The sequence below is a fragment of the Ochotona princeps genome, chromosome 6 (genome assembly GCF_030435755.1).
Source record: "Ochotona princeps isolate mOchPri1 chromosome 6, mOchPri1.hap1, whole genome shotgun sequence".
NCBI classification, from domain to species: Eukaryota; Metazoa; Chordata; class Mammalia; order Lagomorpha; family Ochotonidae; genus Ochotona; species Ochotona princeps.
Window position 1 is genome coordinate 80517693 of NC_080837.1, and position 119586 is coordinate 80637278.

Sequence of the window (119586 nt, forward strand, 5' to 3'; positions counted from 1 at the left end):
CATGCCCTAGGACTTGGCCTTTGTGTGGCCAGGGTGACGCCCAGGCCCTTCTCCTGTTGGTGGCCATCACGCAGCTCTCATGATGTGGAAGTGTCAGCTGGGACACGTGTGGGCCCCTCCCGTGGCTCTCTACCCAGCCCAGGTCTCTCTCTTGGCTCCGGCACAGAGGCAGTCGTCTCCCTGGCTGACTCCCAGGGTTCTGGCTGAGCTAACGGACCACGGATATGCGGGTTTAGGAATCACCTTTGGCTGTGGCGCCGACAGCTGGTAACGGCTCTGGTGAAGCCGTGTCTTCCTTTTCCACGACACCACGAGAAGCCTGGTGGGCAGGCTCCCAAGAGCCAGGGACTGTGATCCCACCGCCCTGTTGGGAATACAAAGGCAGGGGCCATGGCCAAAGTGGCCCCGTTGCCCCAGGCCCTGTGATGGCCCCATTTCCTATTGCTGACAGTGCTGAGCTGCCTCTGCCTCAAAGGCTGCTGGGAAATGATGCGGAAGGCGGAGGGTGGTGTAAGCAGTGTTGGCCATGGCCAGAGTGCTCTTACCACTAACTGCTCTGTGCCACCCGCTGGTCCACATCCCATATTGGCTGGGGCTGGTCCAGGCCGAAACCAGGAACTGGGGCTTCGTCATGGTCTCCCAGCAGCGGGCAGGGACACAGGCACTTGGGCCGGCCTCTCTTGCCTTCCCAGCTGCGTTAGCAGGGAGCCAGCTGGGAAGCAGGGCAGCCAGGATGCGAGTTGTGTCGTAGGTGGTGGTTTAACTTGCTGTTCTACAATGTGACCCCTTCTCTCGTACTGACCCATGTTAAACTCCTTGTGTGCAATTCAGCTGTTTATCTCCCATTTGCAAGAAGACGCTTCCCCCAGCTGACTGTCCATCTTCGGACTTTGTGGTAATTTTTCTACTTCCATGTCCTCAAGTTCATGAACTGCCACCTGCATGGTTTCTGACTGGTATGAAGGGTTCTTTGTGTGGCTTGGGCCTGGGGCAGGGGATGGTAAAGTCGGGAAGGCAGATGGGAAGGGAACATGGGTGTTGGCAAAGCCGCCTGGCAGCAGGTGACATGAAAAGGCTGAGGGCAGGGCACCCGGTCTGCATTTGGGGCGTTCACTGGGTAGCTGTGAGCACCAGGATGAGGGGAGGGTGAGTGACCCCCAAGGTCCTGCTGGGGTGGTGGGGGGCTACTCTGTCCTTAGGCTGCCTTTGCCCACAGAAGCGGGGCCATCCATTCCTGCCCTGAGCGGTGAGGGGCTGCGAGGCCCCAAGCCAGTGCTGCCATCTGAACTTCAGCAGGGGCTGTGCCCCTTGGCCAGCCCCACATTTGTTTTCTATCATGGAATTTGAGAAAAAAGCCAGTGACTCAAGCTGTGTCATCTTCCATTCAAGCTCTTGCTCTTGGCTAACTCCAGGCAAAGAGGGGGCCGCGTGGGCCTGTCCATGTGCCTGACAGTGTGCCCATGTGTACTGCATGCACACTCATTGCCTGTGCATACATGTATGAAATGAGTGTGTGCTCATGCCTACATCCCTTATAGAACTGGTTTGCTGGCATGTCTGTAAGGCCCAGGAATGACTCTGTGCCTCCTGCTCTGCTGTCCCTGTGTCCCACGGAGATGGACACGTGTCAGTCCCCAAGCATAGGCCCCACGGCCAAGGCGACTGGGATGACGAACATGAAGCAGAGACAGGGATTGTGCCCCAGCGGCTGCCCAGTTTATTTTGCAAAGCTGGAAGCCCAGGGCCCCTTCCGAGCCCCTGGGAAGCTTCTCCTTCCCTTTGTCAGGGAGAAAAATGCAGAGGCTTGCCCAGGGCCTTGAGGCTTAAAGGAACCCATTCATTCCAGGACCCAGCGGGCACTGCCTCGGCTGGTCCTCAGGGGCTTCTCACACACACACGTTCCATGCCAGGGGACATCTGATCCTGGCAGGCCCACACTGGACCCCAGGGGCACTCAGGAGCTTGTGAAAGGGGCTGAGAGCCTGGGGTGGGGGAGAGGTAGGGGTCAGGACCCTCCCCAACCCTGCCCTGAACTGCTCCCAGGCTCAGAGATTCTGGTGTAATTCCATCAGAGACCCGGGAAGGCAGCCGGGCAGGTCCATTATGTCAGGGATGCCTGATGCTGGGACAGCGTCCCCTCTGCTGCTCCTGGCAGCTGACAGAGGAGGCGGGGGAGGTGTCTCTCACTGTAGCCCACAGCCCTCCCTTGGGTGTTCAGGTCACATTACCCTAGGAAACCAGGAACCCCCCCAAAATCATTGGTGCCTGGCTGTTTCTCAGCAGCAAGGAGTCCAGGGCAGGGCTCCACCACCCCCATGGTCCTCAGGGCGCTGCAAGTGGTCATGAGCCAGCTCCGTGGGACTGTCACGCACTGAAATCACCTCCTCCTCCGTGGGCACGCCTCCAGCCGGGCCAGCCCCTCACAGGACTGGTAGAAAATGTCAAATTCCCGGGCGCCCCAGCCCCTCCACACAGCCAGACACCACTCTGCTTGTTCGTTCACAAAGCCACACACCACCGTGTCCTTGGCCACCACGGCCGCGTCCAGCAGTGCCCTGCAGAAGGAAGGGGTGGTCTCAGGAAATCCTGGAGGGTCTGCCTCTGCCTTGGAGCAGGGCCCCCCTTGCCTGCACCTCCCTGGACTCACAGAACTGGGGTCTGAGCATGCACTGGGGTCCCCGGCCCGCTTCTCCCTGGTGTGCTCTGCTCTGGGCTGAGGCCTTATCAAGCCCAAGGAAAGGGCACAGGCGGGGCAAGCGCTCGCCCTTCTGGCAGCTGCTTCACATGATTTCCAGACACGTTTCAAGTCTCCTTTTGGGTCACAGTGGATGGCACCGGGGTTATTCTGCCTTGGTGGCTCACCTTGTGTCTGCCTGCACTTTCTCTCCTTGTGTTCCATACGGGCACCCACTTGGCACCCAGCATGTACCAGGGCTGGCTTGTACTGGCCACCAGGGGCTCTTTCTCCCTTTTGGCTTTGGATGGGACTAGGCAGAAGCCACAGGACCCTAAAGCAGGCACAGCAAAGCCAACTGACCTGGTGTGCAGACCACTTGTTCCAAGTCTGATCCCTAAGGCCAAGGCTGTCCCCAGGCTCAGTCTGGCCTCAGGAGCCCTCACAGGGCAGGGGTCACTGCCCCGTCTTACTGAGGAAGCTCAGTGCTGGTGAGCCAGGGAGTGGCATGGCCTGAGATGTCCCACTGGTCATCAGGGACACACAGGCCTGACAGGACCCTGCAGCCCCGACGGTCCGGAAGGCATAAAAACCCACTCAGCCACCAACAGATGGGATGCAGCCGCCAGAGAGGCAGCACAGAATGATGGGGAGATGTTCAAAGCACACTCAGACACACACACACACCCCTGCATGCGCACATTCATACACACAGACACACACACCCCTGCACACACACACATTCATACACAGACACACACACATTCATACACAGGCACACACACACAGACACACACACATTCATACACAGACACACACACATTCATACACAGACACACACACTCATACTCAGGCACACACACACAGACACACACCCCCCGCACACACACATTCATACACAGGCACACACACTCATACTCAGGCACACACACACAGACACACACACCCCTGCACACACACACTCATACACAGACACATACACACCTCTGCACACGCGCATTCATACTCAGGCACACACACAGACACACATTCATACACAGGCACACACACACACTCACACTCAGGCACACACATACACACACCTGCACACACATTCATACTCAGGCACACACACACCCCTGCGCACACACACACACACAGTCATACTCAGGCACACACACACCCCTTCACACGCACAGACACACACACATCCATACTCACACACATACACCCCTGCACACGCACATTCATACTCAGGCACACACACAGACACACACACCTCTGCACACACACATTCACACTCAGGCACACACACCTGTACACACACACCTGTACACACACATACTCAGGCATGCAGGCATGTACACTTGTGTACACTTGTGTACAAATTGCACACAAACTGAGGCATGTCTGTATAAACACACGTATACACACATGCACAACAATGCAGACATGTATGTTAACACACATGTAAAGTTAAACCTGCATCCAGGCACACATACACACATGTGTATGCATATGCAACACACTCAGACACACATGTACACATTCATGCATACACACAACCATGCATTCACATACATTTACTCATGCATACATGTTTACACACATGTACATCTGCACACCTGTGTTTAAACTGAGGGGCTTTTCATAAGGGAGATTTACCACATGGGGCTCAGTTCTCAATGAGGGCACAATAAACAACAGCAGGAATGGCAGGCGGGCACTTGTCTTGTGGCTGTGGCCCAGGCCGGCTGTCCTGCCCAGGCCCAGGGCTGCTCCCACAGCCTGGAGGCAAGGAGCGTGCTGTGCCATGCGGCTCCTCCTGGCACAGTCTGGGCCTGGCTCCCCACTTGGCAAGAATGAGACTGAGTCATAGATGAAATCGGGCCCTTGCGAGGTACCCCAGCTTGGGCACTTGGTCCACAGGTGCACTGGATATCTCAGAGGCAGGTGGCCCTGGCCAGTGCTGAGACATGGTATTTACTGGACCTGTAACAGCTGCCCAGAGGAGCCTGTCTTGTTCCTGCTTTCTCTGATGGCCATGCTGGTGGATGTAGATTTCTTTGTGAGAATGGGGGCCGCACAGCTGCTGGGGCCGTGGAGTGGGACCTGGTGCTGGTGCCTTGGCTTCCCCACGTTTCTCCATGCTGCTCCCGGGTCCTCTGGGGGGTCCCCTCCCCTGTCCCCATGGGGCTTACCCATGTGGAGTCAGCTCTCGGGCTTTCAAGACTGCGATGACTCGGCCCCGCTGGGCACCTGAATCCTTCTCCATGCCAATGATGATAACATCTCCACCCCGCCTGGGAAACCAGAACCGAGAGGGGAAAGGGAAGCGTTTTTGTCCTGGCTGTGCTCTCTGGGGGAATGGAGCGCAGCAGAGAAAGACGTGGTCAGCAGGCAGAGAATGCCCAGTTTCTGCTCAGGGATCAGGTGGCGAGAAGGATGTGGGGGTGGGGGTGGGGGTGGGGAGGAGGCAGGCAGAGGAGAACTCTCCCTGCTGGAAACCCAGCCACTCATTCTTTTTCTGGTCCCTCAGGCTTGCTGGTGGGCAGCTGAGCATAGCGGGCACAGCTGCTGTGAGGTTTGGCTAAAGAGAATGCTCCAGAAGCTAAAACTGACACTCCCTCCTCAAGCACACCTGTTAGGTCTGCCTGTTAGGTCAACAGCCCTTGTTGGGTCTTCAGTGCTATCTTTACAGAAGCCAGAGGATTCCGCAGCCTAGCCTCCAAAGAGAGAGAGAGAGAGTAGCTGGTGGCAGGCTGAGGATGGTTCTGCCATGCCAGGAGCCCTACCTGGGCACCCAAATGAGGTCCCTCACGGCCAGGAGCTTCACGGCCTGCAGGTGCTGACTGAAAGCGTCCCCGTCCAGGGGGCTCAGCTCGGGCTCAGCCCTGTCGGGCGTGGCACTGAGTTCGTGCAGCTGGTCAGCATCCTCGCAGGGGCTGGAGAAGGGCACGCTGGCACAGCTGACCGGGGAGCTGGGCAGGCTGCAGGGGGACCTGGCTGCCTGGGGGGCCAGGGATGAGGAGCAGGAGGACATGGAGCAGTAGTCAGTCAGCGAGTCCTGGTGGGTCAGGATCTGTGTGCCCAACTCCTTGCTGTACATGATGCTCACATCCGCCATGCAGTCCCTCTTGGGCTCTTTCGGGGTGGCCGTGGGGGTGTCTGGGAGCTCTGGGCCCGAAGGCTGCACGGGGAACATGTCCCTGAGGGGGTTGGGGTCCCCACAGAAGTAGCGGGCACACAGCTGGTAGGTGGCCGAATGGTACATCACCAAGCAGTTGGTCTTGTCATCCAAGCACCAGACGACCTCCTCACCCCGGCACTCGGAGCCGCACACGACTGCTGTGACGGCCGAGGGCGCCGTGTAGGGCTCCAGGCGCCTGCGGATGTCCAGGGCGGCACAGTCGATGACCAGGAGGCCTGGTCCATTGCTATACCACACCTCCGAGCCACTGTTGGCCACCTCCATGGCCTTCACCGGGTAGGGGTTCTGCCGCACGTCTTCGTCCGGGATGCCGAACCTGGACCTGTTGGCCGTGTGTGAGCACAAGTAGCAGCAGCTGTCGCTGGGCACACCCCGTGCCACAGGGAACACGGCCACGAGCCCGTCCGCCAGGCCCGCCAGCACCAGGAAGGAATTCTGCGTAGAGTGGAGGGAAGACAGGGAAAGCGTTATGCTCTCGAGCCCCGTGCAAGGCAAGAGAGAGCCAGCGTGGATACCGGATTCGATCCCAACACGAGCATGCGCTGTTCACCCTTGCACCCGAGGAGGGCTGCATGCCTTCCACGGTTCCACACTGCACTGGCTGGGAACAGGGAGGGGCTAAGTCTCACTCAATTCATGGTCCTGGCACTCCTGGGGGCGTATTTCATCCTGTCACATCTACCCTCTCAGCCAGCGACACCTACTCTGAAGTCCCTGGATTCCACTGACCTTGGTGGGGCTCTTGAGGGTGATCTTAATCTTGCAATAGACACAGGTCTCTGCAATGGAGCCTAGGGCCGTGGATCAGGGCCAAGGTTACAGGCACAGGACTGAACTGAGAACCCATGATGGGGCCGCTCCTAGGATACAACTGGGAACAGCCGCTTAGTAGCCTCACAAGTCCACGTGGGCAGGAAGAGCTCCTCAAGATGGAGCAGGGAGCCAGGCCTTGGGCCAGCGAGGGGCGACTGGGGGGCTCAATGGGGCTTGCCAGGAGCGAACGACCGACCTCTTGCTCAGCAGCCAGAGCCATGAGCCCTCGGAAAGGACTGGAATCCATATGCAGGATCTTAGGGGAGAGTAGGCGGCCAAGGCAAACAGAGGCTGGGTCTCCATCTGCAGTCCCTGCTTGGACCAGGTCGGGGTGGGGCATGGGTGTGAGTGTGTGCGTGCAAGAATGCAGGGGTCTGCCTGGCCTGGCCGCGGGCAGGACGGCCTCTGAGGAGGCAGTGCCCGTGCGGGAGGCGCACAGAGCCGGCTTTATTCCTCCTGGTCAGGCTGGAGATGGCGCCCCGGCTGGGGGCCCTGGCCCGCCACGGCCTTCAATGCCGCCTTGTGCCCCTGCTCCCCATGCTCTCTAAGGTTCATTTCATACCTGTACCTCCCACCCCCTTCCTTTTTAAAGAAATGAAACTGGAGCTGGCTGGAGGAGAGCAGTGTTCATCTAGTTTGCAACTGTCAGCGGGTCCTAGGAATGCTCCGCTGCTCAGGGCATGGGTTCCCGGCACTGGCTCCGTGCTCACGCCCACCCTGCAGAGGGGCATGTGGAATGGGAGGCCGGCTGTCACCATGTCTGAACCAATAGCACCAGGAGATGCCCCTTGAACCATCTATCCAGAGTGTCTGGTGCATGCGTGGTGCCCCCTTCCTGCAAGTGCCAGGAAGTCGCTCCCCTGTAGGGCCAACAGCTTGGGACCCTAAGTTCTGAGAACCGAGGATGGGGAGGGCTGGAAAAGGAGTGTGCAGAGGGGCTGCCCTGGCAGGGGCAGGAGGCCCAGGAGCAGGAGGGGCCTGGCAGAGGCTGGGAGGCCCAGGGCCTGGAGCGGCCAGGAGGGCCAGGACCTGGCTGAGGCTGGGAGGGCCAAGGACTGGAGGGGCTTAGTGCTGCAGAAGGAAGAGGTAGAGCGAGCAGGTGATAAGAGATTGCCCTGCCCACTCTGGGGCGGCGGAGCGTTAACCCTCAGGGTGTGGTGGAGCTGGGTTGGGGCAGTGCAGGGAGGCAGCCCTCTTCCAGAGCCAGCAGGCTGCAGACGCAAGGCCACGCTGGAAACTGGGCCCTTGGTGTGCATCTGAGAGGAGGTGGAGAGGCTGTAGAGTCGCCTGTGAACAGGGGCTGGCAGCAGGACATGTGAGGGCCTGGGACCCAGTGGCCAGGGGGATGTTGTGGCCCTGGCAGGTGGACAAGGGCCCCAGAGGCCCCTGTGGCTACAGGGGATGGGGTACATCATACACCTGCTCACATGCACCTGTGGCCCTTAAAAGCATTTCACCTGTCAGAGGTAGGGGTGAGAGACCATGCATCCATTCTCCCCTGAGCTCACCTTTTTAATCACAGGTACCGCTAAGAAGCAGGTGACAACAGCTGGGGTGTCCAGGGCCTGCTGGGGTGTGCTTAAGGGGCACATGCCCTTGAGGTTGTAGATGTAAATTTTCTGGTCCTGTAAAGGCAGACAGCCTCTATGAGATCTGAGTGGGCAGTGTGCAGGGCTCCCCAAGGAGAAAAGCTTGGCCAGGGTATCCCTTTTGTGCCTTAGGAAGTACAAGTATCGTGGCTTCCTGGGGCAGATGAAAGAAACCCCCCAAAACATGGGCAGATCCAAAGAATCAATCTATAGCTGCCCAATGTCTACTCCCCAAAGACAGCTACCCCATGTGCATCTGCGTGTGTTGGGTGCCCACCATAGGGGATGATGCCCCCGCAGGGCTCCTCCCACTGATTCTCAGGCACAGCCACGGCACCTATTCTCAACCCTCCCACAAGAGCATGAGGTGTAGTGATTCACTGCTCAGTTCTCCAGTTTTCACTACCCCAAGTCAGATGGGGGTGCATGTTAGGGACCTGTGTAGGCCTGAGTGTGGTTCTTGTTTATTTCTTTCTGGCACATTCTGGATTCAGACCACACTGACCAAGTGGCATATTTCCAGTAGGTATGAAAGTGGTATTTCATCTCCCAACCTAGAATGTCACAGCATTTGTTTGGGAGTCTGCATTTCTGAGGTCCCCAGAACAAGGTGTCTTCTGTGGAGACCCTACTTACATACCCCAACTTTCTGAGCTTCTCTCCTGAACTCAACATTTAGGTACAATGAATTCGGGACAGGTGGGGGCCAGGGCTGGAGGACCCTCACGTGACTGAGGGCCTTCCTCTGGGGTCCCTTGAGATGAGCCCAGGCTTCCCTGTAGGCGGAGTTGGCCTGGGTGTCCTGTAGTTTTGTGGGTCTGGCCCTCACTCCGGGTGCTGTAGATCCCACGGGGCAGTTACCTCGGTCGCTGTCCACAGCGAGTTCTGTACCTTCAGTTGGCAGCTTAGTCTCAGGCCTGCACAGCACATCCTCCGCACCTCCAGGAGGCCCTTTTCCGTGTTCACCACAGTGTAGTTCCTGTGAGCGGCACCATGTGGCTCATTCCTGGGGGCTGTGGTCACCTCCAGCGTCCCCAGCCCCTGTGTGGTCCAACAGCTCTGCAGGAGGGCATGACTGTGGCCTCTTTAGCTCCAGGGGGCACCAAGGACTGTGCCTCCTGGTATTGGGCCCCATGCATGTGGTCTGCCTGGTGACACTTGCAGGACTCATGGAAGTTTTGTCCATGAAGGCCAGCTATGGTCTCAGCAGGCACTGTGGCCCCACTGCCCCCATGGGTATCTCCTGTGTCCCCTGTCTGCAGCAGCAGCAGCAGCTGGCAGGTGCATCCCAGAGAACATAGGTCTTTCTTATAGCCCAAGCTAAGTGGGGACAGAAGATTCTTGATGCTAAGTTCTACCCAGCCCATCCCCTCCCTGCACACTTCCTGCATCATCATTTTGGATGAGAGATGATAAACACGGCTGAGCTGACAGCCGCTCTCATCCTCTGAGCAGAACGCCGGTCTGTGCAGGTTCCACTTCTCTGCCTGTCTTCCCTGCCCACCCCTACCCCTCCGTGAGGCAGATGTGTCCCAGGGCAATTCTCTCCTCCCTGCCCAGAGCACTCACCCTCCCTCCCCACCTGGAGCTGGCCCTTCCTCAAGCTGCTGGTATTACTTTTCTGTTTCATAATTTTAAAAAATGCATTTGAAAGGCAGAGATATAGGGGTACACACAGACAGGAAGTCCCCCATCTGCTGCTTTACCTCCCAAATGCCTCTAGCAGCCAGAGGTGAGGCTGAAGCCAGGAGACCAGGCCTCAATCCCGGCCTCCCAGGTGCGGCACAGGGACACAAGCCCTGGACCTATCGTCTGTGGCTTCCCAAGGTGTACAACAGCAGGAAGCTGAACTGGAATGGGACAGCCAGGCCTTGGCCTGCCCGCTCCTGGTGGTGAGCCTTAGAGAGGTTTGGGGTGGGTATAGTGGCTCAGATGTGGCTCGGGATACTCACACCCCATGCTAGAGCACCCACCTCTGACCCAGGGTCTTGTACAGTGCACCAGGTGGGCCCCTGGCACTCACGTGGGAGACTTGGACTGAGTTCTGTGTTCCTGGCTTTGGTTTGGCCCCACCTTGCCTGTTGTGGACATCTGGGAATATGCCACTAGATGGAAGATCTATGTCTCTCTGCCTTCCAGACACCATAAGAATAAATATATAAAAATACAAGGAAGCATCATAGATCACAGAGAGAGGCTGCTGTCTTCCCAAGGAGCACAAGCTTTCTGGGCCCCGGGCAGAGCTGCCTGTCCTGGCCTGTGTGTGTATGTGTGCACACGTGTGTGTGTGCATGTGTGCAAGACTGCAGGGGTGGGCCACCTGCCTCCCACCAGCACTCGATTTCAGTCCTCTTGCTGAGGTGCACTCAGGTGATGGCTCAAGTACATGGGTCCCGCTGTCCACGTTGAAGACCTAGACTGAGTTCCTGGCTGGTGTCCTTGGGCTGGGTCCAGCATGAGATGCTGAGGGCCGTAGGGAAGTGAGCCAGAAGATGGGAGATGGACCTCTCCTCCTCTCTCTCTGCTTTTCCCTCTCTCATACCTCCCCATGTGGGTGGAGCACTGCCTGCGCCAACACCACAGGAGCAGGCTGGCTCCCAAGTTCCTCTGATGTCCCCCACAAGTCTACGACCAAGTGTCACATGTTCTGTGCATCACATGTAGCACGTGTCACATGTTCTGTGCATCACATGTTCCGTATGTCACATGCTCTGCTCACATCCTTCCCTACACCTGGGTTCAACTGTTTGTTGGCACTTAGAGACCGTCCTCTGGCTCCCAGCGGTGCCCACTTGTGTGGGCTTGGTCCTTATTTCTAGGTCTTTGCAATGGACAGATGGAGGAGGTAGGAGTTCAGTGTCTTTAAAGTAGATAACAAGTCCATCCGCTTTTGATTTAGCATTAGGGGTTCTGCTTCTACTTTTACACCCAAGGGCTTTTTGGCCCTTGTCAAAAGCTGCATTTACCAGCACCCGCATTGTAACTACTCTTCAGCTTGGGCCACAGCAACAGGCAGTGTCTCATGGTAACAGCAGGTGACACCATCTGCTGACCATCTGCTGACGTTGGATTTTGTCCCGAGTATGTGCCCCACAGGAAGGTGCTGTGCCCAGGCAAGGTGGAGTAGGTGGGGACCCACAGGGCTGGACCACTTCTACAGTGTCTCCCTCTAGTCCTGAACCCTAACTCCACTGTCCCATGATGCACCTAGCTGCCTCAGCATGGCGGAGACTCCGTGATGAATACACACAGATACACTCAGCCGCACTGGAGGTGCTATGGGAACCAGGCTTCCAGCCACCTTGTGGGCTCTCCTGCAGAGCCAGAGAGTCACAGAGCTGGAATGCAGGCCTCCCGGCAGACATCCTGCCCTCTCCTGCGTTGCCCACTGTGCGTGTCCACATCCATGCTCACTCTCTCATCCTTCCTTCTGCTTCTCTGGGGAAAAGATGCTCCAACGGCAGGTGTCTATTTCAGGGGGCATGCCACCTGCCTCTAGTCTCAGCTTCAGCCACATCTACAATTTCACCAACCACCCCCACACCTCACCACTGCATGGAACTTCGTCTTAAACCAAACCTGGGTGCCTATCCACACTCTTAGCAAGTGCTACTCACTTGTTTGTTTCTTTTATTTTTCTTATTATGAGATGTGGGGGGAGGGCGGGGAGAGAGAGAGAGAGGAGAGCTCTCATCCACTGTTGACTTGCCCAAGCACCTTGATAATGGCGTGTCATTCTGATGAGAGACACAGACACCCTAACCTGCATCTTGGCCCTAGGCCACACACCATCCCCTCTTTGCTTCGTGGAAGGACAGGCCCCTCGGGCCCCATGCTGGTACAGGTGGAGTGGCTCTCCTGCATGGACTCAAGGCATGCTTTGGCCCCTGGGTCTGTGCAACAACATGCTGACGCTGTGTTCCTAGCCATCGCCTGTCCACCCCACGGGACACAGGTGGTGGGGCTGGGCTTACCTGGACTCCTCGGTCCCGTCCCAGAACACCACGGTGTACTCCTGGCCCTGGGAGGAGAAGAAGGATGACTGCTTCCCGCATGGCAGCATATACATGAATGTGGCAAACGTGGGGTCCTTCATCTGGTTCACCACCGACAAGGCCAGTGGCCGCTGAGAGAGAGAGAGCACCAGGCCGTGAGCACCTGCAGCCAGGTCAGAGCCAACCTGGCCCATGGGCTCTGTTGTCTCAAGCTAGGGGGCTGGGAGCCAAACCACTTGGGATGTCAGCAACAAATCCAGCTGGGAGTCGGATCACAGAACCTGGGGCTCAGCTGGTCAAATGTCCTCGGCCAAGGCCAGAGAATCTTTATGCCCAGCGTGCTATTAAGTCAGTTCTGAGTTGAGTGAGTGAATATTTCACCCTGTGAAATAGTTTGAGCATTTTTCAGAAACAAACAGGACCACAAAACAGATGGACTACAAGAAAGCCTCGCTGTGTGCCCACATCTTGCCAGTAGATTCTGTGTGTTCCTTCACGGAGGGACACATCCATTTTCTGCCCTTGTGTGGGGACTCAAGTGCTAGGCAGGGTTGCTATACTCTATTTACACAAACACTAGGGCAGGAAGGAAGCTTGCTTTTCCTGAGAGTGGCACACACAGAAACATGAGACTGAATGTGAGCTGTGGTCGGCAACTCACAACAAGGTCACCCCAGCTGCCCTAGAAGCCCTCAGCCCCCCCCCGGGAAGCTCCCGGTTACCTTCTCGGGCTTTGTGTCCCAGCATTCCATCATGAGTGCCTGCAGCCGGTGGAACTGCACCTCCTCAGGCTGCCCCAGCACTGGGCGGATACCCTTGGACAACTTCTTGGCGATCTGCAGCTGATGGTGGCCCAGAGCAGGGCGCTGCCCCGACAGCAGCTCATACAGCACCATGCCATAGGAGAACATGTCTACCTGGGCGGAGACAGAAGCCACATCAGGTGCTCCCGGGGCATGGTGGCTTTTGCAAGCTTGCGGGGGGATGTTAGAGCAGGGAGAAATGATGACACCAGGAAAACACAGCTCTTCCTTGATACATATACCAGTCCATCCACCTGACGCTTTCTGTCCAAATCCTCAACCGACCACCTTGCTATCTGCCCTGTCCATTTCCTCCTTCCTTCTCTTTGCTCGTCTGCCTGTCCATCCTTCTGTCCACTAAGCACCCCCTGAGAACTCGGCTGTCAGCCACCAACGAAGGGCTTCAAGAACACCAGCGTCCTCTGCCCTGAGCGTCAAGACAAGGCAGGAAAATGCAGACCATCTACCCAACAGGAGAGCCACACAGGACTGCAGAAAAGGAGGTGCGTCTCCCAGAACCCAGCGTGTCCTCTGCCCTGACTGGAATCATCCAAAGTTCTGAGAGCTCAGGAAACACTGAACGAGAGGCCCCTTGAAGGGGCAGGAGATTACTTTCTAGTAGGAGAATTCTCGACGTGAATTTTCCTATTGTAATCTTGAAAAGGCTTCTGTTTTTAAAGCTTATTCAATGTACTTAAAAGGAAGACAGAGACACAATCTCCCATCTTCTGATTCCGTTTCCAAATGCCTGCAAGAGCTAGGATTGGTCCAAGCAGCAGCCAGGAACCTCATCTGGGTCTCCTATGTGGGTGGAGGGACCAAGTCCTTGAAGCATCCCTGGATGTCTCAGCTGTGCATTAGCAGTAGTGGAAATCAGGAGAGCAGCTGGGGCTCGAACCTAGGCACTCTGCTACGGGGTGCAGCAGCACTGTAACCACCACACTAGACGCCCAATCCCTGTGAGAACCTTAGCTTCCAGGTGAGCGCCTCGTCCGAGCCACAGGTGCTGAGTTAACCCATCCTTAGGTTATTCTTAAAGCCACTAGCCAAGGACCCACCTGAACACCATCCCAAACAACAAGGAATTATTAACAAGGGGCATTTTCACACCACGTGATTAGCCACAAGGCTGGCACGAGATGCGACAGGGGGATGAGTCTCCATCGTCTGGGTGCTCCTGCCTACCCAAGAGCTGTCCAGGTAGAAGGCTGGCCATGCAAGCTGTGCCCTGTGCAGCCCACGCCTGTCCCGCTGGGCATTCCATCTGGCCAGCACTAGGGGTGAGGTCTGGGACACAGATGGTACCCTTTACCATCCTTCTGCGTGTTCCTCGCCAGACCCTGCAAGGCTGATCCTATATGCCCATTTTGCATACTTACCTACATGGGACTTGGGACCTGACCCAGGGCCATGTCTGCCGGACTTTGGGTCCTCTGCCTGCAGCCTCTGTGCTGTTTGTGAATCAAGACGTGAGACTTCTCAAGCTGAGAAGTCCACCTTATCATGGGCAGACAGACACAGGGCTCAGAGCCCTTCGGGTTGGGGCCAGCAGCCCCCACTGCTGGATGTGAGAGACGGGGCAGGGGCTGGGGGCTGCTGGGGTGCTGTCAGGACTGGCACGGGCCTGGTAGCTACCTTCTCGTCGTATACAATGCGCGGCCTGATCTCTGGGGCCTGGTAGCCAGGAGTGCCCTCCACGCCCAGGGCGCCCTCATGGAAGGACTGGCGCGAGATGCCATAGTCCGACAGCTTGACGTTGATGGGGTCCTTGACGTCCAGGGACCACACCAGGATGTTGTCGGACTTGAGGTCACAGAAGATGATGTTTTTCTTGTGCAGGTAGGCCAGGCCTGAGGCGATCTGGTAGGCTATTTTCTGGGTGAGCATGTGACCCAGTGGCATAAAGGAAGAGTCTTGCAAAGAAAAAGAAAGAAAAACAGGAGCAACTCTCTAATTGGTCAACATTTTTGTTTGGATTAGGATAAAATTCTCATTAGAGCAACAGTCTCCCTTGTTTTTCCCCAGAGACTCTTTGTTCTACTGACGTAGGGGGAGAAGGCCTTAGCAAGGAGGAGCTGAGGTTTGGTTAGCACTGCCCTGCTGCCCTGCCCACTACAGCCCTGCCTGGCAGCGGGCATGGCTCCATCATCTACAGTGCAACAGGCCTAGCCCATCCTATTATGTATCTGATGCCAAGACACTTTGGAAATTTTCCCAAAGGGGCCTCCAGTCTCACACTAAACTCTGCCCCTTTTGAATATGCAGTGAAGTCCATCCCAGACAGCAGGCCCCATGACTCCAGGTGGTATAAAAGGCCCAGAACCTGTGGATTGCAGGTCTCTCTCTCGGGCTGGCCTGCACTTGTTTTGCAGATAAGTAACCCTGGCTTCTTGCTCTCTACCTTCATCTTTTCCCTGAAGCCCTTCTTGGTGGAGGTAGGAGCTGGGGCCAAGCCCAGCCAGGGGCCACTCCCTGATATCAGCCATTCTCACTCTTGTTCAGCCTGGTGCCAGAAGGGCAAAAACCAATGACCTTTGGTGAACTCTTACACAGGACAGAAGCACTTGCTGGATCACTCTCCACTCCTTTCCAGGAAGAGGGCAAGGGCTCAAACTACAGATTTCACCTCAGGCCAAGGCTGTGCTGCTGCGAAAGGTGTGAGGGGGCAAGTGGAAGAAGTGATGGATGCTAACAGCATTTCCTCCCTAGACACAGTGCAAAGTTTAATGACTCATTTCTGGAATGGGTGCAGCTGACCGCAGGGTCCCCATGCCTCACTAGCTGTGGATGTCTGGTGTGTCAAGTCAAAGGCCTTATTTATACACTGATTAGCAGGAGGAGGCGCCTGGCTGTGATGGTGCCCTCTGGTGGAGGGGTGTATGTTTATGCCCCTTTACGGGAGTAAAGCAACTCCTGACCCTGGCAGGGAAGCAGAATTCAGAGCCAGATTCCTTTGGATTCCCAAGTTCTTACAGCTGGTTGGCGTCCGGGACAGCCACGGGAGTCGGGCACGTCCAGGTCTGGCCAGTTATGGCAGCCCCCGCCCCCAGGGCCCCGCACCTCTGGTGTTCTCCGACAGCAGCGTGTTGAGGCTGCTCAGCGGGGCGAGCTCCAGGGCGAAGCAGAGCGGGTGGATGCTGATGCCGATGAGCGACACGATGCAGGGGTGCTGCAGGGCGTGCAGCATGCTGGCCTCCTGCCGGAACTCCGAGAAGTTCCTCATGGCGTCCATGGCACGCAGGTGCCTCAGCATGGTGTCTGCCGGGACACAGCACAGCCATCAGTGGTCCACGAGGCATGAGGGGTGTGGAGGGGAGAGCCAGGCCTGGCCAGGCAGATTCCAGAGGGTCACAGTGGAAGGAGTCCCAGGAACATGTGGTCGGGCAGGGGCAGGATTTGTACTTTTAATTTCCATTGCTTGGAGTCTGGCCCTAGAGGCTGTTATTGTGGGCTACAAGAACTACTTCTGGGTGACAAGATGGGGACACGTCTACCTGGAGGGCCAGTGGGCACTCAGGAGCTGCTGAAAGGGACAGGGTCACACATGACAATGGGTCTTGTGTGCCCAGGTAAGAGGCAGGCTCTGCCTCTGGGGGCGGGGAGCCCCCTCTGGCCCCATCCACCCCTCTCCCGTCCCCCACTCCACATGCACCTTCAGTCTCAGTTCCCCCTTCCCCCACCCCCCGCCGCCCTAAAGTGACCCCAACACTGGGCTGTTTCTGAAGACAAAGGGCATGCTGGACTGGGGCCTTGGTTACCTGCGGGGGCGCTGGTGAAGTTCTTGAACTTCTTGATCTGGAATCTCTTCACGGCCACGGGCTGGCCCTGGTACTGGGCCCGGTAGATGACAGTGCCGCTGCCACCTTGGCCCAAGGTGCTGCCTTGGTCCTCACTGTGCACCAGCTCGCTGTTCTCCAGGAAGAGCCTGCCGTGCGTGCACACACACACACACACACACAGATGGGGCTCAGCACAGGCCCACCCAGCCAAGGCAGGGGCAGGGGCAGGGTAGGGGGAATGTGGTGTGGGCTCAAAGTCACCTGGGAAGTCAGACAGCCTGACTGGGGCCTGAGCAGGTTACCCAGTGTCCCTACAGCCGGCAGCTAGGATGCCACCCAGCGGCAGGGGCTTAGGCCCTCTGGCTGGTCTGGCTTCTAAGCCTGGCTTCAGGGAAGGGCTCTGCCAGGCCTTTGGGAACACTGCTGACCTCTGCTGAACTCCTTGGCCTTCTTATCCAAGCTGCCCAGGCCTGCAAGGACCTGGAGAAAGGCCTAGAGCCTTCTAAATGCACTTACATGCAGGCTGGGCTGGCAACATCAGAACGCAGACACTCAGTGCCTTGGGAACCCCAGAGTGGCAAGTGAGGCTCACGCCTCTGTGACTGCCCCTCCCCAGGCTCCCCAGGCCTGCCCCCTGGTCCAGAAGTCAGGAACAGTGAGGAGTGAAAAGGTCCAGCATGAAGCAGAGGAAGGAGGGAGTGAGGAGGGGGTGGAGGAGAGTATGGGGGACAACAGATCTGATGCCCCAGCCTTCAGGTCTCTCCACCTGCCCTGGACACCGCTGTGGTCCCTCTGGGTTCCTCGTCTGACCTCAGGCACAGGCGCCTCCAGTGGAGCCCTCCGGGCCCCCAGCTGCAGTGGCTCCCATGCTCTGCTGACTTGGCACTCCACCTCACTACAGCCCTCATGGTTGGCCAGGAGCTGTTTGCTAACATGCACCTGCTTAGGAAGTGTGGTGCTCTGAGCCCCTTGGAAGGCCCCAGGGGAGCCAGGGGAACAGGAAAGAGCAGCTCCAGGAAGCACACATGCTTCTGTAGGAGCCACAGGGTAGGGCTCTGCCAGCAAGCCCTGGTCATGGGGTGTGATGCTCCCTGCTCCTTCTGCCCAGCACCTCTGCTATGGTAGACTGGCTCACAAGGCCAATTCCCTGCCAGGTGACTTACTTTCCGAACTGTGCCATGGTGTGAGATTGGGTTCACATCAACAGACACAGTCAAATTTGGCCATTCAGATCCCACCTGGAATGTCTCTCAGCCTGGATTCAGATGGGGGCCGTGGCATGAAACTGCCAACATAAAGGAAAACGTGGCCCTTTGCAGTGCCCAATCATCTCAGATCAGAGCTGGGGATCTTGGTGCTGTAGATCTGGGAGTGAGACAGGCATCTGGCGAAGGTTGGGCGGTGAACTGTCGCGTTCCCCAGGGCAGACACTGCGGGGATTGCCAAGACCCCGTGGGAGGCCACTGCCTAGGAAGCATCTCCAGGATTCACAGGCCTGTAGCCACAGGGTACCACTCGCCTGCTCGGAGCCACGTGGGGACGGGGAACGTCACTCAGGCCACGGGAAACTAGTACTAATAGGTAAGGAAGTTGGTGCAAAGAATTCTGAATTCCATGCAGAGGTTTTACATAGTCTACATTTTCCACAGACTTTTTGAAGAGCTCTAGGATGCATGTATTTCAAATTTTTTTTCACTAAAATAATACATGACATGCAACAACATACCACATCATTAGCATATTAAATTGGAGAGATAGAGCGAGCTTTACTTTCCAAATGCCTGCAGCAGCAGGGGCTGGGCCAGGCCACAGCTGGGACTCAGGAAGCCAATCTGGTGTCCCAACGTGGTGGCAGGGCATAATCCTGGGAGCCACTCCTGCCGTCCCGCAGTGTCTGCACTGGCAGGAACCTGGAGTCGGGTATTGAACACATCGACTCTAATGCTGCACGTCTGTGTCTTAACCGTGAGGCCAAACACCCACACTTGAACTTATCTTTTCACTTCCAGTTTCCAGGAACCCTGTGAAACTTCATATTCTTACCAGAAAAACAAAAACCAAAAATCAAAACAGAAAAACCAGAGCAATGTAATTCTCCTGAAAGAAACCACACACAGCATTCCTCTGAACGCATAAACACCAGGACTTCATAACCTCAGAAAAAGCTGGGACACCCTGATGTCACACAGTCCCCAGGGACACTGGGTCATAAGCCTAGCTCCATGGACCGCACAGGACAGAGGCTTTGTGGCCATTTCCTGTTGGAGGGAGCCACTAAGCATGGTTTGTTTCCTCCAGTAGTCTCTGATCTCACTGTTGGCTAGTGTGCACAGCCAACTCCCAGAACGGGGCGAGAGGTTCCATGTGCTCAGCTTCAGGACTGCCCAGGAGCCAGTCTTGGCTAGGGAAGTCCAGTGGGGCTGTGCTAGCAGGAGGGCACTTTTGCTCATGAGTGGGCAAAGAGGAGCAGGTGCCCAGCACGGCTTCACTGGCTAAGTGCTATGCCCAGAGGGACCTTGCAGGCCTCAGACACAGAGAGACAATGGCCCCTGCGTGGCCCAGCTGCCCAACAGGCACCCACATTTGGTGGGAAGCAATGGTTCAGCCCCATACCTGGGCTGCCACACAGGGACCTGGTGGGAGCGGTCTGACGAGATAGCACCCCTGCCCTGTGTCCCAGCAGGGGCTATCGGCACATACCTGGCTGGGAAGTCAGTCATGAAGAGTTCGGGGACCAGCTCCTGGAGTGGCACAGGAACATCCGGGTGTCTGGGGCAGGTGATAAAGTCCCGCTCGATGGCCGCCAGCACACAGTCTTCTATGTCAAAGTACTGCACGTTCTCCAACCTCTCGCTTGGGTCTGGGTGCTGGCCCCAGGACAACTCGCACACAGGGCAGGGCACGTACTGCTCCATGAGGGGGGTCCCATCGCTTTCGGTGGCCGTCAGGGCTACACAGGGCCAGAGCAGGAGATGGCCCATGTGAGGCAAGTGCTGCAGATGTATGGTGGAGCAGCACCTGGACCTGGAACCAGGTGGACATTCACGGGGCCTGCCTGTTCCTTAGACCCCAAAGAGAGCCTGAAATTACATCACACTGGGATGCTTTTGATAGCTCCTCAGCTATCCTCCAAAATGCACCCCAGTCTGACTGCTGTCCGTGCTGGGGAAACTGAATAGGCTACTCAAGCAGGGGTAGGGCTTGAGCTCCCGTGGGCTGGGTCTGAGCCACACCAAAACTTGGTCACAACTGGTTTGTAAGGAGTTGTTCTTAGGATTAGAAACATAAGACCTGCAGTTACTACAATACAGTGGCGAGGAGAAATGAGTACAGATTTCGACAGGTAGAAGCTGGTTGCTGGACAGGACCATGAGCAGCAGAAGACTTTTCTTGCACGCCTCTGTTGGGAGGTTCCCTTGAGACCAGCTAGGCACCTGCTCTGTGTAGGTCCATGTGGAGGGTATCCTGCTGGCAGGTGTTCTGGCACCTGGCCACTGCTGCTGGCTTCCCCGGGGCCCTGTCTGAGGCCCTCTGCTCAGTTAGATCCTTTCTGTCTCTAATGAGCTCCCCTGTCAAAATCCGCAGTACCTGATGCAGGTGGGGAAAGGACCCTGGGGAGCCAGGCACATGTTCACTAGCGCCAATGCATGCCCAGCGCACAGCCAGGAGCCTCCCAGGTTGGCACAGCTGAGCCTCAGTTGCCCTCCCCACCAGTCCCTAAAGGACCCCAAGCTCTAGGGGAAAACAGCCCCAGGTGTGCTCCCCGGAGTTGCAGGAGGGTGTGCAGTGGAGATGGCCAGCTCCCGAGGTCGGAGCACATGGGGATGGTGCTGGGGTCCTGAACCTGTTCTACACTACCCTCAGCTTGCAGAAGTCCAGGGGCTGTGCCCACTTGCCCACAGCCTCCTCCTGCCAGCTACTCTAGGGGTCATCTCCACCCCAGCCACAGCAAAACAAACAGACCTCAGCAGTCTCACTTCAAAAGGTGTTTTCTTTGGGTGAGCTCTTAACGAAGACTTGGACCCAAAGAATCTGAGAAGGGCTGCGTGGGTGGCTGGATCCACTTCGGGGTGGGCAGAGGCTCCCTTCCCTTCCTGCCCCTGCATGGCAGGGGACATGTAGGCCACTGTCCCCACTGAGTAAACAAGACCCATGTGAGCTGGCCCGGGACCATCTCCTTCACCATGTGTAGGCCTGGTGCCATTTCTTCCCGCTCCCTCCACACGCTGCGTACTGCCCAAGGCCACGGCCCAGCTGCCTGCACCACCACCGGGCTCCCCATCTGTGCTGCTCAGAGCTGGACCCACCCTGCAGTTCCTTCTTTCTTGGGCTAAATCCCAGTGGGATTGCGTTTCGCCCCCTTGGAGGCAGCCCTGCCCGTGGGCTCACCGGGAAACCACTGGTCGATGAGGGAATTGACGTGGTCTGTGATAAAAGCCATGGCCGAGAAGTCGCGCATCTCCGACTGACAGATAATCTTGATGCCTCCGCTTTTCTTCTTCTTCCAGTTCACGTCGGAGGATTCCACACTGAAACCCAGGGCGGCAAGGAAGGTGTGCATGGTGACTGGGGCTGGGGGTGCCCAGGAAGAGGACCCTGGGAGGACTGTCAGGGGCCTGTGAGTTTAGCACGGCCTGGCCCTGTCAGGACAGAATGAGAAGGAGAGCCCTGGCTGTGCTTCCCACCCTGGCCAGCACCTGACCGCTCTGCACTGGGGCACTCACAGTGAGCTTTCTGGGGTGCAGAACAGCTGCTCTGTGGGTGACCTTCCCCTCCCTGTTCCACTCTTAGCTGGGGACAGTTCTTAAAAATGCCCAGCTGTGCATACTCACCAACACTAAACCTGCTTGCTGGGCCTCACTGGGCTAAACTCAGCAGGCACAGGGTGCCAGGTGCTGTTCTGTTTGGTCATGGTATGGGACAGAGGCTGGGGGTTCAAGCATCCCACCCCATGCCCTTCTTCCTTCACCCCTGGCCTGCAGCAGGGGGTCAGGTTGCCCTGGTGGGCACCTCTCAAGGGCAGAAGTGTAGACGCCCAGCACGGAGGCGGACCCAGGCAGGTGCATGCAGACGCCCCCACCTGAGGTAGCCCCCGTCGAAGGTGACCAGGAGCCCCTCCTGCCAGTAGATGGTCTGGTTGCGCTTCACGCGGAACGTGCTGCCACGGTTCCTCTGGTTCCCTGTGAAGCTGTAGACGGCCACTTTCCGGTTCCTGCTCTTTGTGTTGTTCTTCTTGTTTTCAAAAAGCTGCAAGGCAAAGACCCTACCTGTGTGTTCTGGGCTCCGTGCTGGCCCCGGGCAGTGCTCGGAGGCCAGGGAGGCCCCATCTTGATTGGTCACCAGCGTTGCCCACGCTTGCCCTCCCACATAGCACCCTTGTGTGTGGCCAAGTCCCTGCTACTTCTGGTGGTGCCAGACACTTTGGCTACACATCCCCACTCTGCCCCCCAAAAGTTGGAAAATAATCTTTATGCTAAAAAAATAAATAAAAAGTATCCTCCTTGAATTTACAAGCAAAACTGTATGCTGGAAAATGTGGAGAAGAATGCTACCTGGGAGAGGACAAAACGCCCAGTTTGAAGTCACATGGAGAGGTTATTAGGCTGCTGGCACAGATTGCTCCAGGAATTCACACACACACACACACACACACACACACATACATATATGTATATGTTTAAAAAACAGCCATAACCAGATTTTATTTCCTAGCTTTGTATACTTTTTCAAACACCACTTTGGAAGCTGGCACTATGGCACAGCAGGTAAAGCTGCCACCTTCAATGCCTGCATCCCAAATGGGCATTAGCTGCTGTCCCTGTTACTCCAGTTCTGATCTAGCTCCCTGTTGGTTCTCAGGGGAAAGCAGCAGAGGATGGCGCAAGTGCTTAGGCCCCTGCACCCAGGTGGGAGACCTAGACGAAGCTCCTGGCTCCTTGGCCTCAGAATGGCCCAGCTCTGGCCATTGTGGACATTTGGGTGGCAGTGGGCGAACCAGCAGGTGGAAGATTTCTGTCTCCCTCTCTCTGTAACTATTGCAATTGAACAAATAAATCTCTGTCAACAATATCAGAAACAATAACAAAAACCCTTTGATCCTGTGCCACTAAGAACCCGTGTAAGGTTTATTTTTTCAAAAGGTACTAGTTTTGTTAAGTATGGTAATTTTCACAATCACTCCTTTCTCTTGGACATTTAAGTTGGTTCTAGCTACTTGGCTCCCTGCATTTGACTCTTTCCGGCCCAGACCCTCACTGGCCAGCAACCCCCTCCCTAGCTCACATCCGGAGTGGTAGGGTTACTGAGTTGAAGGGTGTGACGGTGGCAAGGCGCTGGATTCTCATGCAGGAATCACCCTCCCAAACATCGAGTCTGCGGCCGCACAGGAGGACACAGGGGCCGTGTGCACAAGGCTGGGCTTGTGCCTCTGGGACCTGATCACCTTTGATGAGCTAAGCTTCCCGATCCCTCTCTTGGGTCAGCTTGCTTGCCTCCCGGCCAGCTGAGGCCCCTGAGCTCTACCTCCCACATGGAACACGGCAGGATGTGGAGATCAAAGACAGAGCACAGAGACAGGATGGGGGCCAAGCCAGCGCCCACATCCCTCCTTTTCCTCAGGGTGCTCTCCTGGCACTACGAACAAACTCCCCTCCCCGCCCCACTACGGCTTTCTCTGTTCTGGCATTTATTTTTCTTGCTGTTTGAGTAAAATAGGAAGACCTAAGAATATCTTGATGAAGTCATGAAACTGTAATCCAACAAGGGTCTTCTAATTAGAAGGTAGCAAAAGTAAACTCTGGAAGAGTTCAATGTCAGGAGCTCAACAGGCAGTAGAGACCCCTGGAGGGTTCATGGGCACATATGCCTGCCTCCCACACCTCCCCATCCCAGAGTTTTGGAGGGAGCACATCCGGGGTGGAGCCTGAGAATGTGTAATCTGTGTGTGTTCCCAGGTAAGGCTGGCTGTTGCTTTGAGAACTTTGAGAACTTCATACGAGAGCCCCTGCTGTAGGCAACCTGTGAGCCACACCCAGAGGCTCTGATTCGTGTGCTCTGGGCAGTGGTGTGTGTTTGCCAGAGCTGCCTCCTCCCCTGCCATAGCCAAGTGGGGTGCACAGGCTGGCTGGCAGAGTCCAGCCTCTGAAGTCATGCTCTCCCAGCGTGGTGGCCATGAGATGGTCAGAAATGGCAGCTCTTGGTCCCAGTGCTGGCTGGCCCCACTGCTGAGTCAGTACCTCTGGGAGTGGTACTGCGTGGGACAGCAGGCTGTGCTCTCATAGGAAACACCCTCCAGCTGGGGGAAGGTGAGGGACATTGAAGACCCCTCAGCCAGAGGGGTCACTGGCTCAGGAAGCATGGGATGATTCCCAGGGGTGGTGCTGGCCTTGCTGCCCAGCCTGAGGTCAGTGGCCTCGCTGCACAACATTTTACTGGAGTTCATCTTTCCCCCCTTGCCGGCTGCCCATGCAGACCCCGCCCGCAGTTACCTGCAGGTCCATCTCGGCCAAGCTGATCAGCATCCGTGCGATGAATCTCTGCCAGAAGCCGACGGGGACGAAGCTCATCTTGAACACCCTCTGGATGGTGTTGGCCGCGGGGTGCCGCAGGCCATGGGTGTCCAGGCCTGGCTTGGACGGAAGCAGGTGCGGGAGGAGGTAGCTGAAACACGTGAAGGGCCCAAGGAGATGAGCTGTGGGGTCAGGACCTTTGCCTGCATTCTGGCCTGTGGGTCAGCACTGCTCTCACATCCGGGACCCTCTCATTTGCCCCTTGGAGAAAAATGGAGATAGGCCTCCCTGTCCTGGAGTTCTAGCATGGAGTTTACAACAAGGCTAAGGGCAGGCATGAATGCCTCTATGGCCACACACGTGGGCGTGGATGCTCCCCACCATGGTCTGTGCCCAGGGATCGCTTCACAATGATGTTGGTTGGTGAGGGACACAGCTGCACAGTTCTAAGGGGGTCACAGCAAGGCCACCAGGCTTCGTGGCCATTTGTTTTTCTTGGCTGACCAAGAGAACAGAATCGCCTTGCAAGTTAGAACAAAGCTATTTGGCACACAGGAGGTATGGTTTATGAGCACCCGCCTGGTCACCGTAAAAATCTGCGTCACTGTGTTAGGGAGGCTGTCTGCTTCACGGAGTGCCCCTCCCAGAGTGTGTCCGGAAACCAGCATTATCCGGGTGCTGTGCAGCTGCGGGGACAGGCCTGGAGACAGGCACCGGTGACCACAGGTGGTCCGAGCACCTGCTGACAGATGCTGGGCCCTTTGTTAAAGGGTCTGCATTCAACTCTTCTAATCCCCTTGCGCTAAATCCATGTTAAGTCCAGGGAGGGTTTTTAGAACTTTCTAAAAGAGGTTCCCATAAACACTTCCCACTTACCCTTCCAAATCTGTGTTTCTTATCTTTGAATTTAACTAAACCTGGATTAATACTTTGGGAAACAGAAAGCGCCTCTATAACTGAACACATACCATCTTAATCACTGTCTAGCCACTATTTATGCAACATTCACATTGTATCAAGTATCATAAGACCACTGTCTAGCCACAGTTTAAGTACCATTTACACTGTATCAAGTAGCCTAACTCACCTAGAGGCTGATCCCAAGCAGAAGGCGATGGTGTATGGGTCATACACACATTCTAGGCCGTTTTCTGTAAGGACATGAGCCTCCGTGGACGGTGGGCCCCACAGGCAGAGCTTAACCCGATTCTCTACAGTTACCAAGGGAGACTGAGAGGGATGCTCAGGCCCATACCCGGCCTGGGACTTGTGTGCATGGAAAAGAGAAAGTACAATGCCCACGGGACAGGCGAGGATGCCCAGGTAGCAAAGCCCTGGGTCCGCTTCAGGTCTTGTGGGGAAATGCCACTGCCTCCTCCCCATCCCAGCTCTCTTCCTCCTACCAGCCTGCTCTAATCCCTCAACATTCCTCCCCAGAGAATATGGTCATCTCCTCTGCTTCCCAGCTGTGTCAGCCTCAGCCCGGCTCTCCCACCTCATCCCCTCATGCTGTCATGTCCTTGGATGTGGCTTCAAAGAAGAAAGCCGGAGATCCCTCATTCACAGCCCCCAATTTCCCAGCACAGACAGGTGCCTGGGTTGCTTTGGGAAGGCAGAGATGATCTATAAGCCAGCCTATTAAACCAGAAGATTCCAGCTCTGCCTGACCATGGATGCCAACGCTCTAGAGCAGCAGAGCCCCTGGCAAGACCCTTGCACCTGCTGGGAACAAGTTGGAGTCAGGGACGACCGTCCCAGGGGAGCAGCAGGGAGCAGGGGAACTAGTCTTGTGTTCACTGAATTGAAGGATGGAAACCTCAGGCTAAGGTGTGATGTCCACCCTGGGGAGTCGGTTGATGCCACCACCAGGGCGGCCTCAGACAGTCAGACACTGGCAGCCTGAAGGAGAGTGGAAAGGAAGCAGTTTACATTGAAGCACCGGTTCGATTCCCAGCTACTCCACTTTCGATGCTGCTCTCTGCTAATGGCCTGGGAGAGCAGTGGAAGATGGCGGGAGCACTGGGGTCCCTGTACTCATGTCGAAGAACCGGATGTAGCTCCAGGTTTCAGCCTGGCTCAGTCCTGGTCACTGCAGCTTTCTGAGGAGTGAACCAGTGGATGGATGGTCTGTTTCTCTTTTTCTTTCTGTCTCTCCCTCTCTCTCTGTAACTCAGACTTTCAAATAAATAAATGCATCTTTTTAAAAAAATCAACTTACCACAATGGATACAAAATTAAACCCAAAATTTGAGTAAGCTATTAGGCCGACTGAATTTGTAGTGAAAACACCTTCCTACAGAGAATGACTTTGCACTCAGACACGTTAGTAGATGGGTCCCATCCAAAAGTTAAGGAAGATGGAATATGAAGCTTACAAAAACCGAAAATAGATAAAAAGGAAATGTTCAGCTTTTTTTTGAAGTCGGTAGATGCATGATAACCCACAGAAACCTTTCAAGAAAAGGTAGACCAATATCCTTCATAAAAACAAGTGTCAGAATTCTCAGATGAAATATGAGCTCCTGAAACTGGAAATCTATAAAAACAGTAAATCATGATGTACTGATATTGATTTCTAGAACACAAAGTTGGTTTAACTTCTGAAAAACTCAATGAAATGAAAAAAGAACAGAGAGAATTATCTTAGCAGTGACAGAACAAGACTTTTCTGGGATTAAATTCAATGCCTGTTCATGATTAAAATGTTCAACAAGCAAGGGAGCAAATGGAACATTCTGAGTTTGACCAAGCACGACCATAAATCACTGACAACACACGGCACAGAGCGGTTCTGGCTGTGGGCTTCCCGGAGGCGGTGGGCGAGCTCAGGGTGTGTTCTGATGTTGCTGCTGATGCCTTTGAGAGACGCCCAAGTCAGTGCGATGAGGCACCCAAGAATGAGAAAAGGAAGAAGTGAAAGCATTTCACTTGCGGCGGGCCGAGGTTTTTGGGGAAGAATCCTGAGTGAGCTCTACAAATCCACCAGGGCAGGAAGTGAACTAGGGGGCCTCCAGAAATAAGGGAAATATTTTAAACCAACTTATTTCTGGACACCAGAAATAAACAGTAACCATCACACAAGATGTGTCACTGAACTTAGCCAAGAGTCTGGATTAGGGAGGGATAAACTGAGCAGAAGATATGCAAAACCTATAACTGAAAATAGCAAAACACGGGCAGAGGTGGCTTGGGGAGACCTAAGGAAACCGAGAGATAGTCCAGGGTCCCGCGGGGAGGTCCGACACGGCTCAGGGTGAGCTCCCTCTGAGCTCGCTGGCGTACAGATCCAATGCAATCTTCTTTTAAAAGGCTGACGTATTTATCAGAGTTACAGAGAGAGAAAGACAGAATCTTCCACCCAAATGGCCACAATGGCCAGGGTTGGGCCAGACTGCAGCCAGGAGCCAGGAGCCAGGAGCTTCATCTAGGTCTCCCACATGGGTGCAGGGAAACAAGCATGTGGGTCATCTTTCACTGTTTTTTAAAGATCATGAACAGACAGCAGGAGTGAGAGTCTAGCAGATGGGAATCGAACTGGTGCCCATATGGGATCACAGATGGTGGCATAACCCGCTATGCCACTGCACTGGCCACAATCCAATGTAACCCAAAGAAAAACCTGTCTTCTCTTTTTGTGATAGAAACAAGTGAAGTGATTCTAAAACTTGGGTGGACATACAAAGGGTCTAGAAGAGTCAACAACAATCATGAGATGGAAGTGGAGAGTGCCAGGGGCTGAAAAATGAGACCACAGAACCAGGTTTGAATGCCTACAAGCATGAATGTCACCTGAATAAGGCAAGAGAGGGCTTGGAGGTGACAATGTAAGCATGGTGAGGTGGTGACGACTATGGATTATCTGGGTGCACCCTAAATGCAACCACAGGTGTTCTTGTAAGGGGGTGGGAGCAGGTGGAGATTTGGCGTGCCCCAAGCAGGAAATGTGACCCTGGCTTTGGCGATGGAAGTGGGGGCCGTGGGCCAAGGATGGCGGCTCCAAGAGCTGCCAACACTGGAAATGAGTTCTTCCCTAGACCTCTACGGGGAGGGGGATCCTGTGTTATCTGGGTTTGGAACCCGCGCACTAATTCTGCCATTCCGACCTTTCAAATCCAGAAGAACGTGAATGCATGCTGCCTTAGGACTCCAAGTTCATGGCTATTTGTTCCAGCAGCCACGAAGTTCAGCCACAGTACAGCTGGGTGCTGGCCAGGATGGACACACACGGATGGGTAGAACAAGAGGTTCCAGAAACAAACTGGCACAGGCAACTTCTGCTAAAGGGACTGAGGTATTTCATCAGAGGAAAAGGCAAGGAGTCACCAAAAAAAAAAAAAAAAAAAAAAAAAAGGTTCTGGAACAACTGGGTAAATAGGAGGAAAAAAAAAGGCCTTGACTTCTACTCCACATTCTATAAAATACTAACTTGGCATGGATTGTGGGTCCTAAAGTCAAAGCTAAACTGAAAAACTTCTACAAAACCAAGTGAGAGCCTGAAGATCTGGGCATAAGCCAGCGTTGTGACACAGTGGGTCAAGGTCCGCATCAGAGTGCTGCCCCACTTCCGACCCACATTCCTGCTGATGCTCTCAAGGAGGCAGTGGATGGAGGCTCCGGTCCCTGGCTTCAGCCTCGCCCAGATCTGGCTGCTACTGCCGTTTAGGCAGCGAGCCACAAGTGGATGACAGATTCTTCCTCTTTGTTGCTCTGTCTTTCAAATCAATCAAGATTTCTTAAAAGCAACAGTCACAAAATAAGTTATATCTCATTAATATAAAGGAAGTCAAAGGTGGGGAGAAAATTTGCAAATCACGTGTCTGAGAAAGAGTTCGTATCCAGAAGATATAAACAACCATAAATAAATTTAAAAGACGATCTAAAATAGGCACTTCATGGCCTCTAAGATCACACATTTGACCTTGTTGGTCAGGGACAAGATGCAGAGTGAGGCCACCATGAGATACCGTGTCATACCCACGGGAACAGCTGAAACCAGAAAGACCTGCAATCAGCAAAAGTCGGAAAGGAAATAGCGTGACAAGAGGGTAGCCACCACTGTGATACTGGCATCCCATGGCAGAGTGTTGGGTCGAGTCCCAGCTGCTCCGCTCCCATCACAGCTTCCCACTAGCGCACTGGGAAGGCAGCAGGTGGAGGCCCCCAAGGGCCTGAGCTCCTGAGAGCCACGTGGGGGAGCTGAGCAGAGAGATGCCAGTTCCTTGCCCAGACCTGCAGACCTGAAACTAACCAATGGATGGGACTTCTCTATCTCCGTCTCTCTGACTCTCACTGTGCCTTTGAAAGGATTAATAAATCTTTAAGGAAAAACAGACTTTCCACAGCAGCTGTGATGAATAAAGGCCCAGAGCTGAAACAACCCAAAGATCCACAAGCCAGCTGTGGGGAGGCCACAGCAGGACTGTGACTTGGGAATGAGTAGGGAACCCCGAGACACATAGGGTCCAGAGCACCCCAGATGCACCACGCTGAGCGTGAGAAGCTGTCGCAGACCGCACTGTGTGGTCCTGAAGCTAGGGACAATGCAGGCTGTGGGGGCAAGGAGTCAAAGGCAGGGTCAGCCTGAGAGAAAGGGGCGTGACCACGGAGGGTGTGCAGAGTGTCCTGGGGCCAGGGGAATGTTCTGTGTCTTGGGTACGCAGTTGGAGGACATGTGCTTGGCTGTGTTGCTTGGGACGCTGGGGATCTGTGCCTGTCATTACAAATCAGTGTCCCCGCACTAAACAAGAGTGGCAGCTGTGAGCGGTGCAGGGAGGAAAGGGCTGGCCAGCAGTGCAATATCCCAGGGTGGGGCAGGGGCCCCATGGGGGAGGGCTGGGGCGAGGGAGGAGAGCAGCAGGCAGGGCTCTGGGGCACGCGGAACCGAGGGCTGAGCAGGCCTTCTGGGCGGGGGCTACTCAGAAGCTCAGGCCTGAAGCTCAGAGGGTGGAAGTCTGGCCACTTTCTAGAAGGGGCTGGGGCATTATCATGGCGGCTGACACAACGGCTGGAATCAAGCGCTGTTGGAACAGAGCCTGCCGGGAGGACACTGGAGACATGGGGTAGCCAAGGCCAAGGACCTGACCACCTTGGGAGTTCAGCAGGGGACAGGGATGGGCAACCAGGAGTGGCCAGCACTGGCTTGGCGGCCGGTAGGGGCAGAAGGAGGCTGCAGAGGATGATAGCTGGAGAGGGGAATGCTTGGGGAGGAAGGGCAGGAGGAGGAGGATTGCTTGTGACTTAGGTCTGGAGTGAGAATGGGCACAAAGGTGGCCCAGACAGAGTCTACACGGCTGCCAGCAGCATCCGCCCCAGGAGCAGGTGAACAGGTGCTCCCAGGACAGGGTCACGGTGGCCCACACCTGGAAGCAGGTGCATCACCGCCACTCCGGCACATGCCGTACCGAGTGCCAAGCGGGCCTTCTGGGTGGGGGTCATTTGGAAGCTCAGGCCTGAAGCTCGGAGGACAGCCTCTGCTGGAAATCAGATACTTTCTAGAAGGGGCTGGGGCATCACGGGGGCTGACACAATGCCTGGGGCCAAGATTAACCACTTGACTGAGTCCCCCATAACTGAAACCTCCATATCACTTTAATGCCATCCTAGCATGTTTTTCTATACCTGTTCACTAAATGGCTTTCTTTCAACCTTTTAATGAGAGAAGCCCAAGGTCCAGGAGGGAGAGGTCAGCCATGATTAACATCCTGCTGCCCTGGCCATGTGTTCCCCAAGCACTGGCCTGACTCTGGTGGGTGGTGGTGGAACCTCACTTGGGCCACTGATGGTCCCGAATCTGGACTTCCTGCCTGCAGGGGGCAGCTTGCCCAGCCTGGTCCCTTCCTCACCTGTCGTTGGCGACGGGCAGGGCAATCTCGAACTTGGCCAGGAACTGGAAGTACTGCTCCTCAGTGTGCTGGGTGAAGCCCGTCCCCACCAGGAGCATCCGCAGGTCCTCGGCACGGATCACCCCATTCTTGGCCACTGAGCGGGAGCCCTTGATGTTGAAGATCCGCTGCAGACACTCGGACAGCCAGATGGGGTCAAGGAAGTAGAGGTTGCGCAGGCCGTGGCTGGTGTCGGGAAAGTGCAGCAGGGTGCCGGTTTCGATGAGGAAGCTGATGGCTGTGGGGGAGGCAGGAGGAATTAACATCACCCAGAGGGCCAGAGGGGTTCCAGAGGGACTTCTGGGAGGGGCTGGGGCACTAACTTCCTGGGCCAGTCCTGACACACTGGACCCTACAGCCTGGGTCTGCAGCCACAGCAACTCTTCCCTGATGGCCCTTGAACCTGAGCCAGTGGCTAGCCTTGGAGTCCATAGACTCTGCCTTTGCAGAATTACCTGCCTGCTGAAACAAACCCAGCACATGAGGCACTTTCGCAAGCATCTGCCAATGCAGGCAGAGCTGTCACGCTGGGAACAGGTGCCCAGCCAGGCATGCCCATATCCAGCTCTCAGGCATGCCCATCCTGTGTGCCGGCTGCTGTCACAGCTTTGGAATTCCTGCACCTTTTGTGGCCATGTGAGATGGGCCCACACACATGTAGTATGTCCTGGAGAGCAAGCATCTGACAGAACTGCTGGCCTCGGATGCAACGATCGCCTAAGGTGGCCTCTGAGCAGAAATGCACTTAACAAGGTGTATGCCAGCTGGTTGATGACAATGCCATGACCAGACAGCCGAATCTTGTGCCTCCCCACGAGCATCAACTTGGAGCTTGCTACGTCACATGTGGCAGTGAGGAAACGGGTCGGCAGCCAAGCAATAGGAGCCATTGGCAAAGACAGGAGCAGGTGTCCTGGGCTCATCCAACAGTGGTCAACAGCACTGCCTAGAGCAGGTGTCTGCAGGCTTTCTCCAGGGAGGGAGCGATGATGGAGGGAGGCCGTAAGCCAGCTAGCCTGCTGTGCTGAAGGCCAAGCTAGGCCTGGGAGTGTGGAAGGTTCTATTTCTCCCAGGTACCTTTCCCTCTGCCCAGCCTTCCCGGCTGGGGAGGGGGGTGCCCTGTGCCTGTACGCACCGGACTGGAGGTCCTCATAGTCCTTGATGTCGTTGTCGGGTGTCTGTTCCACCAGCTGCTCCAGCTGCCTGTCCGTCAGGTACTGCACGTCATCGGCCTGGCTGCGCCGCTGTTGTTCTGCCAACACAGCCTCCTGCAGGCTCAGGTAGCTCCTGGGGATCTGTGGACAGGTGGGGGCCTTAGGACCAGGGTGGGGGATGTGTCAGCCTGCCCCCTCCCCAGGGAGGGGATGCCCTGGGCAGCCAGGCACCCACCAGCCTCCCTGCCAGCCGCTGGCAGCCGATGGTGCTGCCCACGTCCTTCATGTTGCACGTGACGTGGAAGATGAGCTGCCGCAGCCCTTCGTGGCCTTCCAGGCTCTTACAGGAGATCTCACTGTGTGGAAAGGGGGCCGAGCTGCCCCAGCATGCCTCGGCTCGCCCGGCCAGGACCGAGCCCCGTGAGGCCTGTAGCCAGCATGGGCATTAGTCCGAAGACAGTGCTGGGGCCTGCCCTGTGTGCTGCTTTGTATGCCCATTTCACAGAGCTGAAAACTGATCCCCAAGGACATGAGCTGGGCAGGAGGAGTGGACCCAAGCTGGCACTCCTGTTACCCAGAACCCACAGTGGCACATGCTGCCTTCTGAGCCAGGCTGGTCCTAATGCTCCAGCCAGAGAGAGGAAGCCCCCGTGGTACCACAGGAACAGTCACCTGAGTCTCACTGGAGAGCCCTAACCTAACTCTCTCAGTCCCATTAGCTGCAAAGTGGGCACAATGAATCCCCAGCCTGCAGGGCGGCTGTGAGGGCCACCTGCACGGGATGAGAAGGGTGACCAGCTCAGTGCCACCTGCACTGGCCCATCCCCTCAGCTGACAGCCCCTTCCCTCAGCACTCCTCACTCCAGGCTCTGTTCTTGACCCACCCACAGGATGGAGGTGTTCCAACTCACATCTCCTAGTCTCAGGGGAGCAGTACCCACTCAGCACTGACCATGGAGTGGGGAGGTCCCAGGCAGGAGGCACAGAGGGGGTGCCCTGCCCTGCCCAGTGCCTGGTCTGCTCTGGTGACCCTGCAGGGCCCAGGCAGCTCCTGGGCAGATGGACAGAGGGGGCGGGGCCACTCACTGCAAGTGCTTAAAGGTGATGTCCGGGAAGCCGGTGGCCCTGGAGCCGGCAGGGGAGCGGCAGAGTGCCAGCACGTAGGCGCGCAGTGTTGCAATCCTCTCCACGCGGAACTTGGCTTCGATCAGGTCCAGGTGTGTGCCCACCACCAGCACCACTGCGTTGGGGGCCTTGGCCTGGGAGCAGACCAGGGATGAGACCTGCCCAGCTGTGCTGCCCCTTTCTGGGGCCGGACTTGCACTGAAGGGTGCTGGAGGGGCCTAATGGGGGCACTAGGGCTCTGATCCTGAGACATTCTGGCACATTCTAGGATATTGTGGCAGCTTCTCAGGCCAGCACCTGCTAAGCCTGCTTGGGAGGGAAACCTTGCCCCCTGAGGCATCTTAGTGTGGGACTCACCAGGCTCCACAGAGGTGCCAGGAAAGGGACTGAAAACGCCTCGCTGCGATAGAACAGACTCTTTCATGAGAGCCTGCCTGGCACGCGGCCTTGTTCCTCAGAGAGGTGAGTAGGGGGCCGGTGGTATCCCCTCACCTCGATGTTGAGCAGCCAGAACTGGAGGTTGGCCACGGCTTCCTCCCCCAGCGCCAGGTTCCAGACAACCACGTACAGGGCCTTGTCCGTGAAGAAACACTGGTTGACCGTGGCCATGCTGGCCGGGCCCCCGATGTCCCAGACATTGAACTCTATGGACTCCACCTACTTGAGCAATAAGGAGGCAACAGGTGGGCGCCTTACACACTGGGGTCTCGGGGAGCCCTCAGTGAGATGAGCTGAGAGCTGTGCATGCGTAGCATGGGCCTGTAGGCCTGAGTCGACGCCGTCATACAGAGCATGGGGGCCCAGCCACGCAGCAGCAGAAGGGGTCCCTGCAGTGTGCTGGGGTGGCCTGAACCTCCTGTTGCCCGAGCAGGGGCTGGGCCCTGGCAGGGAGGGGTACCAGCGGCGCAGTGGAGGACATTGTGCAGCTCTATATGCTACCCACGAGTGAGCGGTCTCGCTCCGACATCGTGGCTCACACCCAGGCCTGGCCCGTCAAGGCTGCCGGGAAAGTCGCTCCTCATTCCCCTCCCTCTCCCTGACGTGGGAAGCACACACAGGCTGAGCTGTGGGCTGCCGGGAAAGGCCATGTCAACGCGGTTTGTCTTGCAGCCCATGAGGTCAGGCCCTGGCCTGGGAAGCGGAGCCCACACTGACTTTGGAGCCAGGAGTCATTTCCGTGAGGCGAGGCGGCAGCCGTGTGGGCCTCCGACGACGCAGTCCGCTGACCTGGCCTTGTGTGAGGAAGAGAAGGGACAGCTGTTGTCAGCTGGCCAGCGGCCAGCCACCCAGGGAGCTGCGGGCAGGAAGGAAGCGCGGGAGATACAGAAATACTGATTCACCTCTTGGGCTGACTCCCCCCCACCCCGCCACCCTACCCCCCAGCCGTTCCTGCGCAGCCGGAGAAAAGCAGGCTGAGTGACTGATGGCTCACGGGCAAAGCTAAGACAAGGCACAGAGTTGGGCCATGCTGGAAGGGCTTCGGACAGCAGCTAGCTGCAATCTCTCCGGGGTGGGTGGGCGTGGGGCTGCAGCTGAAGCCGGCCTGGCTTCCTGTGTTGGATGAGCCTCAGCATCTGGGTTAGAACAGCACGGGCAGCTCCTGGCTCTAGCTGCCAGGGCAGCTCTGCCTCTGGCTGCTGGTGGACAGCACCGTGACTTTGCACCTGGGACAGCAGCGTCACAGCCAGAAGCGGCAGCTCCGAGCTCCAAGCCGGAGCCCACGCAGGGCTGTCTCACCAGGGTGCCATACACAGGCTCTTTTCTCTCCTCCAAAAGCCTTGGTTTCCCTTCACCTGCTACTGGATGTGAAAGGGGATGACTCATGAGGCTGGGTGAGGGGTCGCTGTGAGTAGGAGGGCTTTGGCAAGACATTCGTGAGAAACTCAAGCATGGGTCTCAGCCCTTTCTTATGGGGGAGGGGCACTAGAACAAACTTCCCACGCCATTTCCTATGAACTTTTCAAAAGATGCTTCTCGCCTTATCAACGGGACTTTTCAGAACTTGGGGTGGAAGCAGGCTCAGGGAAGACAACATCGTTCCTGGGGGGCCTCTCAGGCAGATGTCCAATCAGCCCTCAGCCCCGGGGGCATCTCTCCAAGACACCTCAATTCTGAGTGCTCGGCACTGGGGACTGGGGAGGTCTGAGTGTGGCTGGCTAGCTTTCCAAGCTCCCCAAGGCAGTGCAAGCAGGCAGGTAGGGCTAACAAACATAGGTCCCTAGCCTGACTTCAAGGAAACAGGAAGATGGCTAGGTCATGTAAAGCAACCATCTGCTGCCCTTGGCAGAAGCCCGTTTCCAAGAGCACCTGGCAGCCCCTGTGAACACCCCGGGCCTGGGACAGGGTGCCCACGCCCACCCAACAAAACCCTGGGCTGTTTGGGGAGGAGGGAGAAGAGCCCCCCGCCCCTGCCAGGAAGTCCACCTCAGCCCCGTGGCCCACCCCACTCCCTGCCACCCATGGGGACTCTGCACGCCAACCATCCTTGACCTTGGCTCTGCAGCCCGCTGGCCTCTGGAGCTCCCACTTGGTGGTCCTGATGGTGGCCTCGCTGGGCACCACCTGGGGGGCCCTTCCCGTCTGTAAGATCTCCAGGAGGGTGGACTTGCCCTGGCGCGGGGGACCCACGACGATCAGCTTCATCAGCCTGCACCTTTCTGCCTTCCGCAGCTGGGCACGCAGGTAGGACAGCACGGCCTTGGGGCCTGTGCAAACCAGAGAGGGCGAGGACAGATGTCGCTGCTGACACACACTCTCTTCTCCTGGTGGACCACGTCCCACTGTGAAGGCACAGCCTCCGTGCTCTCATGGGGCTAAGGGAGACACTGAGGGCAGGCAGAGACCAGGCGGGACGTAGAAGGACACGGTCTTGCTGCCTACGAGGTCGGACACTGATGGGTCCATCACCGTCAGCAGAATGACACCTGCCAACTGTCAGCCGAGGGATTATCTTAGAGCATCTTCCCAGACCCCAAACAGAACTGGGTTGCCTGTCATTCCCAGCCCCAGAACCCGGCAGGTGGCCCCGAGTCCCTGTCCCACCCACAGGGGGCTGCAGGTACCCTACCTTCCTTTCTGATGTCTGCAGGCACATTGCTGATGTGCAGGTCCTCAATGTCCAGCTGCCAGAGGTTGCTCAGCTGCCCCAGCTCCGCAGGGAGCTCCCGGAGGCCAGGGTTGCTGAGGACACACAGAGGTGTGAGCAGACACGTCTGCAGTTCCCGCCAGCCTCCCAGAGTCCATGCCCAGCTCACACCGTGGGCCCAGGCTTCAAGCATTCCTTCAAGTCCAAAACCCTTCTTCCCTGGACAGTCATGGCAGCTCTGTCTTCTGCAGACCCCCATAGCTTAGGCTTGGGACCTCTCCTTCTATTACTCCCGCCCCAGAAAGTGCCACTGCCTCTTCTTGGGAGAAAGTCTGCAACTTTCCTAGGGTGGCATTTCATGGTGTCATCAAGCCAGGTCTGGCAGGATGTGGCACACGGTGGGCGGGAGCTCAGTGGACGATAGGACAGACGGCTGAGGACACATGCCTCCTCCTCGCCCGGGCGAGCAGCACACACATGTTGCTGCCATGTGGTCCCTGGCCTCTTTCCCCCACCTTCTGCAGCCACCCTGGGCTTGAAAAACTCCACAGTTGCATCTTGGGAGACAGATGGCTCTCCCCAGCCTGGCACCCTGTCCTCGGGTGGCTTGCCCTCATGGTCCGTGCACTTACTTGCCCAAGTAGAGCTCGGATAAGCTCTTTAGCAGGCAGACAGATGGGGGCACAGCATCCAGTTGGTTGTCGTTCAGGCAAAGCACTTCCAATGACTCACTCAAGAAGGCCGGGAACTCTGGTATATAAGCTGCAGTGAGAGGCCAGAGTGGACTCTGTGTGGTGCTGACCCGGCCTGGGTTATCCCAAAGCAGGGGCCAGCGGGGTGGGCACAGGGCTGCCATCTCCGGAGGCAGTCTCCGCAAAGCTGTTTGCATACAGCACGCTTCTCATCCACCCAGCAATTGCAACATCACAGGAATCCTCACGCACACAAATACACACATGTGACTAAAGTATCAGAAGAGGGGTGCTCAGGGGCTCACCCACCAGAGGTGAAACAACACCCAGCCCCCACAGAGCAGGGGCAGGGCACACGGACCAGGGCACAGCCTTCCAGAAGAGCTACCCACAAACCAAAGAGCAAGGTGCGCAATCAGATACCTAGAAGGTACACCACACAGATACCACGGAAACACCCCAGACACGCACGCTTGCGCACACAGAGGAGGACAGAGATGTTGTATGCACACACACATATACACTACCTATGCCTAGGTGGATGAGGGTATCTCCAAAACGTATGTGGGAAACATGCACTACAAGAAAACTAGTCACGGGTTTCAAACCAACGTAGCTTTTAATTTAATTTTCCACAAACATTTTGCAGTGCCCTCATACATGTGTGTTAGACACAAACACGTGTGTTAACGGAGTCCTATCAAGTTCCACGCTGTCTTGGGGAGGGGATGGCATACTTATCTCACCCTGTCTGTGCGGTTCAGAAATGCTATGAAATACACCTGCACTGCTTCCTGCCTTCCAACAGCAGCAACTTAGCATCACCCAGGGGGCAGTGGTCTCTGAACAGACACTCCAGGGCTCAGGGGCTTCCGGTAATAAAGCTAACTGTGAGATCACTGTGAGAGCCACACCCTGCTGTTTCTACAGGCACTGGAGCAAGTGACTTGCATTCAGGATGGAATGACTGTCCCACGGGCCTCCCTTCCTGCTGGACCTGGACAAGTCCTATGTTGGTCTGACCCACACTTGGTTGCTCTTGGTCACATCCATGCCCCTTGGCCCTGGAATGCTCCAGGCTTGGCTGCAGGGGCAGCAGGGAGATCTAGCCTGCGGGAGCATCCAGGAAGACCCAGCAATGGGACACCGAGACTGCTGGCCGGCCAAGGTGTCCCAGCACCCTTGGGACACACAGGTCTAGTGGACATGTGACGACAACTCTGTTCCTGGCCCTGTTCCGTGGGAAGAAAGGCGAAGAGTGAGGGTTGGCGATGGCCTGCCACACTTCGTGTTTTCAGGACAAGACAGCAGGACCGGGGAGGCTGTTTCCTTCACGGGGTCCTCGCTCTGGGCGCCCAGCCCCCATGCTGCCCACGTTCCAGGCCCTGCCTTGGAGCACAAGGGCAGCACCAGGCAGGTTTCCTGGCCTGGGGTCAGAAACCACGAATGCTGAGGCGGGAGGGGCACAGCATGCAGGATTTATAGGCTGTGATAGTTTATTCGCGCGTCATTTATGGCTCTGCTCGTGTGAACTGTACCATAAACACGGCCACCTGGATTATTTTTGGATGCAGCGACTGCAACGGTGACTAGATGAATGTATAGTCGTCTGTTTGGAATTCTACCATTCGGCCACAAACAAGCTCTTTTTTCTGGATAATTCCGCCCTCCCCTTGGGGCCAAAGGCCCTCAGACAGCCACTCAGCCCAGACAGGAGGCTCACAATGGGACCCCTCCTTTTCACCCAGTGTGGGTCCCGACTCTCCAGGTGAAACTAGAAAGAAGGCCTTTGTCACCTGCCAAGGCCACCACCCACCTGCACAGGGCACCTTCCTGGGAGGGTGGCCTCCTCAGCTGTTGCCCAGGCAAGCTCCCTTGGACCCCCTAAAAAGCTATTTTCTAGAACAGCGGTACTTGTTTCTACTACGATTTTTTTTTAAAGACATTTTTCATTTTACTCAAAAAGCACAGAACGGCAGACAAAGAACGAGAGATCTTGCATCTTCTGGTTCACTCCTCACATACCCACCCACAGCTGGGGCTGGGCCAGGCTGAAGCCAGAGTCCAGGGTCTCCCGGAGGGCCAGCGGACAGCCAAGTACTGGAGCCATCCCTCACCTGCTGCCTCCAGGGGGCGTACTAGCAGCAAACTGGAAACCTGGGCACTTGGGGATTTTCATTCCTCCCTGGGGGCTTCCAGGGTGGCTGAGTCGGCAGGTTTTAGGCACGTCTGAGCATCTGGCACCCACACACATGTGCTTGCATGGATGATACATCTACACAGACACATGCTCCTAGTTGAGATCCCCCACACGCTCCCATCAGGCTCGGCTCACTGGCATGAGACCAGGGCCTCCGCTTCCCGCCCACCCCCTGGTCTCCTCTTCCTGCCTCCCCCCCAGCCCCGTGGGGCAGAGTGCGGAGGCTGTGTGGGTCTCTTCTGCCTCCCACACAGTCTGGACTCCATCTCTCCTAAGGCCCTTTGTTGTTGGCCGGTTGTGAGCGCATCTCCCCATAAGCAGGGGTGAAGACTTCTCATTTGTTCCTGGCCGTATGGACTCCCCACAAGCTGTTTCTATCTGTCGCTGGGTTCCCACCCTCCTGCCTCCCCACCCACCCTCCCCCCGCTGTCTTTTCAGAATCAATCTGTGAGCATCCTTTGTATACTGGGGATGCAAGCCAATTCGTGTTGCAACCCTTCGTGTTGCAAACAGTTCTCAGCCTGTTTGCATTACTCCTTGTTTAATGGGGCCTTTTACGGAGGGAGACTTTCCAGTCTTCACAAAGCCACAGATTTCGGGTTTCTGTCTTTCAATACGATGTCTGGACTCTGCAGCTAGCTCTAAGAACATCTCCCTACGCAAATTTTCTGAAACATTACTTTCTGCTTTCCTTTTACATGGAAGCCTGCTGCCAGCCCAGGACATCGGAGTGGCTGAGCCCTGAGTTTCTCCCCTGCCAGGCTGGACGGGCAGCTATGCCCATGCCAGTTAACAGGGTATTCTTCTCCCCTGGGAGATGCCGTGGTTGCGTTCATGCAGGGCTGTGTGGGGACTCTTACCTGCTCCCCTGTGTTACTTGTCAATTGCAGGGAGGCACACACAGCCCTCCATGACTGACTGGCATGCCTGTCACACGTGCACACACAGCCCAGCTCACTGGAACGGGCAGCAGGTGGACTGTGTGCAGCTCACCTCCCACCAATGCGTCCTGGCCCCTGTGCCCGCCCATGCCTACCTCTTGCCATCTGTGCCTGCCAACATTCATCTATTTAGCCAGAGAAGCAAATTAATTACACTTTAAACACTGTAAATATTGACTTCTGTTTCCTGGCTGGCTTGGAGAGCTGGCTGTTCAGCTGCAGGGCCATGCCTTCCCTGCACCCCATGGGAGACAACAGACAACCTGTGCTGTGCTGGCTGAGCCAAGGAACCAGGATGAGTCCAGGGAAAATCATGGGCCTTGCTTCAGCCTGAGAGATCCCACAGTGTGTGTGGTGGGAAGGACCGGACAGGGACTGGAGTCCCCAAGGCCTGAGGTGGAAACTCCGGCTCGTGCATTGGCAGCCATGTGACCTGGGACGAGACAGGGAACCCCTCTGCTGCAAACTGAGCTCTCATCCAAATGCTACGCTAGAGCCCAGACTCCCACTGGTGGTGCTGGGAGGTGGGGAGTCTTGGGAGGTCGTTAGGCTTGGGTGAGGCCCACCCAGGGGGCTTCGCATCCTCGTAGGAAGAGGGAACAAGACTAGATCCCTAACTCCCCACTCAGGGAGAAGGTGGCCAGCTGCAGGCCAGAGGTGCCCCTCCCTACAACCTGCCCACGCTGGCTCCCTGATGAAGATGCCCTGGGCACCTGATTCTCGCATGCCCGCCAGAGAACCGCGTGCAGGACTAATCAGTGTAATGCATGCAACCGAGCTCCACCCAGGAACCCAGGGCTCTCAGACACCTGCCCGTGAGCTGGCCTCTCCACCCCACATGGTCACCTGTGCTGCCCCAACACACACTGCATGCCCGGAAAGCCTGCTCCCTGGGTGCAGCCGCAAAGGGGCCATCCCGCCCTCCCTCCCCGCAGGCTCCTCACGCACCTGCCTCGGGCCCTGAGCGCTGGCGCCCTCTGGTGGTGAAGAAGGAAATGCGCTTCGTTTTGAGTCCATCTTCGTTTCTGTAAGGGGTAAGAATCCCAAAGGTAAGATGAGACCAGCAAAGCAACCGCAGCTCTGGCTGTGACCACCTTGGCCATATGACTCTGAGCTACGGCGAGGGGAGGAAATCCCATCCCCGGTGTTTGGGGCTCTGCAGCTTATGCGGAGAGACGACGCTCAGGGGCCTGGGGAATCCACTCCAGGCTACCCTGACCCTGCTGCGGTGGACAGGGGGTTGCCCTTCCTGAGCTTTCCCATGCTGGTAGGGTGTGGCCAGGCCCAAGCACATATTCCAGGGAGAGCCTTTCCAGTCCCTTTTCCATGAACTTGTTAAAATCCCCATGTTCATGTGAGTGAGCGATGGGACACAGACTTGCTGATAAGAAATGGGGCTGTTGGGGAGACATGGGTGGCCTGATTAACGGCTGCCCCGTGTCCCCCACGCTCAGACGATCAAGTCCTAACCCCTGCCTGGGCCTCAGCACGTGACGGCATGAGCAGTCCAGAAGCAAGAAGCCAAACTCTAAGACACTTTGCATCCTAAATGTTTAACAGGTATACATGATGCCAAAAGGGTGACAAGACCATACCTGACCCCCAGTGACAGCCACAGTCAAAACCCAAGGGCACCAAAAATAACGTACAGGGCTGGCACTGGGTGGAGCAGGCTAAGCCAGCCCCTGCCAGCCACTCTCCCATACAAGCGCCAGCTCCGCTTCCGATCGGCTTCCTTGCTGACGCTCGTGGAGTATTTGGGCCCCTGCCGCCCGCTCGGGAGACCTGGCTGGCCAAGTCCTAGCCCCTGGAGCCACCCGGGGAGTACACATATGGATGGAAGCTCTCCCTGATGCTCCTCTCTTTAACTCTGCCTTCCAGTAAGTAAATGAGTCTTAAACAACAACGAAGATACTGTACAAAATTACCCTCGGGTTGCATGAATGAGGTATACATGAGACAAGGTAAGGGGCTGGCATTGTGGTGAGGCAGGTTAAGTCGCTGCTTGCGATGCCAGCATTGTACATGGGTGCCAGTTCAGATCCCGGCGGCTGCACTTCTGATCCACCTCCCGGCTAACGCTGCTGAGAAAGCAGCAGATGGTTCAAGTGCCTGGGGCCCTGCACCTATGTGAGACACCCAGATGGGGTTCAAGGCTCCTAGGCTTGCTTGCCTTTTTTTTTTTTAACGATTTATTTATTTTTATTTGAAAGAGACAGAGAGAGAGAAAGAGAGAGGGAGAGATTTTCCATCTGCTGGTTCACTTCCCAAATGGCTGCAGAGGCTGATCTGAAGTCAGGTTCCAAGAGCTTCTTCCAGGTCTCCCATGTGGATGTAGCAACTCAAGCCTTTGAGCCATCCTCCACTGCGTTCCCAGGTAATAACCAAGTATCTGGATTGGAAATGGAGCAACAGGGACTAGAATTGGTGCCCATATGCCAGCACTGCGGGTGGAGGATCAGCTTGTTGAACCATCGTGCCTGCCCCAGACTCCTGGCCACAACCTGGCCCAGCCCTGGCCATTGTGGCCATCTGGGCAGCAGAGTAGCATATGGAAGAGTCTCTCTCTCTTCTCTATGTTTCTCCCTCTCTCTTTGCAACTCTTTCAAATACATACATTTTTAAAAAAGATACTTCACACATTTATGCAAATATTCCAAAATCTGAAAAAAGTGTGGACTCTGAAACATTTTTAACCCCAAGCATTTTCCATTGGGGATGCTCAGCCTGCGGGTTCTCTGAGGGCACAGGCCCTGCTCGGAGTGCCCGGCGTCTTTACAAGTAGGAGGGGAGGGGGACATGGACCCACAGGGGAACAGCTGCATGAGGATTCAGAGGAAGACAAGATGGGCATCCAGGGAGTGGCCTCGGGACCCTGCCAGCAGCTCCCTCCCAGACGTGGGGTCTCCGGAACGGGGAGTAGGCACCTGTGTTGGCTGAGCCTGTGTCCCGCCTCCTACTGACTTCCATCCCCACCCCGGCAGGCCCCTGTAAGGCTCTGGGGCTTGCTAGGTATCCCAAGCCCCCTGCTTACTTGCCAAGCTGGTTTCTAGAGAGATCCAGGGTTTTGAGTTGTCGGCAGCTCCACTTGTCTTGGGGTGGGAGGGCCACAAGCTGGTTTCCTTGCAGCCGCAGGAACATGAGGGCCTTGGGGTGTGTGGGGGAGGGAAAGAGGCCAAGCCGGCATTAGGCATGAAGTGGGGGAGGGGAGACCGTGGAGGAGAATCTGCTGGATCCCTGCCAGCAGCAGCCAGTCAGCTCTGACACCCGAATGCTAAGGCTCATGGACCTACACAAGCTGCACAGCTGGGACCAAGGAGGGTGGCCCCTGTTGGTGACAGGAGTCTTGAGGTCTCACTGGCAAAGTCCAGGGCCTTCCCAGAGTGGCGGGCCGGAGCACTCAGGGACGCCCTGAAAGGACCAGTCCCATGCTGGGCATCCCCCAGGCTTAGGGACAGAGTCGGGGTAATCAGTGTGTGTGTGTGTGTGTGTGTGTGTGTGTGTGGCTGCACCACCAATGGGACCACCAGGGAGTCGGGGCTCCATGCTGGGATGTGCAGCGAACTTTATTAAACAGGCATGCTACAGCGCCTTCAGCCAGGGCCCTAACAGCCCGACGTTCAGGAGTCCCAGTTCCAAGGGCTTCTGTGTCCTTCCTCATGGGAGCGCTAATGTCGCGACCCATGGAGGGCAGGGGGTGCAGGCACCGGTGGGGGGGGGGGTGCAGGCACCAGCAGGGGGTGCAGGCACCAGCGAAAGGCCCCCTGCCAGCCAGGTCCTAGCACTAGTGCTGAGGACACCCCACCCCACCTCCCCATGCCACGTCACGTGGTCTGGAGTACGTGGTTGGTGGCAGAGGGTGGGCTGTGTAACAGGGAGTATGGAAAGGACTGGGTCCCCACCCACTAGCGCCCCCTGGGTGACCACGCCTGGCTGAAGGTGGGCTCCGGGTCCTCTGCCTGCTGTTCGTTCAGTGGTGGCTTTGGGTGGCCAGGGCAGGGACACTGGGCTGCACGTCGCTCTCTGGCCTCACGGCCTGGCCCTGTGGCCTGGGAGTCCCCTGTAGGGAGCTGCCCTTTTGTTCCCCACCAGCACCCAGCACGAGGGGCCTTCCCGCATTCACTGAGCCCCCTTGGAGCTGGGAAAAGACAGCAGGTCAAGGGGCTGCTGGTTGGGCTGCCAGCCACCAGCCGGCTCCCTCGCAGAGCAGTATCTCTGCGTCCCAGCACCCTGCTGTCCCACCTCCCCTCAGGACCACCAACATTTGGGCAGAACTTCTGGCTGCAGCTTGCATGGGCAGAAGCCATGGGCAGGAGCCATGGACAGGGCTCCCGCCACAATGGGCAGCAGAGGGCAGGGCACACTCACATCTAGCTGGAAGAGGCCCAGGGGCACAGCCTTGAGCGCATTCTCGGAGAAGTCCACGTCCCTGAGGTGGTTCTTCCAGAACACAGCCACCTTGTCCGGCAGTGTCTCCAGGGCGTTTCTGGATGCTTTGCAGCATTTCTAAAGGGCAGGGGGAGAAGGAAGATGGACCTGCTATACAATCACTGTGAGGCTCTGAGCATGCGAGGGTCCAGTGTCAGCGTGGAGGCCTGGATCAGTGTGGAGGCCCAGGGTCAGTGTGGAGGTCCAGGTCAGCATGGAGGCCGCTAGGGTCAGTGTGGAGGCCCCTAGGGTCAATGTGGAGGCCCCTAGGGTCAGTGTGGAGGCCCAGGGTCAATGTGGAGGCCCCTAGGGTCAGTGTGGAGGCCCAGCATCAGTGTGGAGGCCTGGGTCAGTGTGGAGGCCCAGAGTCAGTGTGGAGGCCTGGGTCAGTGTGGAGGCCCAGGTCAGCATGGAGGCCCAGGTCAGCGTGGAGCCCCAGGTCAGTAGGGAGGTCCAGCATCAGTGTGGAGGCCCCTAGGGTCAGTGTGGAGTTCCCTAGGGTTAGTGTGGAGGCCCCTAGGGTCAGTGTGGAGGCCCAGCATCAGTGTGGAGGCCTGGGTCAGTGTGGAGGCCCAGGTCAGCATGGAGGCCCAGGTCAGCGTGGAGGCCCAGGTCAGCATGGAGGCCCAGGTTAGCGTGGAGGCCCAGGTCAGCGTGGAGGCCCAGGTTAGCGTGGAGGCCCAGGGTCATTGTGGAGGCCCAGCATCAGTGTGGAGGTCGAGGTCAGCGTGGAGGCCCAGGGCCTCACCAGCTGAGGCAGCAAAGGGAATGAAGCTCCCCTAGGGAGATTTTCCTTACTTCTAGAATGTCTGGTCCATCGTGCTGGGGCAGAGTGGAACAATTCAGGGTAAAGACCACACCCACAGAGTTAAACTGCAGACACTAATTTGAGTGTGGGGCCATTGGCTGACTGAACCTACAGGCCCAGAGATTTGCTGCACACTGGCCTTTCTGCTTTACCCAGCACAGTTCCCAACAGTGGCACCCTGAATGTACAGCAGGCCAACTGCTTATTTGTACCCATTTGAAAGGCAGAGAGAGAGAGAGAGAGAGAGAGAGAGAGAGAGAGAGAGGATCTCCCAGCTGCTGGTTCACTCCCTAGAGGTCTGTAATGGGCAGCACTGGGCCAGGCTGCACCCAGAAGCTGGGTCTCCCACGTGGCTGCAGGGAGACACGGGCCATCTTCCCCTGCTTTCCCAGGAGCGTTCGCAGAGAGCCGAATCAGAAGTGGAGCAGCTGGGGTTCAAGCCGGCGCCCATACGGGTTATCGGCATTGCAGAGGGTGGCTGAGCTCTCCTTAAAAGACACCCCTTTCCCTTGGGGGCATAATCCTGTGTCAGGATGTACAGCTGTCAGTGTGGGTCCCTGGGGCTGGGAAAGGCTGGGTTCCAGGTGGGGACCCTGCTCATCCTCAGCACAGGACCTACCACCCTGTCATCTGGCGTGCGTGGCAGGTGTGTTTGTGTGTGTGTGCGTGTGTGTAGTAATACTCACCAGGGGGCAGGCCCAGGGGTCTGGGAACACCTTCAGGTTGTTTCTGGAGACATTCAGGGAGCTGAGGGATTTGAAGGAATGCATGAACAGGGCTGGGAGCTCCGTCAGCTTGTTGTCCGACAGATCAAGTTCCTGCAGCTTCCGCAGACCGATCCAGTTTGTGGCTGTGGGTGGACAAGGATGGCTTGGTGGCCTCGTACCAGGAAGCAAACAAGCAGCCCTGGGGAGTGCTCGGCTGGCCCACGTACCATTTTCTTCTTCAAACATTTTCTCCAGGTAGTTCTTGGAAGCCGTGAGTCTCTGCAGTTTGGAGAGGTGCAGGAAGCCCGGCGGCAGGTGGCACAGCTTATTGCAGGAGATGTCGATATCCAGCAGCCTGGGGCGGGCGGGAGAAGGGGCGGAGCCTGAGGAGCCGGAAGGAGATCCCTGGCACAGCTCTCTCTAAATAAGGGGTGCAGGGCCTCCCGCTCCCTGAACAAGCTGAACCCCAGGTACTGGAGACGTGGCACATGGGACTGTCACTGGATGGCCCCTGACCTTGCTCTGTGCAGAGAGGAAATGAGAACTCTGATGGAAATGATTGGAAACCCTTCCCCGACTGGCCCACCGGCTGGCACCTGCTGGCCACCTGAGCTGGGGCCCTCGGAGCTGCTGGGAGACTCCAGAACTCCAACCTTGGCAGGCTGTGCTGGCCATGTCATTCTGGGCCAGGCAAGCCATGTCTCTAGTACTCCGTGCACACCTGAGCGTGGGGCCGTGACCTTGTGCCCAGGGGCCAGCTGGAATGTCCTTTCTAACCAGGACACTTGGTTTTCAAAAACCCAGAGCACAGGCTGGGGAGACAGGCACACCTGGAACAGATGATCTCGTCCGAGGACTGCACGCTGGGCAGCTCGCCCAGGTGGTTGGCAGAGAGGTTCAGTTTTTGGAGGTGGATGAGTCCCCAGGGGATGACGGAGGGCAGGGAAGCCAGGCAGTTGGCAGACAGGTCGAGCTCAGTGATCTGGCAGGAGATGTCGATGAGCCAGTCCAGATCCACCCAGGGCAGCTTGAGACGGGACCACTTCACACGCAGCGCCTGTGGTGACAGAAGGGGAAGAAACGCAAGTGGACGGGCAGGCCGCAGTCATGGTCAGGGTAGAGGCCGGCAGGGCTGAGAAGAAAGCAGTGTCAGCCTGTGTGCCCACCCCGCTGGAGTCTGGAAGTGCCAGTGCACCCAGCACCTGACACGCAGGAGGCACCTGCAGCCTGCTGGGAATCCAGCAGTAACTCACCGTCCAGCTCCGGGGGAGCTGGTGGGCTCAGCGCCACCTCCTTGTAAGAGTGCCCCAGGAAGCAACCCTGTCCAGTATGGAGGAAGAGGCTGGAGAAGCAGCTGGGGACCCGAGCTCAGCACCCTCTTCCCTGGAGAGCCACAGCCACCTGCACCACACCAGGCCCAAATGCATACCCTGTGTGGGCAGGCAGAGTCTAGAAGGGACTATATAAGCAGACCCAAGGCCATATGGGGAAGGTAGCTTTGCTATGAGCTAGACTGGCATGAGGCCCAGCTGGTCATTTTTAATAATAGTCCAAGAAGACAAATAGCATCTATGACAATCTGCCCCAAATGGTCAGGATGCCCACCTGGCAGCTCCTCTCCCTTCTGTCCCAACTTCCAACGTAGGGCCAATCAGACAAAGTCAAATCCTCTCCCTCCATGGCTCCCCTGGGGTGCCAGGGGCTTCTTTTTCCTGCCCCAGGTGCCCCAGGCCAGCAGCTTCCACTCAGGGCAGCCCGAACGCCAAGGCTGGCCTTTGCTGATTTCCACAGAAGGGAGTGGGCAAGGCCGGAGATCCGCTGCTGTGTGCTGGCCGGCGGGACCCGGCAAGGTTCCTGGGGGTGGGGGCGGAAATTTGCCTTTTTGACTTGTCTCTCCGGAGTCTGGAGAGCTGTGTTGGAACATGAGAGACGCAGACATATAAACAAAAATGAGTGCTTTGCAAATGGGAAAATGTAGCCACTGGGCAGGCGCTGGGAGAGGCACCAACCACTGGGACAGTTGGCCTTCCAAGTGGCCAGCGGCCAGCGGCCAATGGTCAGGCTGGCCACATGCGGCCACTAGATGGTGCAGTGTACTTGCGTTTTTTTCCTCCTCCCTCCTTGAGTTCTGGCCACTGAACGACCTGTGTCCAGCCCTACCCAAAGCCCAGGGACTCTGTCTTCCCATCTATCCAGACAAGGAGGAATAGGCAATTAGAACCATGAGGTCTTAGTCTCAGCTAATTTTTTTTTTTTTAGGATAAATCATTAAATTGCTCTGGGCCTAGTTTATTATGACTGTTTCCCTGTGTGTGTTGAAAATGTTCAGAGCTGTAGGAAAGCTAAAATAAGACCCAATGGACACCCATGGAGCCAGCTCTGCCACTTGTTAGACCTGGCCAGACCTTCTTCACACACACACACACACACACACACACACACACACACACACCCCGCATGCTGTAAGCCGAACTATCTGATTGCAGGATGGATTCCGCATCATCACACTGCATCCCCTGAGCACCTCGGCTTCTCTCTCTGAGGAACGAACGTGTTTTTATACCTGACGAACACAGTTACCATGTGTGAAAAACACTCACAGCCAACACTTCATAGGCCCTGTCAAATATTCCAGAAACATTCTTTATCGACCTGAAAGTCCTGGCCCAGGCCTCTGAACCAACACCTTAGCCATCAGGTGACCGTTGAAAGCTTCTCTTCCATGTAGAAGAGTCCTCATGGCTTTCTATGCACGCTGGCATTGTTTTTTTTTTTAATCAAAGGACAAGCTTATGATTTTATTTTGATAATTTTTACATAGTTGATTAGGGCACAAACAGTCAAGGGTTACAGGAAAATGAGTTAAGATCACTCTTTCCACATTTTTGTGTGTGTATCTGGGGTACGGAGGGAGATGAAGAAAGAAGCCCTACCCAGCCTCCCACCCCATCCCAAGGTCCCCGACGTGGGGCATGCTCCAAGGGCACTGCTCAAGTAGTTTTGATAGTTCAGCAATTCCGAGTTGCTGCCAGTCTGGCCATTTAAGCACGATGAAATCTCTCCAGAATGCACTGGCTGACATAGTCTACCCTGGAGTCTCTGTTTGCCTAGATTTTCACTGCCAGCGCTTGGCTGGGGTAGTTGATCAGTTTGTTCTGTCCTCTGTTATGGCGCCGGGTGGCATTGGTTTTTCACTCTTCAACCCAGAGCCTATGAAACTGTCACATAATGCATAATAATTAATAAAAAAAAAAGCTTTCCCTGACTTTCAGATTCAAGTGAAACATTTTGGCTACGTCAGAAGATGATGAGTCCTTCTCACAGACTGTCAGCAGGGGCGCCAGACATCAGGCTGTGCTACTGGGGCCTCGGTGACTAAGAGGTCAGCAGCTGTGGGGTGACAGCGGCCACTGGGAATGGCCCTTGCTCTATGTCACTCCACTCCGCGCGTTTGGCAAACGTTGTCCATGCAGAACAACGATAACTTCCCACAAGCATTACACGGTCTTCTGTACAGAAAAATGCTCACCCGCTCCACCTGCACAAGATCACTGTGAACTTACGGATTCTGTTTTAATTTAAAAGTCTCTTTCCTATGATTTTAATTTTATTTATTTGAAAGGCAGAGGGAGAGACAGCAAATCTTCCATCTGCTGGTTCACTCCCCAGATGGCTGCAATGGTAGGGGTTGGACCAGGAGCCTGGGCCTTCATCCAGATCTCCCCCATGGGGGGCAGGGGTCAAGCTCTTGACCAGCTCCTGTAGCCTTCCCAGGTGCACAGACAGGGAGCTGCATCAGGAGTGGAACAGCCAACTCTTGAACCAGCGTGTATATGGGATGCTGCACTTGCCCAAGTTCAAAGCACTTTAATTCATTATTATTTTCTTTTGTTTGATGCCCAAATCACTCCCAGTTTACTGAGGCGGAGTCCCCTCCATTCAGGGGGGCTCCTGGGCCTGTGACAGGTCTCACTGGTTTGGGGCCCCTTCCTACTTGATGGCAACACATGGTGTGTTGGTCTCCTCCGGAGTCCCTGTAGGGGAGCGGGGAGATGGGTGTGCTGACCCCTGCAGGACATTACTGCTTACTGCATTGGCTGTGAACATGGACGGCTTCCGACGTTCACGGTTCAAATGCAGGGTCTTCTCAACTTTCTCACGGTTCGCAGTTGCACCACTATTCACCTCCCTATTGTTTGGCTTGGTCTGCTGCACCCAGAGAAGACGTCTGGGTCCCTTCTGGACCCAGGGATAGGCTGAGAGGACAGGCATGGTCACCGCACCTGTCAGGCCAAAGGCAGCTCTGCCAGGGCCTAGGCACACTGAGACACACCCAGGCCAGAGGGTCTGGCACCTGACTCTCCTTGTCCTCTCCCTGCCAGTCAATCACTGTAGAATGACGTGGCCCTGACCTCAAGGCTGCAGCCAAGGGCAAGGAGAAGAGCAGTTTGGTGTCCCCTGTCCATCATATCAGTGAAATGCCACGGGCCACCAAGGATGCACACCAGAGACAAGAGGCAACCTGTCACTGTGACGTGGGCTGACAATGGCATGAATGTGCTAGATATCTTCAGGAGGCAGCTGGGGCACTGCTGTTGACCCAGCCACCTCCCCCACGTCCTCCAGCTGCCACCTGAAGCTCGGTCTGGGCTTGGCTGGGGCAGAAGACAGCAGCGCTGGACAGTCTGCGGCTCTATCCAGGCAAGCCTCCATGTGATGCTGAGCTGCACTGGACTGGCCCAGGGGTTCTGTCCCCATCACGCAGGCTGCGTGACCATGCAGAATCCAGAATGTAGTCACCTCCGAACTCAACACGGCACTGCCCTGTCGCAGACCAAAACACCACAGGACTTCCAAAAGTTGTGGAAAAATGCAATTCAACACTAAGTTTATCTTGGGGACACACTGTTGGAACTCCATGGATGGCAGGGGTGGGACCTAGTTACTGGGAACTGCCAAGTGCCAAAGGGGCTGCCCCCAGAATGGGGGAATGGAGCGGGAAATACCAGGTCAGCTGGGCCTGGGACACTTACTTCCAAAGGCCAGTCTCCCTTCAGCGTGGGGTCACAAGGTGGATGAGGGCTGAGATAGCGCACACAGAGCCGGTGTCTGCCCAGCGTGTCCTGTGACCACCAGGAAGGGGACGGCGTCCCTCCCACTGCTCCTGGGGATTGCGTGGCCCTTCCTCCTCCTATCCTACCCCCGACATCTCTCCTGCGGGTCCTGGCCTTTTCTTACCCCTGACCACAGCATGCAGCACCACAGCGCGGCAGGCACCCGCTTGTTTGACTTGGCACTGGCACACTCAGCAGCACGCTCCTGAGTGGTGGCATGTGCCAATCATCCTGTCAGGCTCCAGGGTGGCAGCAACAACACATGGCAGCTCATGGGCCAGAGAGAAGCACACACATGCGTGTTGGTGCATGTGCCGGGCGCATGTGTGTACACGTGGGCTTGGGTGAGTGTGCGCCTGGATCAAGGGCTTCTTGACATTGTCCTTCCAGCCAAGAACAATACTGGTAGGGAAATGTGTGCTTCTCCCGGGGCTCTCGGCCGGGGGGAAGGCCGCTGAGCGAGGCGTGGCCACGAATGCTGCTGACTTCCCTAGACTTGAGGAGGAAGGGGAAGTGGGACTGCTGTACTCCAACCCCTTCTGGTTTTGCACCTGCCAGGTTTCCTCATGCTGACACTGCCAAACTTGAGGCAGAGAGAAGTAGGAAAAAGCAGAAGGCTGCAGCGAAGGGGACAGAACACGCTGCAGCCAGCAAAGGAGCTGTGACCACAAAGCCTGAAGAAGCCACAGAAACTCAAAGACAAGCAGGACTCTGGGAGCAGACCCAGTGTGGCGTGGACAGGCCTGGGCTGGCTCCTCCGGGTGACCCGGGGTGACAGATCAGAAGTGACGGCTACAGAAGGGCGTCTGTGCACAGTTGGCAACACGCATAGCCAACTGCAAGCCTGCCACTGCCCTCCAGGACAGTGGAGGAGGCAGCGAGCCATGCAGACCCACTGCAGCGAGCCATGTGGACCCACCACAGTGAGCCATGAGGATGAGCCATGCAGGAGACACCGACTCGGTCCCAACCTGAGCCAGAACAGCCCCGCCTCTTCATTCACCCACGAGAGGTCCTCAGTCACAGTCCTGTGACACCCACTTCCCATACCCCTGCACTGGGGCAGACACAGGCTCTCGGGAGACATGGGATGCTCAAAGTCGGAAGGATGAGTGGAGGGGCCAGAGCTGTGGCACAGTGCACTGAGCTGCCACCTGCAGTGCTGGCCTCCCTTACAGGAGTGCTAGCTGGGGTCCCCTGGATGCTCAGCTTCTGATCCCTGCTAATGCACCTGGGAGGGAGTAGAGGATGCTTCAAGCGCCTGGACCCCTGCACCCCTGTGGGAGGCCTGGCTAGAATCTGGGGCTGTTGTGACCATTTGGGGAGTGAACCAGTGCATGAAAGCTCTCTGTCTCTCTTGTTCTCTGTCACTCCATCTTTCAAATAAATAAGTAAATCTTAAAACAAAAAGAAGGGTGAGCAGCACACCCCAACTGGCATGTGACACAGCTCACGGCAGGCAGACCCAGGACGATGGGGTGGCGGTCATGGGTGCACTCCTCCGAAAGCAAGTGCTGCAATCCTGCCCCCAGCACGCCGGGGTGAAGGCTGAGTTGGACCTAGGACCTCACAGTGATGGGTTAAAATGAGGTGACTGTACAGAGGCCTTATCCAATGTGCCTGCTGTCCTTACAGAAGACAAGGGGTGTGGACCCAGTGGCAGGTGCACAGCGAAGATGCCCCTCTCTGCCTGGAGTGATGGGTGCACAATCCAGGAGCTGGGGAGGTAAGGAAGGACCCCCATCCATGAAGGTCATCGGGCGGGGGGTGGCCAGCACCAGGGTGCCATACTGCTGGCCCAGAAGAGAGAGAGAGAGAGAGAGAGAGAGAGAGAGAGAGCCCAGAATGTTCTGTCAACAGAGAGTCACAAACTGAAAAAGGAAAAGATTCCGGAGAGGCAAATGATGCCTGCTGGAGTAAGCAGGTTGGCAACAGGTTCCCTAGGCCCCGAGGACAGCAGCAGCCACTCAGCAAGGTGCGGGCTCAGGTGGGGACTCTCAGGAGGGCCTGGAGGGTGACTAAACAATGGAGTCAGAGAAATACAGGAAACCAGGGCGGATAGAAGCAAGTCTGACCCAACTGGTGCAAAAGGCAGGACTGGAAGCTAACAAAAAATAAACAAAAAGGGATGCTTTGTTGTAGAAACCAGGTAAGTGAGGCATGTAGGAACAGCCTGTAGGACACCTGGCCCATCCCACAGCCCAGGGCGCTGTGGCTTCCCCTGCAGGTGGACGGCCTGGAAGCAGAGCTCCCACAGTCCTTTGCATGCACTGCACACCAAGCACCTCCGTGTGACCTTCTCGTGGGCCTCAAGATAACCCTGCAAGGTCAGCAGAGTTTGCACACGGTGAACCTCAGACACATGACCTATTCCCATGTTAACAGGTTAGCTTTCTCTTGAGTCTCCTTTCACATCCAGGGTCACAATGATGTGGAAAAAGACCAACACATCCAACCCTAAAATGCCTATTCCTTGTGAATACAAGAAAAGATGGATGAAAGAGGCATGGAAATGCAAAAAAAGTGCTAACAGAATATGAACGATCGGAGACTTGAAGCGTAGATAGATGAATGAGGCAGCCACACAGCAGGTGGCAAGGCGAGAAAACAAACAACAGTGGCAAGAGGAGGTATGAGGCGTATACTTGAGCTGATTCTGCTCTGACAGACGAAGGAGCAGAAAATAAGGAAGACCAGCTTCGTACCCACCACGTCCTGTTTGCCACCCAACTTACACCTGGAGACAGGTAAAGGACCAGCACAGAGATGGGAGGCCAGCAGGAGACACAGCCAACGAAAACACGTCCTTGGAGCCATGCGTGGGAAGGAAGAGAAACCAGCACTCAGCAACAGACGATGCTTTAGGATCACGAAGGCCAAGAGAAGACCCCTGGCAGACCACAGCTTCAGGAAGGAGCAGGTGTGAGAAATACCCCCTCCTCACTCAGCAAGGGAATCTTTAAGAAAGCAAAAAATATGAGGCAGTAGGCTAAGCCTAGAGAAAGAGCAAGCTCCCGGGCGAGATGACCAAGTCAGAAAGCTAAGCACCCCTCGCCCCAGGCCATGAACACGCTATAATTTTTTTTCAATCAAATATTTCAAAGAACAAATAGTCCCCATGTTATATAAATGGTTCCTTAATACGAGACTCATGAGTCAAAACTTGCTGTTTTGCAAGGGTCATTAAAATTCCAGGCCAATGACACAGATGTATATGGAGGCACACACTTCTTTAGTGGGAAACAACAATTCAACTCCACGATTTCAGTTCCACAGCCAAGCAGGATCCACACCAAGAATTCAGCCTTATGAAAACCAGGGAAAACCACAGCTCACACTCGCAAAGAATTGGGAATTCGGCTCCTCTCTGAATCATCTCAATGACTTTCTCTGCACTGAAATTCTTAAAATAGATGGGGAGGGTTTCTTTCAAAAAAGCTAACATTGTGTATTTTCCCCTGTAGTAGTTCAATTATTCCTTCAGAAAAAAAAAATTAGGAAACTTAACAAGAAATCTCCCTCCAGTAGCTCCAAGCTAGGAATTTTGCCAAAAGCTATTTGAGACAGAAAGAACACAAGAAATAAGCATTCCATGTCTGTAGTTCATGAACTAGGCCGATTCATGTTGAAAGAACCCGCTTTCTCAACTTTTACGTAAAAACAAAACTACTTCACAGCATCGTAGAAGAGATGAAAGAGGAATGTTTGGAAAGCGACTTTCTCCGTTAGAAAGTCCTGTATAAACACAAGGAAGGCTAGTGTGTTTATTTGATGACGACCATGTACCCATCCACCAATACGACTATCCATTCATCCGCCTGACGTTTCTACTTCTGTTCACCTGTTACCCCACCCATCTTCCATCCTTCCATCCCACATCCGTCATCCAGGCACTGTCCATCTGTCAGGCCCTGCATGGACAGGACAACACAGAGCCACAGGACTCCCCACTTGTAGGAAGTTTCCATTCCAGTGAGGTAACTGACCTTACATAAGAGTGTCACCTGCTCAGACAACTCCAACCTTTAAGGGTTGTGAAATAAAACAAAGAGGAAGCACTGAGAGCTAAAAGGTGTGTGTGGGAGGTAATGACCAGGCCTGTGAGTTAGGGGAGGCCATCCTGAACAGGGCGGTGTCGGGGCTGAGACCTGTCCTGGGCTCTGGGGGCAGTTGTGGGTTGAGTGATAAAGAGGTGGGCTTCAGAGTGGAAAACCTGCTGGCATTGCCTGGACGCTCCAGTTTTGGGACATGTCCGTTTCTTTACCTTGGATTCTTACGAACGTAGAGCCTGCTCATGGCAGGTACATCTTTTGGAAAGGATACATTGAAATTCAGATTTGCTTGCTGGCTGTTGCACGAGACACTGCCTACCTTCCACGCAGGTGGGCCCCCTCCCAGTGCCTGCAGCCTGGTGTGGCTGTGGCCGCGACCCTTGGAACCGCCAAGCATTTGACTTAGCCTTTCTGTTTCCGTGAGTGACAGGACTTTCAAGCCATTTGAATATGGATTCCTGTAATGGCCACTACACGATTGTGTGTTTCCATGCCGTGACCTACTTCTAGGGTTTCCTTACATGTAAATGAACTGCTCTTTGCTCCCAGCCTCTTGGCCCACAGAATCTGTGAGCAATGTGGCGGCTGTGTCCTGGGCCTGGCCCCTTAACTGCCTAGTAGTCCTAGGCTACTGCGTGACTTAGGAAACCCTGGCTAAATTACAACCAATCGCCAACTGACATACAAGCCATTGGATCTATGATCTACTTAAGATATAAGCTTTGTCAGTGTTTTCTTTCCAAATATTTTCTGTCTCTTTTCAGAATTATATTTTAACATGCACGACTTTGCTCTAACACATAAACACATTCATGTTGTTTCTTCATCTCTTTTTAAAACAGAAATATAATCAGCTCCATGTAAATGGCATACATGTGCTCGGAAACATACAGTACATACATATATGTTAAAACAAAAGTTCATGCAAAGGCGAACTGATAGTTAAGTTTATTTTGGTTCCAAAAATTTGAAATCCACGCATATGGTGGGTCTTCAAGGAGTTCATAGAAACTCCATATTTTGTGAAAAAACCATGCATGGATTTCAAAATATTCTGCACTAGAATAAATTTCAATTCCATCTCCATGAGCTTATTGAAGGATGTTTCTTTGTGTTCACTTGGTCTCCTGCATGTTCGGTGTTTTTCTTATCCTGCCAAATTTGAGAGACCAACAAGGAATCTAAACTTTTGTACTGACTTCAGGACTTTCCCAAGCCACGTGATGACGTCCCCTGCTATTACATTTTCATCAAAGCACAGGCACTAATCTTACTATCTGTGCACGTCTCCTTCATGAGCCACTTTATGCTTGATTCTCTAAGATGTACATATTTTGTTTTATTTGAAGTGGAGCGAGAGATGGATTCAGAGCAAGGAGTTCTACACACTGCCCGTGATCCCTAGGTATGTGGTAAGCTCAGCTTGAAGGCATGTGGTAAGTTCTTCATGGAACTTGAAGATGGACAGCCAGGGCCGGGGGACGGGTGAGGAAAAGAACTGAGCGGCCAGCTGGTGCTGCTAGGTTTGAGCCGCTGTTCCAAGGGACAGTGACAGAAACGACTTGTGTGTAGTGGAAATCAGGGGAAACAGGGCTGGGCTGTGGCACGGGGAGTGAGTCATCCCATGGGGTTCTCTCTGCTTTTTTTTTTTTAAGATTTATTTTTATTACAAAGTCAGATATACACAGAGGAGGCGAGACAGAGAGGAAGATCTTCTGTCCAACGATTCACTCCCCAAGTGAGCCGCAACGGCCGGTGCACGCCAATCCGAAGCCGGGAACCAGGAAACTCTTCCGGGTCTCCCACGTGGGTGCAGGGTCCCAATGCATTGGGCCGTCCTCAACTGCTTTCCCAGGCCACAAGCAGGGAGCTGGATGGGGAGTGGAGCTGCCGGGATTAGAACCGGTGCCCATATAGCATCCCGGCGCTCCCAAGGCGAGGACTTTAGCCGCTAGGCCACGCCGCCGGGCCCTCTCTCTGCTTCTGATCTGGCTTCCTGCCACCTCTCTGGGGAGCACCAGGTAATGGCTCAGGTGCTCAGATCTCTGAGCACACCCACAGGAGACCCAGACAGAGTTCCAGAGCCCTGACTGCAGCAGCCATTTGGGGGTGAGCTGGCAGGTGGAAATCTCTCTCTCTCTCTCTCTCTCATTCAAGATGGCTGAATAGGGTGCAGCCACACTGTCTTACACTGCTTGAAGGAGGGGCTGCATCTCCAGGGGAAGTGGAAATTTGTGGTGAAGAAGTGATGAAACAGCAACAGACAAAAACCAAAGACCAAGACTAGAGGAGAGAAGACCTCAGAGCTGCTATCTTACCACACCAAGGTAAAAACTCGCTGCGTGCCCTGCCGGTCACATCAAAAAGATCATACATCATGATCAAGTGGAACATATCCCTGAAATGTAAGGGTGTTCAACAGTCACCAATCAATAAATGTCACAAATCACATCAACAGAATGATAAATAAACAGTAGGGTCATTTCAATAAATACAGAGAAACAGCATTTGCTAAGATTCAACCCTTCTTCATGATAAAAGCCCTCCACAAATTAGGTTTAGAAGGGATAGTCCTCAAAATTTTGATGGCTATATTTCACAAACAGCCAATATCTTAATGAATGGGGAAAAGCTGAAAGCATTTCCTCTCCGACATGGAACAAGACAGGATGTCCACTTTCACTGCTCTGGAAACAACTTCAGCACGGAGGGATGACCAGGTGGCTGGGGACCGCTGCTTGCTTTGCAATGGGAAGCAAAGAGCAGAGGACATGCCAGACGCTCCCCACCTTCAAGGCAGACGTGGTCATCACCCCTGTCCGCTAAGAGAGAAATTCAAACAAGGCACCGAGAGGGAACAGACACAGGACAGAAGCTGAGTGTCAGGGTGGGAACAAAAGAGCAGCAAACAGAATTTACATAGACAAATAAACCTACATGGTAAGTTTTCAAGAGTGTGGAAAAGGTAGGAGGGAAAGCGAAATCTATTGACAAGAAATGCACTTGAGACATAGCAAACTGAAAACCAAGGCGACATGCCCAAGCCAGATGCAAAATCAAGGAGGGCCGTGTGAGGAGCTGACCGACTCAGGGTCAAGGACAGGGGCATGGGCAGAATGAAAGCTGTCGTTTGTTAAAATGAAAATGGGTTTTCATAGGTCATAAAGCCAAGCAGCAGGTGCGTACAGTGAAACCTTGTAGCACCATTAGAATGAGCGAAAAAGAAATCCGCAGAACTGGGAAGTAATATGTATACAGGTGCAAGGACGTGTCTCTGAGTGTTCAAATGTCTGATTCCCAGATCCCCAGATAGCAAGGCAACACAAGGGATGCGATCAGGCAGAGGCCAAGGATGGACATGCGCCCATGTCCAACTCTAAAAGCCTCAGGGAGGACCACCGCCAGCCCTGCCAGTTGTGGGTCTGCATCTGCAGGTTTGACCGGTCATGGATATTATCCACCATGGACTGTCCTAAGCAGGCACACACAGCCTTGTCTGTCATGATTCTCTAACAACAGAGTGCCACTGCTGTTTCCAGAACATTCTGTTAGGACTTCAGAGCTGCTGCAGGTGCCAAGCTGGCATTATGCCATCTTGTAGGAGGTACAGGAGCATCCACACAGGGGCAGTAGGGGATGAAGATGTTGGATTACAGAATCCTACAGCTTAATGGCAACAAATAAAAGAAAAATAGTGGATTGGGAAAACAGAAATGCATAATAAACAAAGGTTTTCCCTAATGTACCAAAAGGCTTCCACAGCAAGAAGGAAAAGACAGATCAGGAAGTGACAGTGGCTGTGGTCAGGCCAGACGGCTCACGCGTAGGAGCGCAAACAGCTGACAGGTAGGTGGAAAGATACCAGATGCTACTGGCACCTAAAACAGGAACATGACCTGTTTACACCTTGCCCTTCCCCATCAACCCAATGGGAATCTGCAGGTTCCCAGGTATCTCCTGCTGGCTAACAGTTAGAGTCCAGCTTCTGCTGTGTGTGTGTTGGCTGCCACCAGCACTGGGTGTGGCAGCTCTCAAGCAACCACATGTTGGAACGCTGTCTCTAATCAGGCAATGGCAAAGCCCCTCGAACCATCCAGAAGCCTATGGGAGGGGTGGCTGAGCCACTGACACTGCACTGTGGAGCGTAAGGCACGCATTTGCAGCCACACTGGCTGACCTCGAAGAAGGCTACAAGACAGCACTGCTCTTTGAAAGGCAAGTTGAAGGTTACGTAAGCAATATGCTTTAGTAAGTGTTTTTATTATTAGAAAAAGAACACTGTGGGGCTGGTGCTGTGATTTAGCAAGTGAAGCCGCTGCCTGTGATGTGGACTCCAGCCTAAGTCCTGGCTGCTGCACTCCCAATCCAGCTCCTTGCTCATGGCCTGGGAAGGCAGCAGAGGACGGCCCAAGTCCTGGCTGCTGCACTCCCAATCCAGCTCGTTGCTCATGGCCTGGGAAGGCAGCAGAGGATGGCCCAAGTGTTTGGGCCCCTGCCACCCACATGGGAAACTCAGACGAATCTCCTGGCTTCAGCCTGGTCCAGTCCTGGCCACTGCAGTCATTTAGGGAGTCAACCAGCAAATGAAAATTTGTCACTCCCTCTCTGTAACTGATGTTAAAATAAACAAATGAGTAGAGAATGACCTCAAATAATCTTGCATGAGTTTATAAATGGCACTCCAGCTTTTTAAAATCATTACTGACTTGTTACATCATTTAATGACAGAAATGGATTCATAGTGTTTACTACATACCCCATTGTTTTCACCAGCTATATCAAGAACACATGCTTTTAAAATTAAAAAAAAAATGATTTGAGAGGCAAGCAAACATACAGAGACGGACATATACTATTCTAATTTTGTGGTTCTGACCCCCAGGGCATGCAGTGGCCGTGGCCACAGCCAGGAGCTGGGGACTCCATCCGAGTTTCCCACATGGGCGGCAGGGATCCCATCACCGGATTTGTTGCTCCCCAGAGTCTGCTGGAGACAGACCTGGGAACTGAATCCAGGGACTCAAATGAGATACAGGCATTTTAACTGGTGACTTCACTGCTAGGTTAAACACACCGCCACACAGGAAAACTTTCGTCATTTAAAGCATCATAAAGAAAATGAAAGACATCAACTGATGAAGATGATGACACATTTAGCCCGTTTCGGGACAAAGTTCCTAAAGACCTTGCGGCAGTGCACGGAGCCACCTGTGGGCAGTGGTCACTCACCATTTTCCCCGCATGGATGCTGGAGGCGCTGGTTTCTATGAAGTACTTTCTGAGCAGATGTTTGCTGGGGTCAGGACTGTCCAGTAGGATGTAGGAACAGAAATGGGCCCCGTGGCGAAGCAGGAATATGGCAATGTCTTCATTTCCTAAGGGGACAGAGCAGGCAAGAGCACTCAGGGCTGCTTCTGGGATGAGCGGTGGAAAAGCAGTGCCGTGATGCACCTGCCCCTGTGACGGACAGCCAGTGCATTAACCCCACAGTGCCTCGGTCGAGGGTCCCTCCCCCGGGCCACGGACTCACCTGACTTGATGGCTGCGTAAAGCGGCAGGCGCACGATGACGGGAAACTCGTTCTTCCTGACTGCGTAGCTTTCCGGGTCGGCCCCATGCGTCAGCACCAGGAGCTTTACGATGCCCAGGTGCCCCCGCTGGCATGCCAAGGCCAGCATCCAGTTCAGCAGGCGCTGGGGACTGCAGGGGGCTGGTGGGACAGAGGGAAAGGGACAGGAGGACATGGTGACTCCCATGCAGACCAGCCCCTTGATCACTAATAGCACTGAGAGTCCGGTTTGCAGCTGAAAGCCGCCCCTGTGGAGAGGATGGTGCTGCTGGAACAGTCCCTTGGGATTGCCTATGCCATGTTAAGCTCCCCCATCTGCAAGTGAAGGAAGGCAGCACGCTTAGGGCCATCCCAACTGCACAGAAGCTACAGGCGTGAAGATCCAGCTGGAAAGAACCCTGCCAGGGCTGTGGGCCTCTCCCTGGGCAGCTGCACTGGAATGTTCCCCACAGCACCTGCCTTGTCGCTGGCTCTGACCCCACTACCACAGGGCAGGGCAAGCACCACACACAGACAGGCTTGGGAGGCAGGCAGCTCCAGGTGGAATTAGTTTATGTGTGTCATTTTGGAAGAGATTTTTAAAGAAACCTCTTTTAACTCAATGTACTCACTGGTAAAATGAAAAAGAAAACACCCAACCTCCCAGGGTCAGTGTGAGCAGGGCTTAAGAGGATGCACACCAACATGTCCTGGTTCATTACACCTCATCATGATGCTCCTTTCGTCAGTAATACTTTGTCCAGCAAGAAACAGACCTGAAACTTTCAGAAGACACTCAATATACAGGCTGGAAGAGGTGTTTGGGTCGACGTGCCAAAGCATCTTTCAGTTCAGATGTCATCCACATCCAGCTACCGTGGAGAAGTGAACTCAGCTTCCACAGCGACACTGCTATCTTCACAGAGCCCGGGGCCACTACAGGGTTCTTGTGTGTGGACAGAGCAGCCTTGCTGCTGTGACAGGACGCTGACCAGGAGGCAGGGCCAGGCGCAGAGCCTGAGCTACAGGCAGTACTACCTCCTCGCCCTCTCTCTGCGCCAGAATGAATGGTTCCAAGGTGGACAGAGGGCAGGGAAGTGGACCCCAGCTTGTCCACTCCCAGGACACCCAGGAATGAGAAATATCAGAATCACAACCCCCCACCAAGTGGGGCTGCAGGTGCAGGATGGTGAGAGGTTCAGAAAGATCCTGAAGGTTGCCCCATGGGCATGGCCAGGTCAGGGTGCTGTCAGGGAGCTGTCTCCTGCAGCCACAGTGTCCGCCTGCCCGTGTTCTCAGGCCTCAGGTCAGCCGCACTCAGGTCCCTGGCTAGGTCTTTGCTTGCCTCCTTCCTGAATAGCTACAGAGACCATGATTATATTAGAAGCACTTCCCAGGCCCACCCACCTCACCTCTTCCCTCCTTGTCTTGACCCTTCCCTGGGTTACCAGCTACCTTTCTTTGGCCTTCTAGTCTTACCTAACTCCTAATCATGGCTGCCTGTCTTTCCAGCCTGGGTGGGGTACCCAGAGAGAAGCCTCTGCCCAGCCCAGTGCCCTGCAGTCCCTTGGGCCTCAGGAACTGCATAGGGTTGAGCTGAAGACAGGCCAGCACAGAGCAGCCAGACACCCTGCCAGTCAGCCCAGCGCCTTGCTCTGCAGGAGCAGACCACTCCAGGCCTCACTTGCTTGTCTACCAAGTAAACTCCTATTCACCCTGCAAAGCCCCACTCAGATACCAACCTCTCTGTACCCTTTCCTGCAGGCAGACAAGAGCATTCTCTGATGTGTGCCTCAGGACTCCTGCTGCAATTTTCCCGCTTGGTCAGGTGCTAGGAAAGGACTGGAATCACCTTCCAAAGAATTCCCTGTGCTGCTCAAGTTCTGCAGGGTGCTCAGACCTGGGTAGTCTCCCAGAATGTGAGCTGGACAAGCAAGGCTTGCAGTCTGCCGCAGGGACGCTTTGGAGGACAAGAACAGAGCTAATGTTGGGGCACACTGAACAGAAGGCCAGCTTTGGGCTCTTCTGGCCTCTCTCGGGTTTATCCTGGGGTTCTAACCTTGCCCTCACCCCGCTCTCCCTTCACACGCCTGACAGGTGCCATGAGCTTGCAGGCAGCTCCCAGCTTGGATCCATCTCAAAAGCCTGCAGCTGCACACCCCCCAAATGGGAGTGCTATTTTGCTGCTTTTTAGTATCAAGTGATTCTTCACATATAAGCCCAAGGTGCATGTGCTACTGCTATTTCCCCAGTGGCATTGGCACAGCAGGAACCGACAAGCCAGGCAGGCATGGCCACAGCTCTGGGTAGGTGTGCCCTCACCTAGCCTTTGGGAGCAGGGATGGCCTTGGAAACAGTCCCCTAGGGCCCTGTGTCTTGGAAAGCCACACACTGAGTTGAACACATGCCACAGCTGTCATGTTGAAATTCTTCACACTTTTAAATAAGCAGCCCTTTGTCACTGTGTGCTGGACCTTATAATGTAATATAGTACATCAATATGGTGGTGTGGACTATCTTTTAGCCACACACACACACACACACACACACAAACAAAAAAAATCCCCAAAACAGAACAAAACCAAAAACAAGTTGTCAAGTCACTAGCAGGCACAGAACAAACTCACATGCATTTCACAAGGCAAAACAAAATCAAAACCAAAACCACTCCCACTCCCCCAAACAAACAAACAAAATCTGCAAAGTTCACATACTATATTCATCAACTGCATTCCGTTTCAAAATGGCAAAATTACAGAGATAATAAAAAAGATTAGGGGTTGCCAAACATTGGGGTGTAGGAAAAATCAAACAGAATGGAAGACAGATCTGTAGGGCAGTGAAGCATCCTATATCAGAAAGCAAAAGGTAGGTATGTCCTTAGAGATATTTCAAACCCCACAGCATGTGCAGTACAAAGAAAAAAATCCTAATGTAAGCCTCGGATTTCAGTTGGTTTTAGTGTATCCATGTCGGTTTCTCAAATGTAGCAAATGTTCCTCATTGATACACAATGTAAATCAAAGGGGAATCTGTTGGGGGGTGGGGAGAGGAGATGGAAGAGAACTGTACTTCTGAGCCATTTTCCTGTAAAACTCAAACTGCTTTAGAAAACTACCCTTCTAAAAGGGAAAACCCAACATCTGTCTACGGTCTTCATGCAGTACGGTGTCCTTGCAGGTCAGTTCACAGCAGTGAGGCAGTGTGAGACGCACTCTGTCAGGAGCCTTTGGGCTTGTCTCTGGGCTGCCCCAGACTGCTTGTTGCAAGTGTGAGCACAGGGAGTAAAGCCTGAGCATAGGATTCCTGGGAGGTACTGAGAGCTCACACTCAGCGATTTACCTGGTAAGGACTCCAGCAGTTCCTGCACAACTGCAGTGTGCCCAAAGTGTGCCGCCACCACAGCTGGGTTGTCGTCCGTGGGCTCGGTCGGCAGCTGCACCTGTCTCTCAGTGAGGAGATAACGGACTGTCTCCAGATCCCCGTGGGCCGCAGCGATGCTCAGAAGCTGGCTCTGGTCAAGAGAGCACAAGGTTGGGTGAGATGCAAGACAGGCACTTTTCAATGCTTCCATCAAGCCCCGGGGCAAGACCAGAGCCCCCGGCCCAGGGTAGGCGTGCCTGCCCACTGTGGCTGTGGAGCATGGGAAATGTGGCTCATGTGCGATCAGTGAGCCAGGTGGGAACCCGCATGTGATTTCAAAGCCCGTGTGTACACAAAGCCAGTAAATTCTGTCATCAGTACGCTTACAGTGAGCACATGCTGAAACAGTGCTTCTTAAAAGTTGTTCAAATTCACTCGAGAGGGATAGCTCTCATCCACTGTGGGAGATTGTCCCTGAATCTCTGCCTGCTTGGCCTATGAAAGAGCTTATAGGCATGTGGCACACCGTGTCTCTAGGGGAACCCATGACAATGGTTTCGGCTAACCGAGATCTCAACCTGGTCTGCTCACTGGTCATACAGGTGAGAGCAGTGGGCTAATTCCCAGCCTCTCATCTCTCTTCCTTGTCCTTGGACAAGCTGTGTTGGGACTTCCTTGTTAAGTGTTCCATGCTAGCGTGCCAGCCTATCTGGTATCTGTCACCCACAGCTTACCTGTCAGTCATGAGTGTTGTAGGTGACCTATGACATGACTGGAAGGTCTAGAGAGACAGACATGCCTTTTAGTCAATTTCAGTGCCATTGTTGGATGGGAGGACTGCCGGGAGGTGCTCCCCGCCTCCGCCTTTCTTATTCTGTATAAGTTTGTGCTTGCATTACAATAAACGCACATGCTTGATCAGACTGTCTCCAGTGGTGGTTCATGCTGAGGAACACCACCACTTCCTCACCCCCTCAGTGCTTGCAGGGGCCAGCTGTTCAGAAAACCCCCAAGAATCCACTGGCTCACTTCCCAAATGCTTGAATAGCCAGACTGGGTCAGGTCAAATCAGGAGCCTGAAACTCAATCCAGGTCTTTGGCAGAACCATGTGAGCCATGCCTTCCAGGGTCTACATGAGCAGGAGGTGGGAGTCAGGAGCTGGAGGAGGGGATCAAACCCAGGCCCTTGACATGGATGCATGATTCTTAACCACTAGGCTAAACGTCCTTCCCCAACCAATAACTAACATACACACAGATGCTCCTTGGTTTACCATGGGATCTTGTCTCAATAAACCCGTCATGAGTCAAAAACAGTACAAACTAAAAATGTAGGTCTGGTGTAGTAGCCTAGTGGCTAAAGTCCTTGCCTTGCATGCACCAGGATCCCATGTGGGTGTCTCCTTGTGTCCCAGCTGCTCCACTTCCCATCCAGATCCCTGCTTGTGGCCTGGGAAAGCAGTATAGGATGGCTCAAAGCCTTGGGACCCTGCACCCATGTGGGAGACCCAGAAGCTCCTGGTTTCAGATCAGATCAGCTCAGCCCATTACGACCACTTGGGGAGTAAACCAGTAGATGGAAGATTTTTCTCTCTGTCTCATCTTCTCTCTGTAAAGCTGCCTTTCCAATAAAAATAAATAAAAATTTAAAAAGAAAATGCATTTAACACACCTAACCATGGAAGACCCTAAAAAGAGTCTAGGACAACCTGCTTTCAGCTCACCCAGAACATGAACTTAGCCTACATACAATGAAGTGCTGACCATCTCTGGCAATTTGTTTAATCACTGTATCCAGAAAAAATCAGCAACACAACAGACCACAGCGCATCAGTTGTTTCCATGGTGACCATAGGATTACCAGGAGCTGTGTTTGCTGCCACTGCCCAATACGGCCAGAGAGGATCAGACCCCATGGAACCAGCCCAGAACAAGATCCAAAGCCCACAATCTTCATCTGAATTGGCTTCACCTGTACACCATTGTAAAGTCCAAAAAATTGTAATTCAAGCCATCTTAAGTCAGAGACCTCCATGTACAGGTTCAATAAAATAGCATTATAAACATTCTACCTGCTTCTAATTCTTTGAAGTTGCTGCTAGAAATTCTGAAATTGTGTTTGTGGCTCACAATCCATTTCTACTGGACAGTATGGCACTTAAACTTCTACTCATGAGGACAGGGCCGTGGGAGTGACCCCTCCCAGCCTAGCACCAGAACTCACTGTCATCTCACATGAGCTGAGTGAATCTTAGGGACAGCAAGGGCAACCAGGCTCTGCAAGGTGTTCATGCACACATGTGACCCATACGGGAACCCAGAGATCTGAAATCGGGATGAAGAGCCTCCAGCAGTGCACAGAGGATTCTTGGTGGCCCCAGGGAAGAGAGGTATAGGGTACAGACGGTTAACCCTGAGCCCTGCTTCACCCCAGCTGCTCTGGTATGGGATGAGGCTCAGTGAGGGAGGTGGTAGATTATAGGATGGACAAGGATGTGAGAGTTCAGAGAAAGTGTCTTCACTTCCCCACAGACACACAACAAGCAAGTGGCTGTCATAGATGGGTGGAATATGGCCCTGGATTTGCATGGTCTTCCTGGGCCCAAGAAGAGAAAGCTTGGAGGCTGGGTGGCGTGTCAGGTGTTGGAATGCATTTTTGAGACTGGTTGTTTCCCCACGGTCTGAGCACCGGCATGTTCGAGGGGCAGATGGAGGAACCCAAATTGGAAGGAGAGAGCTGGTACCTCTGTCAACATTCATTAAGACCTACTGTGTGTAAGAGACGGGATGAGGGGTGGCCCTGAGGATACCAGGGTGGGGATGGATTTCGGCCCTCTGTTTGAGATGAAAGAAGGCCTAAAACAGCAACAAATAAAGTGCTTTTGGAGATGACTTTAGGATGAAACAGGCAGGAAGGAGTTGCTGGAACCCAGGGGAAGCAAGGGACACTGATGATCAGGCTTCTCCGGCCACATTCAATCTTTGCATCAGCATATGAGGAAGGTGCCTGTACGTCTATCAAGGTTAGGGAGTTCATGGGCACTAGAACTTGGACCTGTCTAGCTCCAAAGGCCATGTTCTCTGTTCCACCCCAAGAGTTCCAGGAGCAGGTGGGACTTGGAGCAGGGCTCAAGTTCTGCAGCAAGCGTGGAGGGGCTGGGCGTGGTGAGGAGGTGAGGTGAGGAACACTCTAAGGGACGGGGACGCATTATCCCATATAACCAGGGAGGAGAACCCACACCTGCCAGCCACTCTGCCCGGGTGGGGCAGGGCAGCCCGCTGTTCCAGGAAAGCATTCGCCTCATACAGAAAAGCCCCACGATTGATTAACTGACCCACACAGCTCACAGCTGTCTAGACTCCACTGGCGACAGGGTAAGTGCTGCGGTAAGAGATGGCACACAGCCAGCCCGCGTCCAGGAGTGACCGAGAGGGGGAAGGGCTGGAGCGGGCTCTGCTGGAAGTGCTGATTTTCATCTCAACAGCAGGACAAAGGAAAAATTAAAAGTGGACTTCACTTTTTTTTTTTTTAATTTCTCTGCACACAGCCTTCTAGAACACCTTCAACCACATGTACTCACAGGAGATCCAGGCAAAGCAAAATGCTCTTTTCAACTGACTCATTATAATGTTGCAGCAGTACAGAAAAGCTAAAATATGCGAGGCATGGGCTTGGCAGCGTGGCCTAGTGGCTAAGGTCCTCGCCTTGATCCCATATGGCTGCTGGTTCTAATCCCAGCAGCTCCACTTCCTCTCTGTCTCTCCTCCTCTCAGTATATCTGACTTTGTAATAAAAATAAAAAAATAAATCTTTAAAAAAAAAATCTGATCTATCCCAAAATGACTGTTCAATGTTGAAACTCAAATTCAGAATATAATCTTAAAAAAAAAAAAAAATATGCGAGGCATGTGCTTCTGTGACTGCTATTGGACACACACTCAGACGTCCCCTGGACCCCCTGTGGTCACAGGGAACAGCCCCTATTCTGACCTCTGACTCTACACATTCATTTTTGCCAGTTTAAAAAAAGTTACAGAGGCCTAAATGGCAAAAACATCTAACTAAAATTATAAAATAACAGTGTGAATCTTTTTCAATGGAAAAAGGCAGAATTCCTGACTTGCTTTAACTTTTTTTTTTTTTTTGCCTTGAAATAATTAGAGATTCCCAGTCTTTGGGAAAGACAGTAGTGAGGAATGTCGAGTCTTTCCCCCAGTTTGCCCTAACAGTCACATCTTATATGATGGCAGCATGACCCCAAGACCAGAAACCTGGCGCTTGTATAGGGATGCCCAGGTCACAGTCGTGGACCACAAGTGTTAATTTGTGCCACCATTACAGCAACTGGGACATGGGAACAAAGAGCTCCCACGAGCCGCCCCTCAGCTGTTCCATCCACTCCCCTGGTCTCCACCAGGGGACCCCACAGTCTCTCTCCTATCTCTAACTCACCGTTTTGAGACCACTGCATGCATGAAGTCATTAAGGTTGCAACCCTCTGAGATGCACATTTCCCCACGCAGCACAATGCCCTTGAAATCCCTGAGCTATGCATTCCAGTAGAACTCCACATGGCTTAGCTCTATGCTGCAGAATGCTCAGCCATTCACCTGCTGAGAGTGTTTGTTTATACTAACTTCTGCATATTACAGGGGCAGCTGGTAGGAGTTCAATGACTGGATCCAACTGTAGGGTGTCTTTATTTTTTCAAGAAATTGCCAAGACTGTATCACTTCAGATTCTCAGCAGCAGTATGTGAGAGATACAGAGCCCTGCACCCTCACCAGCATTTGGCACAGCCTGTGGTTTGGCTGTGCAGATTCTCACAGTGCTCCTAATCTGCCCCTCCCAGTGGCCGGTGACGCAGAACACCTGCTCATGTGCTGCTCCCCAGCTGCATATCCTCCTGAGCATGTGCCCTCCTGGAGCGCACACATTTGATAACTGCATTTCTGGCTTTTCAATGTTGAAGGTATGTATCAGGTCCCTTTTACATTTCAAAATTAATTAACTTATTTCTTATTTAGAGTGGGAGAGAATCTTCTATTCACTGATTCATTCACCAAAGACCATCAACAGAGAGACCCCGGCCACACGAAAGCCAGGAGCCTGAGACTCAACCCAGGTCTCTCCCGCGGGTGGACATGGGTGGACATGGGTGGACACGGGTGGACATGGGTGGCAGGGGTCCAAGCACTTAAGTCCAGCACCTGATCCTCCCAGAGTGAGTATCAGCAGGAAGCAGGACCAGAAGTGGAGCTGCTGGGACTTGAACTCTGAGATGGAATGCAAGCGTCCACACAGAGGTGTAAGCTGCTGCCTTCAATTTCCTCTCTTCGAATACAGTCTTTTTAATCTAGATCATGGTGTTATCTGCAAATGTATTTTTATTTCTGCCTTTCACATCTGTATGCCTTTGATTTCATCTCCTCATCTTACTGCATGGGCTAGAATTTCTAGTTAAGTATTCTATTACCTAACTAAAATTACACAAGGAACAGAATTTTATTGAGTATAATTATGTTGTAATGACTTTTGAGAAGCATTTCTGGTGTCTTGTTGGGAGTGGAGATCCTTGCCTTGTTCCTGTTGCGACGGGAAGGCAGTCTTAAAATCTGATTGACATGCGGTAGTGTTGGGAGACGGGCTTTAAAGAGGTGGCTGGGAGGCCTCTCACCAGGGAATTAGCACATTTCACAAGGCATGAGGTTACTTGCCATGCTTTGTCTGTGTGACAAGTGCAGCCCCGGCCAGATGCAGCTGTTTCACCTTGGTCTTCAGCCGCCAGCTCCAAGAACCAACATGAACCCAGTCTCAGACACAGTGCACCAAGCCCACTGTTCAGGGTGATGTGAACCATCAGGCCTTGTACCCTTTGTAGGGTTTCTTGGTCAAGAGGATTCCTTGAGAGGTTCTTTCCCTAAAGTCATGAATAAGCACTTACATTTTCAATGCTTTCTGTGCATTGCTTGATGTGATGGTGCGTTTTTGCTTAGTTTGTTCCTCTGGGGATCACATTGGTTACTTAACATGTAATTGGCTTCACACACGCCTCGCATAGTCTTCCTTTAGTTGTCTGCTATTAAAATTGTTGGAGTTTTGTATCTGTTCTTATTGGACCATGGCTGTTTGGTCCTTGTCTTTTTTGTTTGTTTGTTTGTTTGCTGTTGTTTCATTTCTGTCTGAGTCTTGTATGAGGCTTGGCCTGGCTTCCCAAGAATGTTGGAGAAGTATTTTCCCCTCTTGCATTTTCTGGAAGAGATTGTGTAGAAGTGGTGTTAATTCTTTCTTTGACCTTAGGAGGGAATCCACCTGTGAACCATCTGAGTCTGCAGATCTTCTTAGGGGGTTTTCAAAGACAAAGAGAAGAATCCCTTAATTATTAAAGGGATTTTCAAGCTGTTCATTTCATACCGCAAGGCTGTAGTGGTTTTAACTCTTCAGGGTCTGGCCCATTTCATCAGCTGTCAAACTGAAGTGGAGTTGAGCCTAGTGCTCCCTGTGCGCTGCATGCTAACATTCTGTTTGCTTGATGCTTGTCAAGTCTACTGACTTTTCCAAAGGGCCAGCTTTTGTTTAATTGCTTTTCTTCATTGTCTTCCCTCTAGATTTAATAAATTTTCTACTTATTTTTAGTATTTCCTCAGCTGGCGTTGGATTTGTTTATTTTCTATTTTCTTTAGGTAGCAGTTCACTGATTTGGGACTTACATTTACATCTTTTCTTTCTTTATCTCCATATTTATTTCATTTTATTAAAAAGGCAGAGACTCAGATGGTCTCGGTGCATCTGCTGGTGCAGCCCGCCACAGCCAGGGCAGAGTTCAAAGAAGCACTCAGGAGCAGGATCTCCATGTGGTCTCCCACGCTGGTGCCTGGAGCCGCCACCTGCTGCCTCCTGGGATGAACTCCACAAGAAGCCGGATCAGAAGTTGGAGGCACTCTGGCAGGGGATATGAGTTTCTTAAGTCATAGCTCAACCACTGAGCCAAACGTCCAGCCCTTTACTCATTACTGATCTAAGCACTTAGTCTTACAAATTGACCTCTCAGCATGGCTTCCTTGCATTTCCCAAATCTTGATGTTTTGTATTTTCATTTTCGTTCCATTCCAAGTTCCACTGAGGTTTTCTCTTTGAACCATGGATTACTTAAAAGAACAGGGTTCAATTCCAAGTGCTGGGGAAGTTCCCCCCCCCTCTCAACTGATTTCCAGCTTGATTTCATGGATGAAGGAAAACACATTCTGCAGGATTTCAGTTATTTTAAATGTATTAAGGTTTGTGCCACGACCCAGGAGTGGCTTATCCTGCTCTGGTGTCTCTGGTGATGGAGACAGAGTCCCTTAAATGCCACGAGGGTCCTGTTGAGCTCCTTCATATCCTTGCTGATCTACTGCTTAGCTCTTTTATCAGTTGCAATTTTTCCTTTTTAAAAACCTATCCATAGGAGGAAAAATTTTCACTACCTCATATAAATTTTTTTTATTTGTTTTATTTTTATTGCAAAGTCAGATATACAAAGAGGAGGAGACAGAGAGGAAAATCTTCCATCCGATGAGTCACTCCCCAAGTGACCACAACAGCTGGTACTGTGCCGATCCCCAACTGCTTTCCCAGGTCACAAGCAGGGAGCTGGATGGGAAGTGGAGCTGCCGGGATTAGAACTGGTGCCCATATGGGATCCCAGCACATTCAAGGCGAGGACTTTAGCCACTAGACCACCGCGCCAGGCCCAACCTCATATAAAATTTTTGCAGCATAATGACACTTCTTGCCATGCCCTGCTTCCCACCTTTTCTCCTCCTCCTTTCCTTACTTTTCTTTCTTCTTCTTCTTCCTTTTTTTTTCTTTTCTGCAATGGCATACTTTCAATTTTCTTTAAAGTCTGCAGCTGAAGTGACGGATCTGTCCGTCCATGCCTTGCTTCATAGCAGGGTTTACTGCACTAATTTTGTGGCTCTGTCATCTGGTGCATACACATTTATGATTGCTGTGTCTTCTTGGTCAACTGGCTCCTCTGTTATTCTATAAAACCCTGTCTGCCTGCTTCCTTTGCTCTATAGTCTACTTAATGTCTGCGTGGTATATATATATATGTGTATATACATACGTATATATGTATTTGCTTGCTTCTTACTTCCAACCAACATATATAATTTGAAGTGAGTTTATCATATACAGTATATAATTGCTCTAAACATTAAAAAAACAGTTTAAGCTAGTGAATCTCATTTATTTTTTTAATTTTAACTTTTTAAAATTTCTATTGGAAAGGAAGATTTTTCAGAGAGAAGCAGAAACAGAGAAAAAGATCTTCTATTTGCTGGTTCACACCCCAAGTGACCACAATGGCTGGAGCTGAGCTGATCCTAAGCCAGGAGCCAGGAACTTCTTCCAGGTCTCCCACATGGGTGCAGGGTCCCAAGGTTTTGGATCATCTTCTAGGCCACAAACAGAGATCTGGATGGGAAATGGAGCAGTTGGGACACAAGGAGATACCCATATGGGATCCCAGCGGTTTCAAGGCGAGGATTTAGCCACTGAGGCATCCCACTGGGCCCAAATCTCACTCATTTCTTTTTCTTTTTTTAAAGATTTATTTATTTTAATTGAAAAGGCAGATATACAGAGAGGAGGAGAGACAGAGAGGAAGACCTTCCATCCAATGGTTCACCCCCCAAGCAGCCATAACGGATGGAGCTGAGCCAATCCGAAGCCAGGAGCATCCTCCAGGTCTCCCCCACAGGTGCAGGGTCCCAAAGCTTTTTGGGCTGTCCTTGACTGCATTTCCAGGCCACAAGCAGGGAGCTGGATGGGAAGTGGGGCCACTCGGATTAGAACCGGTGCCCAAATGGGATCCCGGGGCATTCAAGACAGAGGACCTTAACTGCTACACTATTGTGCCTGGCTAAAGCTCACTCATTTCTACTCCTTCCCTGCCCAACCTAGCCAGGGGCTGCTTCTGTTTCTCTGCCTGTTCCAGCTGTGTGGTGACCAACACTAAAGGCATCTGCCGCCCCAACTTTACACCTCATGTGATCCCTTTTTTCTTCCTTTGACAGACTTGCCTGTCTGTGAGCGAAATTCCTTGATTTTCTCAAATCTTCAAGGTATGGCCACCGTAGGGATAAGGACAGTGACCAGCTATGGCTTATGTGCGTTTAAAACTCTTCTTCCAGATTCTAAGTTCATGTATTTAGACCGTTTAAACTTAATATAAGTGTTTACACCTTGGATCAGTTTTGTTATTTCTTTGCTTTCTGCTTGGTTTTCTTCCATTTCCCTGCCTTCCATAAGTTAGCTGAACATTTTTTTAGTTCCACTTTGACTGTTTTATGGTTTTTCAGTTTGTCTCTTTTTATGTTTTTTTTTAAGTGGTTGCTCTGAGTATCATATTACATTTACATGATTTACCAAAATCTACTACTTTCAATATTCTCGGCATCATTTTATTTTTTCCCATTTTATTTTTTGCCTAAAACATTTCCTCTCTACTTCTTAAGAGCCACATAAGACAACACTATAAGTTTTGCCTTGTCAATCAATTTAAAGAACAAATATGAGAGTGAACGTCTAATTTAATTACTCAGTTTTTGTTACTGCCATGTTCTGCTTCTTTCCCGTGTCCCAGGGCACCCTCTTTCAGTCCCCTTTAGCTATTCCTTTGGGACAGCTCCTCCGGGAAGGAATCTCTGGGTTGCACGTCACCCCTGGAATGCCTTTTTTTTCCCCTCTGGATATGGAGTTCTGTGTTGCGGTTTTGTTTGAAGACCTGAAACACACGAGCCACTTCCTTCTGGTCTCCAAGATTTCTAATGAGGAACTCACTGTGGGTTCATTTGTTGTTGCCTTAAATGCATTGTGCATGTCTCTGGGGTTGCTTTCCTTTGTCTCCTAAGTTTGACCGTACTCCTTTTAGGATGGATTCCATGGCTTTATTCTTGTTGGGGTTCACTCAGCTTCTTGTTGTTGGGGGAGGTTTTAGGGCCTGTGTCTTTGAGTCATCTATTAGTCCTGACTTCTTTCTACTCTTCTTCTGGAACTGTAATAACTAACGTTAGATCTTCAGTTAACATTCTCCTGTGCCCATCAGCTGTTCATTTGTTTTAAGTCTATCCCCTTTTGACTTTTTGTCATTTTTGTCTAGATTGGGCAATTTCTACTGCTTTACGCTTAAAAGGAGCCCATCTTTTCTTGGTCTCTTCCATTCTAGAACTGAACCTATACTTTTAAAAAAGGTCCACTACAGACATTAGAAACAATCTAGTATCAATTAAGAGGAAGAGCTGGTATGATGGTTAAGTGTATGACTTCCACTTGAGCAGATTAGGAGAAACTCAGGAAAAGCATCATTTGGAGTGTGTCTGTGTGAAGGTTTGCAAACTAGATTAGCATGTGAGTCTAGCAAATCACGTGGGAAGACTTGGCCTGGGTGTGGGCAGCATCATCTGTGGACCGGGGGCTTGTGGGGGATCAAGACAGCAGGTGTGCTGGTCTCTCCCTCCGGGAGGGGGGCATGCTGAGTCAGTCCCAACAGTCCCCCCAAAATGAGATTACAGCCTTGGTTTCCCTGGTCCAGAGGTCCTTTATCAGAAGGAATATCACCTGGCTGCTGAAGGTATGATGCTTATAAACACGTTTACTTCCTCAGGAACATCTAAGTTCAACCCTAGGCGGCAATAAGGAATGTATACAAGACTTACTAGATGACACGCAATAGCAACATTCAGGTTAGCAGGTTGGGCAAAAGATACCCAAGGCCACGAGTGGTTGCCAGGGTGTGTTAGCAACAGGGTTTCTTCCTGACTCTTTTCCTACTTTACTGTCCTTCTAAATCTTGTCTTTAGAGTGTATGCAATGCATTTTGTTCCTGACATTTCCACAACCTCTCATCTATCCCTCACTGGCCTGAAGTGACAGGTGGCAAGGTCAGAAACAAGGTTGTTAATGAAAAAGTCACCAGGGCTGTGACCCTTAGCCAGTACAGGTGGCCTGGTTCTCCTACCTTCTCCAGCTGGGATGTGCTCTCCTCACAAGCTTCTCGGAGCAGGTCCCGGGCCCTGCCAGAGTCTCCTCGTCTGTAGGCAGCATGGATGTCCTCTGTCCTGAGGGTCTGTGCTGTGCAGTCACTGCCAGGGGTGGATGGCTTGCTGCCCATGACTCTGGCACCTGTATGGGAGAAAGCATCTTCATCATACATGGCATCATCGTCACATGTACGCTCTTGGGAGAGGACAGCAGAGGGCTGTGCCATCTGTGACCTAATTCTAGGGGGCAGGAAGAGAAGCAGATGGCTCCAACATGCTGCTGTCCCCAAGCTCCCATCATGTCAGACACCTGCAGCTCTTTGGAAGGGGATGTCCTGGGGCAGGTGGTGAAGCCGGGCTTTCTGCAAAGTCTCCAGGCAGCCAAGGGCAGCTTGGATGACCCTGCAAGGCCACTGTTACCCTGAACCTTTGCAGAGCCCAAAGGCAGCCCAAAGGTGTCATGGATGGAGGGCGGGAGATGCTCCCTGACCGCACAGCCTGCAGAAGCAGGGTAAACAGAGAGCAGAGACTTAGGCATGGAGGCTAAGGATCCCAGCTAGCGTGTCTGTCTGCTGGGTCCCTCGGGGAGTTAGGACACCTAGAGGTAGCCGAAAGGTCTGTTTTGGGGGGGATGAAGATATGTACCTGATCCCACCAGTCTCTGACCCTGTCTAGACAGCCCCAAGTAGGCCAAATTTAGAATTGGCAGCCCCGAATCCCCACCACTCCCACATGAACACATCCTGCGATACTCCTGGACATGCTGAGTCCCCAGGCCTTGGGACGCATGAGCACCTCAGCTGCGACTGACCAGGGTTCCAGAGACACCTCCGGCTTATCTGCACAGCAATCCTGCTGGGAATGCACACCTGTTCTGTGGAGGGGAGTTGGAGCAGCTCCAGATCAACAGACCATCTTGGGAGGACAGGCAGACTTGCAGGAGGCCGCAGTACAGCAGTGCCAGGCTTGTGAATGAAGGCACAAGCCACGTACTGGGCAGCTGCAGGGGCCACACCCCATGCCGGGTGCTGGAGGCAGAGGGAAAGGAAACCGACCCTCCTCCATCAGAATCCCATTCCAGAACAGGGCTTTATGGTCAGGTGCATGTGGGTGGCAAACAGCCAGGCTCCATGAGTATTCTAAACTGCACATAAAACTCTTGTGTATTTTTCTAGGGAGAAAATTCAAGGCCTCCAGATTTCCAAAAAGGTTAACAATTCAGAGGGGCAAGTATAGATATTACTGAAAAAGCTGCAATCGAAGAGGAGGTAAGTTCTGATGGTGTTGAACCGCAGCAACAGCAGGTCACAATTGCTGCCATTCTCAGCCACGTCACACAGCCATCGGTGGCCAACTGGGATTGAAGCTTCATTTCTTGGCTCTGAAGCAGAGGGGTCACACAGCCATCGGTGGCCAACTGGGATTGAAGCTTCATTTCTTGGCTCTGAAGCAGAGGGTGGGACCCACTTCATCTCTTTGCTGGCTCTCTAAGGGGCTAACTGAAACAGGCTGCAGATTTATTTTTTAAATGCAAATGCTAGTGAGGTGGTTTCCAAATACTCATACCACAGCTAACATTTGGGAAAAAAAAAAGAAGCCATTCATTTATAAAAGCGTAAGAATCACTTGCTGACACATCAGTTTACCAAAAGAAGGGCAGAATCAAGTGTGCAAGAAGATTGACAGAGATCAAGCAAGATCTAAAATAAATGGACAGACATCCAGTGCTCAGTCATGAGCGGAATCAATACTGCTGAGCTGCCAATTCTCATTTTACCCATTCTAATCCCTACCATAATCCTATTACATTTGAGGGGGTGTAGAAATTGGCAACTTGATTCTGATTTTGTATGGAAATCTTAAGAATGTAGAGTAACTAAAGCAACACTGAAAAGGAGGAAGGTGGGAGAATGGGCACTCCCTGATTTAGAGAATTACCATAAAGTTAAAGCAATCAAAACAGTGTGGGACTGACACAGACACACAGCTCCAACCGACAGAACAGATTCAGAGAGACTCACGCTCGCACATTTAGCTGAGTTTGAGAAGGGTGCCCGAGCCCTGCACTGGGAAGGGCAACATCTTCTCAACCAACCGTGTTGGAGTAAGTGTGGGTTTTGCGCAACAGACAGAAACTTCTGTCCTTACTTCTCACCACACACAAACATGAACCTGAGATAGACCATGGGCCCGATCAAAGGTAAGTGCTAAAACCAGAAAGCTAGAAAAACACATAGGAAACACTGATATGCTTGCGAGCGAGCAAAGGTTTTGCTAGAAGGGATTTGGGAAATGAGGGCCATGGAAGGAAAAATTGTTACAGCATGCCTCAGTGCTACCTGCCCATCAAAATAGATCCTCCACCCACTGGTTCACTCCCCAAATGGCTGCAAAGGATGGAGTTGAGCCAGACTGAAGCCAGGAGCCAAGAGCTTTTTCTGGTCTCACACATGGGTACAAGGGCCCATCCAAGCACTTGGCCATCCTCTGCTGCTTTCCTAGCCATTGCAGGGAGATGGGGCGGAAGTGGAACAGCCAGGAATCAGAGACTGCCAACCCCAACTTTACTTGTCATATTTCTCAACTTTGGGGCCCAACTGCCCATGAACAGGAGGACGGATAAACAGACTGTGGTTCAGTAACTACTCCCCAATAAAAAACAAATGTCTACTTATCCGTGCAAAGAGTCGTGAGACCTAATGCTGAGTGAAAGAAAAGCACAAAAATGATTTCATGTATATGCTACTCTAATCGTGCTTTAAACATGACCACAGGAGTCGTTCCTGGGGTTGCAGCAGGCAGTCAGGTTTACCAGCCAAGGGCAAGAGAACACGGGGCTGATAGTTCTATGCCCAGCTGTAGTATTGTTATACAGCTGTAGGACTTGTAGAAACTTACCAACAGCCCATCTAAGACCTGTGCATTTCACATTACAGACATTTTAACCTAAAACACTACAGCAACACTGAATCTTAGCCAAATATACACATGCTCAAGTATGGGAGGGAGGAGGACAGAGTCTGTAACGTACTCTGAGATGCATTAAAAATGGGCTGGCTAGGAAGGTGGGAGTAACTTCAGGCAACGTCAATGTTGGAATCCAGTGGTAGGCATCTGAGTGCGCCTGGTCGCGTTCTTCTGATTTGTTAGATGTTAGAAGTTCTCCAAAGCCATACTGGAGGAAAGGTCAGCCATAACACTGCATCTGCAAGATGGGTTGTCCATGCAGCCGTGCGTGGACCCACCAACCCTGCAGTGTGACCCTGCCCCGTAGAATAAAGAAGCTGCACCACCTCTAGGGCTAAGGTCTTTAATACCACAGTGGCTCACCTAGCCCTTGCTAAGCCAGGACTTCAGGCGATCGTGCTGAAAATGCAGGTCCAGTGTGTGGTCACACACACTCACACTCTTCCTGGAGCCGTACAGAAATGCTGTGTCTGCGTGGAGATCATCATGCATGCATACGTGGGGTGTGTGTGACTGGTTGCACGTTTTGTGAAGAGGAGTCGGGAGAAGGTATGGTGTGTAAGTGGTTACACATGCAAACAAGACATTCTTGCTTCCCAGCACACACTAACAATGCCCATGAATTATTTACCCTCTGGGACCCCCAAGACATTGGAGAGCAGGCAAAGGAAGAAAGGCCATTAGCAGGGTGTGAAGGACGCAGACAGAATTAAGTGGAGTGCCATTTATCAGAGGGATGCACTTGAACATGCTATTGCTTGTCTTCTGAATGAAGCAAATATTCTTCTTATCTAGTAAAAGGTGTGAGTGTGTTTGCACATGTGTGTGTGCACAATCAGGAACACACGTTCATACAAGCAGGTTTGCAGAGTAACCTTCTCTGTTCAGTTACAGACATAAGCACAAACAACTGAACTGTGAGCTCAAGGTCATGGGCACCGTGAAGGTGAAACCCAGAACACATGTAGGTCATATGGTGCACGTGGAACCACAATGGTGATGTTATTTGAACTTGATCTTTAAATAACACCAAGTAGGGAATGTAAATAATATGACAGGAATCGAGAGCCTGCTCATTTCCTACTAGAGTTCTTAAAGTTACATTTGTATTTTTCAGTTTGGAATTTGATTTTGTGAAGTTGTATGGACAGCGCTCGCCCACGCTCACTGACCCCCCGTGCTGGCGGCTCAGTCCAATCACGATGGGAAAACACCGATGAATGCATCTGCATTTAATTTAATCTTCCATTTAACTTCCTGAAATTAGAGACTGGCTGATGCTCATCTGAGCCAAAGGAAAAGGGGACAAAATGCTAACCGTCGGTCTTACCGACGGGCTTCCAGGGAAAAGTGAAAGAATTAGAGAAGGCTTTTCTTTTGTGTTCCCCAAAGTCGTGGTAATGAAATGATGTCTCTGCTTCATTTAAAATGTCAAAGGGACATTACATAGGTAATAAAAGGACACATTCTCAGAGAAAAAAGTCACACAGGAACCTGTGGAAGGCAGAAGCCAGCCTCTGCCAGCAGACACGTTCACTGTCACTTTTTCCTTCAACATATCGCTGTTTGGTATGTGAGAACCCCAGATCTCCGATTAAAATTTAAACACCGTGGAATGGATTTATCCCCTTTGAGATTATTCAATAACTTGCACTTAGTCCTCAACCATTGCCCCTAATATATGCTTTTATACAGTAAACCATCCCAGCTCAGTTTCCCTCATACAGATCTAAAATCAAAATTTAAAAGTCTAACCTTCCAAACTTATTCTATTACCATAAAACATTTATGACCCACAAAACAGCGAGAATTAGAAGGGGAATAGTAGCAGTGCATTACAGAGCTGAAAACATTCTCTTTTTGTTCTTTATGCTACAGTCTGTGTTACTTTTTGCCTGTATGGCAGAGAAAATTCCAAACATACCATGTGAACAAACAAAATTGGCCCTTGCCTTCCGTGCACAGAACACTGAACGACAAGCAGGGTAAACTGAGGGGACAGCTTGTTTTTATTTATTTATTTCTTTTCTAGCTTTGGTTACTAGTTTGATTTTAGGATACAGTCTGTCAGAATCAGGGAAGCATCAAAGTTCAACGAGTAGCGCAGGTTACAGATCCAAGCAAGCACAGCTATTCAGGAATGTAAGAGGTATTCCCGGTGATGTTCCAGTCAGGAGGGGAGCCCTCTCTTCCGTCCTGTGCCTCAACGTGTTGTATGAGCATGGGAACCTCAAGTTCATCACATACAGATGTACTTGATTAAAGAACATGAGACATGCAAAGCCGCCGGGGACCTGGATCATTACCTTCAGGTTGAATTCTGTGTTCAGGAAATGCTGTCAGCCACACTGTGAGAGGCAGACAGTCAGACACGGCTAGGAGGAGCGACTTTTGCTGGTGGGTAACTCAAGCACTAAACCCCAGCTCCATAAATGATGTTTTAAGAAAACACACTACCTCAGTTGTAGAAAAACCACAGATCCATCCTCTTCTCACATCTCGGAGAAATAGCAAGACAGAATCCCAAAAATACTACTGAGGATCGCCTCCTGGGATGCAGCCATGTCCCATACCCCAACACATCATGGTGGCCCGTGCACGACTTGGAGAGCTCCCCTGTCTGCCCACCCTCGGAGTGCCCTGACCAGAGTCCCCCAGGAGACCAGAGTCCCCTTGTCTTCTAGAACAACAATGGCTAAGTCACCTTTCCTGACTAAACAACTGGAACAAAATTCTCTTTCTGTTACCCCCTCCTTCTCCATCCTACACTTCTAGCACAACGGGAAGGAAGCAGCAGAGTGGATTTACTCCCAGAAGTCCTAATGTTTGGTGTGCGTGTGTGTGTGCACACGAGTGCTATCCCCTCCCCCATCCCACCTCATCCCCACCAAAGAAAGCCTGTACAAGGGAGGGCACTTGCCATTTACCAAGTCAAAACGGGGGGCAGCCTACCCCCACTGCCATCCCACCTGCAGATCCGTGGGGACATGCCGGTTTGGTTGCATTCACCTCACTCTAGAGAGTGGTAGATGGCAGAAAATGATTTCTTGTCCCTGGGTCATTCCAGAACAGACACAAGCGGACTCTCAGATGCTACCGACCTGATCATAGCTGGGTAATTTCCTTCTTGTGCTATCCACCAGCGGGTCCCCGTGTGGCCACGGCATGCATCCCCAGGAGGGGGGCACGCTCCCAGCACCGTGGCGGCTGCTCTCTGTTGCCCCAGCGCTGCTGGCCTTTAGCCAAAGGATGCTTCACTTGGTTTTTCAGCCCCAGCAGCAATTTTCCTCCGTGGGTCATGTTACAGTGAAATCCAACCCTTTCTTTCTTTCTCCTGGGAAGATGCAGAGGTCACGGGTACAGGAGCGGTGGGGGAGACACAGTCCTCCGCCCTCCGCCAGGGTGACCCTCGGTGGCAATTCCTCCCCAGCTGCAGACGGCTGCTGCTCAGCTCCATCCTGCCAGCCACACCAGCAGCACTGCCCGGGGGGCACCAGAGCCAGGGCCAGCCAGGGAGGTGCACAGGAGCCAGGTCCAGCTAGGGAGGCTGGGCACATCTCCTGGCAGGGAAGCTGTCTGTGCAGACTGACGGCGTCTTGGTGGCTAGACCCTCCGAAGCATGCGAAAAGAGTGGAGAAAACAGATGGGAGTCACACAGACAGAGCTGGAGGAAATGGCACTGAGGAGTACTAGCTTCTTTAGTAATAGAACACCTCACTGTCCTAAGATGCCACGTTGTGTCCACCTGACACAGCGAAAAGACACAAAGTCTGACAACGCTGCATGCAGCCAGCTCAGTGGAACTGTCACAGTGCCCGGCGCACTGGCTTTGGTGGGAGCCCTGGTGGATGGAATGGCACCAGGATACAGGATGAGACCCTCAGCGAGGGTCTCTGCCCGCGCCCCAGTGCTCTTGTCCGCTGCAGCCACACCATGGGCGACAGGGACCCACGTCTCAGCTTGGCCCCTGCTCCTGCAGAATTTCTGGCAAGAGTTGCGGGAAGAACTGGCCAGCCAGGAAGTGCCAAGGGAATGGGGAGGGGCTCCCGGCGGTGGTGCCTGAGGTCTTGCCTGGGTTGGGGGCCATGATGCAGCCGGTAAAACTGATGGTGACAGGTGAAAACACACCCCATGTGAAAATATACCACAGCTATATAACAACAGCCACAGGTGACCACGGATCATGGCAAAGAGATTTCTCCAGGCTCAAGTTAAAATGCTTTGACAAAGTATAAAAATAACAAAAATAAAAGCTTTCCCCTGAGTACAGACAGTGCAAGAAGGGTTTCACGGATGGGAAAATGAGTATCATAGCAAAATTATGCATGAATTTCAAAAATGTTTTGTACCAAAATGAACAAATCCTCTAATTCATCTTCTCCTTGGACTTGATGAAGTGCCCCAACACACACAGGCTGTCAGTTTTTGTTTGTGAATGCTGTTGGCTGTACCCCTTCTCTGCCTAACCCATTCCTTTATTCTCTTTCTACTCCTATCCCCCATTTAGAAAGGAGACTCCAAGGAGACACACAATGACAATGACAGCTGCCCTCAGTAGGTGAAATGATGGGACGGCTGGAGAAGTTTTTCTATTTGTGTTTTTCTGTGTATGTACATGTGTGTATATGCGTATATATATATGTAATCTTGTGGAACAAGAACTGGCACAGGTATTCCAGATTTTGAAAGATAGAACAATCACAGTATTCCATACATGATTAATCTGGGCCATTGTCAAGTCCTGCAGGTGCAGTGTTTGTCCTACTGCACCTACCTGCCTTCCTCCAAACACCCATCCATGGCTGTCCTTCCCAACACCAACCCCTAGGCGATGCCCAGAGCTCTGGCAAAGCTGGACAAGCTGCTTCCACACAGCTTCTGCAGCAGAGCTGGGGCCTGGCCCACCGCACTGTCCTTGGGGCTGTGTGCTCCCAAACCAGTGTTGGGCAGACCAGAGAATGAGAAGGGGCGAGAGCATTCTGTCTCCTTTGATGGACAAAGGAAGAGGAGAACAGATACTACTCCTTGGTGTGGTTTCTGGGCAGTGAATGAGAAATAGCGCTGCCGGGCTACTGAAAGGCACTCTTTTCTCAACTTAGTCCCTCTTCCAAAGCACAGCGTTGCATCGCTCTCTTGTGCTGTATTTATTTAATCCCTGCTCTTTGGTGGGCGGAGCCCTGGGGATGCCATTCAGAGACAGATAGGCAGAACTTGGGTATGGGGCCATAATCTCCAACAGAAGCTGGCCCTGCTTTCCGGTCAGGGTCATGCTGAGGTCTTGAGACAGTCAACCACAAGTTGATATGGAGGAAGGAAGAAGTGACCTTCCTTCTGGGGAAAACAGATCTCAGAAACCAGGTCCTTGCTGGCTTCCCTGGCTAACCACTGACACAGTACACAGCGTGCAGCCCACACATGGCAGCTGACACAGCTCAGTCCTGCATGATCTCTTGGAGGTTGATGGTGATGGCTCCTAGAGCTGGCTGGCGCACTTGGACACAGCAGCCCTGCTTCTTTGGGAACCAGCTCCCAGGGGAGGTCTTGACACGTTGCACCGAGTAGAAGAAGCAGTGTGTGTCTGGGTGCAGACTGCAGCTTGTGGGTATTGTGCATAACAGTGGATGTGACAGGTGTGACAGGCAGCAAGATGGACAGACACTGCACCACCACTCAGGAAAGCCTGGCGGGAAGGGGGATCCAGGAGGATCCTGCGGGGGAGAAGGTTCTTATGCGATGGACTCCGAGGTGATCTTTGCGAAACCCTTTTCTCTACACTCTGTTTATTGCTGTGTTACTACTACAATGAACAAGCAGGTTTTCATACGAAACTTCTCATGGTAACAATTTCTTAATTGAATCCAACTTCTTCTTAGAATCCATCTTAGACTTGGGCTCAAGTTGCAGCTCTATTCTGTAACGGGTGCAAGGTTTTGGGCAAATATTTCAGATGTCTGGCTCTTACCATCCTGGCCTAGGTTGAAGACACTGCATAGAAGAAACAAACAAATAGCACCAGAAGGCATAAAAATAGAGGTTATTTCTGGAAGGGTTGGCTTCCTCCTCCCTATTCCAGCACATCCAGGCTTCCTCAGCTAAGGGTTTTTCTCATCTGCTCTGTGGACCCCCAAAGCCTCTTCCCTTTTCTGGCAGGGGATAAGCCACGCTCCTCTCCTGCCAATCACAGCCCAGTAGCCCCAGTGCAGAGGGCCCTCCCCAAGGGGACTTGTGCAATCTCTCCTCCGGCTTTCTCCTCCTTCCTCCGTGTGCACCTGTTCACAGCCAGGGCAGTCATGGCACCCTGGGGGCAAAGAACTTTCCTAGCAAGAGAGGCCAGCCATGCCTTTACCGCCATTCTGGGATTTCCTTTCTAAGAACACAGCTTCATCACGGCCGCATGGTCCTGCCTCCCCATAATGCTGCCGTAGACTTAGCGGCTGTGGGGGTCATGGCAGGTCAGAGTCACATTGTGTCAACAGAAAATTCTGGGGCTTTCCAGGTCATGATGTTTATCTGCGACCTTGGTCGCATTTCACTGTGTGGGAATACACGGCTCTAAAGTGCTATCAGGGTGGGAGAGGACCTCCTCCATCCCCTCACTGTGTGCAGCCAGCTCGGTGACCTCGATATGTCCCTTCTGCTCCTTCCTTCCCCCATCATGCTAAGATGATGGCAGCTTGGACCTTGGATGGCAATGACGGGGAGTGCTCAGACCCTGTCTGACTTTCACCAGACCCTGGGTTGATGCCAGCTGCTGTTAACTGTTATTCGAAATGGTTAGAAGTTGGCCCAATTCTAAAAAGTCTGGAGTTCCCATATGATTCTGAAGGCATGTGAGAGCAATCATGTTGATTCCAACAGACAAGCTAGAATCTTAGTTCTTGGTCAGATGCAAGTGAGGCCAAAGAATGACAGACAAAATGTTTGTTGCCACTGCGAGATAGCACCTGGGGATGAGGAGCGAAGGCAGGCAAAACGCTCAAGCATCACCTCTATACTGGACTGCAGGTGCCAGTGGGCGCTGCCAAGCCTCTGCGCACTGCCTGGCATACACCAAAGATCGACAGACCAAAATCAAGAGCATCTTGTGTTTGCTCAGACATCGCCTCATCTAAAAACAGTGCTTCCTACCACTATCAAAAAATCAAACAAACCCAAATCACAAAGAAATATGGTAAAAAAAAAAAAAGTTGGAAAGGAACAGGACTACAGAACAGCCAGGAAACAGTGAAATAGCAACAGCAAATCTTTATATCATCTATAATTACCTTGATTGTCAATGCAATACATTTTCCAAACAAAATACACAGACTGGTTGAGTGGACAAGAAATGTACTGGCCTACCTGCTGCCTACAAGAGATTCACATTTAGCTTTGAACACACATAGCAAAGCGAAAGGAGAGCAGAGTGGTTATACACACACCTGATAACACAGACTTTCGATTGAAGTCTGCCACGAGAAACAAAGAAGCTCACTGCATAATGGTAATGGGATCAATTTATCAAGAAGTTGTAAACTGAAATGCATCCAACTTTGGAGCACCTAAATACATAAAGGGGACAACAAAGGAACTGAAGTGAGAGACACTAATACAATAATACTAGGGCACTTAAACACCCCACGTTGCACAACGGACAGCTCACCCAGACAGAAAATCAGTACAGAAACAGTGGACTTGAATCACAGTATAGATCTAGTGGACTTGAGTGACGTACACAGAACATTTCATCCAGCAACAAGCGATTACTATCTTCTCAAGTTCACGTGGCCCACATGGATCAGATGAGGGGCTCACAAAGTAAGTCTTAACAAATTAGGGAAATTGAAATCCAATCTAGGCTCTTTTCTGGCCATTTTGTATGAAATTAAACATTGCTTACCAAAGAGAAAAACTGTAAAAATTTCATAAATATGTGGAAACTGAAGAATACATGCCTTGAAAAACCAATTTCAGGGTAAAAGAAAAAAATCAAAGTGCAATCAGGAAGTATCAAGACACAAATAAAAACAGACACACAATATGACAAATTCATGGAAATGCAGCAAAAGCAGTTCTGGGGGGATTTATAGTGGTACACGCTTACGTTAAGAAAAAAAGTTATCAAATAAATAACCTTGCTTTACAACTGAATATCACAAAAGGAATAAACTAACTCAAAGGTGGCATAAATAATAAAGATTAGAGCATAACTAAGTAAAATTAACACTAGAAAGACACTAGAAAATATCAATGAAATGAGTTGGTGTTTTTAAAGATACAAATAAAATTGCCTGAATCTTTAGCCAGACTAACCAAGAAAAACAGACTGAAATGAATAGAATCAGATATGAGAAGATGTTACAACTGATGGCACTGAAGGATCAAAAGAGACCACTGTGAGCAATTCCACACCAACAAATCACATAACCTGGAAGAAGCTGAGAAGCTGGAGACGTTCAACCCACCAGCAGTGAACCACGAGGCAGAAAACCTGAACAGATCAATCACAATGAAGGAGATGGAAAACTCAACAAAAACCTAACAAAGGAAAACTCAGGACTGGATGGCTCCGTGAGTGAATGTGACCAAACGTGACCACAAGAACTAACTCCAGTTCTCAAACTCTTCCAAACAAGGCCAGGCGATGGGACACTACCAAACTCACTTCATGGGGCCAGCACTGCTCTCCTTTCGAAAGTCAGATGCTGGGTCTGCTGTGGTAGCCTAGTGCCTAAATCTTCGCCTTGTATGTACCTTGATCCCATATGAGTGCTAGTTCATGTCCCGGCTGCTCCACTTCCCTTCCAGCTCCCTGCTTGTGGCCTGGGACAGCAGTGGAGGACGGCCCAAAGCCTTGGGACCCTGCACCTGGGAAGACTTGGGAGACCCGGAAGAAGTTCCTGGCTCCTGGCTTAGGATCAGCTCAGTTCCAGCTGTTGCAGTCACTTGGAGAGTAATCAGCAGATAGAAGATCTCTGTAAATCTGCCTTTCCAATTAAAATAAATAAATCCTAAAAAAAAAATAAGCCAGATGCTGACATCACAATAAAGGAAAGCTACAGATCAACATCTCTGCCAGACACAAGTAAAAAAAATCCTCATCAAAGTACGGGGAAACCGAATTAAGCAGCACATTGAAAAGGTTATATGCCACCATCAAATGGAATCTGTCTCCACAATACAACCATAAACAGGTTAATAAGCTTGATATACCACAAGATTTTAATGAAAGGTACAAAATCATAGGATCATTGGTATGGATACAGAAAATCATCTGACACAATTAAAAATCCTTCCATGACCCAAATGTCTCAACACCTTAGGTATTGGAGGAATGCGCGCAAAGCCAAAAGGCCACAAATGACAACCCCACACCCGTCGCTGTACTGAGCTGCTCCTCCAAGCTCAGCAAGAAGCCCAGGGTGAAGCTTCTCACGACTTCACTCCAACACAGTGGCAGACCAGCCAGAGCAACGAGTCAAGAGAGAGGACCCAAAGAGAGATCGGGCGTGTTCAGGGGGGCACGGCCGTAGATGACCCAAAGGTCTCTGATCGGGCACTGGAGAAGCTTCACGGCCTCTGCTGGTAGACAACAGAGTCACATCTCAAGAAAACCTTTACTGATTCCACCACAAACTCTTGGAACTAATAATGAATCTAGCAGCTTAGTTCTAGGCCACAAAATCAACATACAAAAATCTGTTGTATTTCCATGCACCAAACCATGTGGAGAAGTTAATAAAATAATTGCATCAAAAATAATAAAATATAGGTGAAGAAGTTAATAAAATAATTGCATCAAAAATAATAAAATATCTAGGAAGACATATAACCAAGGAGATGAGAGATTTGCATGGTAAGAGCATAAGCCACTGATAGATGACACTGAAGAAGATACAAATAAATGAAAAGATATTTCATATTCATGGACCATAAAAATTAATGATGATAAAATAGTTAAATAACACAAAGTAATATACAGATTCCATGCAATCTTTACAAAATTCTCAGCACCATATTTCCCACAGAAACAAACAAAATCAATCTTTAAATTTGTGAAGAACCACAAAGGACCCAAACAACCACTGCAATCTCTAGAAAGAATTAAGCTGGAGGCCTCACATCTCCTCATTTCATTTTCTTTTAAGATCTGTTGGAAAGGCAGAGAGGGAGAGATCTGCGGCTGACTGTAACCTAGGCACATGAGCAGGAAACTGAAAAAAATGAACAGAAGCAGAGCAGCTGGGACACAAACTGTCAGACAGGGAAGGCCAGTATTGCAGACAGCTTCTTAACCCACTGAGCCACAATGTCGCCCCCTCCTAACTTCAAACTATACAAACTAAACTATGAGAATTAAAAAAAATATGATACGAGCCAAAAAACCAATGGAACACAACAGAGTCCAGAAACAAACCTACGCTTATGCAGCAACTCATCTTTGAGAATAGCATCAAGAATAAATAACAGAAAAAGGAGAGCGCCCTCAGTAAATTGTGCTGGGAAAACCTGAAATCCACAAAGGAAAGAGATTAGAGCCTAATAGACAGCACAGCAAAAATCAGCTCGATGCATTAGGGACAAATGTAAGCCCTGATGACACTCCCTGACACTGGTCTTGGCAACAACACTTTTGATTGTGACACCAACAAGCAAAAGGGAGAGCGAAAGCAAAAAACAAAAAACAAGACAATGGAATTGCATCCAACAAAAAAGCTTCTCTACAGAAAAGGAAATAATCAACACGTGAAAATGCAATCTACGAAATGAAGAAAATATTTGCAAAGCCTATGTAAGGATCTCACATAACTCAATAAGAAATAATGATAACCCAATTAGAAATGGACACTGAACCACAGGAAATACAAAAATGTCTTTGAAATCTATTTATGAGAGTCTCACACACACATACACACACACACGTATAGACAGAGGGACAGAAACGCAGAGAAAGAGAGAGAGCGCATTCCCATCTGATGGTCCACTGCACATGTCTGCGTGGCAGGAGGCAGTAGGTGAGGGGCCAGGAACCCCTCCCATATGTGGCCCAACTCCTATTACCTGAGCCATCATAGCTGCTTCCCAGGGTCTGCAGAGTCCAGAGCTGGACCTGAAGACTGAAGCCTGGCACTCCAACAAGAAATCTGAGGCTGTTTAAGTGATGACCTAATTTCTATGCCACATGCTCATCCCCTTAAGAAACATTTTTCCAAGGAAGGTATACAAATGGCCAGACCCAGATGAAGAGAGGCTCAACATCCTGGATCTTCAGGCTGAGTTAGCACCTCACACTTGCTAGAATGGTTGTTGTCCAAGAGGTAAGAGATGACAGGTGCAGGCGAGGCTGTGAAGAGAAGGGAACCGCTGGTGCAGCTGGTGGGACTGGGACAGTCATTATGAAAGACAGCATGGCATTCCCTCAAAAAATTATAAACGGAAGGCCCAGCATGGGTGGGATAGCAAATAAGCTGTAGCTTGCAGTCTCGTATGGGTGCTGTTTCAAGTCCTGGGTGTTCCACTTCTGATCCAGCTCCCTGCTAATGGCCTGGGAAAGCAGAGGAGGATGGCTCAAGCACTTGAGCCCCTGCACCCAAGTAGGAGACCTGGAAGAAGCACCAGGCTCCTGGCTTCAGACCAGCTCTGGCTATCGTGGCCATTTGGGGAGTGAACTAGTGGATAAAAGATTTTCTCTCTCTCCCTCCCTCTCCCCACCCCTGTGTGTGTGTGTGTGTGTGTGTGTGTGTCTCCTTCTCTAACTCTGGCTTTCAAATTAATTAATCCTTTCAAGAAATTCAAAACTGAACTACCATCTGGCCTTACAATTCTACTGTTGTGTACATATTCAAAGGAAATGAAACAAGTACTTTCCGGAGATATCTGCACCCATGTGTTTATTACAGCATCATTTACAACAGCCAGGACACACGAGCAAGCTGAGTGTCTACTGGTGAATGGGGAGTTAAACAAGCAGGTAGCATATGTTTGTGTATAATGGAAAACCATCAGCCTGAAAAAGGAGTATGCTATGGAAGAGCCCTGGAGGATGCTGTGTGAAGTGAAATTAGTCAACACAGAAAGACATATGCTGTAGGATTTCACTCAGGTAGAACCTACAAGAATACAGCTCAGAAAAGCCAGGAGTAAGAATTGGTGGTTAGGAACTGGGTACTGGGGGACGGTGATGGAAAGACATTGTTTCAAGAGTAAGGTATAAAGTTATAAGACAAACAAGTTTGGGAAGCTAATGTCCTATCAGGTGATCATCTAGCACTATGACATCATAGGGTTGAAATCTGTTGCAAGTAGATCTTCACCATTCTTATCTCTCTCTCTCTCTGTCATACACACACACACACACACACACACACAACACTGGAGAGTGAATATGTCAATTAGCTTGGCTGTGTGATCATTTCACAGTGCATTAATATGTCAAATCATCATGTTATATATCTTAAATATACACAATTTTTATTTGTCAAGTGTATTCTAATAAAGTCAAAAACAACGCCACTATGCGAGGTCAGCTGGAATGTGCAGTGCTTATTTGGGTTAAGAGATCTTGTTAGAAGACACGGGGAATACCCAACAGCATCCCTAAGCAAAAGGTGAGCTGGATAGCTAATATACTTCTAGATCCTGTGTGAATTAATGGTCTGGTTAATCACCATAAAAATCCTCTGTAAGAGTGATGACTGTGATAAAACTGGGTGTAACCAAATGCCTGACCACTCTCATACCATCTGCAGGCAAAGGCGCTAGGGTTCCAGGCTGTCTCCCTGATGGGAGTCAGAGGTACAGGGAGAGGAGTGTCACAAACAGGAACTGCCAGCCAATTGTTTTTGTATGATGGGGAAGGTACATGGTAACCGACCCCATCAGACCCATTCCTTACAGGATACACCAGGAAAATTCCAAAGGGACCAGAGTTAGGCATGTGTTCAACAAAACCATACAAGCATTCGAAGGAAATCTGGCTGAATCTCTTTTCAGCGTGAGGGTGTTAACCCAGGAGAGTATGGTATTCTTAACTGTTACTCAAACATATTACAGGCAATAGAAGATTGGTTAGCTTGACCATATTTTTAAAATGATCACTTTATTGAGATCCAATTCACAAATTATAAAACTCGCCATTTCACAATGTAATTTGTCAGGTTTTAGTATATTTTCAGAGTTACATTAATGATCATCCTGCTTTAACGTTACAGCATTTTCATCATATCCAACAGCCAGGACCCCACATTCTGCCTCTAGAGATTGTCTACCTGGAAATTGCATATAAATGCAACCATGCAATGCATGGCATTTACAACTAGCTGTCTTCCCTTCACATACCTTCTAAGTTCATCTTTGTAGCAGTGTGTATCATCAAAACATTCCACTAGATTGCCAGATAATAAGCCATGCCATATACTGCACTTGTTTTTCCTGTTTTCTTTTTTTTTTTTTTACTGCTTTGACTAACATAGCTCTGATAACTTGTGTACACATTTTCCGTGAATGTATATTTCCAAAGCTCTGGGGTATGCACTCAGAGGATTTTCTGGGCCATATTAATAACTCTGTGTTTAAAATTTTGAGGATCTGTGAAACTATTTCCCAAGATGTCTGCTATTTTTACACTCCCACCTGTAATGTAGGAGGGGTCCAGTTTCTGCACATCCTTGCGCCCACTTGGTACTGTCCATCATTTTTCCATTATGCATTCTGGTGGGTATGAAGTAACATCTCATTGTGGTCTGGATTTGTATTTCCATAACGATGAATGCACAGCATTGGGTGCGCTTTTGGGCTATCTTTATAGCTTCTTTGTATAAATGTCTGTTCAACACCTCTGTTCATTCTTACATTGGGTTATTTGTCTTTTCATTGTTGAGCTGTGAGTTTGTCTAATCTGGATGTAAGGCCTTCGTAAGATTGTGATTTTCAAATACCTTCCCCTCTTTGTAGGCTGTATTTTCATTTTCTTGATGATTACCTTTCAATCACAAAAAATCAAAATGTGTTTGAGAGGTACACACACACACACACACACACACACACACACACCACATAGACAAAGATTTTCTATCTTCTGGTCTACTCTCTAAACGGCAGCAATAGCCAGGGTTGGGCCAATTCGAAGATAGAAGCTCAGGAATTCCAACCAGTTCTCCCACATGGGTGTAACATGAGGCTATCTTTTATTGCTTTCCTGGGCACATCAACAGGGAGTTGGATGGGAAGTGGGCAGCCAGGATTGGAACTGGCACTCATGTGGGATACCAACCTTGCAGGCTGCACCACACACCGGCTCTTCAATCACAAAAACTGAGGAAGTACAGGTAATCTTTGTTGTTTGTAATTTCGTTCTTATGTCTAAGAACCTAGCCTAGTCTACAGTCATGAAGAATTAATCTTGTTTTCTTTCACTGACATTTGTATAATTTTAGCTCCTACATTTAGTTTTGTAGCTCCGCAGACAGCTTCACTTTTTCACGATGTGTGTCGCATTGTCTCGGCACCATTTGTTCAAAAGTTGATTGCTTCCTCATTGAGTTATCTTGGCACCCTTGTCAAAAAAATCATCTGTCCATAAAATGTACAGGTTTATTTTGGATTATTGATTCTCTTCTGTTCAGCTACATTTGTCCTTAGGCCAAAACCTCACAGTATTATCTTTGGAAGCCAAGCAGCCTGCATCCTCCAACTTTGATCTTCTTAAACTTTGTTTTGGGTTTTTTTTTTCATTTCCTGTATTTCCTTCTTAACTGTAAGATTAGCTTGTCAATTTCTGAGAAAAATCAAGTGGGATTTCAATAGAGACAGCATTAAATGTGTAGTGTGCGGGAGAACTACCACCTGAATGTCCTTAAATCTTCCAATCCATGAAGACAGGATGTTTTCCTGTGTTTCGTAGGTTTCTAGCTATAACTCTTGTCCTTTGGCTACATTCATTCCCAGCTGTTTTGCTCTTTCTTACACTACTGTAAATGTAACTGCTTCTCAATTTCATTTTCACATTGTTCACTGCTAGCATGGAAAATCTTGCTGAAGCAATTCTTTGGTGGCAGGATGTTCTAAATGCCATATCAGTCATCTGCTCATAGTCTGCATGATGGACCACCCTGTGCAGCCCAGAGCAGCCCTAGCTCCTCCGCCCTGGCACACAGCATCCCTGCCCCCTGGGCCCGTGTGCAGAGTTTGGTCCATGGAATGACTGAGGCTCCACAGAGAGTAAATGAGGGGCTGAGCCATGTGCTCCAAGGTGTGGCTTGGGCACGGTGCTGTGGAAAGAACTTCAGCATAGCGCCCCCTAGGGGATACTGCTGGCACACAATGACAGCTTATCTTGCCATGCCACAACACCCACAATTTAATGCTTTTATTAATTTAAACATTAGAGAGCTCCCTTTTTCATCAACTTATGCAAGTTCATTTTGCAGGCTAAGAAAATCAGCTCTTGGAGAGACACACATAATTTACATTGAAATTCATTTCTAGGTGTATGCGGAGAGGGTGTGATTGTGGCTCCTCGGGTTGAGTCCGTATTAGAAGGACAGAGCTGAGTCCCAGCCCCTCTGCTTCTGATCTGGCTCCTTGTTCACGTGTCCAGGAGGCAGCAGATGACAAACCAAGTAACTCCCTGCTGCCCAGAAGGGAGACATGAATGGAGTTCCAGGCTCCTTGCTTTGGCCAGTGATGTCCTTGGCCATTGCAGCTACTTGGACAGTAAACAAGCAGTCTCTCTGGCTCTCCAACTCTCTATCATGCTGCCTTTCAAATGAATATACCTTTAAAAATAATTTCTGCCTGTTAGCTGGGTGCATGTGAGAGGGGTTTGTTGCAGAGAAGAACTGGCTGTGGACGGCCACACTTCTTTCCACTGCTTAGGGTTTGTATCGTGCTTAGAAAATAAAGGCCTCCCTCATTCCACAGCTGTTTTAACTTAATCTCTTCCCAGCCTTTTGAAGACATGAATGCTTTGTGTTTAAACACTTCATCCACGTGAGGTTGATTTTCCTGTGCAGCGAGAGTCCACATGCCATTCCCAAGCAATTACCTAGCACAACTTTCTTTTTTTCATTTCTGGATTCACATGAAATCCTTTAGCTAAGTGAGATCGCAGTGCACTTTGGCCCAGTTTTGCGTTGTCCTAGACTCCAGTCCCAATCCAGGCTGTGGCGGGGTCAGCGATGCCGACAGACAGCGGGCCCATCGCTCCCTCCTCCCCCCTCAATCCACCCTTTTCCACTTGAATTTTCCAGGCTATTTTCCCAGGTTTATTTTCCTAGACAAAATTTATTACACTTTTGTGTTCTACAAAGAAATTCTGCTTGTATTTTTATTGCTATCGCAGGGAACTACAGAACCAGATTGTGAAGAACTGACACTAGTAAAAGAATTGACAATATTATGTCTTCCTGTACAACAAGGTATCATTTACTTTTTTTTTTTTTAAAGATCTTTATGTTTTTTATTTTAAAGGTAGACTTACAGAGAGAAGGCGAGACAGAAAGACCTCCCAATTGCTGGCTCATTCCCCAAGTGGTCACGATGGCCAGAGCTGAGCCGAGCCAAAACCAGCAGCAAGCTTCTTCCAGGTTTCCCATGCGGGTGCAGGGTCCCAAGGCTTTGAGTCGCCCTCTATTGTTTTCCCAGGCCACAGGAAGTGAGCAGAATGGGAAGTGAAGAAGCAGCGACAGGAACCCGTGCCCAGTGGGATCCCAACCCATTCAAGGCAAGGATTTAGACACTAGGATTATCACTCCAGGCCTGACATCATTTACTTTTAAAGATGTATTTTATGCTTTGGAAAGACACAGGGCAGATAGAGGGGCGCATAATATGGACACATGGCCACAATGACCAGAGTAGGCCAGCCTGAAGCCAGGAGCCTGGAACGCCATCCTGGTTGCCCATGTGGATGTAGGGGCCCAAGTACTTGGGTTGTCTTCTGATGCTTTTCCAGACACACTCTCAGGGAGCAGGATAGGAAGTGGGACAGCCAGGACTCAAGCTGGTGCTCTGATGGGAGATGCTAGGTAGCTCAGGTGGTGGCTTAACTGGCTGTACCACAACACTGGCCCCTCCTGAAAGAGTTTTCCTGTCCAGGAGTTCATTATTTTCAGGCAGGTCTTGTATATTTATTATCCTCTGTCCTGGATATCTTATTGAGACCACCCAGGCCTGCTGAGTGAGGTCTTGGCCACACCTTCAGGTAGGTAGTACAAGCGTTGCCCACCCGTTTCCTAACTGATTAGGAGACCACCAATGGGGAACATCTTACCTACAGGTTCCCTGCCCAACAAGGAGGGGTCAGGGAATGTTCAAAATCCCAAGACCCTTCCTCAAACCTTTGGTGTCTCTCTCCCCTCTTTCGAGAGGAACGCCCCCTCCAGGCTTTCTCTCGGGAGGTGCTTCCCCTTCCCTCTCCCTTCTCTGCTCACCTGGTCCCTTCGCAAATAGAAAATAAACTGCTGTCTGCCACAGATTTCCAGCTTTTTATTTCTATACTAAGCTGAGGAAAGAACTGACCAGGCTTTTATGGTAACATTATAACTCATATGTTCATTGATGGAAGCAATACAGGATGTTTTTCGGTTAGTCACTTGAATATTCCAAGTTCTCATTTCTCCGTGTTCACCGGTAGATCTCCACAAGGCCTCACGTGATACGTTAGCAGCCCTGGGCAGAGGCCTGGCACTAAGAGTACCGAGAAATCGCCAAGGAAGCATGAACGAGCACCTTGCAGCCTGGCAAGGGATGAATCAGAGTGCTTGTAAAGGCAGGTGAGCGGGCACTTCCAAATGCTCGGGGAAAGATGGGGTTAAAATGTGATCGTATTGTTGCAAATATAGTTTTGCCAAACTTTGACAAATGGCTAAGAATAATAATAACCAATTATAGCGTTAATGATTTGTGATTACTTAAAATTTTGCTTCATGAGGGAAACTGACATCTTTTGATTATTGTTTGTTTGCCTGTATTCCTGCCAGACATTTTACATGTTGAACTCTTTAGTGGATTCTTAAGACTCTGACTCCAATGGAAATTTAAACTGTTTCAAAAACTAAAAGAGAGAAGGAGGAGAGGAGAGAAGGTAGCACATTTGTAAAATGGTACCTGTTCATACAATTTTGTTTGAAATCCACGAGAAGTTTCTTTCCATGAACTTTCTGAAAAGCCCTTTTATCCTCAACTCAGACACAACTTCAAACACTAGCAGGCTCACTCATCGCAAGAGAGATGCAGATGAAAGCTGAATGGAGCCTGGATGAGCAGTTGGCTCAGTAAGTAACACACTGCCTCAGGCACCCACACCCCACAGCAAAGGGCCTGGGTTCAAGGCCCAGCCCTGCTCATGTGTTCCCCAAGTGGCAGCAGGCAATGGTTCCAGTAGCTGGGTCCCAGCCACCCACCAGCAAGAAATGGGGCTGAATTCCTTGCTGCTGGCTTCAGTATGACCCATCCCTGTCTGGGGAGTGAACCAGCTGATGGGAGATTTCTGTCTCTCTCCCTTAAAGGGGCAAAACTTTTTTAAAAAGGTAAAATCAAGCACTGTGTTACGCCAAGAGCAGCCTCCTGGATGCCGTGTTACTGCATCTCCGAAGGCCATCATTTTCTTTGCGCCCGAGTCCGTCTTCTCGTCGCCATTCTGTGTACCATGTGTGCCAACAGCCTGGGTGTGCAGTGCCATGTGACAGCAGGCTGTGCCATGCAGCTCACAGGGCCCTCCAAGAGGCTTCCTGCGCACAACACCGCGTCCTCCAATCGCATCCCCGTCTCGAAGCCATACACGACTGTCTCGGCCAGCAGGAAAAGGGAGGCCAGCTGCTCCTCTTCCAGCTGTATCCACGCGTGCCTGCATATACACACGCACACACACCCTCAAGTTCAAACAGAAATTGACTCCAGCTGATTTACCTCATTCCAGGAACTGTCCTTTGTCTCCCTCCAAAAGCAAAACACACTGAAGTGAAGCCATAAGGCCAGGCTCATGGCCGCCCCTGCTGCTGCAGGCAGGAGGGAGCAGGTCAACCGGGGATCTGAGAACTGCATGTGGGCTCTGCAAAGCACCAGCCCATGCACAAACTCATCCTTGGGAAAGAGAATGCTGAAGGGAACAGCTGTCTTTCCCATCCTAATCTCCTGGGACAACTACTCGTGGCCCCTCTCGACGGTCAGCTTTCCTGTGAGCTGGACTCTTCCAGGGCCAGGTTTTTCAGTGTGCAACTGGCTGAGCTGGGCCCTGGCTGCTCTCTGCATCTGTTCCAGTAACAGCTACTTTTCCTGTCTGGAAAAGTCAGTTGTCTAGCACAAACCTCTGCCTTTGAGCACAGACCCTGGCTGCATGATACCCTCCCCCCACCTTTTATAAAGGGTGATATTCCGATTATTAAAGCAAGGGTCTCTGAGATTTCTCAGGAACCACAAACATCCCAAGCATGCTGGCTCTGCTATGGAGGCCCCAGCCTCCAGAGCCTGACTCCCTGCGGCCCTGCAGGATTCTCCGTGACCTGCATTCAAGCCGTCCTAGAGAAACACGCAGGACATCCGCTCCCTCACAAACAAACAAGACTGCGGAGGACTGGTGGAGGCACTAAACTTATTATGATCTAAAAAAGAAAAAAGAGAGAGAGAGAGAAAAGGGACTTTGTCCATAGTCAGATTTAGTACAAGTTTCTGATAGCTTATCCTAGCAACTTCCTACAACTACTGATCATTGTCTTAATGCTGTAGCAATTGGCAGAAGCTTGGAGATGAGAAAGCCTAGGAACATTAATTTGTAATTGTCCAAAGGAAACGTGATTCCTGGAGTGGCTCAGGGACGAGTACTCCCAACTACAGAGATTAAGGACTGGCCGGGGGTGAGACCAGCAGCTGCCCTGGGCCCCTGGCTGAGCAAACAGGTAGAGCAGCACTGGGCACAGGCTGAGCAGCAGTAAAAGAGACAGGCAGGCCAGCTTGTCCCTGCTCTCTTAAGGGGGATTCATTCACTTCCCAGTCTGTTGTTTGTGTCCCGGAAGTCCCTCTACAATGTCCCAATTTGTGACAGGGCAGGAAAGTCTGTGTATACTTTCAAGCCACTTCAGAGCCACTTGGTACAAACCTGGAAAGAAACCCTTTCCCAGTGTGTCCCAAAGTGACACACAGGTTGCCCAGCAAGTAGAAGCCAAGAAGGGGCAGGGAGGCTATTCTGGGTCAGCCCACTGTGACTTCAGAACACTGGCAGCAGCAGAGCAAGAGGGGACAGGGACCCCGTGCCAAACCCTCGGACCTGCTTACTCTGTGAATTTTACAACTGCATGTGTCACCAGTTTTGTTCCCTGAGACAAACAGGTTTTGGGTGTGGGGGGAGGTGGGGAGAAGGTGATAGGGTACTGCATTTGGACAATAAGGAAAGATCTGAACTTTAACTAAAACACAGCTTTCAGGCCTGGCACAATGGCTCAATGACTAAGTTCTCACCTTGCAAGCACCGGGATCCCATACGGGAGCCGGTTTGTGTCCCGGCTACTCCACTTCCCATATAACTCAATGCTTATGGTTTGGGAAAGCAATAGAGGATGGCCCAAAGCCTTGGGACCCTGTACCCACGTGGGAGATCAGAAAGAAGCTCCTGGCTCCTGGCTTTGAACCAGCTCAGTTCCAGCTGTTGTGGCCATTTGGGGAGTGAACCAGTGGACGGAAGATCTTTCTCTCTGTCTCTCCTCTCCGTACATCTAATCTGTCTTTCCAATTAAAAAAAAAATCTTTAAAGCAAAAAACCCTCAAAACACAGTTTTCATTGCAACAACTGAATTTTTTTTAAAGATTTATTCATTTTATTACAGCCAGATATACACAGAGGAGGAGAGACAGAGAGGAAGATCTTCTGTCCGAAGATTCACTCCCCAAGTGAGCCGCAACGGGCTGATGCGCGCTGATCCGAAGCTGGGAACCTGGAACCTCTTCCGGGTCTCCCACGCGGGTGCAGTGTCCCAATGCATTGGGCCGTCCTCAACTGCTTTCCCAGGCCACAAGCAGGGAGCTGGATGGGAAGTGGAGCTGCCGGGATTAGAACCGGCGCCCATATGGGATCCCGGGGCTTTCAAGGCGAGGACTTTAGCCGCTAGGCCACGCCGCCAGGCCCCGCAACAACTGAATTTTGATGATTCTTAGGGTGCTCACATTCCAGCAGTAAGCACATTTGACCACTCGGCAATGATGATAGAATCCAGGTCATCAATGGCTTAGAGTCTAAATCACAGCAGAGAGCAAGGACATGATCAAGACTCCGAGGAACCAACCAGAAGGCCAAACAGCAACAGTCCCAGCAGCCAGAAGGGCCAAACAGCAACAGTCCCAGCAGCCAGAAGGGCCAAACAGCAACAGTCCCAGCAGCCAGAGGGCCAAACAGCAACAGTCCCAGCAGCCAGAAGGGCCAAACAGCAACAGTTCCAGCATCGAGATCAGCTCAGGCAAAACCCCTGGGTTCATAACCACCCTGAGGAAAAATCCTCTAGGTCACCTTTGAAAGGTGACGGGAATGTAGTTGTTTTCAGCAGAATGAATAAGTAGCTAGTGCAAAGTGTTTTCCTGACATGCTGGGAGACAGCCCTGGGAGAGATGGCTTTCCGCTGAGAGGAAGAGAATGCAGGCTGAAGGTCCCTCCTGACACTGACCTAAGACCACTGGTTACAAACCAGGGGACGAGCCCCCAAACCATTAAGACCTCTCTAGAGAAGGATTCTGCTGACAACACCTGAAATCACGGAAAAAAATCTAAACACTCAAGGGACACAACTGGACATTCTATGACTCATGACGTGAGGCCACAGAAAACACACAACACCATTGACCGAGGCTTCCTGCCAAGACATCTCGCTATACCCAAGGAAGCCTCAGGACCTAAGAAGATCCCGTAGAGGAACAGGCCAGGCCTCGCACAGACCTCCCTGCCAAAATCTAGACTGCAGGAAAGCACGAAGGACGAGCCACAAGGTTGTGTTAGCGATGAGACTGCAAGAGCAAAGGAAGGGTGAAAGACGGAAACCAAGACACTACACTGATTCCAAACACGGCAGGGGCTTTGATGCTACAAACCCAATTTGAATAAACCAATGAAACAAGAGATTAAGAAGCACTTAAGGACAGGCTAGACTATGAAAGAATTTTTTAATTTAAAAATTGCATGTTAAATGCATTGTGACTCTGTGTGTGTGTGTGTGTGTGTGTGTGTGTAAGCTGCTTGGGATACAAGTCTGGAATTGGGCTCTGAGGGACAGAGACAAGGCGACACCCATGGATCAGGAGCAGTCAAGTGTGATGACTGTGGAAGTCCAGCAATAGGTACAGGGGACCCACTAGAGCCTTCTTGGCACCTCTGCAACATGCTCACTACTCTCACAGGAGCCAGCATTGTGGCATGGTGGAGAAAGCCACCATTTGCAACACTGGCATGCCAAATCAAAGCCTGGCTGCTTCACTTCTGATGTAGCTCTCAGCTGACGCACCTGGGAAAGCAGTGGAGGATGGGCCTAACGCTTGGGCCGCTGTACCCATGTGGAAGAAGCTCCTGGCTCGGGTTGCAGTGGCTTAACCTCAGCCACTGCAGTCATTTGGGGAATGAATCAGCAGGTGGAAGACCTCTCTCTCTCCTTCTCTTTGTAACTCTGCCTTTCAAATTAAAAAAAAAAATCTCAAAAACCCTCCCTGTAGTATAAAAATGAAAGGAAAATCTGGGATGCAGGCAAAGCATTTCTAAGTTGCGCACAGGCTTACGAAAAGCAAAACTGCATTTTGAAAGTAGGCCTCTGGAACTGGGGAAACTGAGCACTCACCCCGCATGCTGGGGAGAGAGGTCAGCACTGCACTGCAGGCAGGCGTGCCGGGCAGCACTTCCATGCTCTTCCTGTTGAATTCTACAGACACTTCACCCATTCAACATGAACAGTCTAAAAATACACTGCAAAGATCCTGAAGCCACTACAAACTTATGTTAAAACACTGCAAATTCCAGATTAAATGGATGAGTCTCCAGAAAAATATATTCCCCAAATTAATTCAAGAGAAGCAGAAAATTAAGTTTTTAAAAAAGAATTATTTTTCTTGCAAATTCAGATATATAGAGAGGAAGAGAAACAGAGAAGATCTTCCATCTGTTGATTTACTCCCCAAGCGGTAGCAACGGCCGGAGCTGAGCTGATCCGGAGTCAGGAGCCCGGAGCCTCTTCTGGGAGCCCCATGTGGCTTCAGGGTCCCGAGGCTTTGGGTCATCCTCTGCTGCTTTCCCAGACCACAAAGCAGGGAGCTGGAAGCATGCCCATTTAGAGAGCGAGTCAGAGGATGGGAGCTCTCCATCTTTCTGTCAGTGTCTTTTTGTCTCTGACATGAAATTTCAAAACACCTGAGTACTGGTATAACATTGATTTCTCTTTCTTTCACTCCTCATATTGAATCTGTTGTCCAATCCAATGGCATGGGTTGCTAGCTTTATGCCATTCCTCATATCAGGAGGGGACGCTACTTCCTGCCCTGAACTGCGCCTGGCTTGGCCTTCTGACCGGTTTTGATCCATGGGGTTGGGACGGGGAAGTGGTGCTGAGTAGAAATGTTCAGAAGGCTTTGCTACCAAGCTCTAGGAATTCAACCACAGGTTGTAAAGAGGCTCGGGCTAGGTATCGGGATAAGAAGAAAGCATGTGTGGGCCCGGCGCAGTGGCCTAGCGGCTAAAGTCCTCGCCTTGAACGTGTCTGACAGCTCCACTTCCCATCCAGCTCCCTGCCTGTGGCCTGGGAAAGCAGTCGAGGATGGCCGAAAGCCTTGGGACCCTGCACTCGTGTGGGAGACCTGGAAGTTCCTGGCTCCTGGCTTCGGACTAGCAAAGCACCAGCCGTTGCACTCACTTGGGGAGTGAATCTTCGGACGGAAGAGCTTCCTTTCTGTCTCTCCTCCTCTCTGTATGTCTGACTTTGTAATAAAAATAAAGAGCACAGTTGTGGCAACTGGCATGTCAGCAAAGCGGGAAGAATCACCCAGCTGAGCCCTGCCCAGATTCTGCTGAAAACCGGAGTTAACGGAGAAAGAGGCCGAGGGAGGGAGAGGAACAGGAGAGAGGCAGGAGAGGGAGATGGAGAAAGACAGATTTTCCACTATTGATTCACTCCCTAAATGGCCTCAGTGACCAGGCCTGGGGCAGACTGAAGCCAGGAGCCAGAAACTCCTGCTGGGTCTTTTACATGGGCGAAGCAAGCCCAAGCCCTTAGACCATCCCTGCTCCCTGCCCAGGTTCATTAACAGGGAGCTGGATCAAAAGCGGAGCAACTGGGGCTTGAACTGGTGGTCATATGAAATGCTGGGATGTTGTCATTACTGGCAGCGGTTTAACCTACTATGCAACAACGCCAATTCCCACCCCACCCCCAGCTCAGATTCTTGACCCACAAACCCCAGGAAATAATTAATTGTTGTAAGCTGTAAGGTGAACACATCCCCTCTTACTCCTCTTCTCCCCACTTCCACGCTGCCACTCTCTGAAGCCCGATGCCTCTCTCTGTGACTTACAGGCCCCCTGGGGTGCTGCCGCCTCTGTCTGAGCTCCTGCCACAGCCTGCTGTGGAGCCGCACCTCCCCAGCCCGCTCGGGGCTTCCCATGTCCTCCTGCAGACACACAGGCCATTCTGCAGTTGCTCACTCAAGCTGAGCCCATTCCCACATTCTGTCAGCACGCCCTCTGACTTCACCTCAGAGGGACTTACTTTCCGAGATAAGTATTGTGGCTGTTGCGCTGCCTGCATTCCAGACTGGCATGCCTCAATCAAATCCTGGCTACTTCCACTTCCTGCTACATCCTTGGAGCCTGCAAATGGTCACTTCAGTACTTGGGTTCTTCCTACCCACAGAGAAGACCCGGATGGGTTGCTGTCTCCTTGGCTTTGAACTGGTCCCACCCTGTTGCTGCAGGTGTTTGGGGAGTGAATCAGCAGATGAAAGACCTCCCGATCTCTCTCCCTTTCTCTCTCTCCCTGCCTCACTAATAAACAAACACAACTTCAAGATCCTCTGCCTGCAAAGTGAGTCGATTGCAGATTTCCTAACAATGCTTTGGATTCTGAAATTATTGTTTTATCTGAAACACATTTTAAGCAAACTGATTTTAATAAACACACTTAACATATTACCAAAAGACAAAAATAAAAAGTAACTGAAAAGATAGTAAGAATGACATAATGATAAACAAATAAACGCCAGTTAGGATCACCTAATGAATTCAAGAAAATATTGTATATATAACACAGGGTCAGAATGCTTTGAAAAGAAACAACCAAGAAGGGGAAAGAGTATTTGGAAATTCAACACAAGGGCCAAAATAAAATATTTAACAGATGGGTTAAAAGACATGGCCAAGAGAAAATCTTATTTTAAAAACAAAGCTGGGGAACATGGCAGAAGATAAGCCACAAAAAGGAAAAAGGCAGAGGGCAGACATATTATCAAAGGAAATACAAGGAATGACTCAATTCTTAAAGCGACACCTTCGGACTGGATGGAAAAAGACCCTTCCCCAGGTCACAGAGGGAAGACCCTCAGAGCTTCCAGAGAGGAGGCAACAGGGCACTCCCAGAGGTGTGAGACCTAGCCAAGCTCTGACTGCACGTGGTATCCAGTGGAGAACCAGACAGCAAGAGGCAGAGATGGGGCCTCTCACTCCCCTGGGGGGTGGATCCTACCTGCAGGACAGTGGATACACCAGGGCAGCGCCTTGTCACCCTGCCTGTAGGACAGCGCCATCTGGGCTACTGGCTTCTCCAGTGAAGAGGACCTGCATTACTTTGCTTATGCTTAATATGGTTACCTTGTGCAGTGTTGTTGGGGCGCATGCGCAATGGCTGACCCACATCACCATTGGCGCACTGAAGCCCAACTCTAATAGTGCCTTGCTGAGGAGTAAGGAGTTATACTGGTTGACTGCCACACTATCACATGAGGTGCTCAGCAAGAGAGCTCCAAGACGCCATCACTCAAGGGAAAACGTTGCACACTCATGTGTAGGAATGACTATTCTGCCTGTAAAACCACAAATACACTCAGGAAGCACTGTGCCCGTGTAGGAAGTGCGTAGGAAGCAGCAGGGATGGAAACACACTCCGTAAACAGCCACCCTCCAACAGTGATCAGGTTGGAGAGGGGCCAGGGAGGGCACAGCCTGCTATGAGGATGTGTAGGCTAACATGCAAAGAAATGTTTTTCTTTTAGCCTTTGGGGAAGAGTTGCCCACAGGGAGAATGCTTCTGGGCCACCATCAGGTGGCCGGGAGGTCTTTGCTTGTTTTTTAGTTTGGGGCCTAGAAGTGCTGGTAATGTGTTCACAGATCAGGGGCAGGTGCCCACTGGAGTGATCTGTGCCTGCAGTGTGGGCAGTGCAGCTGAAAGGGTCCTGCCCACAGCTCACCCCACTCAGCACCATAGCAGAGCAGGGACCTGAGCCCTCCACCTCCAGCCCTGATGGGTGTGGGCACCCGGGATCACCCACTTATCTCTAATTGTGCATACAACCAGGTGAAGACCAAAATGAGCTGCCCACAGGAACTTCTGGGCGATATTCTTGCCCTTTGGTAAACAAATTCTAACCTCAAATTTGAATCCACATAGATCTATAGCTAAAAGAATAGACAACAATTTAAATGCCTTGAAATATCTCTATGTCGCTGAAAAGTTCAATGTGCCACAGAAATTTGTCTGAATTCCACTGAAATGGAAACAAGTCAATTTGAAACCGACACAGAGCAACATGCCCTGTTGGCTGGGCGGTGGATGAAGAATAAGAAAAAACAGCCAAGCACAACCCGATGAAATCAGCACGATGAGCCACAGCCTGAAAAAGTCCTCTGTAGTTGAAAATTCAATTTCTAACCAATATATGAATTCTGCTATGAAGAAGATGTGAGCTCAGGAACAATCTAAAGTTTGAAATGTCTATTTCTGCTCCCCCCGCACCCTTTCCTTTAATAAACAAATGTCACCCAGTGAACAGGAAGATGATGTAGAATTGGGCCTCACACACAGGTGACTTGGATGGTTAAAGACACACAGAGCTGGGACTTGGAAGCATTACAAAAGCTCCCTGACCTACAAGGGGTTATGACCCCATACACGCACTGTGAATTGAAAGTATTCTAAGTCAGAAACGCACCCAGTCCCCTAGCTGGCCACACATCATGGCCCAACAGCACAGCACTGTGGAGAGTTTGCTGTTTCCATGGTGACCATGGGGTTGCCCTGCCCAGCATCAGAGAGCAGATCAGAAGCACAGCGCTGGCTTGGGACGAGACCTCATTCCACATTCCAGGTATGAACTTCATGGAGGCAGTATGGTTTCTATGCTATCATACAGTCAAAAAAAAATTCATAAGCCAGGAACTTCTGGGCCAACCAGGAACTTCCGGGCCAACAGAGCCTGACTTTGGGTCATTAGGGTTTCTGAGAATGTCAACGGGCTTCAACACGCAAACATTTAGATTGATAAGCACATGTTCTCAGTAAGAGGGTCCATTCCCAGGGACAAGATGAATTTCCTAAAAATCTCCAGTTCTGATTCCTTCTAAGTCTGACTCACAGGGGCTGGAATACAGATGGGGATGAAATTCCTTAAGTGACCACCTTCAGGCTCCCAGTGCCTCGAAGGGGCAGGGCAGGAAGGGGTCACTGTTCCCTTGGATGGGACAGGCCAGGCCTCATAACAGACTCATACAGTAACTCCGGTGATGCTACTGTGGGATGTGAAAAGGTGCTGCCTGCCTGCCTGCCTGCCTTTAAAGATGGCAGGACAGCTTAGCATGCGTGGGAATCCAAAAGAAAGACAGGACTGTTAGGGACCCCAGAGAGGTGTGAAGCCCCCCCAGCCTAAATCAGTGGAGCTGTGGGATGCAAAAGGAGCTGGAGAGGTCCTCATTAGATGAATGCGCCCCGTCCTCCAGGCAGTCCCAGTGAGGCTGGCATGGACTGACAGCCTCACTTCTGTGTTCCCGGAAGTGAGCAGGTGTCTCTTGGACAGAACTCAGCCTCAGATTCAGGTGCAGCCCAGAGTTGGCGTGGATGGCCTCTGTATCCTGGGCACAAAGCCACGCTAACTGCCGTCTGCAGGGGTGGAAGCCTCCCTTTTCTCTGCCTGGTGTGGTAAGGGATTCCCCAGCGGATGCTGGCCATGCTGCCAGGAGGATGCAGGATAACCATGATCCGCTGGTCCAGTGAAGTCCCATCCATTCCCCCTCTCCGGGCTCCCTTCGGGTCTCTCAGCTCAGCAGGGACCATCAGCACATGGTCACAAGGAACAGGTTAAGGATGTGGTCTGGCTCACCAACATGGCCAGAAGGCATGCAGCCTCCCCAGACAGTTCCTAATTCAGCTTGTTTCCTACTTCTATTTCTGGAAGTCAGGAAAAGCCCCAGATGGAGCAATCTGGGCTCTTTGAAGCTATAGTTTTAATTTATTAGAGTTAAAACAAAACAAAGGCAATTCAGTGGGGGAAAAAAGGGACATTGGAAATAGCTAGGTAACAACCTGGAATTTGAAGACCTTCCAGAAGGTTCCTTCTCTTCCTGTGGTCCAAGCTGCATCCGGGTGTGGCCCCTGCTCCAGGGGGCTTCTGACCCTGCAGAAGGGTGGGCGGGAGCTGCCTCCTGGGGATGTCTGAGCAGACACCCCTACCTTCCGCAATCTGGAAGTCTTACCAAATGTGAATGATTAGAAGTCTTCTCCCCTCTCCACTTTCCCAGGTGCCTCACCTCAGCCAGCGGGACAGGTTTTTCTACTCTGGCAGGTGGCACACACCCAGGGAAGCATGCCCAATGGCAGGTTTGCCTAAGTGGTTCTCCCAGCGTCCCAGTGCTATGGATGGACATGTGCAAGCCCAACAACGCTTTCTACCAGGTCCTCCTGCCCTGCGGGTGAGCTGACCGCTGAGGCAGCTCACCTGATGTGGTGACACACCTCCCCAGGGCACAGCTGTGCTGCAGAGCCACACGGCAGGCACACAGAGCCCTGGGTCACACCTCCAAGACTTGGAGGGCAGGAGCTGTTCAAAGGAGGGATCACACAGGTCTCAACAGGTCAAGGGTCTGAAAACACACACCTCCTCCACAAACATAAACAAGATGCCATTCCCAGAAAATTCAAACGTGAATCAGTGTCTTACTAAAGGGGTGTGGGTCTTTGTCTAAGCCACTGTTGGAAGTAGAATAAGAATGTTATCATTGGGCCCAGAACAGTAGCCTAGTGGCTAAAACCCTCACTTTGTATGCACCGGGATCCCATATGAGTACTGGTTCATGTCCCAGCTGCTCCCTGTTGTGGCCTAGGAAAGCAAAGGAGGACGGCCCAAAGCCTCGGGACTCTGTACCCGTGTGGGAGACTGGGAAGAAGCTCCTGGCTTTGAATTAGCTCAGCTCTAGCCATTGTGGCCACTTGGGGAGTGAGCCAGCAGATGGAAGATCTTTGTCTCTCCTTCTCTCTGTAGATCTGCCTTTCCAATAAAAATAAATAAACCTTTTTAAAAATGTTATCATTTCCAAAGGCGCTATCTTGGAAGGTTGAGACAACCGGCCCTCATGATAGGCGTTATCTTTGGGTTTCCTCCTGGTGACCAACTTCTCTTAGCATGACCTGGGAATTAGGTCTGGAAGAATTTTCCTGGAAGTGAACCTCATGGATGTGAGGAAGTGGTGAGGGGCAGGGACCCCCTGATCTCAGGGGAGGCACAAAGCCAGAGGATGGGCATGCAAGGGCTCTGTGGCTGGTGTATCGGGTCCAGCATTCCCCATATGGGGCAGTGCAGAAAGATATGCGTCAGGAGAGGGCAGCTGAAGAAAAACTGACTGTGAATGCGAATGCTGGAGGTGTGCTGGGCAGAGCCCAGTCACAGCACATCAGAAGGCAGAGAAACAGCCATTCAGAAAACTACCCGCAGCTACTCTTCTGATATCAATAGTAATACGGAGCTCAACCAAGAAACACACACTCGTCAGAACCATGCCCCACACCCCACCCAGACAAGCAGAGCACACAGTAGTAATGACGGTCCCCTTGTGGGTGGGGGTGGGGGCCGGCGGCTTGGATCTCTGCGTGGATAACAGTTAGGTAGCCAGAGCCCAGGGGGCGCTGGCAGACTGAGCTCCACTCACCCTCTGGTGGAACTTCCATTTTGGGGGGCATGTGCTGAATCTGAGCAGCTGCTCCATGACTCCTCAGGACCAATTGGTCGTCATCACAATCACTGAGTATCTAATTTTCTTAGTGCTGAACCACGGGAATGTTCTGGAATTTTAGGCCCCTTTCCACTCACATTCAGCTCTGCAGGCTATGGGATAGGTCCCTCTCCCTCAGGTCACAGGAAATCCCTTTCCTGCCCTATTCCCCAATCTAGGCACCCAGAACAGTGCACAGGGTAGGATCAGAGACGGGGTCGGGGGAGGGCGCTGCACCAGCCTCACCACCTCCACCCTGTGTGCGTTCCTGAGTTTGTTCAGAACAAGGGAGGCAGAGGAGTCTGGAGTCGCTGAGGGACAAAGAAGGCCCAGGCACTTTCCCTCCTGGTGAGGGGACCTCACTAGAGAACTGGTAGGCCTTTGGGGGACAATGGGGACTGGCCTCTCTGTGCACATGAACTCTGGAGTTCTGTTCTCTGCCCCAACCCAAGAGGGAGTGTGGGTCCCAGGTGGGTCCAGGGCCCTTCCTGCCTGGGTCCTGAGGACCTCTCACTTTGCCACTTCTCAGGATGACCTGGGAGTCTGCTGGAAACGCCCCGCACCCAGATGCCCAGGGGAAGTGCATACATCCGGAGCACACATCTGGAAAGTGCTGCTCTATGGGACTCCAACTGTTTAGAATGCTTGGTTCTCAAATCCAAGAGCACATTACAATCACCAGGGGACTTGGGAAAAACACCCACATCCCCTCTCGGTTGTTACTTTGGGGGTCGACAAGGTGCCCAGCCACAGCAGCTGAGCCCGGGGACCATGATGGGAAGCACCTGCTAGGGTCACCAGCTCTTGACAAGGAAGGGCACTCGGCAAAGTCTCTTGAGGGGTTCTTCCACATGATGCAGTCACTTAGCAGGTACACCGTGGACAGGCACTCAATACCTGCCACTCACAACTGCTAAGAGGAGATGCAGCTGGGAAAACAGAGCTGTGACGCAACCCAAAACCTGGGCCTAGCATGCTCTGCTTGCTCTCCCCAAACCAGGCCTTCCCCACAAGCCAACAGTAAAAAGTCACTCATCTGAAAAGGGGGAAAAAAAAAAAACGCAAGAAGAATGCCTTGGAAACATTTAGTGCTGGGCAGTGTCATGAAGTAAATTCTCCCATTTCATAATTTGATGTGTAAAAAATAAACTCTCCAGCAACATCACCCTGATTAGCCTCTGGACTCTGAGATGGAGAAAAACAAAACAACAACAACAAAACAACATTGCAGCAACTGAACAAGCATCTGTTGAGTGAGCAGTGAGCTGCATGCCCAGTGGTTAATACGCTGAAGGTACAAACATGTGGCCCTTCTTGAACCCTACAGGATGGTCCAGCTTCAAGATGGACAGCTCTAAGGCCACAGCAGGGTTCAGCTGGCAGTTCCATGATTTGTGATTTGTTGACTTTGAGCAAGTGTCTTACCCTCAAATTCTCCAGCAAGAAAACAAAGATTAAAAGTAGCATTTTCAGGCTGAAACGGTGGTGCAGCAAGTTAATCCTCCGTCTGCAGCACTGTCATCCCAAAAAGAACACCAATGTGTGTCCTGGCTGCTCCATTTATGATGCAGCTCCCTGCTTATGGCCTGGGAAAGCAACAAAAGTTGGCCAAAGTTCTTGGGACCCTGTACCCATGTGGGATACCTGGAGGAAGCTCCTGGCTCCTGGCTTTGGATCGGGTTAGCTCTAGCACTGTAGCCATTTGGGGAGTGAACCAGAGAATGCAAAATCTTTGTGTGTGTGTGTATGTGTGTGTTCCTCTTTCTCTGTAACTCTGACTTTTCAAGTAAAATAAATAAACCTTGTTTTGAAAAACGGAATTTGCACAGGTGGCTTTGACGATTAAAGATGATTACTTTAAGCACCGAAGTGGGTTTCTGATAGGTACAAGTGGATTAGCGCATTTCATTGCTACAACAACAGCATGTTCTATTGGGATTAAAAGTGGTGCAGCTTTCATGTAAAATCAAATGGCTTAATAAGGTTCGAAGTTCATGACCTGACGTTTGGAAATCTAACAGACAGAAACAACCTTAAAACCCAAACCAACAACAGGGCGCAACGGGAACATGAGAGTGTGGCCAGCACCTGTACCCGGTGCCCTCTTATTACAATGGTGCCACCCTTATTCCCACGACCCACCTAGTCCCTGGGTAAACACCACTGATACAATGCTGGGAGGAACAAGAGCCTTAGACACCCTATGAGGAGAGCAAAGTTACAACACAGTCCCTCAAGGACAGAGAAGGGGCCCAGAGCACAGTGGGCCGAGTTGTGTTGGGGGCAGTGGGATACTTTTCCTACATCCCTTTTCTCAATGTTTCTTTAATAAACACACATTGGTTTTATAACGTAAATCCAAAATCAAATGCCCATTTAGAAAAGAAGAAAGCAACAGCAGTACTCCTTTAACGCACGTGCAGGGACACCGTCACAAGGTCTTCCAGCCCCGGACAACTCAGGTGACCCCTTAGAATGTCGTGGAGAATCTCAAAGAGTTGGCACTCACTCTACTAAAAGCCCTTGAGCTTATGTGGCCCTGACGACCCGTAGGAAAAGCTGGTGCTCCCATGCGCACGGGTCATCCCAGACTTACCAGTGTGGGTCTCCATGGCACTCTCGGGACACACAGCTGACCCCTCCGGCCCCACACACCAGTACATGCTGGGAGGTCTCTGCGACATGCCAGCCATCAGCCCTGGAGCCAGCAGATGTCTGAAGACAGGTTCCACGCTCGTCACTGCATCTGCCACAGCCCGCGGGGCAGGTGAAGGTGCACACACACCATCCTAGCTGAGCAGGAGCTGCATCGTCCTGGTGGTGAAAACCATCAGCAAATCAGAGGTGTGTGTCAAGTCCTCTCGCATCCCCATACATATTCACTGGGACATTATTTCGTGTGCATTTTTCTTTTCTTTGCAATAGATCTCTTCCCAGTCCACCTACCTACCCAACCTCACTAGGAGGGAAAAGTGAAGAAAAAAAAAAAAACACAGAATGTCCACCCTTTCCCCATCCCATCATGGCACTGGATTCACGTTTTGTCTCTGAGAAGAATCTCAAAGAAACCCAGAACAACTGCGGAGGTGTGCAAGGGCTGTTCTTGGTCAACACCAATGTATGGTGCCAGTGACATCAACACAGTGGAACAAACCTCTGCCTTCAGGGTCCGCCCTCCAGCTGGGGCGGGACAGAACTGTGATGCAAACTCATCCTTTTTCTAAAGCCCAGAGGTGGATGTGAAATCCCAGAAGAATAGGAGAGCAACAGGTGCCAGGAGAAGGGGTTCCCAAGGCATTGTGACAGGCAACGGAGCAGTCAAGTCAGAGGGAGCTTTGGGGTTGATGTGAGGCTCACAGGGCTTACTTCCTGCTCTCAGGGGGCACTTGGAAACACCTGAGCACAGCTTTGCTTACCACAATCTGGGGATGGGGGTGTTTTATTCACATGTAGTTAGCAGGGATCAGGGATAGTGGTAAGCATGCCCCACTTAACAGGAGAGCTGTCTGCAACAAATGATCTGCTCCCAGACCATTTCCAAGGTGCAGAAGCTCAGAATTACACAAAGAGGAAATCTCAGATGGGAAGTGGGTATTTGGCATAGCTGTTGCAATGTCGCTTGGGTCACCCACATCCCAGTCCCACCTCTGCTTCCATTTGAGATTCCTGCCAATGTGTGTTCCGTGAGGCACCCACAATGGCTCCAGTAGTGGGGCTCCTGCCACCCACATGGGAAACCGGGATTGAGTTGCTGGCTGCAGACTTTGGCACCCTCCACAGGGTCCCTGAGGGAATTCACCCACACAGGACTGGCGGGTCACCACCCGGCGCCACAGTGAGAGGACTGGGTAGGCCTGCAGGGTTTCCCACTGTGACTCACAAGCTCAGAAAATGAACTCCGGAGGGCAGATGCTCTCCAGCTGGTAGATTCTAGGAGGTTCCCTGAGCTGCGTGGGCGCTGAAGAGCCACAAACCAAAGGCTGTGAAGACAGTGGAAAATCCTTATCCGTAAGCTTGGAAATCAGACACCTGGTCTGAGTAGGTTGGACTCTGAAGCCAAAGAAGGTGCTGGAAAAGGCCAGCACGTAGTCTTGCTCATTGTGAGCCGACAAGGGAAAGGTCTAGAGAAACCATGTCTGGCTAAGACCCTGACCCGGGGAACAACTGCTTTGGATGAAAAGCTTGCAAAACCGGTCTGGAAAACTCACTTGAGATGGCCACAGAGAGGACTGGACTCTTTTCAGCTTAAGGCTGCAAGTCACACCCAAACATCCAGAGGCTGAGAAGCAGCACAGCTGCTGTCGGCTTCTAGAATCCTCTCAAAATCCAAAACCCAAGGCACGTGGTGACATTTGAAAAGCCTAAAGTTGACATTCCTTCTGAAAACAGAAGTGGCTCGGCATACAAGGTATTCAAGCTGAAAAAAAAAAAAAAAGATAAAATCTGAAAAGTATTTTGAGCTAACCCTCGCCGGGGCACTTTGTTCCCTTTTTCAGTTTCCTTTTGCAAATCACTTTACCAATGAGGACTGTACTATTGGAGCAGTTTTAAAATGATAATTAGCACTACAGCTTAAGTTGGCAGGTGGAGGCTTTAAGATCAGGTAGCTTATCTTAAATAGTTTGCGCAATGTTTGTCCTCAAACACATCTCGGCTTCTTCCTGCTGCTTTGGGGGACGGATGATGCAGCCTTCGTGGTCTGTAGTGATGTGTCTCCTTTTCATTACATAGCCTCGGGAAGGCTCTTTGAGGTTCTGCAATAATGCTTGCTCCGATAATTTTTTGGTAAAACCTCACTCATTTCCTTGGCCTAACTCTTTGATGCCAGCATTACTGAGTCCACAAACAATGCAAAAGGAAAAAAGAAAAAAGAAAAAAGAAAAGAAAGAGGAAGCTCCCATTCATTGTCCAGATGTATTTACTGGGCTGGGAGTCTGAAGCTGGTAGTGGGGCAGATAGTTCAATACGTTAATCACTCTGAGTTGGCCACAGCAGAAACTCAGGTCTTTTTTCAGGCAGCCTGAGAGCTGACAAGAAGACGACCCTGGCAAGTGAGGCAGGTGCCAAGTGCTCATACTGTCCAGCTTCAATCTGAATCAACAGCCAGGGCACAAGATGGCTGGGCCACAGTTCTAGAGGCCAGCCATTCCTTCAGCATCAATATCATCCCTTGACCAGTACAACTCAAGTTTCGTGGGTTTGTGGACATCAACATAACATAGAGCGGCAGGCCAGAGAAATACAAAGTTCTCAGGCCCAGCTCAGCATGCAACGGTTGGGAATAGGGAGACCACATGAAACCACATACAAGGAGGTCTTCAGAAAGTTCATGGAAAATGTACCTTACACAAACATTACACCTAAGGGCAGGCTGGTTGGACCTTTCCGCAGCCTTAGCTGGCAAGTGCTGGGGCTGGGAACAAGCCCTGTCAAACTAGACTGTAGAACCACCTGGAGAGCGTAAGATCAGGGTAGGGAGTGGGTCCAATAGGGAAACTGTGGGCATTTCTCTGATGGGCTGCGGCTCCCACTGGTGAGCCAGGACTGGGGGCAGGCCTGGCTAGATGGGAGGTGGCACCCACTAGCATGAGTGTGGGCTGGCAGTAGAGTTGGTTGGGTTGAGCTAGGCTTCAACACTCAGTGATGTGTAGGAGAGCTGAATGGAATGAGCGACAAATCCAACCAGTCCACCATACGTGCTGGCAGGCACAGGAACCAGGGCTGGGGGCCACACAGTAGGGGTTACTGGGCATTGCTCTGACTGCGCTGCAGGTCCTGATGGTGTGTGGGAGTGCTGAGTACGTGGTGGACAAGGTTGGGCTGGGCCTCAGCACCCATTGGTTCGTATAAGAGACGGGGCTGGAGATAGATCTGACCTAGCAATTGCAACTATCAGTGTATGTGCAGGCTGATGTGTGTGTGGGTGGCAGAATGAGCCAGACACCGTATTGGTGAACGCACACAGGAGTCAGGTCTGGGATCACCTCAGACAAGAGTTCTTTGAGGGTCCACCAAACTGAACTGCTGGACTCAGAACTCTGACCAAGGGGAGAGTGGCAGGACCTGTGATTTGAGAGTGGAGTACATGTGTCAGAACTGGTCATCCTCAGTGGCTTAGATGTAACAGTAGACAGTATACCCAGAAGCATGTAGAGGATTTGGCAGTCCACTGGAGCCTACAGAGGACGGCAGGTACCACAGCAGAGGAAGGAGGGTAGAACAAGTTGGTCAAATACCCCAGTGAAGCTTGACAGTGAATTTATGGGTGAATGGAGATTCTAGGGTAGACTGTGTCAGCTAGTGGACCTTGGAGAGATTTTCTCATCCTTGGACTGGCATGATCGACAGCATTTCAGAACTACAGGAAGCATTTGAGCAGAATCCTCAGAGTGTGCGCCACACTGGGACCCCGGGATGACATCACTGATCCATTCCCCAGTCTTGGGTAATGAAGGGGTTGGGAGGCTGGGTGTGGCTTCTCCCCCTGTCTGCCTCCTTCCCACAGATACAGGAAGAAGAAAAAGAAAATATGGAAACAATAGTCTCACCCACTTTCCCATAATCCTCAACTCTTCCCACCCTAATCAGCTATGTAAACATCATCAAAAATGAAATTTTAAAAAAAGAAGAAAAAAGAAAATGTATCATATACAAACACCATGCATGTATTTCAATATTTGTTCTGCACCAAAATACATTGATTTTTGAATTCCATTTTGCACTTTTTTTAAGATACTCTCGCATGAGTTATGTCTGTCCATTCCTGAGTGGCCGAAGCGTAGCTAACCATGGTGGGCGTTCAGGACTCAGTCACTGTGCCCTCCACTGTGCTCTTGACTGTGGTGGACAGCAAGGGACGCGGACAGGAGGGGCAGACAGGGCACGGCGTCCCAAGGATGAGCTCAACTCCTAGGGCTTCCGCTGGAGCCGTGAAGACCTCAGGAACCCCGCAGTGGGGAAGGGTGGGGAGGAAAGTCAGAATGACAGTCAGGAGCAGATTCAATGTGCAAATTGCAATGACCTTACTGTTTGTTTTCCTTCCGGGACATATGCAACCACACCGAGAACCCAATCATAAAAGAGAACTAATGTTCATATTTCCCAAAATTTGGCACATTGTACCTGTCCCTCTAATACCCTGACACTTTACTCTCACATGAGCGGGGAATTTTACTGAACAGGTAGTGCTTTTGGTGCATTTGTTAAAAACAGAACTATATACCCCGGCTCTCTCGCTTTCACTCTCTCTCTCGCTGGCTCTCTCTGACCCCTGCCAGGGGGATGCGACTGGGCAGGGAAAAACTTTGTAGCTTCGAACTAAGAAAGAGAAGGTTGGGTTGGCCCTAGCAGCCCACGGACCCTATCCAGGGTCTGTGCCGGCAAGGTAGCAAGCAGAAGAGGCAGCTTTTTTTTTTTTTAAATCAGTATAGGACTCTGGGAAAGACAGGGGCTGCAGGCTCTGAGAAGGAGGCAGGCGCACCCAGCCACTGTCCGGTGTCCCTCCCCGACACCCGCACAAGCTCACACTATGCCTGCTCCAGGTTAAAGGCAGAGGAAAATCACCCTGGTTCTGTTTCTTGCCCGCCCCCCTCATAACTCCTTCCCCCCCTGGTGCTCTGCGCAGCACTGGCCTTTAGTAGGAGAAGGGGGGTTCCGGGGTTCCCGGGGATGACCCGGGATCCTAACGCGGCCCGGGGCGGCCCAGAGCCCTCCGCGATCCTCGGGCTGTGGCCCCCGGCCCCTGGGGAAAGATCACCCACCCGTGTCCTGCCCTTCGGCTGCCGGCACATTGGGCTGTGGGACCCGTGGACCCCGGGGGCGGGCAGAGGCGGGGCGGACGCGGGAAGCAGCGGCCGGGGTCCCCGCGGGTGAGGGGCGCGGGCCGGACTTACCTGCGGAGATGGCGCCGTCGGCGGGCTCGGGGTGCCGACGAAGGCACCCCCAGGACGCGTGGGCCGGCACGCGGGGAGGGCAGGGAGGACGGCAGCCAGCTGGGGCCTGGGAGTCCCAGCGCCCTGAGTCCTCCCGCGCCTCGGGCCGAGCGCGCCGGGGCCGGGCCGGGCCCAGACGCACTTCCTCAATCCTGCGGCGGGCGGGCCGCGAGGGCGGGCGGTGCGCCGAGCGCAGGGCGGCAGGGCCGGGCCGCCAGGCCCCGCCGCCCGCCCTGCCCACGGCCGGCCCGAGGAGTGGGCGGGACAAGCCGCCCTAGGCCGTCTACCTGTAAACCCAGGTCTCCGCGCGTACTGTCAGCGGCTCAGCAGAAGCCGGGGTTCCCGATGGTCCCAGGCGGGGCGGGCGCGGGGTAGGACTGGGCGTGCGAAGCTCAGTCCCACACCCGCACCCACAGCATCTCCGCAGATGGTATTTCTGCGAGCCTTTCGCCAGTCTGCTGCTGGCCCCGGGCGCACCCCTTAACCGGACAGTGTAACGGACTTGTACGTGGGGCCTTGGAAAAGTTGGTGAAAAGTACGTATTAAGAAAAAAAAACACGGGTGGGCTTCAAAAACTTCCGCACCTCAATCAACTTGTCTTAATTCCGTTTTCCATGAATCCTTAGAAGTGTCCTCGTATTTTGAGAGCTTTAGCATGGCGCAAAAGGTGCCTCCCCAGGCACGCGAATTTGGAAAGGTGCCTAGATGGTGCCTTTTGGTGAGGTAAACCATGCTGCCACGTTGTCACGTTTTAACCCCAGGTTCAGGCCCACAATCCACCCACGTGTCCGCCAGGGAGTGCGAAACCTGAGGGCTCGACCCGGGGCTCCTCTCCTGTGTGGACGCAATTCAAACTTCCTCAACTGTGGCATCGAGCGCAGGGACCGTGCGCTGTAGCCGTGGCCTCCGCTGCCCGGAACCCCGGGCAGGGCATTCGGCTCCCCGCCCCCGGAGGGCAGGGGACAGCGGCAGCAGGGCTCCGAGCCCTAGAGGCTGCGCTTCGGAGGGTGGGCGCGGCTCCCCCGGCCAAGGGCAGGTGGTGCTGTGCGCACGGCCAGGCGCACTCGCGGAGCCCTGCGGAGCCTCGCAGACGCACGACCGCGCCACCTGGCGCCGCCGCGCGGGAGCGCACTTGGCCCAGCGGGCGAGGGCTGCTCGGCTGCGTTTTAGTGAATTTGAGACTAGCTGGGGGTGTCTTGCCCTCACACACACCCCGGGGAGGGGAGCTAGTTTTACTCCGCCCGTGAGGCATGGGTAGCCCCAGCGCAGCTTGGGAAGGCTGGGGTGGTTAAGCTTCACTGCTTCCCTGGGTCCGCTGGCTCCTACCTCCCCAGCTTGTCCCCCAGCAGGGCAGTTTGCTCACAGCCTCTCTCAGCCGCTTGGATACCCACCCGCAACCCCAGCCCCGACCTCAGCAAGGCTTGAGCCAGAGGGTCTACTTTAACTTGTATTTGAAGTGCGGAAAAACAGAGAAAGAGCAGGCGCTGCCCCACCCACTAGTTCACTCCTCAAATGCCTCCCATGCCTGGTGCTGGTCCAAGAAGCCAGAAGCCCAGAATTCTGTCCAGGCCTCCTACCCGGCTGCAGGGACCCAGTAACTGGAGCCATCATCCTGTCATCAGCGTGCATGTTAGCAGGAAGTTGCACGGGAAAGCTGGGCAGACCCGGCCCCAGGCAGTCTGACTTGGACACGTGGACATTCCAACAGACAGCTGTCAGCCCAAAGTGTGTTGACTATCTGTCCACCCCCATATGCATACTCCCCAAACTGCAAATATTCCATACACACAGTATACATACATACCACACACACACTATACACATATACCACAGATACCACATACCATATGCCCCCATTCATACACCACACACCCATGCACACAACACAGACATACACCACACATTCCATAAATCCCCAAACACACCACACACACACCACTGTGCTTTAAGGGAGCTCTGAGCCAACATGCCATTAGAGTGTGTGTTTTTTTTCCCCCTCCCCGCCCTCCCTGGAGTGTTTCTTAAAAGGGTCAGGCCTCACTCCATGGCCCAAGTGGTCTGGGTTTTCGATAGTAAATGCACAGGATCTAACCAATACAAGCAATGGCCTTGACCCAGCCTCTGTGCCAACTCATAACCTGGCAAGGGCGTCTTCTTGGTTGGAAGTGTTTGAAACTGCAGTCAAGCTCGCCCCGTTCCCTGGGTCCTCAGGGGTGAACATGACAGTGACGAAGACGACCCGTGCAGTCTGCACCCCGCCCACCATAGTCCACATTCACGTCCCTCCCCTCGTTGTTGCAGTGACATTTTAAGATGATCCAACAAAGACAGAACTTCCTGGAGAAGCCCCATGGCCACAGGAGTGGGTGGGACACAGACAAAACATTGGGACCGACCCATGGAGCAAATGCAATTTTATTTAAAAAAGAAAGAAAGAAAGATCACCCATACTGCTTTTATTTTTAAATAAGCCATTTACTATAGAGGGCCTCAGAAAGAGAGAGGCCTGCCACAGAATTACAATGAGGTTGGTCCTTACATGAAAAAGCGTACTATTCCTTAGGTACCTGATGTGATGTTATTGTTGCTGCAGTGCTCAACAGAGGCTGCATTTGGGATCAGAATTCCTGGTCGAGTAGGTTTAAGACCATGCCACAGGGGTAAACCGTAACAGAAATGAGAGCTAACACTAGATAAATTTCCATTGCTAAATACAGTATTTTACAGAAGGTTAAATATACCACCTCTGTGTACTTACAACTAGAAAAAGATACATTAGCTATAGCAATTATAAATAATGTGACGTCTCGTCGGAAAGGCATTATCGTACAAAGGAAGAACAAGAAACTCCCCACGTCTTCGTGTCGCGGTGAGCGTTCCTCGTTACTTGAGATACAACACTGCAGATTCAGTGTATGGAGTCAGACCCCGATGCCAGAAGTCCGTGCAGGTCTAAGTGGTAACTGAAGGGGAAGGTGAGTTTCTTGCGGTGTCTTTACCCTGCTGGGCTGCCCTGGAGCTTTG

At 52.0% G+C, this 119586-nt stretch overlaps 1 protein-coding gene across 1 annotated transcript; it reads right to left on the reverse strand.

Annotated features, from left to right (window-relative positions):
- Nucleotides 1-2338: 2338 nt before the first annotated feature.
- On the reverse strand, nt 2339-116718 carry LRRK1 (leucine rich repeat kinase 1). Its single transcript, XM_004593151.2, has 34 exons — nt 116524-116718; nt 111228-111445; nt 75456-75619; nt 64429-64600; nt 61069-61248; nt 60768-60913; nt 47203-47429; nt 46600-46727; nt 46352-46515; nt 44798-44935; nt 43464-43576; nt 41378-41454; nt 37229-37358; nt 36579-36691; nt 36002-36216; nt 34004-34168; nt 33473-33645; nt 32622-32742; nt 32368-32527; nt 31194-31470; nt 24331-24502; nt 21924-22090; nt 21233-21372; nt 19544-19793; nt 16823-16989; nt 16125-16322; nt 14700-14977; nt 12984-13178; nt 12241-12392; nt 9128-9245; nt 8186-8302; nt 5449-6299; nt 4855-4956; nt 2339-2555 (listed from the first exon to the last, which is right to left on the reverse strand). The coding sequence occupies exons 2-34, from the start codon at nt 111322-111324 to the stop codon at nt 2378-2380; spliced, it is 6045 nt and encodes a 2014-aa protein (XP_004593208.2). The 5' UTR covers nt 111325-111445; nt 116524-116718; the 3' UTR covers nt 2339-2377.
- Between the last annotated feature and the right edge of the window lie 2868 nt (nt 116719-119586).

Bases quoted from the DNA above. Each gene is read 5' to 3' on its own strand.
- LRRK1 (XM_004593151.2), bottom strand. From the start codon at position 111,324: ATGGCTGGCATGTCGCAGAGACCTCCCAGCATGTACTGGTGTGTGGGG. The intron at 33,646-34,003 runs GTGAGGGGATAC...GTCTGCTCCCAG, and splicing joins TCTGGCTGCTCAACATCGAG to GCCAAGGCCCCCAACGCAGT. The intron at 21,373-21,923 runs GTGGGGGCGTCT...CCTGGGTTTCAG, and splicing joins TTCGACGGGGGCTACCTCAG to TGTGGAATCCTCCGACGTGA.